At 46.5% G+C, this 143,483-nt stretch overlaps 3 protein-coding genes across 5 annotated transcripts in view; 1 reads left to right on the top strand and 2 right to left on the bottom strand.

Moving 5' to 3' along the window:
* The window catches only part of NCAPG2 (non-SMC condensin II complex subunit G2), a 61,841-nt gene extending 59,482 nt beyond the window's left edge, over nt 1-2,359 (bottom strand). The window contains exons 1-2 of the mRNA XM_060020089.1: nt 2,315-2,359; nt 1-73 (exon numbers count right to left, since the gene is read on the bottom strand). The exon at nt 1-73 is cut by the window's left edge and continues 47 nt beyond it. Of these exons, the coding sequence (XP_059876072.1) occupies nt 1-31 (31 nt within the window). The 5' untranslated portion in view covers nt 32-73; nt 2,315-2,359. The remainder of the gene's footprint in view (nt 74-2,314) is intronic.
* A 9,434-nt stretch (nt 2,360-11,793) lies between these two features.
* On the bottom strand, nt 11,794-89,003 carry ESYT2 (extended synaptotagmin 2). Of its 2 annotated transcripts, XM_060021208.1 has the most exons (23): nt 88,425-89,003; nt 59,018-59,059; nt 58,042-58,176; nt 55,627-55,703; nt 51,604-51,676; nt 51,267-51,356; nt 44,648-44,703; nt 40,599-40,719; nt 38,174-38,350; nt 37,243-37,325; nt 35,747-35,795; nt 34,578-34,667; nt 34,064-34,159; nt 28,848-28,910; nt 23,894-23,968; nt 22,637-22,723; nt 20,876-21,025; nt 19,262-19,650; nt 18,015-18,113; nt 16,487-16,618; nt 15,414-15,519; nt 15,001-15,050; nt 11,794-14,912 (listed from the first exon to the last, which is right to left on the bottom strand). In XM_060021208.1, the coding sequence occupies exons 1-23, from the start codon at nt 88,734-88,736 to the stop codon at nt 14,867-14,869; spliced, it is 2,598 nt and encodes an 865-aa protein (XP_059877191.1). In that variant the 5' UTR covers nt 88,737-89,003; the 3' UTR covers nt 11,794-14,866. The 2 variants fall into 2 exon arrangements, with proteins under 2 accessions (XP_059877191.1, XP_059877192.1); XM_060021209.1 differs by lacking the exon at nt 28,848-28,910 and having other exon boundaries at nt 88,425-89,002.
* A 9,865-nt stretch (nt 89,004-98,868) lies between these two features.
* On the top strand, nt 98,869-142,907 carry DYNC2I1 (dynein 2 intermediate chain 1). 2 transcript variants are annotated; one of them, XM_060021210.1, is made up of 25 exons: nt 98,869-98,982; nt 108,257-108,310; nt 109,111-109,516; nt 112,794-112,885; nt 114,984-115,274; nt 115,524-115,579; nt 116,889-116,943; nt 119,509-119,574; nt 122,156-122,233; nt 122,787-123,006; nt 124,161-124,263; nt 125,422-125,551; nt 127,069-127,180; nt 127,886-127,977; nt 129,238-129,367; nt 130,986-131,158; nt 131,895-132,057; nt 134,583-134,696; nt 134,794-134,855; nt 135,233-135,284; nt 136,334-136,394; nt 139,063-139,162; nt 139,303-139,434; nt 140,262-140,485; nt 142,244-142,907. In XM_060021210.1, the coding sequence occupies exons 1-25, from the start codon at nt 98,968-98,970 to the stop codon at nt 142,416-142,418; spliced, it is 3,156 nt and encodes a 1,051-aa protein (XP_059877193.1). In that variant the 5' UTR covers nt 98,869-98,967; the 3' UTR covers nt 142,419-142,907. The 2 variants fall into 2 exon arrangements, with proteins under 2 accessions (XP_059877193.1, XP_059877194.1); XM_060021211.1 differs by lacking the exon at nt 119,509-119,574.
* The last annotated feature ends 576 nt before the right edge of the window (nt 142,908-143,483 follow it).

Genomic DNA, 143,483 nt, shown 5'->3' on the forward strand with positions numbered 1-143,483 from the left:
CTGCTTGTACAAATGTCTCACGTTTTTCCATGGCAGATCAAACTGTTTTTCATGTGGCATTTATTCTGTAACCCTAGTAAAAACCACAATCATATTGAAACTTGCATTTGCAAATATACCTTTTCCTACAAGATATAATTCGGTACATTAGTTAGTATCCAAAACTGCAAGAAAATCCCTGTACCACCGATGATAGACAGCTTCTAACAATATTCTGACATAAACAAGTTATAATATCTAAAAAATAACTTCCCTACCAAGGGAGAAAGGGGAGGGAGGGATAAACTGGGAGACTGGGATTGATATATACACACTACTATGTATAAAACAGATAACTAATAAGGACCTACTATATAGCACAAGGAACTCTACTCAGTACTCTGTAATGACCTATATGGGAAAAGAATCTAAAAAAGAGTGGACATATGTATATGTATAATTGATTCACTTTGCTGTACAGCAGAAACTAACACAACATTGTAAATCAACTCTACTCCAATAAAAATTAATTTAAAATAAAAATAACTTCCATGTTTTCTTTCCTGAGAATAGTAACAACATAACATCATGTTTCCTTCGAATGTTAACGCAGTTCTCAACCAAGGAAAGAGAAACCCGACAGCTCTAGGAGGCTCACCTCCTCCCCCTTTTCAGCACCTTCGCAACATGCTCCTTCAGGTCTGAGTCAGCTCAGAACAGACCAAGGCCAGCTGCTAAATCCTGAAGACTCTCCTTCCTAAAGCACCATTCCTCCATCAAGAAAATCCCTGTCACAGTCACACTGTTACGCAGAGTGTGGCCCTGGGCTCACCTGGGAGCTTGTTAGGGTGTGCACCAGGTGCTCCCAACGACAGCACCCTCCTCCCCACCCCTGCGGGACGAGAGCTCAGGGACTGTGTGCAACCTCCCTCCCTGCCCGTGTTTCCCCTAACAAATCGTATTTTCCATTTACACCACCTAGTGCTAGCAGTGCCCGGTTTGAAAGACATCAGTCCAATGAAGTAATAGCAAAATGATTGGACCATACATGTAACAGGATGCTCACTTTAAAAATAAGTGAAAACCTCCTGCGGTCATAAGGAGAGCAATATGGAAAATTACTGGTACCAACGGCAATAATTATGGGGATAGAGTCATCTTAAATACAGAACTCCAAGATCTTAGCATTTAAATTAAACCAACAAGGATAGAAAATAACTTTTCCACATAAGTACCACTGAAGTGTGGTAACCTCACCCCTCAACTCAGATGCCTGAGCTATGAGCATAACTTGTGACTGGCTAAGCGGGCAGGAGGGCCACCAGCAACAAGCATGATGAGTGATAATGGCCAGTGCCATTTCAAGAGTTTAAATAAACAATATTCCAAAAAGGTGCGATCAACTGCATGGAATCATATACCTTAAACTGGGGACCCTCCTGGATTTTTTGTGATTCTGCTAACTTTTCTGGTTTGCTCTATTTCCAAGTGTAATTCTTCGCATGTTGGTCTTAACCACAGTAATCCACTGCCACTAGACTACCAGACTTATTGTCACACTCCCCACTGTCTCTCTGACTGTAGTTCTTCAAGGGTTACTAATTTCTTAACTTACGCGCAATCTCTCTCTCTCAAAGTGACGCACTACTATGTGCACAAGACCTCACCCTTCCAGCCAGAGCTACCTTCTAGGTGAGAGACCATCCCACCATGCAGCTACCGTCCCCATGGCACTGTGCTCTTCACACAGGAGGTCTGGCACTGAATTAAGACAAGCATTAAAAAGAGATCCCTGTCACACTGTCACCATGGAAAACCCTCGTCACCTGGATCAAACCATTCATCTCAGACGTAGGAGAGATACTTGAGGACGGGTTTCCCAGAGCACGGAGGCTCAGGGAACTGAGGTCAGTCCCAGGTCCAGGCTGGGGGTCCTGTCTGGGGTCAGTCGCGGGTCCAGGACTGGGGGTCCTGTCCGGTGTCAGCCCTCGGTCCAGGGCTCGGGGGGGTCCCGTCTCGGGTCAGTCCCAGGTCCAGGGCTCAGGGGGTCCCATACGGGGTCAGTTCCCAGCCCAGGCTGGGGGTCCTGTCCAGTGTCAGTCCCGGGTCCAAGCTGGATATCCTCTAAATTCAGTCCTGGAGGGAAGGCGCGGAGTGTGGCGCGCTCCCGGTCCCGGTGCCCACCTCCTCGGCCACCTCAGAGCTGCCAGCCGGGCCGCGGGCTCAGATCACGGCCCATGCGGGGGCTGTGGTGCTAGGGGCCCGACCTGCCCGACCCCGCTGTTTCCCGGGCCTCTGCCCCCAGCCCTTCGCGAGCCGGCACCGCGGCACTCACCTCGTCCCCGGGACCCGCAGTTTCCCGCGCTCGGACCAGATTCAAACCCGCGCGCCGGCGCCCTCGACGCGCTCCGCCAGCCCGCGCGTCATCACGCGCCGCTCTCGCGAGAACTGGAAGCGTCTGGGCGGGGCCTCCGGAGGGCGTGCGCCTCCGCCTCCCAGTGTGCGCCCGAGCCCCACCCCGCCCGTAGCCCCTCCCCCAAGGCCCACCACTCCCGGGCCCGTACCCGGGCCCCGCCTGTTCCACGCGAGCTCGGATCCTGACATTTTTTAGCCTGATATCAAAATCTGTCTTGCCTTAAATGACTGAAATGGATGCAATCTCTGACATAAAGATTGACTCAAAATAAAACTGTGACATCATCCTTTATATATATCAAGTGATGTCTGAATTCTCTAGCAACTGGACAACGAGTGTTCGTGAACGCATATGTCAATTCCACGTTTCCCACATAATTCTGTCCTAACGTAGCATCTACTTTTGCTACGCAGCTTCTATGGACCATGTCTCCAGCAAATATATATATATATATATATATAAAAATACATATACGTATATACAGATACATATTTAACATCTCGTGACCAAAATGCTCTAGATTCACACTTTTATTAATTAGGGATACAAATAGATCAAAGCCATATAAACTGATTATAAATTTGATATGTACTTATCAAATATAAAACTAAAATTTTGTTGAAACACACCTCTTAATGCTGTGGTTAAGACTATTTTTTCAATCAATTTATGTTTCTAAGAATAAATATTCTATTCTTATTTTTTAATAGATGTAAATACTGAGAAAACTTGTTCACACCAAAAAAAGCAGACAGAAATGAAAAAAAAATTAATAGCAATGTACCTTATTCCTTGAATGTATTTTAATAAAATGCCAAAAATCACATACTGATCTATCATCAATTTCTTTGAATTTAACTTGTATCAGCTAATAACTTGACTGGGCTTTCCTTCAATTTTTGTTCAAAAACTTGGAAACCACCTGAATTTCAAAAAGAATTTTTATCCAGTCACTTAAAATCATTTCTTGGTTTCCAAAAAACCTTTAGCCAGATACATTGAATTACTATTAATTATATCAGTTACTCTTTTATTTCAAGGCACTTTTGCCAATACAACTTCTTTTAAATAAAACCTTCTATTGCTTGCTTTATGTTTCTCTCACACCTTGAAGAGCTGCAGATGGCACTCACTCAGTTTATGGAAACAATGTGATCCATAAATCCAGACCTCACCGTTAAGCCAATCGGCCAAATCAGAATGAACTGTGTTGGAAAAGCCTCGGGAACTGTTTATAAACAACTGAGGAATACAGAATGCATCTCTAAGATGGGGGCCATGGGTCCACTCGGACACCAGGGTCAAGCAGCAAAGGCCCCAGGCTCACCCCAGGCCTGTCCTCCACCTGGAGTCAGGGCCTGGAGGAAGACTGTCCCCAGGGGTCCAGCGTGAGCCCATCACCCCGCGTCCTGAGGCTTTGGGCTTTGCTGTGAGGGCCTGGCTGTGATGCAGGTGCCCTGGGCCCCTGCCCTGTTCAAGCCGGCCGCCACGCAAAGCTGCAGCCCACCTCCCAGCCCCGGTCCCCATGAGACCCCGTGCTAGCCCTTCCCCACCCACCCCAACGTCAGAAATCCTTCCGCTGTGCCCTGGAACCCCCAGGCCCTCGCCAGCAAAACCCTGTCCCCTCCTGCCCAGCCGCTCTCTGTGAGGATGCAGCCCTGCAGCTGCCTTCCCTCAGGCTGCAACCTTCCGGAGGGGATTCTGGACTAACTGGCGGTCTGGGGAGGGGGAGGGTGGTCACCGCCGGCCCGGTACAGTGCTGTCCAATGGCAAAATGACGGGAGCCACAGCTGCAGCTGTGACCCCAGGGACCTCACTAGCAAAAATGAAAACAAACAGGTGAAATGAACTTGACCACGTGCCTCATTAAACCCATGAGATCAAAAATACTGTCGTTACAACAACATGAAAGCAGAGCCTTTGGGGGTGGTCCTGGTCTGTCAGGAAGCTTGCGGCAGTGAGGCAGGAGGGCCCCACCGGGCGCGTGGAGAGGCCGGCCGTGTCCCCGGGCGGTTAGCGCGCCCCTCCGCCTCCCCCCACCCCGTCGCCTTTCCTCGCAGCCCCGGCTCCCCGAATGCCACGCCCCAGCTCAGGCCCCCCTCTTCACTCTGGAGCCGGTCACCCCGTCCTAGGCGTCCACTCCCGCCTCGGAACCCACAGCTGCCTGCACGCGCGACGGGCTGCGGGCGCTCACGCCCTCCCGGGCGCCGAACCTGCTCCCTTTCCTCCCTTTTTCCATCCCCGTGTCCACTCTTCCGTGGTCCTGTCTCCTGGGTAGAAAGGGATAAAACAAGGAGGTTCTGAAGCCACAGCCCAAAGGGGGCGGGCTCAGGGCTAAAGAGGAGTCACGTGCAGAAATACGTCCTTCTTTCTGTGATTTTATACTGTACTGTCTCTGTCACTAAAAGTTTGAGGCTGGGAAACGTGGATGTATTTGAACAACAGTGAAAGAAAAAGCAGAAGCAACTGGAAGCCGGATGCCCACCCTTGCCCTACCCTAGGGACTGGGCCCCAGACTGAGAGACCCGAGTGAAACACCGGGGAGGGGGGGAAGGGTGAAGACGGCGCCCCTCTGTAGGCGCCATTTGCACGCCCCCTGCCGTGATGACCTTGGGAAGATGAGGGGAAAGGGGAGCTGTCCGCCTTCATCTTCCTCCCGGCTCTGGGCACGGGGCAGCTCTTCCCGGGGAGGCCACCGCAGAGCTGGGTGGGGTCTCCTGCGTGGGTCACTCAGAGGACAGCGAGATAGATGGCCCAAGCAAAGCATGCTCCGCCAAGCTGCCGTTTGGAATTTAGTGAGCTGCTTATGAGACCACGAACCTATACCTGTGCAGACCAATTAAGTCAGACGACTGGGGGACACAGCGAGCATTAGTGTTTTTAACGAGTATTAGGATCCCCAGGTGATCCTAATGTGCAGGTTAGAAGTCGATAGCAGAAAAGATGGAGAGAGAGAAAACCTGAGTGGCACGAGCATAGAACCGATAGTGCTGAGCACACAGTGAGCGAGCATGGCCTGGGTGGGGGAAAGCACCCTGCCAGCACCCTTCCCAGCCAGACGTCCAACACAGGACGTGATCACTGTGCCCTCAAAGTGCACCAGCACCGCCGAAACTGGACACAACCCAACGTCCACCAACAAATGGGCAAACAAGACGGGTCCATCCAGACAGCAGAATATTCGTCAGCCTTAGAGGGAACGAAGTTCTGACACAGGCTACAACGTGGATGAGCTTGAAGACACGATGCCCAGTGAGAGAAGCAGACACAGAAGGCTATACAGAGTGATTGCATTCGTACAACATGTCCGGAACAGGCAGATCCACAGACAGAAAGTAGGTTAGGGGTTGCCGGGGCTGACAGATACGGGGGTGACTGCTAGTGGGTGCAGGGTTCCTTCTGGGTGATGAAAATGAACTGAGATCAGACAGTGGTAATGGTTGCACACAACCTCATGAACATACTAACAACCAGTGAATTGTACACTTTAAAAGGGTAAATTTTATAGCATACGAATTGTATCTCAATAAAGCTGTTATAAACAAATTTCACCAGCGTGAGTACCAACACAGATATGCCAAGCTGGGGATTTGAATCCGAGTTAACTGGGGTGGGAAAGCAGGGCTGGTGTGGGAATATCTGCACAGCCCACACCCCTGGGCAGTGCTCACGGGCAGCAGGACGTTGAGGAAGCCTCCGGAAGGGAGCCGCACCCGGCAACAGTAGTTCTCACCCCTGAGTCACACCACAATCACCCTGGAGTCCTTGACACCCAGCCTGGGCCTCCCCAGACCAGCCCGCTCAGGCTCTCTGGAGGTGGGGACGGGTCCCGCGTGCACCCAGGGGACCAGGGGAGAGTGTTGAGAAGGCAGGAATACGAGCTGGCCCCAAGGCCACCGTGGATCTGCCTGTTCTGGACATTTCCTAGGAATCACATGCTGTGTGGCATTTTGTGTCTGCTTCTCTCACCGCACAGCAGATGCACGGGGTGGCCAGTTCCCGGGAGGTGGGAAAGGGGCCCCTGAGCACTGCTGTTCCTGCGGGGGCTCCTCCATGTGTCACTCACACTCAGCTAAATCTGCCAGCAATTTCTATGAAATACTCTACCCGGACCCCTTAGTCAGGAGCAGAGCCCTCTGCATAGCGTTTTGTCTGCATGAAAGTGAAGATTGCCTTTCACAGCCTTTTCCAGGAATACACATGTTAAGAGCACCTATAGTAAATGGCTCAGAGGTTAGTCTTGTCTTATCCAAATTAACATTAACTATCTATCTTGTTAAATCACTTTATACCATATACTCTGTTTATCTTATTTCTATTGGATATTTTCCTACAAGTCCATTTGTGAAAGAGTAAAGAAACTGTAATTATTGGCTGCTACTGAAAAATTAAATTCAAGGGATGGTCTAAATATTTTTGTGATATTGAGATAGTTTAGTAAAATAATAACTGAAGTAATGGACCATCAACCCATTTAATCTTGTGAGAATAATTCTACTGCAAGTATTTTGTTGTGTTTTGATTTGGCTATGCCTCTAGTTTAGAAGAAGCCTCCTTATTTGGCAAGTTTGTCATCCTGAGATGCCTGTAAGGCACGCTGGTGGGGCTTACCTGGCTCTGGCAATTAGCTACGAGATCCTGCGCAAATCATTTTCCTTGAGAGCCTGGCTCCTCGCCTGGAAAATGGGAGGCAGAGCTGTAACAACTAGCAGCTCCTTCTGGCTCTAAAATACACGCAGAAATGAATGAAATGGCTCCTTACGGGAACCTTTAAAAGCCGCAAGGCATCACAGTGGTGGCAGCGCCACCTGGTGGGACCAAGGCTTCTGAGGGAGAGGGGGCGTCAGTCACCAGCCCAAGACTGTCAGGTGACTCCTTTCTCGCAGGATGACACAGACATGAGTGCTGTGGGTTACGATGCGCAGTGAGTGCATGCTTCTGCTCACTTCCCCTGCTCCTAGCAGCTACGGGAGATAGGATGCAAACAGACAAAACCGAAAATGCATCTCTGTGCCAGTGAAGCATAAATGGTTCAAACACGAATGCAGAACAAGGTCCTGAGGCCACGAGGGTGCAGGCCACGGACAGGCAGGTGCAGCAAGTGAGGTTCCTCGGGCAAGTGGGCTGGGCATGCCCCACGGAGGACCGAGACCAGGTCTGGGCTGTCCGCTTGCACCCAAGGGCCAGGCAGACCCACCTGCCCAGGAAAAGCAGCAGAAAGGCTCAAAACCCAGCGCCTCTGGCACAGGAGCCACAGACCCAGACACAGCTCCCGACCAGCAGCCACATCAAGTCCCTCTCTCATTTGGTCGCAGGAACTATCTCAAAATCTCAACTCTCCCCATGGAGTGGGGTCTCAGAACATCCTTTAAGACTTGCTCTGGACCAGGGGCCAGGAGGGCAAAGACAGGGGCAAGGGGATGAGCTCAATCTCCCCCCAAAGAATCAATGTCGTGTAGACATCTTCTCTGACCTCAGTGCAATTAAATTCATAACCAACACCAAAAAGGGGGGGTGGGGCATCATGCTTTGAAACTTACTCCTTGAGTTCTATGTAACTCAAGGAATAAAGAGTAAATCTCAATAGAAATTAGAACATGCCTAGATCTAGATGAAAGTGTGTACTTACCAAAACTTGGGAGGTGAGGCTGGAGCAGGATGTAGAGTAAAATTTCTAGCCTTAAATGAACGTAATTGTTTTAAAAGAAAGATGGAGGGCTTCCCTGGTGGCGCAGTGGTTGGGAGTCCGCCTGTTGATCCAGGGGACGCGGGTTCGTACCCTGGTCCGGGAGGATCCCACGTGCCGCGGAGCGGCTGGGCCCGTGGGCCGTGGCCGCTGGGCCTGCGCATCCGGAGCCTGTGCTCCGCGGCGGGAGAGGCCATGGCAGTGAGAGGCCCGCGTACCGCAAAAAATAAATAAATAAATAAAAATAAAAAATATGAAAGATGGAAAATAAGTTTGATGTTCAACTCTGTAAACCAAAGAAGACAGAAAGGGAGGCAAGAGCAGAATTTAATACAAAAACAAAAATAATTGATATAATAAAATAATAAGCAAGGTCTTTACAAAACTAGTAAGATAAGTGGATTTCTAGCAAGTCTAATCAAGAAAAAAGTAGAAGGTACACATAAACAATGTCAGGAAATTAAAAGGAGATGCAGCTACAAATATAATAAAGATATTAAATTCATAAGAAATAGTTTTCCAATAAATTGGAAAGCATGAGGTAGATAATCTTCAAAACTGATTTGATAAGGAATTGAAAATAAACTAATACAAAATGTTAAAATGAATGGGTAATCAAAATCTTCTTAAAAGACATCAGGCTCAGAAATTTTTATAGGCAAATTTCACCAAATTTTTAAGAAACAGATGATCACTGTCTTATGCAAACTGTTTCAGAGACTAGAACAAAAGGAAGAAGTTTCCCTCACAGGCCCACATTCTGAACAACCACATGCACCCAAGCCGCGCCTTAGGCTCTACTTTCAGGGGGATCCAGGCTGAGACCCTGGGCTTGAGAAGATGGTCTTGGAGGAGCTAAACATACACGTGCATACTTACACATACACACGTGCACACAACGTGCATATGCACACACACTAGGCACATGTATGCACACTCAACGTGCATACGCAACACACATATGCGTGCCCACTCCTGCATGCATGTATGATGCACTTGCTCCAGGTCACATGGGGCGGGGCGGGTTGAGTGTGGGAGCCTCCATGCTCCCAGCGTGACCTGGGAACCTCGCTCTTAGCCCCTGGGCCACTCCAGGTAGAAACAAGGGGACATCTAACGAGACGTATGGATGCAGAGACATCCATCCCTTTAGTGGTTCTTACAGGGCAGGTGGGCCAACAACAGTGAAAAAAGAGAACCTGGGGATACCCACACCCTTCTTCATTCTGAAGGACTCTTGTTGGAGGTGGGGCTCTTCCACCACATTGCATCGTCACCCCCGTCCCGGCCTCTGTGGTTTCAGGTAAGCAGTCAGCAGTATCTCATCGAAGAATCCTTGTGGGAGACGGTCTAAGATTGACTTTCCACCCTTTGGCTGAAATGTGCCTGGCGTGGGCCTCTCTAAGTTTATCCCACCTGGAGTCCATTGTTTCCTTAATGTGTAATGTTTTCCATCAAATCCGAGCATGCTTGCCCATCATCTCCTAAATGTAATTTCTGGCCCTGCTTCCCCCTCCCCTCTGGGACTTCGCTGTGTGTAAGACGGTGCCCTGTTCATTCTTCTTCATTCTGTTCTTTTTGTCCTCAGATGAGATCATCTCAGTGGCTCATCTTCAAGTTTGCTGATTCTTCTGTCTGCTCAAATCTACTGTTGAACTTCAGTGAAATGTACATTACACTTACTGTATTTTAAACTCCAGAATTTTTATTTCCTTTTGATAATTTTTGTCTTTATTGCCATTCTCTATTTTGCTGAGAATCATTCTCATACTTTCCGTGAATTCTTTGGACACGGTTTTCTTTGAACATACTTACATAATAGCTGATTTAAGGTCTCCGTCTACTTACATCTGGGCTTCCTGGGGGCACTTTCCATGACTGCTTTTTCCCCGTGTGTGGCCCATACTATCCTGTTTCTGTGAACGTCTCATGTTCTGTTGTTGTTGAAAACCGAACATTTAAAATAATACCGTGGCAACACTGTAAGAGCCCTCTCCACAGCTTAGATATTTTTCGCTTAGTAACCTTCTTGGGTGAGTCCCCTAAAAGCTATATCCTTTGCTCTGTGCTGCCTCTGAAGTCTCTGCTCAGTTAGCCGACCTGGTCAGCTAGTGACTGGGCAGAGGTCTCTCTAGTACTTTGGACTCATCTCCCAGTATCTGCTGAGGGCTGGTGTGTGTTGGCGGGGGGGGGGGGGGGGGGGGGGGGCGGGGGGAGTCTGTTTTCACATCCCCTCATGCGGTTGACACCTCTGCCGCAGCCTTCACTTCCTGCTTGCACGGTGCCTCAACACCAGCTGGAGGTGACGGGTCCGGGCTCACTCGCACAGGCCTTTCCGGACACGTTCACAGCCCTGCACTTGCACATCTTTCTAGAGCCCCAGGAATGCCAGTTTTCCCAAGCCCCTTTTGGACATCAATTTCCCCCGTTTTCCTTTAAAATTTTTTGGTCAGCCTCCTGTTGTCCCAACCTGTGTCGCCATCCCAGGGAGCTGATGTGTTAAACACCTGCCACTGTTTGTTTTCCACGTGGCTCCCCGGGAGCCAGCTGAGCCAAACAGAGGCAGATCTCTGGGGACGGGGCTCTTGGGAAGCGATGAACCCGCCCTGCCCGCTCCCGACAGCTGCAGGTTTTCACTGCTATTGTGGTTCCAGGGCTGCTGTACTCTTTTCTCCATTATATTTTCTAGTCGCTATCAATGTTAGTGTATAAACCACAGAAATTTGTATGTTTTTATAACTGACCCTTTATTAAATACTTGTTCGATCCAAAAGTTTTCACATGATTTTCTTAGGTTTTTCACACAGGCAATCTCATATTTGAAAATGACCTTCTTTCCCAATACAAAATTTATAATCTTTTTCTTTCCCTATCGTATTGCCCAGGATTTCCAGATTAACACTAAATACAGACAGACCTCCTGGCTCATTTCCCACTTTTCTGCCTCAATTGTTTCTCAATTATTTCTCAGACTATGGCCTTTGTCTCAATAGGGTGTACTCTTTACTATGTTCACCAGCACCTTTCTCTTTAGCCCGAACTAAGAACTATCAATAGGTGCCCACCTTTCCTTAAATGGAAACTTGTTAGGACAAATTAATGTTATTTAAGGTCTGCCAGGTTTATTCATCCTTTATTCAACTGATATTCATTCACCAACTGTGTGCTAGGAACAGTGATAAACAATTGGAAAAGATTTAAGTAACACCCACATAACCTCTGCTTTGGACACTTACAGTCCAGGCGCGAAATGGTTTTAAATAAAGCTAAACTGGGATTATGCTACTGTGATGGTGCTGAGTGAGCTGATTAACAGGGAGGCTGGCGCTAGACTCTTGAGACTCGCCTCAGTCACCCCGACCATCGGCAGGGGATGCCAACAGCAGTGGCACCTCTAGTGGTTCCCCTCCACTTGTTCAAACCAGACCCTCTTTCATTCCTTCTCAGTGCTCTGGTTTTCAAGACTGTTTTTTCTACTCATGATTATCTTTCAGAAGAGCTGTTTTCAAAACTCAGAGTCTGAGGTAGGCAGAGAATAGCCAAATGAAGATGGAAACAAAAGGAGTAATATCAGTGCCCTGAGGTAGTTCTTCTGAAAATGAAAGAATTAACAACTAGCAAATATAAATACTATACTGTAACCACTTTTCAAATTATCTGCTTCCACACTAAAAATTTTACTCCAAAAGACAAAGAAAGAACAAATCACAAGTGAGCTAACAGAAACGTTTTATTGAATAAACACATGCACTGTCGTGTAAAATTAGCTGAGTGGAAAGGGCATTCTACAATAAACCTTCTGCTGTGTTCCATCCACAGCAGGCCATCCAGCTGGACTGGAGTTAAAGCAACAACCACAATATAAACACACACGCTGACTGCATCTGGCTTCAGTGCTTGACAAAGGAGGGCTGACCTCTGGATAAGGAAGAAACTGTGGTGAATTCAGCTGCAAGGCTCCTTCTGTTTTAACCTGAAGCAACTGCCTCACACTTCCTACTTTAAGGCACAGGATAAGCAACAAAGTAACAATTCAAATTAACCAACGCAAATTTCCCCTCCATTGGTTTGGCTCCAGGTAGAAAAGCTAAAGTTCCCTTTTCCCAGATGAATCAATTATTCAGAACCACCGGCCATGAAGGTTTTGAGAACGGAGTGTCCATCGCCAGGATCCTGGAGCCCGGCGGAGGTCTGGCCTGATACTGATTCTCAGCTGCCCAACTGGACACAAGAGGTTCCCAAAACACCCATCGGCCATCAAGACAGAATCCCACCTGGGAGGTGTTTCAGTGACCTCAGAGTCATCGCTTTCCTTTCAAAGAGAATGGAGCTGTTTGCTGGGTCTGTGTCCAGCCCCACGATCCACACAGAGGGTGGACATCATGCTGCTAATTGGCTTTGTTTGGGCTTTGTACCTTTCACGGCATTTATTTTGCCTAATTGCTTAACTGAAGTATTCCACCATGTAAAATACACATTGAACAGGTGAACCACGTGGCTACAAAACCCAAAAGCTGGGGATGTTGGTAGAAATCACTGGTATGCTACATTTCAGTGAGTGTTTCTCCTGTCTTAGAAATATGCCAGGAGCCAGGGGTCCCCAACCCCGGGGAGGAGGACCGGTTAGGAGCCTGGCCTCACAGCAGGAGGCGAGCGGCGGGCGAGCGAGCGAAGCTTCACCTGCCGCTCCCCGTCGCTCCCCATCGCTGGCGTTACCGCCCGAGCCATCTTCCCCCACCCCACCCCCAGTCCATGGAAAAACTGTCTTCCACGAAACCGGTCCCTGGTGCCGAAAAGGCTGGGGACCACTGCCAGAAGCCCTGCAACAAACTTTTTTTTTTTTTTTTTTGGCTGCACCGCGTGGTTTGTGGGATCTTAGTTCCCCAGCCAGGGATCGAACCCGGGCCCCTGGCAGTGAGAGCGTCGAGTCCTAACCACTGGACCACCAGGGAATTCCCACAACAAACCTAATTTTTAAAAAATCTCCAAAGATCTAGTATCACGGGCAGGCAATTAGATTTAGGAATTACCTGTCTTCCCCACGCTGCTGCAGTACCAGAGTTAGGTGTTTCCCGAGCACACACCCCTGAGTGTCACCACGTTCGTAAGGCCCTCCCGCGCTGACAGAGGAGATGGTCTCTGCTGGGGCTTCGGAGAAGCTTCATGACCCAGGAAGCTGCGAGAGCACCGGGTCTGCACGACTGCATGAGACGTACCGCAAGGCTACAGGCCCCATCACACGCACACCCAGGGTTCAAGGTGTGCGGTGGACACCACTGAAACCCGCCAGAGGGCAGGAGCAGCGGTGGCGTCCACACAGGCACTTGGGCAGGCCGGTCACGCCCAGGAGTCCATGGCGGGGGCCCTAGTGAGGTCTCTGACTCAATCTCACAGCTCTATTTTCCCCGGGATTACTACGTAGCTGTAGGGTGCCCTCTGGCTAAGGAAGTCATTTGCACCACACGTCTCAGAATCCTTAAAGCTCTTTCTGCACACATGCACCCTGTGCTCGGGGCATGCACAGCTGCCGCACGGCTATGGAGCCTCACCTTGTAAGAGGCTTGCGGCCTTTAAGTATCTAAAACATGCTTTTCATAATCTAAGAAGAAAAATATTCCCAAATAAAAGTTGTATAACAATATTCCAATACTGAGGTCAGTCATGGCATAAAGTGAGGAAACCCAGTAAGGGGTTCCTTACAACCAGCAGCCGCTGTGCCGGAACCCCGGGGCTGCGGTGGTGGCTGGCGCCGGCTCGGGGGCTCTGTCCTCTGTGTGCCTCACGCTGACGATCACGGGCCGGCGTCGGCTCCCGCCGCGACTTCCTAGCTACTCACCCCGACCTACCTCACAGCCTCTACGGGGACAACGTGAGTTTGTCTTTCTTTTCGGGCTGAAAAACACTGTAAATTTCACAACAGACTAACTGCTAACATTTAAAATCCGTCTGTATTACATTTCAGGAAGAGTATGATTATGTATCTGCACTGTTTCATGAATACGTTACAACAAGCAACTAGGAATAAACTTGAGACATTCCATTTTATGTAAGAAATTTCAGATTAGTGCACTATGATTTATGAACCATGACAGCTCTTAATATTTTATATAACTCAGTTATGTGACACTTTTCCTGATAAGCACTTCAACTGACTTCTCAATAATACATCTTTATATTTATGAAAGTGTAAATACTTTGAATACATTCTTTCATCATTCATAGTGGGCAGAAATATACTAATATTTACTAATCTTTCAGCTTTTCTTTTTAAAAAGAAACACCAAAAAATAGGTCACTGAGAGCTTTTTCCTGCAGAGACAAAAACGGTTATTTGTCATAAGAATTTAATAAGTTTTAGAAGAAAAAAAATATATATTTCCTTGATCCATTTTCTTCTGAATTCAAACCAGCATGTAGAGATTATAAAAAATAGTCTATTTACACAGCATAGTGCACCTCAGTGATATACAAAACAAAGCAATAAAAAAGCACAAGCATATATCGGCTTCCTAGGAGAGACAACTGACATACAGCTTTACGCACACAACGGCGGACCACTATCCTATGCACGCCGAAAAAACTGGTCAAATACTAGAGGAAATTAAACATACAAAACTTAATGCTAATAATGGCCAAATATGCCTAAAACGTCAATGTTTTATAAAACCACTAAGGGACAAGTAACCAAGTACATGAAATTATAAAAAGAGCATGGGTGCGTCTGTGTGGGCTGCGTGTCGGCACGGGGCTGGCGGATACAGCGGGGGCTCCTCGGCCAGCGCAGCCTACGTCACCACGTGGGGCCTCGTCCCATCCTCCGTGAGGTCGTACCTGAGACACAGGAAGACACACGGTCACAGGGGACGCGCTGCTGAATGGACGCACGGGGCTCTGCGTCTGTCTGTTGGGGGGCACTCACCACTGGGTCCAGCCTTTGGCGAGTTCTTCAGATGCCAGACCGACCAGGACCTGTGGTGAGAAAAGGCCTGCAACAGTGGGTTTCAGGCCTCTCACCATCGCTTCCGATCTTCTCTGGCAACACACTCTCCCTCATTTTCAGCCTCTCACTTTTCAACTTTTCTACCCTTATGATCCACCCATGACCTATACGGTCAATTATACCCAAGAGGCCCTTCCTGTATCCAACAGTCCTGACAGGAAGTTATCACAAAGTACCAGGGGAGATAATTCACATTGATACCAGCTCACAAACCACTCACAGCAGCTTAGCTGACGTGGTTTATCCACGTACATAAATCTAGTCTAAAAAGAGTACTCTGGGTTAAGTGTTTAATTTTTACAAAGCGTAGGATTTTTTTTTTTCGAACTTACTTTGCCGAGAAGCCCTTTGTCTTTGGACAGGAAGCCACCGCTGTTCTTCACGGCCACGTCCAAGGTTCTCCTCTGCACGTCCGGCAACGAGACACTGAAATCAAAGCTGAAGTGGAAAACAGAGGATCATCCTTAAATTTCTCCATAATTTTGCTGTTTTACCGTAACTAAAAAATGACATTGCTGCTTATGAGACCATTCCAAATGTGATGTTCATTTTTTATTATAAAACTGATCTCTCCTGCTAGATGTTTGGACCTGGCCCTTCAGGAAGACTCAAAGTTTTCTTTTTTCCATTATTCTCTAAACATAAGAGGAGACTGGAATCCTAAACATGCGAAAGGCTGACCCTGTGGCTCCCCCGTGTGGACACAATGCCTGACTCCCAGTGTAAAACGTGGGCCATGGTGTGCGACACACTGCGGGGCCCAGGGCAGTCCGCTCCCCCAAAGAGGGTGAGCTCCAAGCCTGCAAGTGAACAGAAGTGGGGTGTCCGAGAAGCAGCCTCACAGAGGAGGGGATCTGCAGGCACCTTCTGGAGCCTGAAACCGGATGCTGCAGAACAAAAGCCTCCAGAAGCGAAGGTGGCAAAGCAGAGGACAAGGTCGGAGGCCTTGTGGGGACACGGGGACATGTGGACATGGCCGGCCTTCCCAAGAGCGAGCAGCCTGAACCCCAGGTTTGCAGGAACTCTTAGAGGCTGCGGCTGAGCCAGACACCCACACCAGGACCGGGTGCCTGCCCATCGGTTTCTCATCTCCGCGTAAATAAAGTCACTGGTGAGAAGCCATGATTAAGTGACTAGTAACTGAGTTAATGGATATCAACACCATTCAACTTACTATTTCTCCACATGTGCACAGGCCAAGGCTGGTGGAGTGTGGCCTGAGGATTCACGATGTGATGCTCAAATGCCTATTTATTTATTTATGTTAACAAGTTTATGACCGCTCTTCGGGAGGCGTTTTTCACTCATGCTCTCACTGGTGTAAATGCCTCCATCATTCCAAGGCACCACCAGGCCTTCCTTGAGTGGTGAACACAACTGTCTACCCCACTGAGTGGATGCGTACCTCTGATCAAACACGGGGTTCAGCGTTTTCTTTGACACGTGTGTTTTTCTCCTTCCTGACCTCCTCTTGTCTGGTAACAAATACAGGCGGACGTAGGGATCAGAGCCGTCTTCAGAGAAGGCAATGAGATTTCTTATAACACAAACCAGAGAATGCTCGGTATTAGAATCTACCTAAGATTAGATACCTAATTAGATACCTAATCTATCTAAGGAGCACCGCACTGGAACTTACTACCTGGTTTTACTTGCATCCCGTGACTGCCTCCTTCCCACGCGCACTTCAGTCAGCGGCTCTGCAGAGGTGGCCTCTGCCCCGTTTCCTGCGCCCAGGGTTTGGGGGATGTTCTGACCCGCAGAGAATCACCTTTCCACACTGCTTCACTGTCCCCTCCCAGTGAGGGGACGCGGCCAGCCTCGCGGGAGACCCCTCCCCGGCTCCTGCTCAGGCCACGGACCCCACCCTCTGCCCTTCGTCCACCCGAACGCTTCACAGACACAGGCCCACCTCCTTCACGCAGCTTCATGCTGCTCTCGTCCTCGGACAACTGGGCCAAACACGCTAGTATTTAATTACAGCCGACCCTTGAACCACGTGGTTCTTATTTAAGGGCTCCAACCCTCCGCATATGTGGTTCCGCATCCTTGGAGTCAACCAACTGCAAATCGTGTAGGGTGGTGGCATTTACTACTGAAAAGCTCCTCGTGTAGGTGGAGCCATGCCGCTCAAACCCACGCTGTTCAAGGGTCAGCTGTCCCTGCAACCACTTCCAATTGTTCACTTGTTGATGGACCGAAAGCCCACGAGGGAGAGTCCTCTGAATCAGACTGCTGCTCCAGAATCTCACATAGTAATTATCTCGGCAGCAGGAACATAGAAGGTGCTCAATAAATAGGTAGTGAAGCGAACTCGACATTTATATAATCATGTTTCTAAATGTTACTAATTTTACTTTCCTGTTTCCACGTCTTTTTATAACGTCCAAATATTTCTACCACATATCTCCATCACAGCTACTAGTGAGACAATCAAGTCACATAAAGGAAAATAATCAGCGCCACACCATCATCAGTCATCAAACACAAACTGAAGCAACACCGTCACATCACGTTATGTTTACTGAACCAGTACAAACCGTCCTGCTTGTGGGGAAAAGAGCTCGTGGGCTCTTCCCGAACAACTACAGCTATTCCTGTCACTATCCCACAGACTTGCCTGAATTCTCTGAATTGTTATAAATCCACTCCTGGAAATTGAATCCCCAAAAGACACTTCACTAAAAGAAAACTATGCTTATTATCATGTTGTAAACGTTCAACCACAGGGAATGTTTTATGAACTGCAATATGGCAGCTTAAGGGAGTGTTGCAAAGCAACCAAAACGGTTAGTAACAGAAAATGTTATGAAACAAGGTTAAGAACCTGAAAACCAGGACTACGGTATCTAACTGCAGTATTGCCTACTTGCTCTCGTCTGTAAATGAAACAAACTGCTGTCCGTGACGCGAGAGCCGAGAGCCCGGCTCACCTGCAGGAGTGCACGACCACCACCAGCTTGTTCCTCTGCGAGCTGTGCCGGACGGTCAGCTGGATCTGCCCCAGCGGGGACTGTCCCAGGGTCGTCCCACTGAGGAAACAAAGCCGAGAGTGAGAGCACTCCTCAGACAGCACAGCGGCTGTGAGCACGTTCATTCACTCAGACAAGCGGGAAGCAAAGCACCCACGAACATGAACCTAGTCTGAACTTCTGGGTATGAACGGACCAGCTGGATTCATACTTCCTCCGAGGGTTCAATATAACCCAATTGCTGACAACCATGTAGCCCAAAGTGAGAACAAGACACAGGCTTCTCCTTACAAGCATCCACTCTTCAGAGTTTCTGAAGCTATGTCTACCCTAGAACTGCCCAAATCTGCACTCCTTTCTCAGAGCCCCTTGCTGTGCACCTCACGGGTCGTCTGATGAGGTCACACCCCCTCCCCTCCATCCCCATCTCAGGCTGAGGCACCAGCTCCAGGACAACCAATGACGGCTCTGACTCAGCTCTGAGATCTTCTCGGTTTCTCCTCAAATTTAGCTCCTGGGAAAAACTGGTTTCTTATTTAAAATTCTATTTCTTTCTAGAGCAAGGGAGAGACAGGGATTCCTTCCTTTCTCCTGAAATTGCAGCCACGAGCAGAGCTGCTCTGCGCATGGGTTAAGGCCGCCTGCCCCGGCTGAGCCCTGGGCCACAGGCTCCACACCTCGGCCTCTGCTCCGTGCTCAGCACACCGCAGGGCAGCAAAGAGGAGACCGCCCCAAAGGGCAACCCACTCCCCCTGCTGAGAGGAAAAGGCTCACGTTAGGGTAACTGCAGACTTTGTCCTTATCTAAGGAAACCACGGACACGCCCATGACTCAGGGGGCATAAGTGAGAAATCCACACAAACATCCACAGACAGACAAACCCGCTGGGCGGTGAAATGGGTGGCGGCCAAGCATGAAAGAGCAGGGCCTGTTCTCATGTGACAAACGTGTCCAGCTTCCGCCAAGCCTTTCCGCGTCAGGTCAGCTTTAGATTCTGCCTTCCTGGTCTGAGGATCCCCCCACTGTTCCTAAGCTTTAAATAAGCCAAATACTAGGCCCTGGAAAATGGCAGGTTTACTTTGAAAGCCAAAGGCTCGGTGAGCGAAAGGGCCACACTGCCTGAAAGCTGTTTGGCTTAGGACCGCGTTCCCTCCCCGCAGCCCGCGGGTCAAGAGCCAATTCAGCAAGAGCAAGGGGCGTCTAGTTACTTCTCAAGCTGCCGCAGCCTCTGTCGCAGCTCCTGTGTGGCGACGGGCAGCGAGATGTCTGAGGCGATGCTTGGGGTGGGCTCCTTGACGGAGACGTGGCTGGGGGAGCCGGTGCTGCCGGCCTGGAGGCTGGAGGAGCTTCTGCCCAGGTCCCGCGGACCCTGCGGGCTGGCCTCTGCGGGTTGGGCTCTCTCTTCCACACCTGGCTTATTATCGCAGCCCCCCATGACCGGCGTGGATGGGGCTGTGCTGCTGTCAGCAGTGCCTGGCGATGCAGACATCTGAGATCTGACAGATATTTTTCTCCCTTCCTTGGAAACAGAGGGTCGCTTTACTTGAGCTGAGTGCTGGTGGTCTGGAGACCTTTCTTGCTTTTCAAGGTGGAGTACCTTGAGGTGAAAATAGATACAAAATTAAAACGGGTGACACTGGTAACAGCCTCATACATGAACAGCTTTAGAGATGCTCATTTGCAAACGTTTCTTTGAAGCTTGGCACAAAACATGAAAAACAATCTAGCCTCTCTGTTCAGCTATCCTACCATATTACAGAAAGTGCAGAAAAAGGCACATGCGGGTAAGCATCACAGCACCGCGTGGTGCCAGCCACACTTCTGTGCATCTCTCTCCGGCCTCCTCCTGTCCACTCTTCTGCACAGTGGTGACAGCTTGACAGTGGCAGAGCCCGAGCCACAAACCCCATCCTACGCTGACCCTTATCCTACCGTCTCCACCAGCGACCGGGGCAGGGCGAGGCTGCCAGACCCCTAGGGTTGACATGGGAGCAACACCTCCCCGCTTTGCCTCCTTTCACATTAGCTCTGAGCGTGCACATGTACCTGAGCAGTCTAAACCCCGCATTGGGGGTCATCCCGACGGCCTGAAGCTTCTTCCCGCTTTTACCAAGTAAAGCTGCAGCCAACACCCCCAGTTCTGTGTTATTACCAGGAGTCAGATTTCCAGAGAAAGGGCTCTGTGGTTTACAGCTGAAGACACTGAAGTCCCTTCTGGAAAGGCTGTGACCAGGCACAAGGAGGCCGTTTCCATCACACCTTCCACAGACTAAGTTTGTTTTACTTTAAAAAAAAGTTGGTTCTGCATTTTAATTTGCATTTTAAAAATTAGAGAGTTTTAGCATTTTCCCGTATGTTTGCCAGTTTTATTTTCAGCATTTCCTTAGGTACTTACAAATGAATCATCGTCTATTTTGGACAATATTTTTCCTGTAATCTCTACCGTCTTGCAGAGTTTTTTTTAATTCTTTTTTCTGAATGACCTTTGAAAATTTAACATTAGCAGAAAACTTCATTGATCCAGATAGCAATACTTTCTGGACAAAAGGATTAAAAAAAAAAAACGCTGGTGGGATTCATGTGAAAGCCCAAGGAACAATTCCGGGCCTGCTCAAGCAACCTGGAAACTCTGCTGCTGTTGGTGTCGAAGTCCAAGCCCTGGTCATCTCTCCCCTGAGCTACACAGCCAGCAGCAATGTGAAAACTCACACTCCCCGTAAAGCACGTCCCTGTCATCCCTGCCCCGCGCCCAGCACCGTGAGCACCACGGGCACTGCCCACCCAGGACCCTTCCCCCAGCTGCGCTCTGGAGACGGCAGTACCCTGAGGGCGAGCTTCATCTTCAGTGAGCTGTTGGGGCCTGAGTTACTGAGCTGGAACCGCTGGTTCAGGGTCATGTCCTCGCAGGCGAGCAGCTGGCTGAGAGGGATCCTCAGGTTCCCCAGGCAACACTGGTGCTGCTCATCTTTCACCTGCCAAACACGACAGAGTGCTCAACGCTGGGGATGGAGACAGAACACGCAGGAAGGCCCCAAACCCCATCTTCGGCCACCTCCTTCTACATCCTGTCGCCATGCACAACGCAGTAGGAAACCCCGTCAGGGAGACTCAAAACATTGCCAATAGTGATGCTACAGTGTAGCCATGTCACAGGGCCGGTCATCTCCCAATCACATAGTCATAATGAGCACGAAAAAGAGAAAACCCCGTTCGAGGAATCCATTACAAGGACCCTGAGCTGAGAGGCAGCAGTCCACACAAATCTGAAGATGAGAAGGAAATGTCTTCAGTCCTGTGAAAACGGTGACAAAACACATGCCTAGTGGTGTGCCAAGTTCTAGTGGTGACACTTGTTCATGGAGAAGACCCATTTCTAAGTTTCTTTTAAGACTTCTACTCAAAATGTACAATATCTGCGCTAACTGCATGACAATTTCTGGCTCCTGAATAATAACCTTCAGCTTTGCCTCTGCAACAGGAACCACTCCTGTTAGGTTGCTGCGATACAGGTAGTTTAACCAAAAGGGGTAAGAACTTTGGTGGTTTCATAGGCTCTACAGCAATGATCAAGTAAGTTAACTACACGTAAAAACCGAACAGCCTGATTGCTTATTGTTTAAACTGTAATCGCAAAAGCATTTTTTAATGAAATAACTAAGTTTACAGAATGTTAAAAATTATTTTTTTAAATCCAAGGTCCAGTTACTATAGATTATTTTAAGAGGAGTGCAAAAAATTCTTTGTTTTAAAGGTTATCCCATCGTATTTTTTTAAACTGAAGTACAGTTTATAATATTATATTAGTTTCAGGTATATAAAAGTGATTCATTAACTTTATAGACTGTACTCCATTTAAAGTTATTACAAAATAATGGCTCTAGTTCTCTGTGCTGCACAATATACCTTTATTGTTTGTTCACTTACGATGCAAAAATTCTTAAAATTTTAGCAAATTAAATTGAACACATAAAAAGGACACTACATCACAAGTGGGGTTATGTCCAAATAAAGGTTTGTCTGCAAGGTTTTCTCATGCTAAATCTTGAAAACCAGTAAATGTTTGCAAGGTTTAAGATTTAAAAGTCAACACTGCATTTCACCGTATTTACAAACTTAAAAAGGAAAATCACGTGATCATCTCAATACTTGTAGAAAAGTCTCTGACAATATTCAACACCCATTCATTACAAAAACACTCAGCAAACCGGCAGGAGGAGTAGAAGGAAGTGAAACACAAAGGCTTTGCCCTTAGGATCTGGAAGGAGGCAAAGGTGTCCACTGACGCTGAGGCCGGGCTGGCAGCGGGGAAGGAACAGGAAGGGAAGTGTCATTACGAGCAGTACCCTGAGGTATCCACACGTCCAGCAGGGCTGACAGTGGTGCCAACATGTGAACACCAACACCCACTGCACCTCTGGACGCCAGTAACAGTCAGTCAAAAGTTGAAAATTAAAAACTGACAGCCCCCCGCCCGACACCTAGGGCACGAACACATCTGGTGGGCCCACAATGGCGGTTCTCCCTGTGTTGACTATGTGACGCAGAGATACAAACACAACCACGTAAATATGCAAATCACTTACCTCCACCTCGAGCTCCTGGCGCTTGGGATTGTGAACGAAGAAAGTGAAGTTTTCCTCCCACACAGGTTCATTAGTTTTGTACCGAATCTGAAAGAAATATCCAAAATCAGCTCTGGGATATTTGCTGTGGCAAAGCACTACCACACTGTGTTTATCGAGTATCGCACTTGGCAGCTACGGATGACACCCATCCTCTGGGCTGTCCTATCAAGAGTTAACTGTGGAAGGTCCGGAGCGTGTCAGCGGATGAGCTGCCAGCAGCTTCCAGCCTGGGTCCCAGGCCCCATGACAATGCGACATCTGCGTGTGTGGTCCTCACTCCACGACCTCCCCAGGCCAGCGGACTGCTGCACGTCAGAAAGTTTCTTAGATGAATGGTTAGCAGTTAATAAAAGGGAGGAATTCCTGAAATGTTTCCTGAAAGTAGCACATATTATAGCAACAGCAATGCCCTCTCTCAGTTTTTGAACAGAATCGTATTTGTTGAACAAGTCCCCTACATATGAACCTTCAAGCTGTGAACTTTCAAAGACGCGAATGTGTATCCGGTTCCAGAGAGGAACCAGAGCCTGTGTCGTGCACATCAGGCGGAGGGAAACTGCAGCCTGCCCTCTGGCTCCTGTTGCTGACGACCCCTCCTTTCCCTCCTCCAGTCGGTCACTCTTCTCGCCTGTTCCCTCGATGCCAGCCCCTGGATGCCAGCTGTTGGACTGTACTACTGTACTTTTCAAGGTACTGTACTGTAAGATTAAAAATGTTTTCTTTATTTTGTGTGTTTGTTTTTCATGTATTATTTGTGTGAAGAGTATTATAAACCTATTACAGTACACTACTATATAGCCGATTGTGTTAGTTGGGTACCTAGGCTAACTCTGTGGGACTTAACGAACAAATTGGACTTACGAACTCACTCTCAGAAAGAAACTCGTTCGTATGTAGGGGACTTCCTGTGCACTGCTGGTTGTCTTTTAAACAAAATATTAACAGGACATTCAAAGGAAACTTAGAATTTGTCCCATGTCATCTACCCATGAAATCAAGCAAAAGCATAATTAACATATTCGTGTCACTTTTTAATGTTACTTTTAAATGAATATATTTGATACGAAATTAAGTAGCTGGTTATCCAACAACTGATTTGAGAAAACAAAAGAAAGACTCATAAATCAATGGTCTTGATGCCTGCGCCACCCCCAACTGGTGACAGTGACAGCACGGTCACACGGAAGTGCCCCAGTCAGACTGCTGGTGCCTTACCTTGCTCTCCTGGGCCTTGTGACCAACTGACATTTGGACAAGAGGATTTGGGTTGCTGTTTATTTTCTTCCCTGACTATCCAAAAACAAAAAACAGATAAAAATCAATAAACACATCTTGAAATGGGGATCACTAAAAATGGGATTATTGGCTTATATTAACAGTCATTTCTATTTACTTCTGATACTTCAGTTACAGGGAGTATCTAGGCACAATTTAACTGGAAAACAATTAATTGCTAACACACCCCAAAGCCATACTTGTATCTACATAAAATAAATCAAGAAAACTTGTATTTGCAAACAATTTTAAAACGTTAAGGTCTTTTATTTTTTAAAGCAAGCAACTTTGGAAAAACGGAATCTTCCGAAAATCTTTAATGTTAATTCCAGCTCTCAAAACTTATTTTACTAGGGTAACAAAATGAATAAAGTGCAACAAATGGAAACAGAAAAGCACAGGAAGGACAAATGTGAGAGTGTGTGATTCAGAACAGTCTTCTGGTTGGAATCATAAAAATAATAAAGTGTCAGAGGCACATTTTCACGTTTTTAATTTAGTATCTTCTGTTCAAACATGTACCTATCAGATTATCGAACCTTGCTTACCAGCTGCTAAGTAATTTTGACTGGAAGAATAAACGTCCATCTAAATTGCATTTAAGCAGATACAAATGCAATGAGAAAAATTCAGGAATAAGAAAAAATGGTAGGAAGCATACTTTAGCACACACAGCCGATAGAAGAATACATAGTAAAATGCAACATATATGGGACATGAGGTTTATTTATAACTTAGCCCCACAAGAAGATGCTGTTAAATATTTGTGTTAGTGGAAATTAATTAGAAGGTCACAAAATGTTTTTAAGTTAAATAATTTTAGAGTCAGTCCTCAACACTGCAACGATGACAGAGGCGTCAAATTCATGACTATTGGAATAAAATATTACTAGCCCAAACCTACTGCGATAATCTAGTTTCTGGTTCATCTTTTTGATGTGAATGAATTCTGCAAAATGAAATAAACACTGTTAAAAAAAATCCAAGGCTACAGACTACGGTGGGAGAATACTAATTTCCCCCCTAAATCCATTTCTCCTTCTTCCCTTAACACGAGAGTCCTAGCGTCATAGCTGAGCACACAAATCCTCTGTGACACAGATTCTATTTCCGAATCTCCCTTGTAGTCAGGTGTGGCCCTGTAACAGTCTGGGGAGGTCTGGCCTTTGCTGTGCCCCCCTTCTGGCTGGAGGCATTGAGCACTGCGAAGCCACAGGCCAGAATTCTGCGACATTCAAGGGAAATAAACTTCTGTCTTTACTTAAGCTACTGCTACTCTTGAGTCTTTGATACAGAAGCTGAGTTTAACTAATACACTTACTTAACCTCTGAAAAAGTAGCCATTCATTCCTAGAGGTTTACTGTAGCTCATCAGTTTCAATATACCCTCCTCCCCGCCTTTTAAACTTTCTAACATCACTGAAAACAAAATGAAACTTACAATTGATGACTTTAAGCGCCTGTTTTTGGGCAGATTACAGTGGAGCGGTAGTTATCACTGCCTTCATCAATTTATTTTGCTTATATTTTCCTTCTGTGTGTGCATGTGACATGATAAAAATCTATGTTTATCCTAAGTCTAAAAATTCTTTCAGTAAGTATAAAATAAACACTATCACCTTACTTTCTTTCCTAGCAGTACATAAAATAATGGTGTACAGCCGTCCCTCAGCATCTGTGGGAGGTTGGTTCCAAGACCCCCCAGGATACCAAAATCCGAGGATGCTCAAATCCCATCTATAAAATGACCTGGTGTTATCCTCCATATAATTTAAGTCATCTCCAGATTACATATAATACCTAATAAAGTATAAATACTATGTAAATAGTTGCAAACACAATGTAATGCTGCTGTTTGGAACTTTATCTGTAGATTTTTTCAGGATATTTTCGATCCTCGGTTGGCTGAACCCGTGGATGCGAAACCTGCATCCTAAAATGGATGATGTTTTGGATTCTATGAAATAAGGTTAAATCAGTGACTAAGTTTTCTATCAGGACGCAATATTCAAAATGCATGAGCACAAGTAAGACACACAAGGTATAATGAAAATATAAGCGTTTAAGTCAGACTGTGTTGAATTTAAATCTTAGCTTTTTACCACTTGATTACTGAGATTTACGTATTTATTTGAACCTCAGTTTTCATATCTATAAAATGGGCATAATATCATTTCCAGAACTCAGCTGTTAGGCTTAAATAATAGAATAGCAATTAAAAATATATATTATGCTCGCTACACTGGGCACTTTTACATGCATGTATTTAGTTAATGTACTCAACACTCCCATACAGAAGAGAATATCACTACCACTCTGAGTAACAAACCAGGGAGGACTCAGCAGCCTGCTGCAGGTCCCACTGACGAGCAGTTGTGCTGGGATTCAAGCCCAGACAGTCTAGCCTAACTGGAGAGACTTCATTCTAACCATCACGCTCTGTGGGTCAATAATCTTCAGTTATTACAGAAATGGTGAGCGAAGGCTATGGATATGATTCCTCCTAGTGTTTTGGTGACGATCAGGTATTTCTTTTTTTTTAAAAACATCTTTATTGGAGAATAATTGTTTTACAATGGTGTGTTAGTTTATGCTTTATAACAAAATGAATCAGCTATATGTATACATATATCCCCATATCTCCTCCCTCTTGCGTCTCCCTCCCACCCATCTAGGTGGTCACAAAACACCGAGCTGATCTCCCTGTGCTATGCGGCTGCTTCCCACTAGCTATCTGTTTCACGTTTGGTAGTGTTTATATGTCCATGCCACTCTCTCACTTCGTCCCAGCTTACCCTTCCCCCTCCCCGTGTCCTCAGGTCCATTCTCTACGGCTGCGTCTTTATTCCTGTCCTGCCCCTAGGCTCTTCAGAACCTTTTTGTTTGTTTGCTTTTTAGATTCCATACATGTGTTAGCATACGGTATTTATTTTTCTCTTTCTGACTTACTTCACTCTGTATGACAGTCTCTAGGTCCATCCACCTCACTACAAACAACTCAATTACGTTTCTTTTTATGGCTGAGTAATATTCCATTGTATATATGTGCCACATCTTCTTTATCCATTCATCTGTCAATGGACACTTGGGTTGCTTCCATGTCCTGGCTATTGTAAATTGAGCTGCAATGAACATTCTGGTACATGACTCTTTTTGAATTATGGTTTTCTCAGGATATATGCCCAGTAGTGGGATTGCTGGGTCCTATGGTAGTTCTATTTTTAGTTTTTTAAGGAACCTCCATACTGTTCTCCACAGTGGCTGTAACAATTTACATTCCCACCAACAGTGCAAGAGGGTTCCCTTTTCTCCACACCCTCTCCAGCATTTATTGCTTGTAGATTTTTTGATGATGGCCATTCTGACTGGTGTGAGGTGATAATCTCATTGTAGTTTTGATTTGCATTTCTCTAATAATTAGTGATGTTGAGCATCCTTTCATGGGTTTGTTGGCAATCTGTATATCTTCTTTGGAGAAATGTCTGTTTAGGTCTTTTGCCCATTTTTGGATTGAGTTGTTTGTTTTTTTGATATTGAGCTGCTTGTAAATTTTGGAGATTAATCTTTTGTCAGTTGCTTCATTTGCAAATATTTTCTCCCATTCTGAGGGTTGTCTTTTCATCTTGTTTATGGTTTCCTTTGCTGTGCAAAAGCTTTGAAGTTTTATTAGGTCCCATTTGTTTATTTTTGTTTTTATTTCCATTTCTCTAGGAGGTGGGTCAAAAAGGATCTTGCTGTGATTTATGTCATAGAGTGCTCTGCCTATGTTTTCCTCTAAGCGTTTTTTAGTGTCTGGCCTTACATTTAGGTCTTTAACCCATTCTGAGTTTATTTTTGTGTATGGTGTTAGGGAGTGTTCTAATTTCATTCTTTTACATGCAGCTGTCCAGGTTCCCCAGCACCACTTATTGAAGAAGCTGTCTTTCTTTTCTCCACTGTATATTCTTCCCTCCTTTATCAAAAATAAGGTGACCATATATGCGTGGGTTTATCTCTGGGCTTTCTATCTGAACAGGTATTTCGACTACTCTGCTAACTGACTAGTACTCCAAAGGAGTAGGCCAACTCACCTCCTCAGTGTGGGGTGGGGTTAAGGGCTTACTAAATGCTGCATCAAAGCAGAATGCTAGTCTTCTTCACTTTTGAAATTTAACTTATTCTTCTGGATGAAACTGATTAAAAACCATTCCTGATTCCTTTGGATAGAATTTTCTTAAAGCAACTACATTTAACCCCTCACCCCCCAAAATATTTAAGTCTAAAATGCTCAAAGAAATTAGAAAAAAATAATAACACATTTGTAAGCCATAGAAAACCTTTAACAATTTAGCCAGAAAATACATGCTCACGTCGTTTTCAGGAGTGGAGCTTAGTTTTCAATATACCTCATTTAATGAGATTTAAAGCTTCTTAAAAGATCTGTCACCCAAACTAGCAGCACCAAAAGCCATGAGGTCACTGACTCAGAGACAGCCCTGACTCAGCATATTGGAAGAGGTGATTTTTTAATGGAAAGTCACAGTGCATCGGGCATACGTTTTAATCATAATCTAAAAACTGGTTAAGATTTTAAACAGAACTTTACTTCACCATTTTCACAAATTCAAACCCAATTAAAGTACAGATGATTTAAAACCACCTTAGATACTGCTGCCTAAGGCCAACAGGACAAAAGTCTAATTTACCATATTGGTATTTTGTAAAGTTTATTGTCAAAATCGACTTAAATTCTTCTAACTACGAATTCTTTGACAACAAAAATAGGCTCTCCGCAACTAAACAAGTAATTACTCTATTACTTTGGGAAGAATTTGTCAATAAACCGATAAAGGTTAGAGCATCATCTCTTTCAATATGTTTTAATTAACTTTCGAAGGGAAAACTATTAGTTTACCTTTAAAGCTTTCTGAATTGCAGCCTTCTTCAAGACATCAGGGTTAAATTCTAATGGGTTACTCTTTCAAGTCAGAAGAAAATGAATACACCAAGGGTTAATAAAACATGCAATGAGGAGTTTATGTTAAGGTTAATGACATGAAAATTTACGAAAACAACAACAAAAAATCTTTAAACAAAAACCACCAAGAATTAAACAAAGAAACAGTATAAACCATTTGTAAAAGTATTCTTATTGCCCAAGATTTTATCTTAGACTAAACCTTTATAAATATCAAAACATATTTCCTTACCTTCTATGATTACTGTTCCTTTACTCCCCCACCCCTCCTGTCTTTGGGATTTGAAAAATCCAAGAGTGAAACTTGAGGAAAGGGTTCTATTTACTATCCTTTGCTTGAACAAACCCCTAAAATATCAACCATTATTAACCTAAAGGTTTTACCTAAAGTACAAATGAATGGGCCACAGACACCCCAACTGCTCTCAAACCAAATCATATCCTATAACACCAAACCCTACTTTTCCTCCTTCTGAACTTTACCTTCTAGTGGAAAACCACAGCAGAGATGGGACCCGATCTATTTCGTCCCCCATTCTTTTCCAAGCACAAAATGCAGAGGCTGATTAGATCACCTCAAAAGTTCCTCCTCGCTTTAAAGTTCTATTATTACAGGTTTTATGTCCTACTTGTATTGATTTTTAAAAACTCATTACTTTCTTGCCCTCAAAAGGGCAAGACTGAGTTGTTTTGCAAGATCCTTTGAGGATTAACATTTAAGATGAAAAACTTGATCACTTCATCAAGTGATCACTTGATCACTTGAGTTGTAATTAACTTCAAATTGAATTCTATTCTTTGTGAAGCAGCCTGAAACACCAGCCCCAGCAGATGCCCCTAGAGGCGGGGGCCGGGCCGGGCTGGGAACTGCTGCCCTGAGCTGTGAGGACAGACCTTCTGCGGGCACCAAGGAAACTCTAACTTTGCAAGGATGTGACCTGTACTGTGCACATGTTATTCCAAGTGCATCAAGTGAAGTGAAACAAAGAAAGAAGCCATGGTGGGTGTCAGGGGTGCAAGAGGAGCCTGTGAGCGTGGGCGTGGGAAGCTGCACCGGCCTGGGGTGAGACAGATCAGGCTGCTCAGGTGCACTCGGTGAGGGCCCAGCGTGGGGCCTCCAGACATCACTGCACCGTCCACTCTGGGGCTGCTCACCGTAAGCAGGGGCAGTAACAGCAACCTGCACTTTTTTAAACTGAGAGCTAAAATCACTTTCACAGAAGCATCACACCCAAGGGTCTCCATGTTATACAGCCAACGTTTTTATGTATAAAGTGGACATTAGTGCAAACACCACTCCCCTCAGATAAACTCCATATACAGCACTATGAACTTACAAACTTAATGAAGTGGTAACAAATTCACTTTATACACGGATGGACCAGACAGGAGGGTGGAAAACGTGGGCTCTGGGTCACACAGCGGTGCTCAGATCCTGGCTCTGTGGCTTGCTAGTGGCAACCCTGGGTCTCTAATCTCAGTGCCTCATCTGAGAAAGGATCCTGCCAGCCTGAGACTCAATGAGTTGTGCACGCAGAGCCCTTGGAAAGCACTTGGGAAATGCATGTGGTCATGGAGGCCTCAGGGTCTGAAGCTGGCCTCCGGGGGTCAGAAATCACCCTCTCGTTCCTCTGGCCAGAAGGAGGAGGCCCGAGTGCTAAGGCCACAGGATAAAGAGGCCGTTCCCAGCTTGGGAGAAAGTCCTGCTGTGCTGAGGCTTCCAGACAGGACCACTGGTGGAAATGCACTGGTGAGGCTGAACATGAAGAGAGTTTTGAGCAGCAAAAGGTAAGAGAGCGACGGGCTGGCAGCAGCCCAAAACCTCTACTGGAAATAGCAACAGGCTCAGCCTTTAGGGACAACTGACAACTGATCTCACTTCACACTGACAATCAAAGGGGAGAAAAGTGATCAATCTATTCGAATTTATTTTGTAGGACATTTTGTTGATTCCTACAACTGAATCATCAAGCAGAACATGTGGTTTTGGTAATGTGGGAGGAAAGTTAGTTTGGATAACCCAGCCACATCTTAGCTAAATATTACAAAGCAATTTAAAAAATCCTGACACAAGTTCAGAAATATTTCCTTTAAAAGAAGCAGTTACAGAAAACAGTAACTCATGCAGCTGAGCAAGACTGTCATTTACAGCAGCTTACAACACAGATTTCCACTAGGAAACACCTGGAAGTGACAGAAAACAGCTGCTGATATGCATGACTGCCCTCATTCTGACCTCCCAGAAGGTGGGCAGGGGATGCGAGGAGACGCAACAGCAGCTCACCCACTCTTCAGGGGCTTGACTGTCCTCACCTATAAAATGGGTCAAAAATGCCTATACTTTCAGTTTTGCTCTCCCCCTTCTTTTTTATTTTTTAAATAAGAATAAACTGAGAATGCATGCAGAAATAGAAATAACAAATTAAAATGAAACAAATGAACTTTAAGAATCTCACTAGTTATTGAATTAAATCAATAATTAGTTTCTAGACTAATGACTAAGCCATCGGTGGCTTTCTCTGACCCCAAAGCAAGTGAAAATAACTGCTAAAAGGACCAAGAAGAGTGCCAGGAATCAAGGCACCAGAGCAAGGCCTCAGGGAAACATATGAGATGAAAATCAGCTTCCCAGATAAAGGTAGAAATGCTCAATTACCCACCCCAGGAAATTCTTTAAGTTCCTTAAAAGAAGTGAATCATAAACTCAACATGTTTTTGCACCCTAGGAGCTCTGGTTAAATGGGGAGGGAGAAGGCGTGTTTCAGAGCAGCAGTGAGTTTCTGTCTTCACTGACTGTCCCCAAGGCCACGGGGGACTTCCTGGAAAGCCAAGCTCTGACACTTCTGTGTTTGGTCAGGAGGAGAAAGTAGATTTAAGGAAGTTTTTTGAAAGCTTGCAAAGAAATATTTACATCTCACATTGAGATGAACCATAAGAAAATCCATTTTCATCATTATGGCTTCACTACTTTTTCCTCAGATGATTTTTTTTTGTTAATTTTTTAAGGGCCAGGAGCAGCGTCAGAGCCCAAGGCTCCCCCGTGGCTCATGGGGCTTGTCCACCTCGGTATCAGATGCAGAGTCACCAACGTTAGTTACAGCAGGGTTACGTTTCACAAAACAAGCACGAAAGAAACATGCCCAGTAACTGAAATCATGCAAGAAGCTGAAAAAGCATGCACGTCATTCCACCACTGAGCAGATGGCATTGAAGCTCCAGTCCACATTCTAGCAGTCTCCACCAAACAGAAGGAAGGAAGAACACTGAGAACTCACAAATAGTGCTCTACAGACTGAGGCAGTATTTTCACAAAACACTAGTCCCGACGCTCGCCTCTCTTTTAAGTAGCCACACCCAAAGTTTCCCTCGTAGATACTCTTGGGAAAATGGAAATGGGAGAAGAAAGCAAAGAATGGTGGATTGTGGTCAATGAAGGCACAAGAGCACTAATAACCAGGATGCAACAGGCAGAGTCAAAGAATCACGCAGAAACGCAGGGGACAGCACGCACTCCCGTGGAGACAGGCCCAACCGGGCAGTGGTTTTGTAAAGATCCTTTGCCTTTGACGGCCAGAGCATACCTTCATGCACAAAGTGCCCTTTTAACAGAAGGTTGTACAATCACTTTTCTTTCTGTCTTTTGCTTACATGACATTATTCAATTTTAATTTAATGTGACAAAACACACAGTTCTAAAGAGAGGCCAATTCCCCACCACTTTGCTCTATATCCTAAAATACATAACAAATTCACTTCCATCAGGCATTATGAAAGATTTTAAAACATTATTGTGGTTAAAAGCAAAAAGTTCTACCGTACAAGTAATTCTGCAGAAAGGTTAAACCTTCACTGAAAGAAAGAGTACAATTATATACATTTATACACACAATTGTTACATCTTCCCAATATGAAAGAAATACATGATCAGATTTTAATCGTTAAAAACTTTAAATAAAACATAGAGATGCCCAAAATACATTGACTCTGCTTGTGAACAAAGCCCAAGTAATGCACAATTTTAAACCCTTGAGAGGTGCTAAACAGAATCAGGGTGTGCATTTCACGAGGTAAAGGAACAGCATGGTGCGATCACAGTGAGGTGAGATGCCCAGACGTCCACCCGCACCAAGGACACACCCTGGGGGACTGTCTACAGGTGCACTTGGGTGACCTGGAACCAGTATCATTTCAGGAGGAAACACCTTTCATCTGGAGGTAGTTGTCTTTCTTTCAACAAAACTGGCCTCCAACAGTGAAATGGAACAAGGAAGGCCATCTATTGAACAAGTGAATGGGCACTCAAAACACATTATCAGGGTTTCCCTGGTGGCGCAGTGGTTGAGAGTCCGCCTGCCGATGCAGGGGACACGGGTTCCTGCTCCGGTCCGGGAAGATTCCCACATGTCGCGGAGCGGCTGGGCCCATGAGCCATGGCCGCTGGGCCCGTGCGTCCGGAGCCTGTGCTCCGCAACGGGAGAGGCCACAACAGTGAGAGGCCTGCGTACCGCAAAACAAAAACAAAAACAAAAACAAAACCACGCAAAAAAAAAACATTATCAAAACGATAAACACTGATCACGAGCACACTAGCCTCAGTGTGGAGGCGAGCATCACACCAGGGCTTGATCGACCCTTCTCCACGCTTCTAGTCGTTGTCTGTAAAAACTGTTCTCTACAGTTTTTCTGAGAGTGAAATGACTCTGACGCCCACGAGGAGAGGCACTGCTCTGGGCCAGAAGCCGTGTGTGCAGGGGATCACCCGACGCTGCCCCGTCACCCTGCTGTGCTACTTCCAGGATGATGCCAAAGGGATATAATTTTCATCTTTAGGCACTACATTTTAATAATTAGTGATTCTCTACAGAAAATCTTCTTCTCTAACTACTAGGTGTATTCTTTTCCTATGTACTGGAGATTTCTTCTTAAAACATGTAAGATAATTCTGACCATCCTGGATAAACCAATAAGATGTAAACATAAAATTACACTCATGGAGGAAATGCACACGTATCCCTCTCCACTGCTGCTCTCTTGGACTGGAGTGAAGTGAAAACACAGCAACAAGAATGGGGACATGGCGTGGGCGCGGCTGAACACAGCAGGATCCACTGCCAGGAAACGAGCACCCAGTGGGCTCTCGCGGAGGCACCTACCGGGAGGTTCCTGGCTGAGTCCAAGTACAAGACGAGCAGCGAGGAGGACAGCCCGTCATTGGCTTGATCTTTGTCAGCTCTGATGTCTGTCAGCACCTACAAGGAAAGGAAAAAGCTTCAGCAGGTGGGTTTCCAAGGTTCCTATTTCTTCCTGATTATGTCTATAATCCTCAAGAGAATAAGAAAAGTGGAGAAATAAGCATCTGATATATGCAATACAGAGAGAATGAACATAAGATTCTATTCAGATCAATCAAACGAAGCATTCGGGTCACCTGTGGCTCTTCAAATCCCTATACAATAATCAAGCACAAAATTTAAAGATCTCATAAAACAGGTGAGAATGGCCTGTAAACTTCCATTATCTCTAATTTATCCCTGGTACTACTGTAGTGATTTACAGCACAGGAGTCAAAATGATTGCTGTATTTTTTTTAAGTGAGCAGCAGCACAGTTTAAAGGTACTAATCTTAGCGATCAGGAGTGCAGGCTGTCATGGGACCCCATCCAGCACCTTCTCGAGGTTTGAAGCGTCTGGCATGAGCGTGAGCCACTCCAGTTTCAAGTGCAGCTTTCCTCTGAGGACCTCGTCCAGGGTGAACCACTGCAGAGAAAGCAAGACAGTTCAGCCAAAGTCCTCCTGGATCAGACACGCAAACTGAACAGTCTCCACAAACACAGAAGGCCTGAGTCCTGCCACCTTTAGCTCCAGGCCTGAGAACCAGCTGCTGGCCCCAGACACCAACAGCAGTGGCCACTTTGCGTGTCTTAACTCACTGACTCCCAATTCCACCCCCGATTCACATGCAAGGACTCAAATGTCCTCTTATACCACCCAACACTGTCAGGCTTTTACGTATGGACTTCCATAGAATTTATGGGCCAAGAGAGAATATAACATTGATCCCAAGTCTGAATTTCAATATCAGACACATTAACAGGTCTGTTTTTCCTCATCACTATATACTAATAATTAGTATACACTTGTTTCAGCTTAAAAGCCACAAAGCAATTAATCGAGGATGGTCCCCAAACACTCAGTATTAAGAAGAGACTGCCCCGAGGGCAGGGCTTTGTCTGCTCTGCCTGTCACTGCACACAGCACCTGGCACACAACATGATAAACTGCAGATACCTGTTGAGTGTGTGCTGGCGTGCATGGGAAGGGAAACATGTTACTTTGAAAGCAGATCTCAGCAGTGATTTGGTTAACTACGCTTTACTTATCCAAATCTTACCCATCTTTTAGAAGCCACCACAAACTTCCTTTTTTATCCTTTTTATTCTGATAGCAATATCTTGCTTGAAGTACGTCTGTTGCTGTCAATTCATACTGTATTTGTGGGTATCTTTCATGGGACAATTTCTCATCAACTGCACTGTGCCAGCTCTGCTGTGAACTCCAACTATCTTTAAAATGCCTGTTATTGGGGAGTTTCTCCCAGATTCTGCCCTGACTCCGAAGGAGAGCGTGCCTGCCTGAAACAAAGTCGGTGTGTGTTTGCATCCTCAGGAATTTCGAGTGTCTGGTAGGTGCTGACTTCTTTTCACTCTGCTGTTACTAGAAGGCCTAAGTCCTCAACGTCTGTGAGCGGATGTTAAGTTCTCAGACCATCAGGTGGCGGTGGCAGCAGGTGCTCTGTCAACACTCATGAAATAGAACAATACTCAAAGGAAACTTACTTCATCTAAAAGGCGCTCCTTTTCAACTTCAATAAGATCAATCATAAGACTATAGAAATAACAATACAACAACTTTAGAACACAGAAACACACTTCTTACAACTGAAATAACCTTAAGCATTAGTCTATGAAAAGGTACTCCAGAAATGCAACAAAATGCTAGTTTGTCAAGAAACAGACTTCTTCCAAAAGCTTCCCCAAGCTTCCACCCACGAGAGTGAAGCGAGGTAGGGAAGAGCGGGGAGGTAGGAACACTCGGTGAGGCACAGCTGCGGTCAGAGCTGGGAGGGCTGGTCTTCCCCACACGGAGCTGCTCACACGCACCCCAATTGTGCAGGCATATTCCGCCCTGGGCCTGGCGTGCCCTCCGAGCTGCTGCCCATCGCTCCGGCTCAGCCACCTGCACGCTCAGTTAGGCCTTGACTGCCTCCCCAGACTCGCTCCTCAGCTCTGACCAGAGTCTCTGTGGCCACAGAGGCCTCTGCCTCATGCTCGGCATGTCCCCGACAGCCAGTTCCATTTCCCCCAATAATCCTGCACTGCTGGAAGCATGCAGCCGGCCCCCCCGAGCCAGAGACGACCAGGACGGGACAGTGACACCCCCTTCTTCTGCAGCCACACCTCCTCTCTGCCCCCGAGCTCTGCCCCAGGTCCGACCTGACATCTCTCTCCTGATCTATCCCAACAGCCTCCTGAAGGCCGGCCAGTCCCCAGTCTCGGTCCCTGATAACCTAACAGTGGCTTTACTGGAATGCAGGTCTGATCTGTTCGCTGCCTTGCTTGAAATCTTTTGGTTGCTCCTCATTAAACTGTCTCATGAATGAATTCTGAGGTCACAGCCTAACACACAGGCCATTCTTGATGAAGCCAGACATGTCCAATGTCATCTATCCTTATATCTTTTTTGCCACAAGAAATTCAGTTAAATAATAAAGGTTAGGCTGAAGTGTGTTTTTTGGTATTTTTTTCAGCTGTACAGGTTGTTCAATTTAAGCAAACAGGTCAATATTTGCTTTTCCAGTATATAGGCACAATATAAATTACTATCTACTCCCCGCCCCCATAACCCAATAACAAATCAAAAGTTAAAAAACCTGTTTCTATAACCTAGCGCACACCTGCCTGCGTGGTGTAAAGGCTGGAGAGCTGGGCTGGACTGGGGGCCATGCGTGGCTGCTGAGCACTTAAAATGGGGCAGCACAACTAAGAAAATGAATTTTAAACTTTGCTTAACTTTAATCAATTTAATTTAAATAGCAACATGTGGCTGCTATGATGGACACAGATCTAGCAGCTTTCCTTTACTTACTTAAATGTGAATGTTTTAGGAACAAACCGTGTTTTAAGAAATCTAAGGTGAAGCAACGCTACATCTAAGAGCCATTTTAAAATACACATCACATGCACATAATCCTGTTTTTGAAGTTATATTACATGTTTAACAGTGATTATCAAAGAAAAAGAGTCTACGCTCTCCTCAGTCACGAAGGATTTACCTTCCGAGGAAGTCGTCCTTGTCTGGGTCTTCGTCAAAGAGCTCGATCTCTAATTCTTGTCCGGGATGTTCATAGACCAGAGCCTGAAAGGTAGCAGCTCACAGTTATCTCACATTCACTAGTATCGTGTCTACTGAGTACGTGACTGCAGTCAGCGGCAGCAGCTGCACAGCACTGAGGTCCCCGCTGCCGGACCCGACACACTTCTGGATGGCAGGGTCCCTGCTAGGGACCTGTATCTGCGCACATGGCCATGGGCCACTGTGCCTTGTCCCCAGTTACCGGGGGCCACAAGCTTGGATGTCTCTCCACTCCGGCAGCGGCCCCGGTCAGTGCTGGCTGCAGGGTGGCCGCAAGTGCCCCACTCACCACCACTCCGAGATTGAGAGATTTGGCAACAGACCAGGCTGGGAGGACGGGAAGCTGATGGGTATAAACTGCACCACCTCTCAGTTCTTTCCAAACCGCATACCTTGTGATGCAGCAATTCCACTCTGAGGAGCGTAATGTGGGGAAAACTTGGCCAAATGCAGAAAACCCACGACACTCATACAGCACTGGTTACAATGAACCCAAAAGCCCAGATCTCTCTGAGTAAAAACATGATGGTACCTACTCAAGTGAACAGCTATATTTATTGACATGTAGAGATGTCCAGATGTATTAAATGAAAATTTACAAAATGGTAAATAACCTCACTTTGGAATACGTTTATGTGTATTAAGGGCTAATTATTTACTGTGATAGCTTGATGCGATTAAGGTTTAAAATTTTGTGTGAGGTAGGGATACAAGGTACAATAGTTTTAAAAATGGAAAATGAAAGCAAAGAGAATTGAGATTACCCTGAACTAAATAAGCACACCACGACCCCGCAGCAGGAGTGGAACAGAAATGTGGAGGGGGGACGGCAGCAGCACCCACTCCCTCACCTCGTACACCTCGTTCCACTTTGGACTGAGGTTCTCCTTGATGACCTTGCTTTGGAAGATTTGGTTGCCAACTCGAATCACTCCATAGGGGTCTGACTTCCCCTTGATAAGTCCCTTAAGGTAAGTGTCTTTTCCCTGAAGATCCTGAGCTTCAATAAAGTGTATCCTCAGGACACCCTGGAAAGAAGGAAGACAGAGCAGACTGCTCACTGGCTCACCCAACAGACATGGAGCGAAGCCTGTGCACAGGGACCAGGCAGCTCCTCCTCCCTGAGCAAAAAAGGCAAACACGTGATGCCAGGAGCAGCACAACGGGGTCCCAGGGGTCTGACCGGAGCCAGAGACAGGATGGGCTAGCGTGAGCCACCACCTCTTGCAGACTTCTCCTGGGACGGGGGGTCCCAGAGCGGCACTGTACCCCAGGGACCCCAGGAGCCCAACTTGGGCAGGGCAGGACGGCAGGAGGTCAGATGGCACAGGGCCTCATGGGTCACCAAACAGTCCTGTGTTTCGGTAGTTGTAACATTAGTGGTAACTGCAGTGATAACCAGTGATAACTGGCACTACAGGATGCACGAGACTGTTCCTAAGTCCTTGATGTGCAATTACTTTCCAATTACTTCACTGAATTTTTACAACAATCCTGTGAAATACTGTCATTAAACCTATTTTATGGATAGGAAACTGAAAATCTGAGATACATATGACTCACAGACTTAACATAGTTATCTTTTTCAAAAATGTTGTTTAATTGATAGAATTAAAAATCTCCACTCATATTTCTTTCAAGGCAAACACAACCTGTAAAGTTACCTTTAGGAGGGTAGCATTCTACACCACAAAACACTTTTAAAAAAATTACCAGGTAGTATTTCTGAACCAACCAGCATAGAAAGATAGACATTTTTACAGATAAATACGCTTTTAAAACCATAACAAAACAAAATCCCTGGCTTATATTTTCACAGGTCTAAAGCTTAGATAATGTGGCAACAAACATATCTGAGCAGCAGGGAGGCTGGATCCGGGCAGGCTTAGATGGTCACCTGTACTCAGAGAATACAAAGCCTAATGGCCTAGGAGCATGGGGATTTCTATGTGGAAAGGCAGGCCTGCGTTTCCAGAGATGAGAATCCTAAGTTAAGGAAAAAAAGACATCCCTGTCTCATACATGGTGTCCCATCACATCTGCTGAATGCCAGCAATGTAACTAATTTGGGCACGAATGACTGGGGTGTTGTTACTCGAAAAAATACAGGAATGCTCATGCACGTTTGTTGGTTTGTGCACTGTTACTGAGATCGAATTTACCTAGAAAGGGTAACGGGCAGTGGGGAAAGGCTGGCCACTTCTACTTCAGGAAACAAACACTGAACTAGGACCAGACACCATGTGACAGGCTGCCCACTCCACTTCTGGAGCCCAAGGTTGGTCAGACCAGACGGGTGGGGTGAAGCCCAGTGGGGAGAAGCCCTTGCTAACTGGGGCCAACCCTCCAGCTCTGTGCCCAGCAGAGAATTCCACGTCCTTGGCCAGCAGGCTCTCACAGTCTCAGACAGAGGTTGTTTAGTTTACTCAAACGAAGGTGACTCCAACATGTGTGACCCGCCTCTGTGTGCAGGCATCACCCCAACTTACAGATGAAGAAACAGCAGCCCAGACACACCAAGGAATATGCTCCCAAAGTGAAGCTGCTGCCTAACCCCAGGGCTGTGACTCAGCCCCGGCCATGCCCTTCCATCCCACCCAGGGCAGCTGTAACACTAACGACGTGCCTGCCACATCCCTCACTGAATGACCTCAAAGATGCCCACTTTGTCATATCTGAGGGGAGGCTTGTACAACGTTCCCAGCTTAGGCTGAACTGTTACATCTTGATACATACAAATAGGAAGTGCTTTCTGAGGCAATAAATAAGTTGTCATAGCTGTTCTTTACAACTTGCAATGATATCTGCAGAATTAAATCCCTATGAGCAGCTCTGAGGTTCACAGCTGAGGTTTAAGAACTGTCCTCAAGTCTCTGAAAGTTTTCGGCCAGATGCCCCTTAGCCAATCTCCTAAGGAACAGGGCAGGACAGACCACCTTTACTGCATCAAGATCCACGTGGCGGGGCTTCCCTGGTGGCGCAGTGGTTGAGAGTCCGCCTACTGATGCAGGGGACACAGGTTCGTGCCCCGGTCTGGGAAGATCCCACATGCCGCGGAGCGGCTGGGCCCGTGAGCCATGGCCGCTGAGCCTGCGCGTCCGGAGCCTGTGCTCCGCAACGGGAGAGGCCACAACAGTGAGAGGCCCGCGTACCGCAAAAAAAAAAAAAGATCCACGTGGCAAGGCTGCTGTTAGGAGAAATACAAGAAGTCACAACACCCAAGTATGTGAAGAGTTCCTCCAGTCTGTCTGTAAGTGTTAATGAACGGATGCTTACCTTTGGTATAGGAAACCGCAACTGTGCTATTTGAACTTCGCTGACAAGAGGAACTGTGATTCGGTTGGGAAGCACCAGGTAGTTTGATATTATGTCCAAAATGATAGTATCTGACAAACCACTGTTAGACGGGAGGTAAAAAACAAACAAACCAACTATCAGACACTCCAATACTAGTTATCTCCTGTTCACAGTGAACTTAGCATAGACATGACACAATGTCCCACTGACAGCGCGGAGCTGATCCCTCTAACACAGTATTTGAAGCCAGCAGTTTAATACGTTAGATGCAGCACTGCCACAGTGACCATTATGTGGGGTTTATTCTGAGAACACAAGATACTATTCTGGCTATATTTCACAACGTTCTAAATAACATCTCATACATTTCCACATAACTTTATCACTGATTTAATATTGAATGAGTAAGATACATTTAAATAAATCTTTTTTTAACATAAACTATTTCAAACACCCATAAAAGTACAGAGAATACCAAAACAAGCATCCATTTATTTACTCAGTCCATGTTTATTACATTAAATTTATCTTTCCTGATATATATGCAGAGGTCCCAATGAAGTAAAGGAATTTACAGTTCATTCTTTCTTCACACTTTATTTGGGTACTGAATACTGTAATCAATTTGAAATACTATACACCACTGCACAGAGATCTCAGTAGCAACAATAAAACTGTGGAGGCTAAAGAAACAAATGTACTTTCAATATGCTTTTTGTCTATTCTTTGGTGTAAATGTGAGAATCAAGCAACGTATGTGTGACAGCACTTTTGAAGGCATACGTAAACCAAGTTTCATTGCTATAGAAGGACACCTTTAGCCAGAAGTGCAAAGTTTTAAAAGAACCTTACTTCTTGCCAGTACTTCTCAGATGTTAACAGTATGAACATGCAGATGTAAAGTAACTACACACGGAACATCCACTGGGACACAGTGAAAGTGCGGTCATTCACTGAGTGATAACTGAGCCTCACTGCAGGTTGGGGGTCCAAATGCAAGGCCAAGATGCGGAACCTCAGCACAGCACCTTTCAGTCCGACATGGGCAGAAGACAAACCACACAGACAGCTCCACTCTACTGCTGAAGAGGCCAGTAACTCAGGCGCTAACAGTCCAGGGGGACTCAGAGGGTCTAAGCCGGCAGACACTGGATCAGTGTTCACCAAGCAGAGGATGAGGTGGCCCTTCAAAGCATTAAGACCAAGCATAGTCTTACTTCAGGCATTTCCCTGCAGAAGTACCAATTTTGTTCATATTGAAAAATCTGTTGAAACAGAAGACCCCTCACTGATGACATAAATGTTTCAAGAATCCCTTAGCTGCTATGGTGGTCGGCCACCGCCTCACCTCTCTCTAACGCCTACGGTGCCAGCACAAGGCTCAGCTAGGCAGCCCCACCCGCGGCCTCCCAAGTGGGGCTGGGCATCCCCTGAGCCGCTCTGCTCGTCCTGACTACGCCGGAGCTCAGCACACAGAACAGCTTCCACTGTGTCCCACCCTTCTGGTCCTTTGGAACCGACCCTGCTCATCACCCTACTTCTGTTTCTGTCACAACCTTCATCCCTTCAACACTCAGTTTATGGCTCTTCGTTGAAAAATGGTAAGGATAGCTAAAATTTGTGGTAAAGTAAAGTGATTCAGGCATCACTGCTACTTTATAATACCTTGGATTCTGCTTTGTAGTCAATGGATAGAGCATGTAGATGTTCATTTTGTAAAGCTTGGCACAAGATTTCATTATGTTAGGTTCAAAGTTATTAAATATCTATTTTTATAAGACAAGGCTTGCCACAGCTGTGAGATGTTTGACAAAATCTTTGAGAAATAGTAGCCCAAGTTTTACGTTAAGTAGATATGTGTGTATTGTATCACATAAAATCTACATAATTATGTATCATATAATATATATAATTTAAAAGGGATATTTTACCATATTTCTTTTATACCATAGTCTCATTTTTGAAAGGTGTGTGTCTATTTCTGTATTTCTCATATATATGAGTATATATTGATACTTTTAATGACAAATGCAATCCTATACATAATGAATATAGAAGAATAGCTTTTATATACTGTATATATGAAAACCCATATACAAAACAACAGCTGGAAGTTATTACTACACAAAAAGAGCCTGCCTTCATATAAAATCATGCAATGAAATGGCGCTGTAGTTGTATGTGTGCGTCGTGCGAGTGCGCATGCATTTCTCCCTTCTAACTGAATGCTCTGGGACTGACCCCCGAGCTGTGCTGCAGGCTCATGCGGCAGAGCCCGCCCTCTGCCTCTCTACAGGGAGCCAGCACAACACGGCCTGCAGCGCAGATGCTCGACAAACCCCTCCCAGGACGCAGGGGGGAGGAAAGCAGACCACACTCTTCTACACTAAACGACAGCAGGGATTTGTCGTTTTTGCCAGCTAAGCAGCATCCTCTCCTCTGACTTCTGGAACCCTTCCTTGGGGGACCCCCCCCGCCCACCCCCCTTCACTGGAGCTTCTTCAAGCACTTCTGCCTCCTCTCAGCGTGGGCACGAGGCCCAACCTGATCCTCAGAACCAGGAGGGTCTGTCCAACGACAGGCAGACAAACAGAAGTCAACCCTAGAACTTTTGCTGGAACTCGTGGGAAAAGGTTTTTTTCCAACTGAGGTTGCTGAGCATGTGGAATAGAAGCTAGAAGCTGCTACTTCACAGCAAGAGTCTGCCTGGCAACAAAGCCACACACAGAAAAGCAGTCAGGAGCCGTCCTGTGGACGCCAGCACCTGGCTGTGCCTGGCTACCCCACAGGGCCACAGGCCTCTCGGCGACACCAGCCGAGGGCGCAGGCTCCACTCTGCTCACGGCCACGGCTGGCACTCACAGCAGGCACTCCGTACCCATTTGTCGGATGAGTGAATAGACTGTCTCTAAAAAACAGTATTTGTTTACTCAATTATTTACTCACTTAATGAAGACCAGGTAAGTTGGGTTTGTTGTTGCAAGCAAGAATCCTAATCAACACTTTAACAAAACTCTTTTAAAGTTTTCCTTTCGTTCCAAAAATCTTTTAAAGATAACAGTATTTTTCTATATCCAATAAACCACAGCACCTAAAAAAGACTTTTATTGTTATGACTATGCCTCAGTGTAGTCTTAATTTTTCCCTTATAATGAAACAAAATAAAATTCTTTCTAATGGCCATTTCAAAGGCATAAACAAATACACGGGAAGAGAAAAAAACAGATTGAAACCAAGGCTTTCGTATTTCAATTTTTAAGCTATTTTAGGGGGAAAACCCCCCCACAGATTAGCAGTGTCCACTAGAAACATATGTAACTTTAACCAACAAGCAACACACTTTAACCTTCAAATGCAACAGTGAAACCAGCAGAAGCAGGCTTGGCGGCTGCAGCCTCAGACCTTCCTGCTCAGAGGTGGCTAACAGGTCTGCCGCCACCACCTTCCACCTTGGAGGACAGATGGACTCTGTGACGCGACTGGGAAGCCTCACTTCTCTCACAGGCGGGACAAGCCCTGAAGGGCTTCACATGCTCGTGGTGGAAGGTTGCCTCGTGTTTCAGACACTAGGGTACACGGAACAATGAGGGCCTCCCAGCCACACGATGCAGCTCCCAGGTCCAGGGCTGACACCTACCCCTCCAGGGAGGCACGGGTCAAGGCACATAACGCAGAAAGGGAAGGCGCCGCACAGCTCGAAAAGATTCCAGAAAGGGCTACTTTTGAAACATCTAAGCTTGAAAACCTTTTAAAGTTCTCTTTAATTTTCTGGGATATCAAAACACCAAAACTGGAAAGACACCTCATGACTAATGAAAAGGCTCCACCTAGTCCTAACAGGGCTCTCATGCAGCTCTGACCCAGAGCCTCAGATGGGGCGACAACACCAGAGCCCAAGAGAGCCCGCCCAGAAAGCATGGACCATGCTCGGAAGACACAGCTCTCAAACATCTGTGTCGTCTTTGCGACACTGGAAACGCACATGACACCACCAGCAAGCTACCCACAGGACGTGACAGAGTACTTACTTCAATCCGGGGATATCGAGAAGATTAGTCAGTCCTGTCCAATTAATTTCTAAAAGCTGTTTTAAAGAAAGGGCAAAAATATTAAGTACGCAAATTATTTCCAATTTTCATATCAAATCATGCAGGCTTGTTTCTTTATAAATGAAATGGGTTAGGTACATAATACTGTCCTATACCTTGTTTTTCACTTTGTAAAACATCAAGGCCGTTGTCCCTTGTTGGTATAGATACCTTGCCTGTTCTTGTTTTGTTCTTTTGATGTCATAATTTACTCCAGTAAAATCATAATTATTTATATACCCATCCTCCTATTGACAAGCACTTAGAATATTTACAATTTCTCTTTTATTGTAAGTAATGAATCAGTGAACACGTGTTGTTACATACACATGGAGACTAGCATTCAAAAAGTGGAAATTCTGGTCAAAGATACATGTTCATTTTTTATGTTGATAGATGCTACATAATTGCCCTAATATTGTACAAACTTACATTCCCATCAAAACTGTGTAAAATGTCCTTTACACCCAATTAAAAATCGTATTTTACACCTATATTAAAAATCAGTCTATCCAGCAGTTGAAGAATGGTACTTTATCACTGTTTCAGTCTGCATATTCCTATATTAGTGGGACACATTCCATTCATTCATTCAACATCTGTATTTTATTGCTCATTTTTCTAGTGGTATTTATCTTAGAATAATTCCTATATAGTTGGCTGAGATTCTATTAAACGGATGTGGACAAGTAACAAGTACTGGCTGGAAACACTGCTTTTCCTGTCAAGATGGATACTGCACATGATGAAATTACTTGTGCTTTATATTGTAGAAGATGCTAAGTGAAACTGCATGACCTCTATTACCCATATAGCTGGAGTGACAAAGCTGGGGAGTAGGTGGTTATAAATATGAACTGGAAGGGTCAAGATTCTTTCGGACAGAGCAAAACTCAAAAGCAACAACTTTAATAAAGTCCTGAAACACTAACCTCCCTAGGACTCCCTATAGCACCCTGGCTATGATCTCTAAACGCATTTTCCACTAAAAGGAACAGGGGATTTTGAAGAAATGGCTGATTCCAGGTCTGGGACAAAAACTGTTAACGTGAGCCTGGGGCATCCTGCTGAATCAGGAGTAAAGAAGCACTCAAAGGCCCTCCCAAAGGGCGGTCACCTGGAAGGGAATATAACCAGATTACAAACTCTCAGGTGACAGAGGGCCTACTTGCAGGACCCTGGTCAAAATGATAAGATATACCTGAATGCTACCCAAATTCTGAGAAACAAAATGCCTGGGAGGCAGGGGCAGAATTCATGGAAGGACAGACTCAGGTGAGTTTGAAAAGAAGAGATCTGAATGCAAGAAAGAAGGCCCCAGGGGAAGGGCCTCCACGTTCAAGGCCCTGAAGGGGGAGCTGGCCTGTCCATGAACACAGGGAGGCCAGGGGACAGAAGAGCCAAGCTGAGGGGGTGGGAGTGTGAGTGACCGTGTGTGGGAGGACGAGAGTGAGTGTGTGAGCAGGTGGACAGGTGTGAGGGCGGGGGCACAGGGGGGAGCCACCGGGAGGGGCAGATCCAGGCAGCGCTTTGGGAAAGCTACTAAAATTAGTGCCTCCCCCACCAAGTCTGGATGACTGGGATCTCCTTTCGGGAAACTGAAGAATCAGTGAGACGTGCTTCCAAAGGACAGGAAATCAGCTCTTTGGGCTGCCGAGGAACAGTGAGTATAAGGTGGGCACGTTGCAACTGGAACCCCACCAGCGCAGCATGTGTTCACGGGAACCTCAGCCAGCTGCCCTCTGCCCTCCGTGCCATCTGCGGGTTGCAGAAGAGTCGGCAACAGCCACTGCTCATTTCAGCACTGACTACACGCCAGGTGTCCTACATGGGAAGTCTGTTAAAAACGGACTGGTGGAGACTTCCTTGGTGGTCCAGTGGTTAAGAATCCGTCTTCCAATGCAGGGGACGTGGGTTCAATCCCTGGCCAGGGAACTAAGATCCCACATGCAGCGGAGCAACTAAGCCTGCGCACCACAACTACTGAGCACGCGCGGCACGAGGAAGAGCCCGCCTGCCGCAACTAAGACCAGATGCAGCCAAAAAGAAAATAAATATTTAAAAACAAAACAAAACAGACTGGTGGCTCCGCCCTTCTCCAGAGTTTCTGAATTTTCTGATTTGGGCTGGTGGTAAAGGTCACGAATATTTTTCTTATGTCTTAAAGCTCCTAGGACTTCCAGCTTTCACTTGGGATGTAGAAAACTGGGAAGAGCATCACTCCTGGATGCATGGAGAGCTGAGGTGACAGGGCCATCCCAGGGCAGGAGAGCCAGAGTAAACCCTGTGAAATCCACAGAAAAAGGCGGGCCCGGGAGAGCACAGCTGCTGCAGGAAAGGCAGAAGCCCTGCCTTCGAGAGGTGAGGGCCCACAGCCACTCAGAGGACAGGAACAGAATTCACCCTCTATGCCTTGACCACAGAGATGCAGTATTGCTGGGAGAGGGTGCGACACTCTCTCCTGCACAAGACCCTCCAAAGACAGAGTCACAGGCAGGGGGCAGGGCCACTGAAAGAGCACCACAACAATGGTGGTGGGGTAAGATGCTCCAAAATGATGAAAGATATCAAACCCCAGATCCAAGAAATGCAGAGAACACCTGGCGGGATAAACAGCCGCAAACTCCCCAGTGGCTTAATGTGTGGCCTAAGATTGGACCTCTTCTGTCCAGTGGGCTCCATGGACCTGCCAGCCCAGCCCTGCCTCGCCCCTCATGGCCGCCTCCCATGCGGGGCTGCAGGAATCGGTTTCAGGACGCCTCATTCGAATGCTGCAACCTTCCTACTCCTGGTCTCGGGGTTAAGGGTCTGTATCTGATGCAGCTGGAATAGGGCAGGCAAGGACCAAGGGAAGACCGGGAGGCTCACTCCTGGGGGCACCGGCAGCCAGTGTTTCTGGCCTGTGGCCTGAAGGACCAGAGGAGGCTGGTCTCAGGGTGAGAGAAGAACGAAGCTGAGGCAGAACAGGCACAAGAGACAGTGGCCACGGCGTCCACATTCCATCCTGTTCCTGACTCCCAACTGCAGCCCCTGCATGGGTTTCATGAGACATCGATATATGCTCATTTTGTTTTTAAATAAAGCCTCCCCTTCTCCCCCTTCCTTTGCTTAAGGTACCTCAATTGCTGGAGTCCTAGCTAGTAGGATTCAATTTCTTTTCACAATCACTCTAAAAGGAAGATGTTATTTACATTTTATAGATGAAGAAACTCAATCTGTGGATCAAAGCCTCAGCAGGCATGTCCTTTGCTAGCTGGGAGGACCCCTTTAGGATAAACACATTCAGAGTGAGCCCCAGACCATCTCCTGGAGAAGTTCTAGAAAGGACCTCCTGACTCAGTCTACTCTAATCCATACTCCTGAGACAAACCTAAAAATGACCTAAGGATTGTGAAACACCCTTAAGAGTGTATGCCAGAGGCAATCCCAACAACTGTCAAGTTAGCATGAGTAGGTGGCCGCCACTTCCCTGGGACACGTCCAAGGGCAGAGAGTAGGTCGCGCCCTGGCTCGTACCAGAACCTTAACCCAAGCTTCTGTGCTTACCAGTGCTCGGCCTCTGCTGTCAGGATCCCACCAGAATGCTAACCCTACGTACAGGAAAATATTTAATTTCTGAAACATCTGAAGACTCACTACGTGCCAGGTGCTATACCAAGTGTTTTACAGTTAATCGTCACCTCTAATCTTTTGAGGGAGGTATAAGTGTACTCCCCATGTTACCGATGGGGAGACTGAGGCTTACAGAAATTAAATACAGTTGGGCCTCCGTATCTGAGGGCTCCAGCTCTGCCTCCTCAGATTCAACCAAACACGGATCAAAAGTATTCAGAAAGAAAAAATTCCAGAAGTTCCAAAAAGCAAAGCTTGAATCTGCTGCACTAGGGCAACTATTTACATTGGACTTTCAACTATTTACACAGAATTTACACCGTACTAGGTGTTATAAGTGATGTAGAGATGATTTAAAGGATACGAGAGGATGTGCGTAGGTTATGTACAAATGCTACGCCATTTAATAAGGAACTTGAGCACCCACGGATTTCGGTCCATGGGAGTCCGGGAACCAATCCCCTATGGATACTGGGAGAAGATGGTAGTTTGCTCAAAGCACGCAGTTCAAAGGAGAGAAAGAACCAGGAGCAGAAAGTGAGGCTGTGTGGCGCTCACATCTGTCACTTAACCTGAAATAAGGTGACAGTACATCCGCCCTGTCCCCACTGTGCTCAACGAGGTCAGCACTGCAGACACCTGTGGTTATTTTTTTAAAAACAAGTAGCACATTATCAGAACTAATCTAAACAAATAAACGAGCAAAAAAATGTGCGAAAGTTTCATATTCTTCTGAAGGTTGCCATGCTTCTAAATCATCTGAATAGTCAAACCCCCAAATCTTTCTGTTTTTCACTGGGGTGAGGAAGGACTTGGCAGCCAGCAGGGAATTCTGCTCTTACATTTTCCAGATGAAAGCGACTGAAAAAGTCCCTTTTCTCTGAAGCCTGTGCTTGGTGACTGTAATTCACCATATAAGGATACAAGTGATCCTCAACCTTTCACAGCCTCATCCTGCTTTTCTGAGTACTAAAATTTCATTTGGAAATTAATATTATAATGTTATTTTTATTTTATTTTTTACTTTTTGGCTGCACAGCTTGTGGGATCCTAGTTCCCTGACCAGAGACTGAACCTGGGTCCCCTGCAGTAGAAGCACAGAGTCTGAACCACTGGACCACCAGGGAAGTCCCTACAATGTTTTTTTTAAACTAAGTATACCTAAGAAAGATCCAATGAAGAATATTACAAAGTTTTGAGGAAGATTTAAAGATTTGGATTTTGTTACATTCTGAGCTGAATAAAGAACACTTTCTTTAAATTGTTAAAAATTCCCTGCAAACTAAAAATACTTACCAACTTGCTAAGGATTAGTTTTTTATATTCATTAATGAAGGAATTTTTTAAAACGTACTGTCTTTTCAATAACTTGTATGTGGGGGAAAAAAACCCATGAATTTTGAATCTTTTACGGATTTCTTCATTTCTCAAAATTTTAATAAATTAAAATTTAACACAGATGTTCCTTAATAGCTTTTGAATTTTACCATGCTTTGTGTTGTTAAGATACATTCAAAATAAGCCAATTATTTAAGCAATAAAAAGCAAATGAGAATAATAATTTTAGTGGTAACAAAAAGTGATGACACTTACTTCTTATGTTTTTATGCAGAAAAGCACCACTTGTTTGGTCTAGATAAACTTGTATTTTAAAAACCAGCAACAATAATTTGTATTAAGTTATTTGAATCAAATTATACAAATGAATATCCCCATTTTACACTACACATGATGTTAATGACACCTCCAGAAAGGACTCATTGCAGGTTACAAAAATGGCACACCGTGAAGAAGTATCAGAGAAACAGATCCATTCATTCACCAGACATTTACTGAACTGTATGGAGACAGATATGGCTGTGGCTTCCAAAGATTAAGAAGTGTACTGTGAGGCACAGGGACAAGGAGGGAACCTGGCTGCCCATGTCCTGGGAAGGGCAGCATTCTGGGAGAAGAGAGAGAGAGAAGGAGGGAGGTGGAAGGGACGATGGGGGAGGGGGTGGGGGTGGTACTACCACTGCACTGGACAGATGACCATCTGCGAGTGAGAGCCGGCCCCTGGCGGGTCAGTCTGCCGGGGCAAGGCCCCTAGCAGTGAAGTCCACTGAGGACAGAGCCAAGGCAGAAAGCCAAGGAGAGGCTGCAGAAGCCCAGATGAGGAGCCTTGTAGGAATGGAGCCGCCCAGGTGAGGATGGACAGTCTCAGTGAGGGGAGGGGCCTCAGCGAGGAGATAGGGTCTCAGTGAGGGAGAGTCTAGGTAGGTGACATGTTTGTTGTCTTACTTTTGTGGCTAATAATGAGTAATAAGTATTGACGACTTATAACAAAAATGGAATGTGAAATAATAATATCATGGTTTATCCAAGTGTTAAAATATAATTTAGTTAAAATTAATCTTTGTGACTCTTAAAAACACGGCATACTGTGTGCTTCATCCAACACACCCCGAGAGGCAGGCAATGGCAGGGTGGGGGACAGCTGCAGGGAGACTTAGGGTGAGTATGAGGATAGCAACTCTGCCAGACCAGGGCAGGCCCAGGTGCAGATCCCCAGACTTACTAGTTTTGTGACTTGGACAAATCAGACTCCCAGGTCCTGGTCAGCAAAAGTATTTAGTGTTAGTTATTTAACTACAGAGCTATGAGGATTGAATGAGTAAATATATATCATACTCAGTGATAGGCGCTGAATGTTAGTTACAACCTATACTTTCTAAGGTCTGCTTTCAAATTTTCTGCAGCAAACATTTTTATAATGAGAAAAAAAGTTGTCTATCGAGAGATGTGAAGCCCTCCGTTAAGGACAGAGAGATGAAAGCACGCAGGATTCATGCATCAGAGGGAATAAAGTGAGTTAAGCTCTTTTTCTCCACTCTGTCTATTCTTCGATATGTACACATTCTTGTCAGTGAATGGCAAGAAAAGAATGAAATAAACATTGACTTACTGGCTTCCTAAGGAAGAAGATAGACAAAGCTCCCACTAAGGGCATGTCTCCAATCAGTGGTTCCAGGATCACCCGCATTGTACCATGAATCTAAATTCAAATGGGAAACCGAAACGTTAACAGAAAACAATTCCACAGGCCATTACAGACGCAAGAAGGAGGATGCAGGATCCTCTCAGTGATTCCTGAGCATCTGACTTCAGGTTTCTCTCAAGGTATAACCTATAAACAAAAACTTAACTTCAAAGAAATTCTGAGTTAATAAAAACCTCATGATTTTCTTTCTGAATAGAGCACAGAGAATTTGAGAAGACTATGAAACTTAAAAAAACCTTACCTGTATACTTTGCACACCAGCTCTACAAAAATATCGCTTGATCTCCAAATCAATCTCACAATTTCCTACAAAACTAGCAAAGAAAAAGTTCTGTATTACATTCTCTTAATCACCACAGACCTGCAAGCTATATAATCTGAATACAATGATAGTAAAGCAGCCAGAACTAGACTGTAGGCAAAGCTGTAACCTGCAGCCTGGCCGTGCCAGAGTGTTCTAGCGCCTGCGTTGGAGCGGTCACTGACACCAGTCAGGACCGCCGCATGGGTGGCGAGGCAGGCAGCTGGCCAGAGGCCTTGGTATAAATGTCACTTCTCAAAGTGCAGCTTCTGGAGCAGTCTCTTGACGGAGCGTAGTTTTCATTTGTTTTATAAACAACTATGCTTGTTTAAAACATAAAAAATGGTGAGATTGTGTTTCACCACAAATAAACGCTGCGCCCAAGCTCCCCGTACTGAGGAAACAAGCAGTGCTCAGGGCCCTCTGATGTCAAAGGTTAAAGACATTACATCCATCTGAGGTATCAATTTTACTCAACGATTAAGTCTTTTCAATCATTAATGTGAAACAAACATGAATACAGCATGATGCTGAATGTAAGGCTGGCACCCATCTTTACTGTGAACATGGCACGTCCACTACATTTTGCGTGGGATCCGTATGATTTGACTCCCACCCTTGACTCTTGGACTCTTGACTCCTGCGTGGGAGCGTTGGGGGGGGGGGCAATTTGATAATCATGAGAGAGACTGTCTAAGCACATGAGCAAAATAGTGACAGAAGGCGTCTGGGATGAAAGTCTTCCAATATTCACAGTTCTGATGTAAAAGTCAGTACCTGTAGGTTCTTTTGGTGAAGAGGGGACGTACAGTCAAGCACACATTTTGGCAGAAATTTGCTGCTAGCCACGAGGGGCAGACATCTGAGTTAATAACAGCAGTGCTTTTCTAGCTATGAGAAGATGCAAGAAATTGGGCTCATAACATCGTCTCCTGAATATATCTATCTGAAGACCTGTTCTGCCAGTCTTCCCAGAGCACAGAGGGCCTCATTCCTGATCTCTGCCCTGAACTCTTTTCAGGGTGTGTGGAAGGTCAGCAACTGCAGTCGCTGGCGGCCTCACCCTTGCAGGGGCAGATGGTGAGCGACAGGTTTTCACCCACACACACCAAGACTTGATCATTGATTTCCTCATAGCTCTCAATTACTCCTTCCCCAACTCCATGGCCAGTAACCTAGTTACGGTCCTTATCTGGAACACAGGAAAAAGCAGAATGCAGACTTTTTAGAGACATAAATATCTGAGCTGCATAACTTGCGTATGCCGTCATGTCTGCTGAAACCACAAAAGCCAGGCTGCATCTTCAAAATGGCGTCCGGTAGCAGATTCACTCCGATGTTCATTTAATGAACGTGTATGAAGTGCTCCCTCAGCGCCGGAACAAGAGAACAAGGCTCCCACGCTCCTGAAGCTCACCCTCGGCCTAGTGGACAGCCCTCCCCGGGTGCGGCTGACCCGAAGACACACGCGGGGCTTCCTCTTCTACTGCACTGACAGCAGCAGCGTTTGCCGTAGTTCCAAATACGTTAAAGACGCAGAGTTTTCCGTATCACATCATCACGACATTCTATGCTCCCTTCTAGAATAAAGGTAATTGGTACTGACTGTTCATTTACTATATTAATATACTTCAGAAACTCAAAGATGATAAAATAAAACGATCCTTAGCCAAAACAACAAACCAAACCCTGCGGAGCCGTGTGTCAGTCAGCAGCTCAGCAGCGGCCTGCACACAGCTGGGCCGGGGCCTCAGGGAAAGCCGGAACCTTGGCAGTCACTAAGACACCAAAAAAGCAAAAGAAAAAAACGCCCACGAACAGTGAAGACAAGAGCCAGAGAAAACCTCTCTACCATGCAGGCAAGGCACCTGGCAGACCCCTAAGTAATTTTTTTCCCAATTATTCTTTATTGTGGTAAAATATACATAAAATTACCAGCTCAACCATTTTCAAGTGCACGGCTCAGTGGCATTAAGCACATTCAGATGACTGCGCAACCATCACCACCATCATCACTTCCAGAACTCTCTGCATCTTGCAAAACTGAAATTCTATACCCGTTAAACAGCAACTTCTGATCCCGCCTCCCCCAGCCCCCTGCAGCCTTCATCCTACTTTCTGTCTCTGTGAATCTGACTCCTCTGGGGGCCTCACATGAGTGGAATCAGACAGGATTTGTCTTTTCGTGACTATCCTATTTCATTTAGCATAATGTCCTCAAGGTTCATCCCTGTTGTAGCAGGACGGACACTACACACTGCAGGATTTCCTTCTTTATAAAGGCTGAATGATACTCCACTGTATGTACATAACACACCTTGCTTACCCATTCAACAGTCAATGAACACCTGTGTTGCTTCCACGTTTTAGCTGCTATGAACACAAGTGCACAAATACCTCTTTGAGACCTTGTTTTCAATTCTTTTGGGTATGTACCCAGAAATGGAAGTGCTGGGTCATACAGTAATTGTTTAATTTTTTGAGGAACAACTATTCTGTTTCCATAGCAACTGTACCTTTTACATTCCCGTCACCAGTGCACAGGGGTTCCAATTTCTGCACATCCTCGCTAATCTGTTTTCTGATAGGTGCCATCCTGATGGCTGTGAGGCGGTATCTCACTGTAGTCTGGATTTGCTTCTCCCTGATTAACAGTGATGTTGAGCACCCTTTCGTGTGCCTGTGTCCACTTGGGTATCTTCTTTGGAGAAACGTCTCCTCAAGTCCTTTGTTCATTTCTGAACCAGGTTGTTTGTTTTTTGTTGCTGTTGAGTTGCAGGAGTCCCTTATACATTCTGCATCTCAATCCCTTATCAGATATATGATTATATGGATTACACTGCTTCTACAGGTTGCTTTTAGTGTTGACTTTTAACAATGTTAAGTCTTCCAAACCACAAACATGGGATGTATCCCTATGTATTTATGTCTTCTTTAATTTCTTACAGCAATGTTCTGTAGTTTTCATTGTACAAGTCTTCCACCTCCTTGGTTAAGTTAATTTCTAAGTATTTTATTCTTTCTGTTTCTATTGTAAATGAAATTGTTTTCTTAATTTCGTTTTTGGATTGCTCGTTGTTAGGGTATAGAATGCAACTGATGTGTTTTTTTTTTGCATTGATTTTGTATCCTTCTACTTTGCTAAGTTCATTTACTAGTTCTAAAACCTTTTTTTTGTGGAATCTTTCAGGTTTTCTACATAGATCATATTACCTGTGTACAAAGATAATTTTACTTTCTCCTTTCCAACTTGTATGCCATTCACTTCGTTTTCTTCATACCTAATTGCTCTAAAAGAACTTCCAGTACCATGTTGAACAGCAGTGGTGAAAGCAGGCATCCCTGTCTTGTTCCTGATCTCAGAGGAAAAGGTTTGTCTTTCACCACTGAGCATGCCGCTTGCTGGGAATATATGCCTTTTATTATGCTGAAGTAGTTTCTGTCTGCTTCCTGTTTAAGTGTTTTTATCATGAAAGTGTGTTGAATTTCACCAAATGCTTTTTCTGCATCAACTGAGATAATCATGCAGGGGATTTTTTCCCCCCTTAATTCTGTTAATGTGGGGCATTACACTGATCACTTTTCTTTGTTGAGCCATCCTTGCATCCCAGGAATAAATCCCACTTGGTCACAGTGTATAATCCTTTTACTGTGTTGCTGAATTCAATTTGCTAGCACTTTCTTGAGGACTGTGGCATCAATGTTCACAAGGGATATGGGTCTGTCGTTTTCTTTTCTTGTAGTGCCTTTACTTTCTTTTATTTAACATGTTTTATGAATGATAGCAATTATCTAGGCTGCCAGGAACTAAAACCAGAAAGTAAATAAATTTAGGTCTTCAACAAGAAGTTAGTCCAATTCCATCAAACAGCAGGTAAGAAATGTGCTCATTAGAACCTCCACCTTATGGGTAGAGCTAAGTGACATCACACATCATTAACTATGACATAAATACAAACTTACCTAATCTGAAGGTCCAAAATAATTTGCCTTTTGTCCACATTTTCAGTATACACCTTAACACCATTGATCCTGAGGGGCTGAAACAAGAACTGGCTTACTTAAAACGTAGGAAGGGTGAAAGGAAAACCAAGCCCTGTGACACAGCAGAGCTGAGACAACGAGCTTCAGCATCAGGCCACAGGAGTGAAAACTCCTCTGCTTCACAATGTACTAGCTGTTTCACCTCCAGCAAGTTGTTAAACCTGTCCCTCAGCGCCCTCATCTGTAAAACATGGTCAGGAAGGCAGCTCCACATGGGCAATAGCGAGGCTACAGGACACAGGACCATGCAGGTCGAGGAGCACGGCCTGGCACAGCAAGTGCTCACAGGCCACAGACACAGCTCCGCTATGACCCTGCTTCGCTCCTTCCCAGGAGCCTTGGGCGCTTGTCTCTTCCAGATGACTTTGATCCTTTCCCTCTACTCCATCCTTACTAATTGTTTAAAATATAACTTCCCTTCATTTTTTCTTTATGTCATAATTTTCCATTTCTTAAGATTTTAATAAAAATGGGGCTTTTGAGTGAATCAAAAATACTAGCTATAGTTTCAACACCTAATACATGCTACAAGGTCACAATCAAATGACTCTGTAAAAAGAAAAGGAAAACCTACAATAGATGCTGTATTTCAACATCATTTCAAAACCTTTTTCCCATTGATTTGAAACCCCTCCTAAGAAAGTTTTCAACATGACATTTGAGCATTAAAAACTCAAGCTGAAGAACTACCGGACCTCTGGAGTCTTACTGCTCACTCTGACAGTGTGAGTGTCCTGAAACCTTATTCCTCAACCAGCTGCAGGAGAAACTCTAAGTCTACACTTCCTACCATCCCAGGTCCCGGGCTTTTCTGCTCGGGTTCTCCTGCCCCTCTCTTCTGTCCCTTCAATCAAACAGCCCGGGTCCTGTGTGCCCAAAAGAGGTCCATGCAGCCACGGTGACGCCAAGCTCCCCGACTGAACCCGCACTACTCTCTGCATTCCTGCCGTCTCCTTGATGATGATCTTACGTAGCATCAAACTGAAGCGCATGTGAAACAGGGACGTAATTCTTCCTGAGACAAACCCAGCTGGAGCGAGAATTCCAGATCTGCGCAAGCATGAGCTTACCTAACTCTGGGAGACACAAACGCCAGCCAGAGGGAGACAGTGACTGTAGGGCCGGAGGAGAAGGGGCAGGCAGGGGAAGGACGCGCCTCAGAGACCTTACACGGCTGTCGAGGCCTAAGCTAGTCACCATCCGCCCTTCACAGTCACGTGCATTCTAGCTTGTAGCTGTGTCTTCCCTCCTGTCGTGATCGTTTGAGGTGACTGAGGTAAAGTGAAAATTAAAGGTAGTGTCCCATGGTGGTCCTGTGCTGGCCTGGTGTGCTCAAACAAAAGGATGCCCACACCCCGACTCGCAGCGTGTTGTAGACCTCACAGCCAAGCGGGCAAACGGCCTGCACAACACAGCTTGGCAGGACACACACACCTGAGGCACCGCGGAAGAGACGGAGCATTCTCTGCCCATAGAAAATAGGCCTTGATGGGGAAGGGTGACTGACAGCCTGGGGAGTGTGGGATGGGAACGTGTCTGGGGGCAGTGACATGGATGGGGGTCAGATGGTCCTCAGCCACATTCACTAACACCCCGACAGGCTGAAGCACAGACATCGGGACACAGGGCGTGGTGAGAGTGGGTTGTCGGGCTCTGCCCTGGTGTGTGAGTTTAAAAGACTACTGAACTCCAAAACAATGTTACCTTGAAACTAATGCTATGTTATGTGTCAATTACACCTCAACAGAAAAAATATTACCTTCAACTGTTGCTAATTATTGTAAACACTGACTTAAAAACCTAAAAAAGGAAACTTGCCCTTAATGGTGGTCTTGAGGCTTCCTAGCAGTGTTGGAATTAGTGACTTTCTTTTGTATATAATGATTCCAACAACAAAGCCTACCTTTCCCTTCCCCTGTGTCACTACCGCCACACCGCAAGCCCAGCACTGGAGCCTGAGCTGCTGTTGTAAACGCTGTGGTGGAGCAGGTACCTCCAGCTTTTGTCAGTCTCATCATCCTTATACATCAAACTCCCTTTCCAGCAGGACAGATGGTAGAAAGCTGTACAAAGGTAATTCTAACAGAAGAACGTGGGGCAGAGACTCTCTGGGGCTGAGGGACCTCCGACGGACCTGGACTGGCCAAGAGACCACAGTGGACGAACGAGGCGAGGCCCCAACAGAGGAGGAGAGGGCCCCATGGGAGGCAGACCTGGGGAGGACCCGCACACACTGCCAGCCTTCTGCAAAACAGCTTTCTCTAGAGACAGTCTCAGGTAGTTTACCATTCTTTTCAGTTGTGCACAGGTGAGAACACTTAAGAAGAAACAAACCTGCTGCCCCACGTCAACCCTCGTGAAGCTGAAGGTGCTGAGGTGGGTGTGTGCTCCCCGCACAGCCGGCTCTATGGTTTCTCGAAATAACTTCTCTATAAATTGGCAAATGAAAGGCCACATGTGTTTTACAGTCTGAAAAGGAGAAAGAGCTCAGGTTAAACAAGATGGTATAGTACTTAAGTCATCATGGAAAATTATGCTCCTATAGTTTACCAGAATTTTTGAAAAGCAAAGGACGGGGGGCGTCCTTTTTGCTACGCACCTAAAATTTTTAAATGTATTACAACTGTAAACTATTGATTAACCAACCAATATGTTGCAGGAATTAGTTATTCTAGTTAAATATGCTGTTTAATCATATCATCACATTTAATCATTGCTAAAAAGTCAGAAAATCCTGTGGTTTCAACTCACTGCTAAAAAACTTTCTAAAACTGTATCGTTCTCAACATTAATGAGCTTTCTTTAAGGATGGACTAACTTCTAGTGATTACTTTTTGGGTAATCATTATTCACATTAGTTTTTACTATATAACTCTAAGGATATAGAAAACATAGAGATAAAAGAGATCTACTTCAAAGTATAATGATCTAAAAACATAACCTTTAAAAAAAAGATTATCTACCACTAGATTTCTTGGGAGTTATTTCCCTCTTCACAATAATGTTCCAAAATTTTCGCTTATGACTATCATAAAAGAGATCTGAGCAGTAGCTGATCAGAAAAGAAGACACAGGGCCAAACATCCAACTATGAGTATATCATTAACTTCCTCATGTCAAAGAAACAGTCTGCACTGTTTAGAAAAGGAAAGTAATGCCTGTTATGACCGAGTTCTTTTGAGAGCAGAAGCCAACCCGCTAAGTCCAAATGCGTTCACATATTGTCAGCGTCCAAATCCCCAAATATGGAAATATGGCACGTCACCCTCTAATTCCCACTGCTATCTGGTGTTCAGTATTCTTCTCTTACCTTATTTAGCCATTCTGCTCTTTCAGTGTCTGGAAAATGAACCTAAGAGAAAAACATACACACGATTTACAATCTCCTGACAACTCTAAGTAAAACGCCACACAGGCCATTTAGTATTCTTCCTGTATATCTACTGTTTGTAAAATGCTGTTTAAGCCCGTCGCTGGGAAGCCCTACACAGAACCACGCGGCCCTGGCTCTCCACGCTCTAAGGACACTCTGAAGCCCTTGCCTACCTTGCCACTGGGCCGAGGGGCTCCCGGAGCGCACAGTCTCAAGCTCCTCCTTCGCCACCAGCATGGCCCCTGCCTGCAGCACCTAGGCTCAGAGCCTCAGAAGCCCACCTTTCCCTCCCCTTCTGGCCCAAAGGAGCCAGCACAAATCTTCCATGTTCGGCTCCTCTCCACACCGTCTCCCAGATGAGGATTAGAATTCTAATGGTTCTCCATGATGGGGCCTGTACACTGGAGAAAATAAGCACAGAGGTAGGAAAAAACCTACGTGGTGTTAAAACAACCCCTGCAGAAAAAGGCTAAAGCTGTTTTGGGCAGGGAGTTCTCCTCTGAGAAATGCTCCGTACTCCCCCACCCCTCAAAGAAAGAAGAACACGCTGGCCACACTAATATCCTGAAAACTGCAGTTCCGGCACAGCTGCACGATGCATCTCAGGCAGGTTTGTACCGGTGACTGGGACATGGTCTGGAACTGCCACACCTACCTTCCTAAGTAACACAGATACTGTAGCCAGGAAAAGACAAGCCCCACCCCATCCTCTGGCTGAGAGGAGCTGGTCAGGGAATATTACTGTGGGGTGGGGTGTCCCCAAGAAGATGCCTCTTTGAGGACCAACTCTACTCTCAGGCTTGGGTTCTAAGCACAAACCATGGAGTGGGGCCGGAAGCAGCCGGTCCAGGTTGGAGAGGCCACCGTCATCATGTCTGTTGTGGTCACACCGCTTCACGGAGAGGCCACAGCAGGTTCCACCTGCCCCACGTCCACGTGCCTAAGCAGACCTACTCCTTTACGCTGCAGGATGTGAAGCTTTTAATTTGCTTGAACCCGAGGGTGGGCTAGCATGACAAATAAGTTTTTCTCAATTAAGTTAGTTTGAATCCATCCTGGGACAAAACCAAATGGATAGCAACCTTCCAGAATGAAGAAAAGGCTCAAGAGTTGAGAAAGATGATGCTCAAGAAGCAAAGGCTCAGGAAAGGACTGCTGGCGAAGCTTGCTCAGATCTGGAGGCCATGTCACTGCAGAGGTTTGACCGGAAGGGAACTGGACTGCACTTTCCCCCCAGAAGGCAGGAGGCATTTGGGGCTGGGGATGGGGAGAACTGGAGGGCTTACCAGACTAGCTGGGCTAGGCCACAAGAGGGTTAGATCGCGGCATGAGGTGGCTGAGGAGGGCAAGCTCTCTTCAAGGCCTTTCAGCTGAAAGATTCAGAGGAGCAGAAGGTGAGGGAAGACAGATGCCGAGGGACAGCCAACGGACAGATTGTAAATCTCCCCTGAGCTAGGTTTCTGGAAGATCAATGAGGGCAACATGACTAAGCCACAAACTATACTTGTGTAAAATAATACAAGTAACTACCATTTACTGAGTATGCGTTGCTATCTATGCAGCAGGTTCTGTGCTACGCTAGTCACGCACATAGTATCTGAGTTAATTCTTACAACAGATCTACAAATTTGCACTATTACTATCCCATATTTGCAGGGTAGCTACTAGTGCCAGAAGGGGGATGAAAACCAGATTGGTCTGCTCATGTTTTTGGCCACTTCACTACTAAGGGGTGTGCAAAGTGCGTGGAGCTCGCCGAGCCCTCAGGAGGACACACTCGATCAGAGTAGAGCCTGAAACTCCGATTCCATGCCTTAAATGTACGAGGTCCTGAGTGCCAGCCAGAAGTAGAAAATTTTGTGTTTAATAGTGATTCATCGAGTAACTCCAGAGGTTACACAAATCCTGAAACAGCCGATGGCAAAGTTCAGCAAACACAATAGCAGTTCACAATAAAACACTGTTACCAGACCCAGTGTTCCACCCAAGACTAAGAAGAAAGCGATTTAAGACTGGTTTCACTCAACATTCAAACTCCTTCCTAGGAAAGAGCTAGTATCCATCAACACAAATTAATAATTAAGTAGTAATGACAAAATTCCATGCGCATCCAACCACCCTGTGACCCAGCAATTCCATTTCTGAGAATCTCTTCTAGAAAGAAGATGCATGCACAGCACTGCCCGTGGCAGGAGCGGCCAGGACCACGGGGTGGAACAGATGCTGCACCCACACTTGAAGTGCTGCGCAGCTACAGAAGTGGGGAGGGGCTCCACAGCAGTGATTTCCAGAATTGTTTGAATACTTGCTGTGGAATAACTCCCAGGATTTTTTATTTTTTTTATTATTTTTTTTTTTTGCGGTATGCGGGCCTCTCACTGTTGTGGCCTCTCCCATTGCGGAGGCACAGGCTCAGCGGCCATGGCTCACGGACCCAGCCACTCCGCGGCATGTGGGATCTTCCCGGACCAGGGCATGAACCCGTGTCCCCTGCATCAGTAGGCGGACTCTCAACCACTGCGCCACCAGGGAGGGCCCCAGGATTTATTTTTAAGTGAAAGTACAAATGGAGAAAAGCAGGTACAACTGCTACCATTCATCTTGTGGGGGGCGGGTATATTAAAAAATTTTTAATAAAAAATGAACAAAAACTTAAAACACTGTTGCCCAGGGAAAAAGGGGACAGGGTAGAAGAAACAAGCGCATGAGAAGAGCCCTAGGTTGAATCAAGCCCCCCAACCCTGCCCAGTGCCCAGTGCAGCCCCACTGGAGGGGACCCCGCTCTGCTCCTGTTTGGGAACACGCCCAGCCATCCTCACAGCCACCACCACGACCATGCAGACAGGCCTCGAGTTACACAACCATGGGCAGGGGCAGACCCTCACCTCCTGCCTCCAAGTCCAACTCTTAAAATCCTTGGCACACTTAAGTGGTTCCTTTCTAATCTTCCCAGCATCAGAGAATTCCTGCTGATATCAAACAAGTGATTTAATTTACCAACTGGGCCCGTATTAGTCCCTCTCTCTTCCAGTCAGTATGTCGTACCAAATTCATGTGTGCAAATACCATCAAATGAACTTCTACTTTCAATTAAAGCATTACAAGAAACTACTACTATGTTTGGTAATAGAAAACATTGCCAGACTTTCCAATTAATGAAAATTTATTAGTAGAGGCCATATATTCTTAAAAATACTGTTATGTTTGTATGTGTGCATATAAACATATACTTTTATATAAGTTATACAAGTTTATAAATGTACAGAAAAAGTTTGCAAGAATACAAGGAGTGGTGGCTTCCCTGGTGGCGCAGTGGTTGAGAGTCCGCCTGCCGATGCAGGGGACACGGGTTCGTGCCCCGGTCCAGGAAGATCCCACATGCCGCGGAGCAGCTGGGCCCGTGAGCCATGGCCGCTGAGCCTGTGCGTCCGGAGCCTGTGCTCCGCAATGGGAGAGGCCACAACAGTGAGAGGCCCGTGTACCGCAAAAAAAAAAAAAAAAAAAAAAAGAATACAAGGAGGGGACTTTCCTGGTGGTGCAGTGGTTAAGAATCCTCCTGCTAATGCAGGGGACACAGGTTTGAGCCTTGGTCTGGGAAGATCCCACATGCCACGGAGCAACTAAGCCTGTGAGCCACAACTACTGAGCCTGCGCTCTAGAGCCCGCGAGCCACAACTACTGAGCCCACACGCCTAGAGCCCGTGCTCAGCAACGAGAAACCACCGCAACGAGAAGCCGGAGCACCACAACGAAGAGCCGACCCCGCTCGCTACAACTAGAGAAAGCCCACATGCAGCAACGAAGACCAAATGCAGCCAAAAATAAATTAATTAATTAATTTTTAAAAAATACAAGGAAGGGGCTTCCCTGGTGGCGCAGTGGTTGAGAGTCCGCCTGCCAACGCAGGGGACACGGGTTCGTGCCCCGGTCCGGGAAGGTCCCATATGCCGCGGAGCGGCTGGGCCCGTGAGCCATGGCCGCTGAGCCTGCGCGTCCAGAGCCTGTGCTCTGCAACGGGAGAGGCCACAGCAGTGAGAGGCCCGTGTATCGCAAAAAAAAAAAAAAAAAAAATACAAGGAGGGGAATGAGGCTTTTATAGTTTCCTCTATTTCTATATGTTTGAATTACTTGTAAGAAGCATAAACTACTTTTCTAGTTATTTTTGTAATTTACAATTAAAACTAAGAATTTTCTAACACAAAAGTACTACTTTATACAATAAATGACTCTGAAATTATGTGACAATAGACTTTTCATAAACTACATTTTAATTATATTAGCGAGAATGATACTTAGAAACAAGACGCTCTTATAAGTAATCTACTCCAAATCTGATTTGAAAAATTTTTTTTCTGAATCATCAAGTTTTAAAGGTAAAGTACAACTATGTTGAAACAAACACTTTAATGACCAAAAACAATAATGACTCCTGTAAAAAATATTCCAAAATGAAATATTCGCCTTCCCTAACAGTAGTTGATTTCTCTTAAGTTCACCGGTATTTCTCAAGTTAGGTCTGCCAGTACACCAGCAATTCCTATTCATCCTGTCACACCTCAGGCAAGACATACACCAGTCCCACGAGTCACCTACATGTAATAATAGAGCTTCTCTACTCACCATCATGCACCAGGACAGAAATACAATTCGCCTGGTGTGAATTCTGATTCTGTTACTGCATTTTCATCACTGTGCTTTAACCTACCACAAACGTATAGATTGTTCTTTTTGAAAAACAGGCTGAAGAAGCCATTTTTTGAGCAGTTAGTTGGGTCTGGCTCTGTGCCCAAAGCCAGGGACATGACACGGAATTGGCCGTGGTCCTGTCCTTGAGAGGCTCATGCTGGCGGGTGGACGGGCGTGGAGAGGTATGACCGCCAGCCTAGGAAGAAAGAACAGTGCGGGCTGGGAAGGGTCTGATGCTGCCTCCAAGGGTCCACGAGAGACTCAGGAAGACTACGTTAGATGGGTTTGAAAGGGTTAGCTGGGGGTTGCCATGCAAAGAGAATACACTAAGCAGAAATAATGGTGCATGCAAGTTACTCTGGTTGGATTAAGAGAAGAGAGGAATGGTAGATGCTGAAGCTGAAAAATCAGGTCAAAACCAGCCTGAAGTGCCTTCTGTGCCACACAAAGGAGTGTGGATTTTGTTCTACTGGCAATGGGTCAACGCTGGAGTTTTCAGGAGGAAAATTATGTAAGATTAATATTTGAGGAAACGTATTCTGGAACTACCAGAGGAGAAGGCAGAGAAACCATCTGCACAAGTAGGCTTCCAGTACAAGTGAACTGGCTCACATCACTATAGTTTATGTGAGATGAATTCTGAAAGTCAAGCCATCTCTTAGTGGAGAATCCCAGGACATTCAATAATTCTGAGGTTTTTAATTTGTAAGGGATGGTTTCAAAGTGCCAAAGAAAAAGAATATATCAAAATTGAAGACAGTAAATCTGTTACCAAATTTTAATTCTGTTCACTAAGTCAAAAATCTGCTTCTCACTAATACATATTCATAAACACTTGTTTATGTTCCACAAAACAGAATTTAAAGTAGCTAAAACATCACAGAGAAAGGTAGAGATGTACAGGGAAAATAGAAAATGTGTTCCTAAGGCATACAGGAATGATGAACACATGTCATTCGGTTTCAAATCTAATTTTTCAGCTGAAAAACAAAACCTAACAAATAAAACATCACCAAAAAAAAAAAAAAAACCCACTCAAATCTCCTCTACAAGTCTAATTATGAAACAAGTTTTCATATTTATTATTCATAGTATCTTTACAAACTAGAAATAACCATTGTATGAGTACTGAAATTTTGATTATTTTTAAGAGTTGACACTACCCAAGAAATCTTTTTTAATCTTTTCTTTAAAAAGAACAAAGACATATTTTGGATTCTAATATGATATTGATATTATCAAAGTTGTTTAGAAAAAAATAAACCAAATACAAAAGACAGAGCACTGGTTGTGTGCCAGAACCCTACCTACAGACAATGTCTTGTTTAATCCTCACAACAACCTTGTCCACAGTTAATGCCCCACCTAACAGATGAGGAAACAGGAAGGATAATTTGTTAAAATCACAGGGAAATAAGTGAACTAGAGGGAAAAGGCCCAGACCCACAGGGCTCTAAAGTCCTCCCTAAAGTATAAAAGATGGAACAAATTTATACATAGCTAAAATTTTCTACTTAAATCATATTTCACCCACTTCTGAACACGGGATAATGTTTAGAACTGAAGCTAAACAGAAGAACTGTCTTTCTTTAAACAGCATTCCCCTCGAAGACCCTGTTAATAGTCGGCACTTGTGCAAACATCCCTGCTCAGTCTAAGGCAACTATACAAAGTGCAGCTGCAGGGAGTCCTGCTGAAATCCTACCACCACTAGTGGTGGTGAAACACGCAGTGTAAATTAACCCATCCCTTTATTTTAGAAATCTAAAATAAGGTAGTCAATGTCTGGGAAATACAAGTGAAGGTAACATATCTATTTCACCTGAAGCATTACTGATTTAATGTCTTTAAGTAAAATACAAAAGATAATGGATAAAATGATCATTTTAGAAACCAAATGTCATTAAACTTCAAATAGCGAACTGGCCAATCAAGTTCACTTGTTCATATTCTTCCTTATTCCAAGAAGGATTTGAGCTTTGCTCATTTCTACATTCCTTTAAGCAGTGTCTCAAAAAACCAAAAACTAAAAAATCAACATCAAAAATCCCAGTGGCAGAATTCACTTCATCTGGGACAGATGTGTGCCCTGGAGCCCAGAAGAGGTCCCTGCTGGGCAGCCGGCCCTCCAGGCGCTACCTCACCGGTCACCCAGCACACCAGAGTGTCACCTGCTGTCGTCGATCCCCTAACACCAATCTTCCTGCACAATGCAAAGAGTTCTACCTAAGTCCACAAGCTGAAAAGATCTAAGCAGGAGTTTTGTTTTCCTGTCTAAAACTAACACTTACATCTCAAAAATAAGAATAGATGAGGCATGGCCGAGGAAGAATGGGCCAATTGAATCCCATCAACCCACACAACCATGAGAGATAAAAACTGTGTTTTAAGCCACTAAAAAAAACAAAAAAAAAAAAATAGATGAGGCAAGACTAGGACAATCGAACCACAGGTTCTATGAAACCATGAGAAGCCTGTACTTTATCATCTCACAACAGAAACTGTTTTCAGGAAGCCTTTAAGCAATCAACACATATCTCTACCTGGAAGTACACTGCAGTTTACTTAAACAGACCTGACTGCATTCAAAGAGTTCACAGGCTGGGGAGAGACTAACTAGAAATCTTCAAATGTTTAATGTTCCTTTGTCTGCATACGGATTAGTCTTAAAATCAATGCAAATGGGAAAGGACAGACTCACAGACAGTTAAAATTGCCCAGAAAAATTCAAAGCGAGTCCAAGGTTCCAACATATAGAAGGGCTCCCTGGAGAACCCAGGATTTGGGAGCTGTTGTCACTGATGGGGAAAGAGAGTCGTTCTCCCTCTCTCGACCTTGGGTCAACCGGCCATCTACAGCTCTCTATGCCAGTGCTTTCCAATCATGACAGACACAGAAAACCATGTGTATACAGTCTGCTGAGATAAACTAGGGGGACCTGGGAGCATCTGTATGGGTCTTAGAGGAAAGCCCCTTACAATTTCTTCATGCTATGTAATTATCATGGGAAAAAATCATTAGAAACACTAATAAATACTGACATTGGACAAGACTTCCAAATAAGAGGATTTAAACAAAGTTGCAATGTTAAGCCACCAGCATCTTGCAGCATCCATGCTACCCCTTTGTGGCCCCGCAGTGGGGAGCTCTGAGCACTCCTCAAGACTGGCTGGTGAGCATGTCAGGAGAAAACGACTCAAACGTAAACTGGCACCAACATAAATTTGTGCCCTCCAACCTTTTTACATTAAAATTTTTTTACCCATTAAACCATCTCCGTCTTTCCTCACAACCCCAATTCCAATCTGCCACCTCCCACCTTCTCCAGGGACTCAGTATGCATGGAAATTGGAAAAATAGGATCAAGAAGTCTTAATAGGATATGTTTTCTAAAATACTGGGATGCTTCCTCCTAATAGCTACTCTATAAAGAAGAAAGTATTCAAGGCTAAAAACGTGAGAGAGGAATGTCTCTCTCAGAACCTCTATCAAATGGTAACAGTACAGCCAAATTACTCCTTTGGATGGTAAAAAGAAATTGCACAAAATAACTGGATTTATCTATTTCTAGTGTACATAAAAAGTAGGCAATCAATTAATTCACACAGTAAATACAGCAATTTATATTTTTCAACATCCACAGCATTACAATTTTCCCAGTGGTTTGTTACCAGTTTTATGTAGACTTTGACTACTGTGTAACAGGGTGATTTGATACACCAAGAACACTGTAGTACAAAGACATTAAAATAAAATTGGAAAAGCCATTTGTTTAAGGCCTTTCCTACCAGGAAACACTTTCAAAATTCTCTCCAAGGTGCTTTGTCGTTCATGAGAAATTTCACTAGGGAGTCTGAAGAAGCACTACTGTTCCTGCCGTCTTTACCTGAACCCACAGGTAGGGAGTGACCGGACCTCTCCTACTTGCTCACTACAAATCACCAGAGTGAGGGTAAATTTGTTGCTTTCTTCTGTCATTTCTAAGAACTGGCTGCTGACAAGAGGAAAGATGGCTGAAACCACAGTGGAGAGCCACAGCTCGTGGACCCGAGGCTCTTCTGGCTCAAGGATGGCAGAGGTGGCAGGAGAGGGGAAATAATTATATACAACTGTTGACAAATGCTTGTTTAGAGCATGTTTATCACCCAATAATTCATTACTATTTCTTTGTTATATAAATGACCACTATTTTTGCAAATCGGTAAACAGTAAAATAAAAATTAAAAAGCTAGCCTTGGGGGCTTCCCTGGTGGCGCAGTGGTTAAGAATCCGCCTGCCAATGCAAGGGACATGGGTTCAAGCCCTGGTCCGGGAAGATCCCACATGCTGTGGAGCAACTAAGCCCGTGCGCCACAACTACTGAGCCTGTGCTCTAGAGCCCACGAGCCACAACTACTGAAGCCCATGCGCCTACAGCCCGTGCTCTGCAACAAGAGAAGACACCGCAATGAGAAGCCCGTGCACCACAACGAAGAGTTGCTCGCCGCTAGAGAAACTAGAGAAAGCCCGCGGGCAGCAACAAAGACCTAATGCAGCCTAAAATAAATTTAAAAAAAAAAAAAAAAAAAGCTAGCCTTGAGGAATCCCTGGCGGTCCAGTGGTTAGGATCCTGCACTTCCACTGCAGGGGGCACGGGTTCGATCCCTGGTCCGGGAACTAAGATCCTGCATGCCACGTGGAGCTAGGCTTATCCCAGCATACCTCCTATAACTAACAAAGCTGTCCAAATTATGTGAAAAACAATTCTTATTTCTAATTTGCTAAAAAGGAATGTTACTATGAGGCTTTCTATAATATATCTGCTATGTTAGATATACTATTCATCCATCCATTTATTTTTGAAGCTGGACTTAAATTTCAGTGCACGCATAGAATGAAAAGAAAATTTAAGCCAGGACTAAGAGTCAGTGGCAGGGTCAAAAGAGGGATACATCTAACTTCTACCCAGCAGAACAATTAGACATCCCTTCATCAAAATACTAATGCCAAGAGATTTATTTAATGCCTTACATATAGATGCATGTTTATGATAGTCTTCAAAGACTTGAAGTATATTTTAACAAAATTCTAAAGTCATTTAGACATTCTTTCTGTAACTGCTAAAAGAAAAAAAAAATCACACAAGGAAATTATTTGACAATCTTGATTTAAAGTTGAGGTTTTGGCATGAGATATATCAATCTCATAAACTAAAATGAGTCCAAGAATAGAAAACACGTCTTCTTATCTCCCTCACTAAACACATAAAAAAACTGGTTGTTTTTTATTTTAAATTCCAATCCAATGCTACTATTCAAATTTACAAGCTTAGGTCTTGACTGGGATGGACAAGAAGATAGAGATGTAACTGTAGCACTGAATTAACTGCACACATTCTGTGTACTATGTGGGATCCACCCAGCTTTGTTCTATTATAAAAAAAGGGGAGCAGAGGGAGGGGAGGGGAAAGTAGAAGGAAGGGAGGGAGGGAAGGAGGGAGGAAGTATGAGACTGTGAAGTTGGGATTAAATTTACAGATTACAGAACTGACAGGTTTACCAAACATCTACATGGAATCAGAAGTCACATCATGTTTGAAATTTTACTGTGAATTTTCCATTTTCAAGAAATAGGCTTAGTACCATGTAATATTTATTAAATTTTAAAATACTCTTCTAAGGAGAAAAAGCAACCCTATAAATGAACTTTAACATAGGGTGACTTTCTGCAGTATTTCAAACCTACAGAATTATCCTGGAGAAAAACTACCATTGTAATGAGTGTGGCAAAATCTTAGAGTTCTGAGAAATTATACTGGAGAGAATCTGTGTGGGAGTTTTTTTAGGGGGGGATGTTTATGGGGATGTTTATTTTGGTTTTTTTTTTTTTTTTTTGCGGTACGCGGGCCTCTCAATGTTGTGGCCTCTGCCATTGCCGAGCACAGGCTCTGGACGCGCAGGCTCAGCGGCCATGGCTCACGGGCCCAGCCGCTCCGCGGCATGTGGGATCTTCCTGGACCGGGGCACGAACTCGTGTCCCCTGCATCGGCAGGCGGACTCTCAACCACTACGCCACAAGGGAAGCCCTGGTTATGTTTTTTTAAAGCAATTCAGAAAAGCTATGAATAAATCTTTTGATTTACAGTAAAGAAAAAAGAAATACGCTTATACGATATTTCTAAAAGCTTACTTTTATTCTCTCACACAGACAGTAAATATCTCAAAAGTTATGAGAACGAAGTCAGAGAAATTTACCAACCTAAAATCTTGTTTTCTCCTTTTATTCCTTTATTTGTATGCAATGGAGAAACAATAGGTAATCAGGCACTTGAAAACATTAAGATGTTTTTCCTGAATATAATCATTTATCTTTACTGGATGTTTGAGACCAAGGTTCCAGTACATCCCCCATAGTGCTTGTTTGTCATTAACTGTGATCATGCAACACAGAAATACCTAAAACAACAACGAAAACAAAAAAGAAACCCTTCAGTTTTGGTGTTACAGTGATGATCCAGGGAGAAACACTATGGCTTTCGCTATCTTTCTTTGTTTTCCATACAAAAGAGTAAATAATAACAAGGTACCTCAGGAAAAAATTACAAAAATTTTTGTACATCTCTTGATCAAACCCCAAACTCTCTCCAATTCTTCCTAGAAGACCCACTAGTTTACTTACTATAAACGCATACCTCTATATAGAAACCAATAATTAGATCACAAGATCACCCTCAAAATTTTTTTCTTTTGAAATAATTACAGATATTGCAAAAGTGCACAGAAAGCCCCTGTGTGCACTTCACCCAGATTCCCCCAATGGTTACATTTTATACAGCTATAGTACAACATCACAGCAGGAGATGGATGGGGTATCATCGATCTATCAATCCATCACCATTGTATCTATCAATCACGTCACCTCTCTCATTTTCTATCACCTATCTAGCAATCTCTATCATCTATCACACAGGTAGTCAAAGCCACAAAGACCTCATACTGTCTGATTCCATGTGCATGGGATGTGCAGAACAGGGAAGCCTTGAGACAGAAAGTGGACCAGTGGTTGCCCAGGGCTGGCGTGAGGAATGTGGAGGGAATGGAGAGTGAGTGCTACTGCATACGCACAAACACATTCTATTATAAAATTTGATTTTGGTGATGGTTACACAATCCTGTGAATATACCCAAAACACTGAATTGTATACAGCTGACCGTTGAACAACTCGGGGGTTAGGGGAGCTGACCCTCTGCGCAGCCAAAAATCTACATATAATTTACAGTCAGCCCTCCGTATCCTCGGTCCCAACCAACCGCGGATCGTGTAGTATCTGCACTCGTGTGGATCAGATATTTCCCCAAATAATAAGAGACCAAATAAGTAACTCCAGTGGCCTCGAGGTAAACTAGTAGCTCGATTCAGAGCTGTTAGTCAATTAGTCAACAAACAAGGACACATTAGTGATGTATTTGGCCTTAAAGGGCCCCTGGGATGAAGGAAGAGCAGAGTCATGCCATTGTGGGCCCCAAATGATTTCTGAAATTAAAAACCTATATAAGCATCGGAACCAAAATATTTGGTGAGGCCATAAAATTCCGTGAATAAACTGCCCTATCGTATGATATAGTGTATTAAACGACCAGGGCTTATGTTTCCCTCCTACAACTCCTTCCCACCCAATCTCTTGCTTCAGTCTCCTCTACCCTATTCAACATTCACTGCCCACTTCAGAGCAGTTTCTCACCTCATCTACGCTACTCCGCCTGCCCCCACCCCTCACTTAAGGTCCAGCTCCTGGCTCATTTTTTGTTTTATTGTTAAGAGCTTGCAGGGACCCGACAGATCAATCACTGCACTTCCTCACCACTTTGCGGGTGAAGAGTCTGAGTCCCACGAGGTAGGCACTGGCCATGGAGCACGGGTGGCCACACTGAGACTGGCCTCGGACTCCAGATCTAACACCTGCACCAGGCCAACTCCTGGGGTCCCTGAGGCAGTGCTGGGCCAAACTGTCCCGTGGGGCGGCCAGATTTCCTGCCCCTCCTTACACAGGAAGGGGGCTCTTGTGAAAAGTTTTAAAATCCATTTTTCAAAACCTTTTTCCTCCTCTATTTATAACACTCCCAGTGTTCTCAGGCTGAAGCTATAAAGTATAAAATGAATGAAACAAATAATACTCACCACTCATAAAAAGATAAGTTCACTACACGGTCATGTTGAACAGGTATTTCCAGAGTTTACCTGACTTGTCAGGTGACATTTCAGAGGTAAAATAAGTGAAGCCTTAACTGGAATTTTTCTATAGCTGTTTACTTCAAGCTCCACTGCTTAAAATTTACAAATCACCTCACACATTGTGTTTAACAGTAATAGTATTTTCCTGAAAGCAACAATAATAGCAACAAACCCCCAAAACCATGAAACCCAGCTAAACTTAAAATATTTATCCAGGGAAACATTCTGAAATAAATTATACAAGGAACACTCAACACCTGCCCTCTTTCTCCTAAACCTATCTCCCCATTCCCTGTCCAAAGTGTACACTCAACAACAGGAAGTATCTGTTCTCCTAACTTTCACAGGGAAATACACTAGGAGTTCAAATCTATTTTTCCCTAAAAATAGCACTGGCTTCCAGCTATGATGATCAGAGCACCTTGCAGCAACCCATTCCGCTGAGAACACTGGGAAAAGCCAGATGAGACCCACTCACCAGCCCACGAGAGGACACTGGGCAACTCAAGGCGTGAAAGATGAAAACGCAGGGCAGAAGCCCCCACAGGGCAATGGTGTGACATTCTGTGGCTGTTTTTCCCCCATGGCTGTGGTACCAGACGTTGAGAAATCCAGAGAAATGTGGCTAAGAAGCCAGCTAAGCTTACAGAAACCTCACCAGAGCAGGGAGACAGGAACTGGAGTTTGGGTCAGCTGAGTGACCAGACTTGAGAGCCCAGATCCTGGGAGGCGGAGGTGAAGCCGGCTGAGTTTCCCTTCAGGCATTTGCCAAATTCTTGAGCTATTAGGGCAAGAAGCTAGCCTATTAAAAAGCAAAATAGAGCTTTTACTGCACTGAGTAAGCACGGCCTGGACTCTGAGGTGGACTGAGGGGGCACTTGGTCAACACGGCAGGTCTTCAGTTACAGCCTCTGTTGGATGGAACCCTAGCATGGATGGGTCCAGAACACAGAGAGCTTTTCCCTTCAACCCATCCTCAGGCCAGCTCAAACCCTACTAGGTTAAGGTGATCTGTTCCCCTTCTGCCTTTAGAGATTGGGGTGCACCCTCTCTGGAGGAGGGGAACAAACATCATTCAGAGCAGTGGTACAGCCAGCTACTCTGGCTATACGTGTTCACAACCAATTCTTTGAGACTGCCAACTTCCAGGGTGTAAATATTCCCGCCATGGCCAATTTCGAGCTACCAAAAAAATCTCACTAAATGTGGAGCTGAGAGGAAATGCACATAAGTCATCAGGGAATGCAAGTCAAACCCACCATGAGACACCACTTCACACCCACTATGATGACTCAGAATCAAAAAACAGAAAATAACAAGTGTTGGCAAGCATCAGCAGGAATTGGAACCTTCTTACATCGCTGGTGAGAATACAAAATATTCCCACTATTATGGAAAACAGTTTGGCAGCTCTGCAAAAAGTTAAACTCATCAATTCCACTTCTAGGTATATACCCTACAAAACTAAACACAGGTATTCAAACAAAAATTTGTATATGAATGTTCACAACACTACTCATAATAGCACAGAAACAACTCATAAATACAGAAACAACCCAAAAAGTTCTTCCAAGGATGAATGGATAAGCAAATTGGGGTATATCTGTACAATGGAACATTATTCAGCCATAAAAAAGAAACAAAGCATGCTACAGGGTAAAATCTTAAAAATGTTATGCTAAGTGAAATAAGCCAGACACAAAAGGTCACATATTGTAATGGTTCCATTTACATGAAATATCCGGAATACATAAAATCATAGAGACAGAAAGCAAATTTGTGGTTGCATGTGGGTGCGGGTGAAGTGGGAGTGACTGCTCAAGGATACAGGGTTTCTTTTGGGGAGATGAAAATTTGGGGGACCAGACAGAGGTGATGGTTGCACAACACTGTGAAGGTACTAAATGACACTGAATAGTTAATTGCATGTTATTTGAATTTTATTGCAATAAAAATAAATGAACTCTCAAGCCAGGAAAAAACAAGGAATCTTAAATGCATGTTGCTAAGAGAGCCAATGTGAAAATGCTACACAGTATGATTGCAACTCTGACATTCTGAAAAAGGCCAAACTACAGACAGTAAAAAGATCAGTGGCCACCCAGAGGTTTGGGGATGGGGAGGAGGGAAGACTCGGGGGATTGCGGGGGGCGCAGGGGCAGTGAAACTATTCTACAAACAAGGAGAGACTCCTAATGTAAACCGGGAACTTAATAATGTATCAACACTGGTTCAATAATTACAACAAATATACCACACTAATGCAAGACGCTAATACAAGAAATTAGATGCAGGTGGGATATGGGAACTCTATCTGCTTGATTTTTCTGTAAATGAACACAACTTGAGAAAAATTGTTACTGTCCAACTTGCATTAAAAGAAATATTAAAGCGAGTTTTTCAAGCAGGAGGAAAATGATCCCAGACAAAAACTTGGAAACGGAAAAAGGACTTGTCCCAATTATAGAGACTGAAAACACTGACAGCCTACCCCGCTGCCTAACACTTGAGATACTTGAGACGGCTAGGCTAACGCTGTATAACCAAGTGAGCTGGGCCGAGGGGCAGTGGAGAGGGCGTGGCCAGCAGGGACAAGACCCCAGCCCGGCACTGCCTCCAGTTCTGTGTGACTGCGGTGACCGCTGAACCCCTGGGCCCTAGCCTCCTCCTTTGAAAAGTAGAAATTATCAAAATAACTAGATTAGACAATGTCTAATTCCCAGTTTCTTCCTCACCACCAAGAGACTTCCCAGTTCAAACTATGCCCTGGAATCAAAGACAAGTGTTAGGGTGGTCTGTCCCCTCACCTGTAAAATGAGGGTAACAGGTGTCTACGCAGAGTGCTTGGAAGAGAACCTGCACACAGTGAGCACTGAATGAATGAACCCTTTCCCTCATTTTCTTTCTTTCTTTTCCTTTTCTTTGGCCACACTGCAGCTTGCAGGATCTTAGTTCTCCAACCAGGGACTGAACTTGGGCCACAGCAGTGAAGCGCTGAGTCCTAACCACAGGACCACCAGGGAATTCTCTCCCCTCATTTTCCATCCCCTGATTTCCTCCAGAGTGCAAAGGTCTGTCCTGGGCCCTCTGGTCTTGTTATGCTGTCTACACATGCTTTCTCCATTTCTCTACTTCAAGCGTGATCTCAGCCACCCGTCACCTAGGAACTGAAAGTGTCCGGGTATGTCCCCCAGATCTCACCTACCAGCCGCTGGCTGCTGTTTGATAACTCCTCTTGGAACTCCCTTAGGGTTCTTAAACTTAACGTTTAAAAAACAAAATTAACAATTTCCCATCCTTATCTCTAGGCCTCCAAACTACTGTTCCTACAGAATCATTCTTGGCAAATATCATCATGTCCTCACCCAGGAGCCAAGCAAGTGACCTGGAGCCACCTTTCACTCCCGCATCCCGCTCCTTTCCTCCCTCCCTCCCAGTGTGATCCCATCAGATCCTCGCCACCACTCAGTCCCCTCAGTCCAGCTGGACATCACTGCCAGATTTACCTTGCTACACATGCCTTTTTAAAATCGGGACACACCACTCTTTTAAATGTTTTGGTGTTTTCCGGGCGTCATCCAGATCAAGCCCAAACTCCTGCACTCACAGGGCGTAAGGCCCCTCCCCGGGAGCCTCTCCTCATCTCCCAATGCAAACGCTTTGGCCCAAGTGGGCCGCCCTTCGAAGATCCAATAGCTCAGCTCCTCTCTCTCCCCCATTTGCCGCTCCAAGACCACAGGTAACTCTCAGGCACCAGGGCTATGGCAGAAAAAGGGAACAGCCACAGTGCTGAATCCAAGAAATGACCAATTATAAGACACACCACCACTTTTGTGCCACTAAGAAGGAAAGAGTACACTAACTGAATCACACGTGGTCATGAGATGAATCTGAGACCAGATATGTTAAGTGGAGGGAAAGTGCCTCTCAGAACTGATGAAACAAAGCTGAGCCATCATCACTGTGTTCAGCCACCTTGGCTCCTGAGTACTCCAAGATGTAGGGCAGTGCTGGTGGCCCTTCAAGAGATATCCATGTCCTACTCCCTAGAACTTGAGTGTTGCCTTATGAGACAAAAAAAAAAAGGACTTTGCAGATGTGATCAATTAAGGATCTTGAGTTGGGGAAATTATCCTGCATCACCTGGGTGGGCCCTAATGCAATCATCATATCCTTTCAAGAGGGCGCAAAGGCAGAAATGACACAGAAAGAAAACAGAAAGCGCCGTGATGATCGAAGCAGCTGCTGGCTTTCAAGGTGCAGAAGGGCCATGAGCCCGGGAACGCAGCTCCAGAAGCTAGGAAAGGCCTCCAGAGGAGCACGGCCCTGCGGATCCCTTGGTTTCAGCCCAAAGGACCTGATTCCAGACTTTGGGCCTCCAGAATTGTAAATGATAAATTTGTGTTTTTTAAGCCACCAAGTTTGCCTAGTTTTCTTACAGTGGCCCCAGTGCAGGCAGCAAGCAAAGACGAGCTGTTATCTTTCCCTTCTTGCACCATCCACCATGAGATACAATCTACAGATAATTCCTGTTAAAACCGTCCTTCATACATACAGCAGTGTTCGCTCCATTTCACCCAATATAAAACCACAATCTGATTCAAGCTATTAAGTAAAATCAACACTTTCTAATAGCTCTGGATAAATTTCAAGACCTTTCTTTATGTATGTGAAAAAATTGAGACTGTATTCTCATTTTTGTTTCAGATTATATTTGGGTTTTTGGTTTTAAAAACCCAGTAGTCAGATATTAACTTACTATTAACAGATCTTACGCATTTGCTTGCTAGGCATTTAAATGTTTATAGCACAAATGAAATAAATTGATGATCTCAGTAGGCAGCTCACCTCAAGTATGTGTAATAATGGCAACACAGGCATTATACGACAATTTATAATTGGGTATAGACACTCCTAATAAAACAAGCAATTAGTAGCTCACTGTTCCAACAACTCACTAGGTTTACTGTGCAAACTCCATGCAAATACTGTTAGATGCTATGGCAGATATAAAAAGTCCCTGTCTTCAAACTCCTGATCCTACACACAATTACAGGACTAAGCACACTTAACTAAATGATTTAACAAATATGTAAGCAAAGTTTTGTAAGAAAACAGAAGGTACAAGTATCACTCAGAGAAATAATTTTAGCAATTTCATGCTGGTATCTCAGAATGAGTGGCAGACCCGAAAACCAGTATACAACACGTACTCCAGTGTAATATTTATGGCATGAAGCAAGTTGGACGATGTTCTCTTCCCACATTACTGGATTTATCTTCTGCAGATCCACCATCCTCTGGGAAACCTAAAACATATCTCAACCCCTCGGATGCAAACGGAAGGAAAACAACTCCACATCTAACATAGGTTAAATTAAACTATTACAACTGACCCAGAAATAGGATATACATTTTCAAATCCCCACTTTAGTCACTAACCAACACTTATTCACAAGATGAAGGAAATGACTACAAGAATTTAAAAATTTTACAACATGATACTGTCATAATGGAACTAACTACGGTTATCTACTGCATCGGGGCAGCTGCTGCAACCAGAGCAAGGAGAGATTAACCACAACCTCAGGACAGAATTTGTTTTAAGGAAGAAGCAGCAAGGATGAGGGGTAATTACTTTAGGGATATACAGAGAAAAAGAGAAAGAAATTACAAGGAATACTTTAGAGTGTGACTAATAACAAAGCATTACTGCAGATAAATTCTTAGCAACAACACCAGGTAAACAAACCACAGTAAAAGAGAAGCTCTGATCTCATCTGCCCCTCTGGCTGAAGTGGGGAGGAAGTGGCAAGGTGAGTCAGAGAAGCGCCATAGGCAGCAGGAAGCTGGCCCGTTAACACCAGTGCAGCTGAAAGGAAGCATCAGTACTGGGATCACTAACCCAGGGTACCACTAGCCACCTCTGCCACATCCCTGGGCCTTTCTTCATTCCAGCCTCACAACCACAACACAGGGCCGGGCTCATTTCAATGCCCACCTAACGATGAGGAAACTAAGGTTCTAAAAGGTGTGACCAACTTGCCCAAGTGCACAGAGTTGGGAGTGGGTGGGTCTCAGACAGGAACCTACATCTATCAGATCCAGAGCCTGCTTCTCGAGTGTGTGCCCAAGCAGCCACGCTGGCACGTGTGACATGGGTACCCACGAGGGCGGCCCACATCACTCAGTGCCCAAGGGCTGCCAAGTGACACTGACAACACCAATCACGCGGCTGCTGTTTTCAGATGAGATCAAGGACAGTGCAGTGAGCCTTCTCAGCAGTCTCCAGATAGCAGTCCCAACATTGTGCTACACAAAGCCGTGACTCCAACTTAACCAACTCTCACATCCCAACACAGCAGAGGAAGAAAAGCCATTGGAAGAGCGACTCTGCGCGGGAGAACTCTCTTCTTCCAAAGGTTATGTACGTAAGAGGGGATCTGGATAAATCTACCGTGCTTATTTTAACATCACACCATTCAAAAACAAACACTGCCCCCTAAAGCTAGACTTCTGTTTATAAAATTATCATGCTACTCTTATGAATTCAAAAATAGTTCATATATCCTGAACAATCTGACAAATAGTTCAAGCAAATAATCTTTTATAACTTGAAAAGAGTAGAAAATTAAATATCTTAAACTCTAGTTTTACCTTTTCTCAACATATAGTAGCTAACAATCTGATTTTTGGAATCTGTCCACCAGACATAATTTAAATAAAAGATACTACTGCAAAAAAAAGAGTCATATTTCTGAAGAATAATGATGTAACGTCCACAACATAATCCTTAGTGTAAGCAAATACAATATCCACGTACCTCCAGACATACTAAAGATTCAGAAAATCACCGAAACGTTAATAACGGCTATCACTGGTTAGTAGAATTCCAGGTAGCTTTTTTCCTTTTTACTCTCCAAAGCTTGAAATGTTCTACAATGAGCAAGTGTTCTTTTCATACTAGAAAAATCATGTTTTTAAAACCTGTCTAGTCATAACATAAGAAATAAAGGCAAACACGACGGCATGTTCATTAAAAGCAGAAAGATAAGTTCACTAAGTGACTGAACAAACAAAATAACTTCAGCTCAATTTCAATGACATTTTTACAAATAATAAAAAAGAAAGCATAATAAAAACTTCCATACTAGTATTTCCACATCTGCCATTTGTGTGGTTATCACCCATTCTCAAGTGTAGTCACCAGGTACAACAATGGCATTTTTTAAAAAAGGGAATCACTGCTGCTGACACACGGGGTGCACTTAAGATGTGCTATTACTCTGCATTGACACTTTGCTCTGGGCATCCTGCTGTAGTTCATTAAAAAGACACCAGATAGGGCTTCCCTGGTGGCACAGTGGTTAAGAATCTGCCTGCCAGCCATATATGAGAAACCCACAGCCAACATCATCCTCAATGGTGAAAAACTGAAAGCATTTCCACTAAGATCAGGAACAAGACAAGGTTGCCCACTCTCACCACTCTTATTCAACATAGTTTTGGAAGTTTTAGCCACAGCAATCAAAGAAGAAAAGGAAATAAAAGGAATCCAAATCGGAAAAGAGGAGGTAAAGCTGTCACGGTTTGCAGATGACATGATACTATACATAGAGAATCCTAAAGATGCTACCAGAAAACTACTAGAGCTAATCAATGAATTTGGTAAAGTAGCAGGATACAAAATGAATGTACAGAAATCTCTGGCATTCCTATACACTAATGATGAAAAATCTGAAAGTGAAATCAAGAAAACACTCCCATTTACCATTGCAACAAAAAGAATAAAATATCTAGGAATAAACCTACCTAAGGAGACAAAAGACCTGCATGCAGAAAATTATAAGACACTGAGGAAAGAAATTAAAGATGATACAAATAGATGAAGAGATATACCATGTTCTTGGATTGGAAGAATCAACATTGTGAAAAAGACTACTACCCAAAGCAATCTACAGATTCAATGCAATCCCTATCAAACTACCACTGGCATTTTTCACAGAACTAGAACAAAAAATTTCACAATTTGTATGGAAACACAAAAGACCCCAAAGAGCCAAAGCAATCTTGAGAACGAAAAACGGAGCTGGAGGAATCAGGCTCCCTGACTTCAGACTATACTACAAAACTACAGTAATCAAGACAGTATGGAACTGGCACAAAAACAGAAAGATAGATCAATGGAACAGGATAGAAAGCCCAGAGATAAACCCACACACTTATGGTCACCTTATCTTTGATAAAGGAGGCAGGAATGTACAGTGGAGAAAGGACAGCCTCTTCAATAAGTGGTGCTGGGAAAACTGGACAGGTACATGTAAAAGTATGAGATTAGATCACTCCCTAACACCATACACAAAAATAAGCTCAAAATGGATTAAAGACCTAAATGTAAGGCCAGAAACTATCAAACTCTTAGAGGAAAACATAGGCAGGACACTCTATGACATAAATCACAGCAAGATCCTTTTTGACCCACCTCCTAGAGAAATGGAAATAAAAACAAAAATAAACAAATGGGACCTAATGAAACTTCAAAGCTTTTGCACAGCAAAGGAAACCATAAACAAGACCAAAAGACAACCCTCAGAATGGGAGAAAATATTTGCAAATGAAGCGACTGACATAGGATTAATCTCCAAAATTTATAAGCAACTCATGCAGCTTAATAACAAAAAAAAACAACCCAATCCAAAAATGGGCAGAAGACCTAAATAGACATTTCTCCAAAGAAGATATACAGACTGCCAACAAACACATGAAAGAATGCTCAACATCACTAATCATTAGAGAAATGCAAATCAAAACTACAATGAGATATCATCTCACACCAGTCAGAATGGCCATCATCAAAAAATCTACAAACAATAAATGCTGGAGAGGGTGTGGAGAAAAGGGAACCCTCTTGCACCGTTGGTGGGAATGTAAATTGATACAGCCACTATGGAGAACAGTATGGAGGTTCCTTAAAAAACTACAAATAGAACTACCATAGGACCCAGCAATCCCACTACTGGGCATATACCCTGAGAAAACCATAATTCAAAAGGAGTCATGTACCAAAATGTTCACTGCAGCTCTATTTACAATAGCCCAGAGATGGAAACAACCTAAGTGTCCATCACCAGATGAATGGATAAAGAAGATGTGGCACATATATACAATGGAATACTACTCAGCCATGAAAAGAAACGAAATTGAGCTATTTGTAATGAGGTGGATAGGCCTAGAGTCTGTCATACAGAGTGAAGTAAGTCAGAAAGAGAGAGACAAATACCACATGCTAACACATATATATGGAATTTAAGAAAAAAAATATCATGAAAAACCTAGGGGTAAGACAGGAATAAAGACACAGACCTACTAGAGAATGGACTTGAGGATATGGGGAGGGGGAAGGGTAAGCTGTGACAAAGCGAGAGAGAGGCATGGACATATATACACTACCAAACGTAAGGTAGATAGCTAGTGGGAACAGCCGCATAGCACAGGGAGATCAGCTTGGTGCTTTGTGACCGCCTGGAGCAGTGGGATAGGGAGAGTGGGAGGGAGGGAGATGCAAGAGGGAAGAGATATGGGAACATATGTATATATATAACTGATTCATTTTGTTGTAAAGCAGAACATAACACACCATTGTTAAGCAATTATACTCCAATAAAGATGTTAAAAAGATTAAAAAAGAAAAAAACCCAAACCCTTAGCTTTTTTAAGATTCAGGGTTTTCTATTCGCAGATTAAATGTCTTAAAAAAATATGACTAGGCTTATGAGAAAAAAAATAAAACTGAAAATCTTGGAAAAAAAAATCTGCCTGCCAATGCAAGGGACACGGGTGCGAGCCCTGGCCTGGGAAGATCCCACATGCCGCGGAGCTACTAATCCCGTGCGCCACAACTACTGAGCCTGAGCTCTAGAGCCCACAAGGCACAACTACTGAGCCCACGTGCCACAACTACTGAAGCCCGGGCGCCTAGAGCCCGTGCCCCGCAACAAGAGAAGACACCACAATGAGAAGCCCGCGCACAGCAACAAAGTCCCAACGCAGCCAAAAATAAATTAATTAATTAATTTAAAAAAAAAAAAGACACCAGATATTGAACTACAGGTCTCAGAGGCGTCCACTATGAGTAATCATAAGACTGCCTTTCACAAAATAGGAAAGACAGGATAGCATAAAACTGAACTTATACGCACAGCTAGATCTACAAACCCTAGAAAAAAGTTTTAATCCTCATCAGTAAAATCTTTTACAATACACTGATTTAAAGAGTTGAGCTATTACTTCAATAAATGTACAAAATGCTCTAAAAGGCATAGTCTTTTTAAAAAATGAACATACCATTTCACCAAGTGAAAGACCTAATTAAGGTCTGCCTTTCTTTTTCCACATGTAGTTAAGAGTCCAGAAAACTTTTAAACACTAAACCATATTTTTCTGAACAAATGATTTTTAGTATGGTTTATCAGTACAAATAGATGAATACACACTAACAATTCCATTCAAAGTTCTTATAGTTTTTACCAACTACTATGATGGGTGGTTTGGAATTATGAATAATGTTTTTATATATTTTTGGATTTAACAAAAATGAATATGTATTATTTTTATTTAAAAAAAAGAAAAAAACTACCAGTGCGTACTATGACTAAAACTAGGATTATCCCTAGATTTGTGTAATCACCAGCTAGTAAATTTTTGAGTTTGAGGCCTTGTCTAACTCATCACCTAGTACAGTACCTGGAACACAGGAAAGATCCAATAAATACTGGCTGAGTGAATAGATGAATCAATGAAAGCTCATTTTTGATCCCTGCACTTAAGCTGGGCTTGTTCCTTAAAATGTGATCTACTCTAGGAAAAATTCACCAAAATAGATGGTTTTCTTTAAAAAACTTACAGGACTTTTTTTTAACACTTAAGGGGAAAAAAAATTAAGAAAGAAAAAACACTGAGAGGGCAAAAGACCATGAGAAAACTTGTGAATAAAACATGTTAAATGGAAAAATGGTTCCATGCAACACAACTACTGACACTGTTTATGTAAGAACTATGCCCACCCAGTTTCAAAAGAGCAGGGGATGACGCAGTGTTTATGGCACAGTAAGACCCTTCAGAGTAAAATAAAAGTCTATCTGGGGGAGGTGGACAGGCGTCTCCAGCGACCTCGGGGTGCAGAGCAGGGCAATCCAGCAGTAATCGGCACTGCACAGGAGCTTCCACCTTCTGACTTCACAAATGGGTTCTGAGTACATCACGATGTCCCCCTCCTCCCATGTCCAAACATGCCACGTCTCCCTGAGAAATGCGAGTGTTGCCCTGAGAGGTGGCCAGGCCCCCGTCTGAGCAGCTCTACTCCTCACCCCTGGGCCCAGCTGACAGTTCCTCACCTTCCTTACAGCTCCCTCCCGACGGCAGGGCCCAGGTACCCATGTTGCTGTCCTACTGGGCTCTGATGCTTTCATCCCCTGAGATGCCTGATTTCCCAATCCTGCACTTTTTTATCTTGCTGTTCCCACTTATTCTTCAATGTCCTTTAGTGTGTCTATATGCACGCCCCCACCACTGACCACCTTCTGACCCACCAGGGCACTCTTCGGCCATCACACCCCACCTCGTATCTACCGGGAAGTACACACATGAAGGCAAGGTGATCTCTAACGCTTCTGTAGATAGTGGGTCCTCAGATCTTTAAATGGGGAAGGAAAATTCATCTGAGGCAGCATTGTCATGGACACCAAAAAAGGTAATGATTTAACAAAACATAACAAAATGCAAGAGACTACAAATAGTACATTCTAAAATGTATGGGGAATTCCCTGGCAGTCCAGTGGTTAGGCCTCCAAGCTTCCACTGCAGGGAACACAGGTTCGATCCCTGGTCAGGGAACCAAGATCCTGAATGCCGAGCGGTGCAGCCAATTAAATAAATAAGTAAATAAAAATTTAAATTTTTTTTAAAACTGGGCCTTTAAAAAAAATAAATAAAGAGCTTCCCTGGTGGCGCAGTGGTTGAGAGTCCGCCTGCCGATGCAGGGGACACGGGTTCGTGCCCCGGTCCGGGAAGATCCCACATGCCGCGGAGCGGCTGGGCCCGTGAGCCATGGCTGCTGAGCCTGCGCGTCCGGAGCCTGTGCTCCGCAACGGGAGAGGCCACAACAGTGAGAGGCCCACGTACCGCAAAAATAAATAAATAAATAAATAAAATAATGCTATGATAGGATACATTTGTAGAAAACAAACCAATTTATAGGTTAAACTTCCCAAACGCACATCGTAATTACATATCAGTACTTGAATTAAAGTAAGAGTTTAGAATAACTCACACAAAAAACACACATTTAGGCTATGTATATCTCTGAAGCACAATTTCTGTTTGTTTAGCTAATGTAGTATCAATGCGTAAAGTAACATTAGGTTTAACGTAAAAACACTTACTTAGTTAACTGTTTTCATTCACAAGCCCTCCACTTTCATTAAATATTCTTTAAAATGTAAATGTCTCCAAATTTATATTGGAACAATAATTTTTAAAAACTGTATCAGTTTTAGCTGGAATTCCATAAGCAAGGAGGTTTGTATGGCTTACTTTGTACTATAACTGTTCACCTGTTTCACTTCTTTATTTTTAAGAGAAATTCAATGCTTATAATTTTTTTTAACAGCACTGAGATATAATTCAAATACCATACAATTCACTCATTTAAAGTGTACAATTCAATGGTTTTTAATCTATTCACAATGTCTGTGATATCATTCAAGGTTAAATGTTGCAACCAATGTAGAAATCATGAAAACCCACAGAGAAAATAGGAAAGAGGTCCACCAGGCCTAAGGAGAACAATAACTCATGAGTCAGCTGTTCATCATCGGTTCTTCACAGGATCAAGGTCTATATTTTATAAACATATTTAATATAATTTAACACAACATGTATTAACTTAATATAATTTAACATAAATATACTACATATATTTTCAATTCCTGTATCTACTTAAATTATATATAGTTCAGTCCTAGCTCCCATCTTGAATGTAAAGTGAGGCTAATATTCATCTGATGCAGAAAAACCAGAGCACACAACCTGATGGATGCAAATACCCTAAATTTAAATCCAGTTTTTAGCTTAAACTAAAAAACAAATAGTTACTGCTTTGTGTCCAGCAACGATGGGGCCTTCTGCTCTAACTTCATGAAGCATTTAGACAGCATAAGAGATGTTGAGGGTGACTGTCCTTTTTCTCTTTGAAAAACAGCAGTAGTGTGCACATAAACAAGAAACCCAAAGATTCTCCATATCCCCTTCACAGCTCTGAGGAGGTTCTAACATCTTCTCAAAGCACATAACTGCTCTAGGATCTAGATGCTAAAGTTGCAACCACAGTTTAAAATAGCTAAACTGTGGATCCCGATTTAGCTACAAGTCTGTTACAAGTGTTCACAAAAATTTTTTAAACTATAAGTCAATGATTAACACTGAGAATAAAAGTACTTGCCCTTCCTTTACATGAGACCAAAGTGTATTCTTTTCTTTTGTCCATTTGGTTCTTAGCCTATACATATTAAATTTTGGCTAGAGTTAAATTCTCCTGAACTTACCAGAAGAACCATGGGAAGAAACTCTCCCTAAAGAAAAGCTGGTGCATAATAACAAAAACAGAACACAGAAGTTCACTATGCTTTAAATCTCAATCATCAAAGTATTAGAGGAATAAAAGACCAGGTGTCATTTATGACAGGTTTGGGTCTCTACTTATTTGCAGCCATGGAATCAGCATTTATTGGCAGTAGTGAAAGCAGGAAAAGGACAAACTTCACACCAAGTTCTAATTTTTCAAATAAACAAAACTAGCAGTGGACAATCACCCCTACTCACGTCTATAAAAGTTCTTCAACAATATTCTTCAACCACAGTCTAATTTTACAAGGGCCCAATTAACAAGGGGAGACCACCGATACAACGAAAAGGCCAGTCCCCAATCTACCAACTCCAACCTGCAGGCCTTTTCCCTGTTAATGGGGGGAAAAAAAAAAGTAAAGAATGAATAGTAATGTGGTACACATTAAAGCTGTAGGATCAAGGTCTTACAGAATTATCACGTTGAGAGCCATTTTTCATATGCTAATAGCCTTAATTTGAAACAGTATATGTATTTTTTCTCCAAGTATTCATATTTGTTAATCATCTCATTTTACAGCCAGTATAAATTTTTACTTTACTAAATAAGCAGAAGAAAAATTGTCAGTGAACATATTCAAAAGGGAGGTTAGGAAGCGAGCCCCACATTAGTTTTGCTCTGCTTCTACCCTGCTGTGAATCACAGCTGTCAATGACACACTATGAAATCCATACAAACATATGTTGTTCAAAGCAAAACATCAGCCCAAAGTTCTGAACCCCAAGAACCGAAGTATGTACCGTAAAAATCAAAGAACTACTGATACAGAAAACTTAGCTCTTCTTATGCACGGACTCTCTGGCTACAGCAGAACAGCAGGTCCACATCTAGACAGTGTAATTCACTGGTTTTGTCGTGAAAACAACACATGGGTATTACAATTTAAAAAAGTATTACAAAATCTGCCTCAAACCCCAGATTCCTAGTGCTTTTCTTGGATATGATCACCGTCAAGTTTCATGTGAATCCTCACAGTAGTTTTCTAAGCAATACAGGCATGTTTAAGTATACATCTGTGTGTGACGTGAGCACAAACACAAATTTGGAATGAACAAGTAAAAATTTTTGGAAAAAACATAAATTCTTTACTGTACAACATGAACACCACAGTTCATGAGTTTAAGTCACACCGAGGAGAAACCCAAGGAAGGAAGCTTTGGCTAATCACCCTTTTCTTCTGCTAAAAATAGTAATAATTTGCCCTGTCCTTCAATATGGTAACAACGATACTTGTTAATTCATTATGTGAAAATAGGCTGCATTTCACAGCTTTTACAAGCAAATTTGATGTTAGCCAACTGCTCCATAACCGAGCATCTATGAATGTCAGCACCCCCAGTTTCTGTGAATCTCTGCCCTGATTATGTCTCCTGTTTTGGTAATGCCCCTACTCTGTTTTTAGTTACTTTCTGGAATCACTTAATTCGGTGTGACACAAGATACCAGACACCACTTGAAAGTCCTTCTGCGTTTCCAAAGTGCACCTCTGCTCTTGGCTTTTCGCACCTCTGTTACTGAGTTCCCGTTTTCTACACCACCCTCCTCTTTCCTGCTTCTGGCAAAAAGCTACACCACGCTGGTTACTGTGATTGCTCCAAGTAGCCCTGTGCCACACGTCCACCGCGTACTGACGGAATTTTAAATTTCCGAAGTCCCTGACTGTGAGGTTCTTACTGCAATTGCAACTTGTCACCACAAGGCAGTAGCCATTGAGTTCCTCCTGGCCGTGGGCACTCCTGCTTTGCAACCTATTTGCCTTGTGTCATGCACTCCATGCCTTGCTTCACAAGCGTCTTCTGATTGGAAACAGGGATCGTACTGCAAGCCCTTTTCTCCTCTGAGAGAAAACGACCCTTTTGAAACTCACTGGCTGGCCATCTTCCCGGAAGTTTACATCAAGCCTAACAGCAGCATCATTTATCTTAAACAAGCACTGTTTCCTACCGTCCGAAACTCTGGCACCTACTCACGGTTAAGAAAGAACGAGGGAACCAACTCCGTTAGTTTCCACGCTGCCTAACTAAAATATGCAGAGAACCGCTTGGGGCACAAACGATCAATACCACGCCTGCCCCACCCACCCCCAAATTCACCTGGGATTCGAGTTCACCCTACATAAAAGTTACTCAGCTTATAACGTTACTTCCAAAGAACCGGAACACACCTCCAATCATCGTACCAGCAAATCTTCTGGGGGACCCCCATTGCTCCTCAACTGTGCCAGAAACCACCAAGAACGGCTGAGACTTCGCAGGCAGGGAGGAAACCGCCCTTCTCCCCACACCGCTGGCCGCCGTTTCCGCAGGGGGCAGGGAGTGGCGTCCAGGCCCGCGCAGGGCACCCGGCGGCCGCGAGCTCACATTCCGCAGGCGGGAGTCACGGCACCGCACAGCGAGGCGTGACGACGTGGCCAAGGCAAGACAGCGCAGACAGCGCCTCACCTGTGCGGCCCTGCTCGCGACCCGCGCGGCGGAGGGAAGGCGCCAACCCAAAGGGGTTCGCGGGCCGAGAGCGGTCGGGAGGCTGGGCCCGGCGACAGCGGCGAGGCCCCGCAAGGTACACAGGCCCAGGCCCGACGCCGGCGCCCACCCAGGCGTACGTGCCGCCCCTGGTCAGGACGCCCCAACGTGGGCGGGTGGGCTGGGGCGTGAGCGCACCCCAGACCCGGGAGGACTTGGGGCGGGCGGGGACGCCTGACCCTGCGGGGCCGTGGAGGACAGGAAGGTAAGGGCCGGGGGCGTGTCGCGGTCCGCGGCGCCCACTCACCCAGGCCGGCAGGTCGCAGGCGCGCACCCCCAGGCGCACGGCGCGCTCCTCGTCCTCCAGCAGCGCCAGCGCGCGGCACAGACGGGTGGCCTTAAGGCCGCGGCTCCTGCGGCACCACACGAGCAGCCCGAGCGCCAGCAGCACCCAGCTGAAGCTCAGGCCCAGGTAGCCCAGCGCGTACACCGGCAGCAGCAGCGCGAAGCTGCGCGCCAGCTGCACCAGCAGCCCCGCCACGTCCACGCTCAGCGCCGCGCCGGGGGGTTCGGCCCCGGCGGCGCCGGCCTCGGGGCCCGGGGCCCGGGCGCCGCTCATCGCCCCGCCGCGCAGCGCTCCGGTTGGCTCCGGGCCGACGCGCCTCAGCCCGCCCGCCAGCGCCCCTCTGAGGGGACAGCGCAGCCGCCCTGCCCGCCCGCCCGCGCTTCAGCCCGCGGCGCCGTGCGACGTCAGCACGCCGGGCGGTGCGGCGGCGGCGAGGGGTCGGGGGCTTCTACTGCGGCGGTCGGGCGTGGCCCCGGGCCTGGGCGCGGCCTAACGTTGGGTGGACGTGGCCAGCGTGGGACGTCATCCCACAGGACCCGGGAGCCCCGCGAAGGCTGGTGCGCGGGACTGGTGTGTGGCGTCATCGCGCGGGCGGGCGGGGCGCCACTGCCACAGGGTGGGCGAGGCCGGCGTGGGTGTCACCCCACAGGCCTGGCTGAGAGCCCCTGAGGCGGGTGGGGCGGGGCCTTGTGGCGTCATCGCGCGGGCGGGCGGAGCGCGGATGAGGCGAGGAGGGCGGGTCCTGCGTGGGCGTCCACACGCGGGGCGGGGCGCCCATAAGGTGAATGTGGGCGGGGCGTGCGTGGACGTCAAGGAGCGGAACTCACTGGCCGCAGGGTGTGAGTCTGGAAGGGGTGGGTTCTGTGGCTGGTGAGGGTTGGCTCCTGGGGCTGGACCCGCGGGCGGTGAGGGTTCAGCTCGCCCCGTCACCTGGGTCGCGGTTCGTGCAGGGCTGCTGTGGAAGGAGAAGTACACGCTCCTGAGTTTGCGCTACACTTGCCAAGTTTTAAGGTGTCACTGTTAAAGGCACTTCCAAGCTGTTAGAAAATCCGAGTGGTTCTGTGGGTCCCCGCCTGTGGTGAGAGCCCCCAGCGTGCAGACGTTTTACTGATGGAACTCTCTCAGCGGTCCCGGAGGCGTGAGGAGCGTGCGGGATAGGCCCCTGTGTGCGCGTGGGACAGGAACTGTCCTCGCCCGGCGGGACAGCGGGGACCCAGCGCCCGCTCACTAAGCAGGATGCTGTCCGTGCCCGAGAGCTTCTGCCGCGGGCGCTGACATCCTGCCCGCGATTTCTGAATCGCTTCTAGAAGCACAGACAGCTTTTGATCGCTTTGCTTTCCACAAAACTCCATCAGGGTAATTATATTTATTTTGTAGTCTCCTTAAAGCCAAACAGTTGCAGAGGACAGCCTAGGAAAGTTTTTTAAGCATATTAAGTGAGTTCCAAGGATATTTTAATTCAGTTTGTAACAATAGGGCTAGTTTTTTCCCCTCTCTTGCTCTTCAAATCTTTATGTTACTGGGAGCCTTGCGTGATCATCTTTAGGAGGGGCAGGGACTACTGGAGAGAAATGTAGCAGCTTACATGTTTTTAAGTTCTTGGTGGATGTGTTCGTGTCACATGGGCCCTTCCCTGCCATATTGTAGGGATTCTGGAATAACGATAACTGTGCAGTAGTTGCAGGGGCAAAGACTGCCATTTTCAGGACAAAACAGTGATATCCCACAGACCATCTTGCCGTGCAGACAGGAGAGTGAAAGGCTGAAAGATGAAGAGGATCACCAGCTGAAGAGAACTGCAGTCACAGCCCTGTTAGACGCAGTGAGTGAAGACTTGCTGCTCCCATGAACTTTGGGGGCAGTGGGAAGGCAAGCATCTGCGTGCATTGGTAACTTTGCCAGAGTCTCATTAATCATTCAACTAGGCTTGAAGTCTATGAGGGCAAGAACTGTATTATGTGTATCATCATATCTTCACGTTAGCACCGTGCCTGGCACAGCAGGTACTGAATGAATAAAGGATACCTCCCCTCACCTCATCTGTGAGTCTGTATGTAATTATGTATGCATATATGTGTGTGTGGCTATGGAGATATATATATATATAAACATATAATCTCATAAACATTGCCCCAGGGGCTAGAACACTCAGCTTTGGGCAAGGGCACTAAACCACAAGCAAGGAAAGGAATGGTTTTCCTTCCCCCAAATTACATGATGTGAGTTGCAAATATGTAAAATGGTGAGTCTTACCCCTTTTCCTACGCAACAGCTTAAAGCTCTAATGCCACCTTTCACTCAAGACCAAGTTACAACCTCAAAACAAGTAGCTGCCTTGTTAACACAGGAAGGAGCATGACCCTTTCTGTCTTGCAGTCTTTCCTCTAAAAAGCTGTAGCATCACATCCTATAGATAAAGAGTTGCGTGAACATGAGCCACACAAGGAATCCTGCATGTCTGTGATAAAGCGTTTGACCTGGGCGGTCTAGGGATGTAAAATACACTGAAGAGACAGGCCCATGCTGTGCACCAATCAGCCTCCAGCCTCTGCTGCCTTTGTGACCCCACTGAACTTCTGGCCACTTCCCAGCAAGGCAGAACCCATCTCATTCTTTGCTGAGTCTAATGGCAGGCCCGGCCTAGTTCTTAGGTTTTTGCTAACATTTTACTCTCTACCTCAATCTCCTGTGACCTCTTCATGTTACCTCTTTCCTTACCTTCTCTGTAGACAATTCTCCAGTGAAAGGCACTGCTTTCTCAGAGGAAAGAGGAGCATCACTGTGAGTGTTCCAGTGCAGAACTGTGAAGGTTCAGCCTCTGCGCGCCTCCTTTCTAGTTTCAGAGAAAAGTGCTGCCTTCAGTTTAAGTTCAATCCGTTCTGCTTTGTTTTAGATCCCCTCCTGCCTAGCACTGGGCCTTATCAACCCTTCGTCCACCTCTTCCCCTCTCCCTGTCCTAGCTCCTTCCCCAGCACCTCTACGTGGGCTTCAGTGCAGAGGGGAGGGGCACAGTCTGCCTCCCTTCCTTTCATGCTACTGTCGACTGAAAAAAATGCACAAAGTGAGAGTTGTGAGTTAAGTTTTATTTGGGGCAAAATGAGGACCATAGCCCAGGAGACAGCCTCTCAGATTGTTCTGAGGAACTGCTCCAAACAGCGGGCCAGGGTGGGGACGGAGGGTTGTTCAGCATATGTGTGATTTTGGTGAAGGAGGTACAGGCAATCGAGCACACATTTTGGCAGAAGGTGGCTGCTCGTCACGAGGAGCAGATGTCTCTGTAAATGATTTTAGTGCTTTTCTAGCTATGAGAACATGCAAGAAATTGGGCTCATAACATGGTCTCCCGAAAATATCTAACTATCTGAAGACCTGTTCTGCCAGTTTTTGCAGAGCACAAAGGGCCTCATTCCTGATCTCTGCCCTGAACTCCTTTCAGGGGGTGTGGAAGGCCAGCGACTGCAGTGGCTGGTGACCTCATCTTTGTAGAGGCGGATGGCGAGCGACAATTTTTAGTTGGCACTACCAACGAGTCTCATTTTTCCCAGACTCATCAAGACTCCTGTTCCTTTTTCTCAAATGCTTCTTTGGTGACACAATCACACATTCTTTACCTGAGCCACCTGAGTGTGTCTCTTTGCTGTGCAACTAGAGGAATCAGGAAAAGCTTGGTCCTTGCTTGCTTGCCCAGATTACTACAACATTTTCTTAATTGATTGGTATCTCTTTAATCTTGCCCTCTTTAAAAGCTCCCTAGAGACCTGTGCTCCCCAGCACGGAGGAGACAGTGTTAGGCCTAGTACTGGTGACCAGTCAGCCTGGTTATACTGGCAAATAGACACATACACTGGATAGTGCAAGGATAATGCGTTATCCAGGATAATGCAATTCAGGCTTCTTGCTGTTGGAGATCTCATAAGCATGCAAAGGGGGAGGCGGAAAGAGCCCTGAGGTGTTGGATTGGAGTTGGAGGGAGTATGAACTCGTGTGTTTTGATGTAAGTGTACAGGTAGACGTACATGTAGTTTCCAGATCTCACTTCTAAATACCATTCTGCAGCAAAAGGAGCCAGGGATCTTCTGAGAAACAGTTGACTTCAGGGCTGGAGCAGATGAGCCTGAAATATTTTGTTGTGCCAGAAAGTAAGAAAAATTTCAAAGAATCACATGATGCCAAAGGACATAGGAGGCGACGGGAGGGGTGCCCACTGATTAAATCTGGGGTAATTTGAGCAGCAAAATCAAGGATGATGTTGGCAGATTACAACCCAGTGAGTAAAACAGGAACCCACGAGTCCATACCGATGTAGGTGAACGAGCAAGTGAGGAATGCATGCGAAATAAATCATTGGAGTGACGGAAGCAGAAAATCGGCATTTAGCGGTCACCGTAGGGCTGGAGTGAGTTATCAGTGGAGGCTAAGGATGGTAGGTGGAGGTTTTAATACCTGCTACTAGGTACTCGTCAATCCCAAAGGGAAAAGCCGGCAGGTGTGACCCAGCTACATATTGCCAGCAAGCTAGGGACACGTTGGGATTTTGCGTCCTGACTCCACGAGCTGAGAGGAGTAGAGCAGCAAGTCTGGGCGTCTCTGCCAGAAAGCTTGATCCAGGTGTGGCCTGGGGGCTCACTGGACAGGTGAAGTGTTAGAGGCCCCTGTTTTCTTTTTTTTTAATTTTTTTAATTTTTTATATTTTGGGGGGCCCCCTGTTTTCTTACTGAGGAACTGTAATTACCCCAGATTGCAGGAAACTGAAGAGGCACAACTACATGCAATGTATGTTCCTGAGTGGGATCTGGGCCACAAAGGAAAAGAAATATTTGGGGGACAGCCTGTGCATTAGCAGAGTTGTATCAATCTTTACTTCTGGACTGGGAGGGTTGTGGAGCAGGGGCTGTCCTTGCTTTGGGGAAACAGGCCCTGGAGTATTTCAGGGTGATGAGTAATCATATCTGAAGCTTTTTGTCAGATGACTCAGAGAAAGACCAGTGATGATGGGTAAGTGTGTGTGTAGATAGATGATAAGTGTGAGTCAGGGACAGGCGAGTGGAAGCACATGCTGTATGATCTGGGTGATGGAGACTTTTGTACTCAAATATTTTCTCTAAATTTGAAATTGTTTGGAAAATTATTTTTTAAAGTTCCTATTTCTATCAAATGGCCAATATAAAATCCAGATTTGATTGAATCTCTTCCCTGCTTATGAACTGTTTGTTTTGCTTCTGCTGTGAAATTAAAGATCCTCTGCAGGGACTTCCCTGGTGGTCCAGTGGCTAAGACTCCACGCTCCCAAAAGAAGGGAGCCCAGGTTCGATCCCTGGTTAGGGAACTTGAACCCACATGCCACAACTAAAGAGTTTGCATGCTGCAACTAAAGATCCTGCACGCTGCAACGAAGATCCCACGTGCCGCAACTAAGACCGAACTCAGCCAACTAAATTAAATATAATAATAATTTAAAAAAAGATCCGTTGCAGAACAAGCAGAGCTCTGACCCTGCATCTCACCTCACATGCCCCCCCCAACCAGGGTCTGTGCCCTGCCTGCACTGTCTCACTGCTTCTCACTCTCCCCAAACCACTCTGTCTACTCTCTCTGTGCCTTTGCACCTGCACTGCTGTTCTCTGTGTCTGAACTATCCTTCTCCTCTGTCCTTACGCAAAACTCCTATGCATCTTTCAAAACCTGGTTTGTATGTCTCCACCTGTGGAAAGCCTTCTGTGGCAGTGAGTTAATCCTGTCTAGGCTTGTCTCCATGATGAAACTTATCTACTGAGTACAGCTCAGGCTTCAGGAGCCCCGAAGCAGCTCTGTGCCTGTGAGGGGAGCCCTGATGTTTGTGGAGGAATCTGAATTAGGCGGTACCTATTAGAGTCCCCAACTGGAGCCGAGTACTGAGTCACAAGCCCTGTTTCAGTGTTTACCAATAATGAAGATGATACTTGCGCGGCCTGGCTGGGCCTTTCTGCTCAGGCCTAGAAAGGCAAGTCAAGCGTTGGCTGAGCTGTGGTCTTCTTGGAGACTCTCACCTGAGATCCTCTCCCAAGTTCATTGCAGCTGTAGGACTCAGGTCCTGATTTCTGGGGGCTGACAGTCAGGGGTCCCCCTCGGCTCCCTCCACATGACCCCTCCTGATGTGGCCGTTTGCTTCTTCTCCCAGGACAGCAGGAGTGTCTCTCTGAAGCGTCACCTCTTTTGGTGTTAGGCCCACTAAGGACAATCTCCTTTCTGACTTAGCTGATTAGTAAGCTAGTCTCCGGCGTGAACTCATCACAGTCTCAAGGAGAGTGGACCACGGACTCGAGGGGCATTTAGGGTTCTGCCACTACAGTCTCTGTGGGTTAAGAGCAGAAAGGGGTGTTGATGGGCTCTCTGAAATTCCAAGATGTGCTCCGGTTATGGTTTCATATGGTGGTGGATAATTTGTGAATTTACAAAGGAAGCCTATAATTTTGGTATCCCACCCATTTTCATCTCTAAATGCTTGTAGGTTAGGCGATAACCTATAAGAACAACAATAATAAAAGTGTTAATAACAACTTTTACTGATGGTTCAGTTTGCGCCAGACACAAAATGCTAACTATTCTACAGAATTACTCCTTCAATCCTCACAATCCCTACAGAGTAGGTACCCTGTAATTCCCACTTTTATTGCAGGCTGTAAAACACGCTGCTAGTGACTTCTCACCAGCCCTTAGTTAACGTGGCAGGTAGGTTTCATATCCACACACTACAGTGACACTATTGTGATGCGACTTTTGTAATAAAGTTACTTATTACTGTGAAAAAAAAAAAGCGCTTTTGTTTCTATCACAACCTGCAATTGTACTGGTTTATAGTCTAGTGAAGGAGTTGGACATACATTTTTTTTTTTTTTCCGGTACGCGGGCCTCTCACTGTTGTGGCCTCTCCCGTTGCGGAGCACAGGCTCCGGACGCGCAGTCTCAGCTGCCATGGCTCACGGGCCCAGCCGCTCCGCGGCATGTGGGATCTTCCCGGACCGGGGCACGAACCCGTGTCCCCTGCACCGGCAGGCAGACTCTCAACCACTGCGCCACCAGGGAAGCCCAGACATACATTTTTAAATTACACGGAAGAGGATATGGGAGACTGTGACAAGTGAATCAGACACAGGTGAAGCAGAGGAGGCTCTGGCGTGAGCAGGGGGTAAAGCTGCAGGGATCCGGGCAGAGAAGCAGCCTGCACAAAGGCCACGAGGCTGAACAGAGCCCAAAGGCCACCAAGCCGCCACCTAGTCTCTGCCTTCCAGGGCCCTTGACAAACTGGCCCAGTCCCCCATTCCAGCCTTGTCTCCTGCCATCCCGCTCCACTCACACACCCTGTGTTCTGACCTGCACTGCCCAGTGTGGAAGCCACTGGCCACGTGGGGCTGTGAGCCCAGGAAACGGGGCCAGTCTGAACTGAGGTGTGCTGTCAGTACAAAATACACAACGGATTTCGAGGCCAGTATTAAAAAAGTATAAAACAACTCAATATTGTAAATATATTTTATATGACAAAATGATAACATTTTGTATATATTTGGTTAAATATTTTATTAAATTTGATTTCATCTGTGTTTTTCACTTTTTTAATTATTATTTTAAATTAATTAATTTTTATTTTTGGCTGCGTTGGGTCTTCGTTGCTGCGTGTGGGCTTTCTCTAGTGTCGAGCGGGGGCTACTCTTCGTTGTGGCGCGTGGGCTTCTCATTGCGGTGGCTTTTGTTGTGGAGCACAGGCTCTAGGCACGCGGGTTCAGTAGTTGTGGCTCGCGAGCTCTAGAGCGCAGGCTCAGTAGTTGTGGTGCACGGGCTTAGTTGCTCCGCGGCACGTGGGATCTTCCCAGGCCAGGGCTCGAACCCATGTCGCCTGCATTGGCAGGCGGACTCTTAACTACTGTGCCCCCAGGGAAGCCCCTTTCACTTCTTAAGATGTGGCTACTAGATAATTTATGATAACCCCTGTGGCCCGTATTATATTTCTACTGGACAGCACTGTTACAGATACAATTATTACATTTCCTAAACTCTCCAAACCTCTCCCTCCCTCTGCACTTGCACCTATATTTCTTTTCCCCTAAGATGTTCTCTGCATGTCTCTGCCTGGGTTTTTTGTGCTTCAAGTTCCACCTGAAATGAGGCCCTTCCCATCCTCATTCCTTTCCTCCAGGCACATTTTGCCACTTCCTCATGCACTGCATTTTATGAGTAGCTCTTACACTTTCACATTATTTAATAATTGTTTGCATATTTCTCGCTCCTGGCGATTATGAGCAACTAGAGGTCCAGGCAGTGTTTTATTTATGTCTCCAGCACTCTAACAGTCCCCATGTCATCAAATGAACTTGTGAGTCATCTATTGAAGAAAAATGATAGAAGAAACACCACAAGATAAAATGTGATTGGCAAATAAGTTACTTAGAAAATAATTGTTTTAAGAAGTCCAAGGAGAGAAAGATCGTTTTAACTTCCTCTATTGACATTTTTTCGGCAAATATTGTGGGGATGGTGAGAGAGAGGAGATAGCCCTGTGAATATGGTGCATTTGGGGAACCCTAAATCATTCTGTTTGGTGACAAAAGAGTGCAACCGAGTGAGACCCAGGTGGAGACAGAAGCAGGGGGTGAGGTGAGTCACCTGTTGGATTGCTGCCTGCAACAGAGGATGGATTGGTGGGGCTGGAGTGGAAAAAAATGAGGAAGAGACTCAAGACACATCTTGACAGGAGTTTTGACTGCACTCGGGAGGGGAAGAAGGGTTCTGAGGGTTCCAGGGCCAAGCCCAGCTCATTCATGCAATGTGCGTGTCCGTGACTTAATCTAATACTGTGGCTGATGACTTTGTCATTACAGTCAACAGTCTGAAGCTTTCCCAATATGAGCTGTTTTCTCAGCTGACAGAGAATGGACTTTGGCGTCAGACCATCCACCACCCTAGCTTTCTGAATTTAGGCAACTGAATTAATCTTTCTGGCCCTCAGTCTCCTCATCTGAAAAACAGTAACATGCCTATCTCACAGGGACGCTATGAGAATTAAATGAATTACCAAGGGGAAGGTTTCAGTTTGGTGCCTCCTTTGGAGCAGTTCCTAAATAAATCATAGCTATCACTGAAATTACCTTTCCTACCATCTTTTCCTGTTTGGTTCTTCCTAAGCCCTGCTGAGTGAAAATGAAAAAGGTAGTAGTGGAAACTCCAAAACCGGAGCACAATTAAATATAAAAGGACGATTAGATCTGTTATTAACTTCTCTAAGGCAAGGAGCTGAGTAAATGGCTTTTATGTAGATTGATCCATAAACCGTAATAGTATGTGACTCAAAAACACAACGTCTGAAAAATAGTGTGTCTACAGAAAAACCATGACATCAAAAGCACAGACCCCTAGTAACACGCTCACCGATGTGCTCCTTAGCACACGATTTGAGAGCCTTCTCTCTCTCTCTCTCTCTCTCTCGTGTGAAAACGGTAAGTGGAATCTTTTCTAAGTAACATTTGCAGGCTAAACAGACGCGAAACAGTTTGCAGAATCAGGGCTAAATGTCAGTTATAACGTGCAACACGGGCGTGGGACCCACACCTCTCCAGCCTTGCAGGTTTAAGGCTGGCTTTTATTTTAAGCTTTAAAGAAAATAGTTGTGGTAAAATAAATGTGAGATGCAGACCATGTGTCAGTATTTCAGTCCTCTCGTCTCTTGATTTGTATAAAAGCTGCGTCTTTCAACAATTACTTTTTCAGATACTTTGTGATTCCTACCAATCCTGCAAAATATGTCCTACGAAACGACAACCACAGGCAAAGTAACTCGAGGATCGAGAGCCTCCGCGGAAGGAAAGCTCCCTCCGCTCCCGCTTCGAAAGGCGGGTTTGCTTGTTTCCCTGCTGCAGCTCCGGTCCTGCCGGCAGCCCGCAGGCTCAGCCCGGCTTCTTCCCCGCCCCGAGCACCGCCGGGCCTCACAGCAGGCTGCAGACCCCGCGCCCCCGGAAACACACATCCCACCCGACGAAACACACATCCCACCCGACGAGAGTCCCCTCCTTCTGCACCTCCCCCCGCTTCCTTTGGGCCTCCCGGGAGTCACAGGACTGCGGTCGCTCAGCGCTCTGCGGCCCCGCCTGTCGGTTGCTAGAAGGCGGGGAAGCGCAGGCGCGCTGGGGGCAGCCGCGTGGCATGCCGGGCCGGCGGTCGCTCGGCGCTCTGCTGCCCCGCCTGTCTGTTGCTAGAAGGCGGGGAGGCGCAGGCGCGGCGCGGGGCATGCCGGTCCGGCGGTTGCTCTGCGCTCCGCTGCCCCTCCTACCAGTTGCCAGGAGGCGGGGAGGCGCAGGCGCGCTGGAGGAGGCCGCGGGGCACGCTGGGCCGACGGGCGCTTGGCGCTCGGCTGTCCAGCCTGCCGGTTGCTAGGAGGCGGGACGCCGGCCCGGCCAAGGGTGCGGGTGCCGGGGCGTCTCCTCCCGGGGCCTGGCCCTGCTGAGGGCAGCGTGGCCGCCCGGTCCTGCGCGCGGCGATGGAGCCCGGGAAGGTGAGTGTGAACGCCGCGCGGGGAGACCCGTCCCCGCCGGGACCGTCCACCTGCTCGCGGGCGGAGGTCGCACCAGGGCCGGGACTGGAATTCTGGCTGCGCGTGCGACCGTGGGAAAGTTACCGACGTGTCTATTTCCCAGCGAATAAATAGGGACAGTACTAGTAGGATTGGATGAGGTTCTACAAATAAAAGTGCTTAGAATGGTGTTATTAACTCACTAACTGTGAACTGTAGTCGTTCCGCTTGTCTGTGGATTCCCGCTAAAAGACGAGGAATTTAGTTTGCATGCATTTCTTCGTACCTTCCCTCCTATTCCATTTTTTTTCTATCATCCACTTTTATAATGTTAATAATATGGATTAGGAAGTTAGTGCCTTGGCTGCCCTCCATTTATTTTTAAGCTCACAAACTTCCTGACCGCTGTCATCTTCTACACCGGCCCCTTACATTTTCTTTCCTTTTTTTGAATTTTATTTTATTTATTTTTTTATACAGCAGGTTCTTAGTAGTCATTCATTTTATTTTTTTTTCACACACACACACACACACACACACTGTATTTTATTTTTACAAGAGACAAATAAACTGACACCAAGCATTGTAACTGGATGACCACAACAAAAGCAACAATGATTGCAATTACCAAACACGAAACACACTCACACTGTGTCCTAATATTGATATTCAGTCCAGGAATCCTCCACTGTAACAGCTCCTTTACTTATTTTTTTTGTGTGTGGTACGCGGGCCTCTCACCGCTGTGGCCTCTCCCGTTGCGGAGCACAGGCTCTGGACGCGCAGGCTCAGCGGCCATGGCTCACGGGCCCAGCCGCTCCGCGGCCTGTGGGATCTTCCCGGACCGGGGCACGAACCCGTTTGCCCTGCATCTGCAGGCAGACTCTCAACCACTGCGCCACCAGGGAAGCCCGCAGCTCCTTTACTTTGCAGTGAAAATTGATTTGTATATTTTTTGCCTCTGAGTCCTTGTGGGATTTTTTTTTTGTATTCAAACAGAAAGTAACAAAAATTATAATCATCCTCATCAGTTCGCTCAGTCCCATGTAATTAATTTTTTTTATCTTGATCTTTTGTTAGGACTTTTATGAATTCATCAGTTTTCCATTAGAGTTCTGAAAATGCTTATTCATTCAGTTCCGCAGTGTAGTCAGTTACCAGTAGTCATCCATTTTATACACATCAGTGTATACATGTCAATACCAATCTCCCATTCATCCCACCACCACCCCCCGGCCGCTCTCCCCCCTTGGTGTCTGTATGTTTGTTCTCTACTTCTGTGTCTCAATTTCTGCCCTGTAAACCAGTTCATCTGTACCATTTTTCTAGGTTACATATATATGCGTTAATATACGATATTTATTTTTCTCTTTCTGACTTACTTTACTCTGTATGGCAGTCTCTAGATCCATCCACGTCTCTACACCTGACTCAATTTCGTTCCTTTTTATGGCTGGGTAATATTCCATTGTATATATATACCACATTTTCTTTATCTATTTATCTGTTGATGGACACAGGTTGCTTCCAGGTCCTGGCTATTGTAAACAGTGCTGCAATGAACACTAGGGGGCATGTGTCTTTTTGAATTATGGTTTTCTCAGTGTATATGCCCAGTAGTGGGATTGCTGGGTCAATATGGTAATACTGTTTTTAGTTTTTTAAGGAACCTCCACACTGTTCTCCATAGTGGCTGTATAAATTTACATTCCCACCAGCAGTACAAGAGGGTTCCCTTTTCTCCACACTCTCTGCAGCATTTGTTGTTTGTAGATTTTCTGATGATGCCCATTCTAACTGGTGTGAGGTGATACCTCACTGTAGGTTTGATTTGCATTTCTCTAATAATTAGTCATGTGGAGCAGCTTTTCATGTGCTTCTTGGCCATCTGTATGTCTTCTTTGGAGAAATGTCTGTTTAGGTCTTCTGCCCATTTTTGGATTGGGTTGTTTGTTCTTTTAATATTGAGCTGCATGAGCTGTTTATATATTTTGGAGATTAATCCTTTGTCCCTTGCTTCATTTGCAAGTGTTTTCTCCCATTCTGAGGGTTGTCTTTTCGTCTTGTTTATGGTTTCCTTTGCTGTGCAAAAGCTTTTAAGTTTCATTAGGTCCCATTTGTTTAGTTTTGTTTTTATTTCCATTACTGTAGGAGGTGGATCAAAAAAGATCTTGCTCTAGTTTATGTCAAAGAGTGTTCTTCCTATGTTTTCCTCTAAGAGTTTTATAGTGCCCGGTCTTACATTTAGGTATCTAATACATTTTGAGTTTATTTTTATGTATGGTGTTAGGGAGTGTTCTAATTTCATTCTTTTACATGTAGCTGTCCAGTTTTCCCAGCACCACTTATTGAAGAGACTGCCTTTTCTCCATTGTATATCCTTGCCTTCTTTGTCATAGATTAGTTGACCATAGGTGCCTGGGTTTATCTCTGGGCTTTCTATCTTGTTCCATTGATCTGTATTTCTGTTTTTGTGCCAGTACCATATTGACTTGATTACTGTAGCTTTGTAGTATAGTCTGAAGTCAGGGAGTCTGATTCCTCCAGCTCCTTTTTTTTCCCTCAAGATTGCATTGGCTATTCAGGGTCTTTTTTGTCTCAATACAGATTTTAAGATTTTTTGTTCTAGTTGTGTAAAAAAGGCTGTTGGTAATTTGATAGGGATTGCATTGAATCTGTAGATTGCTTTGGGTAGTATAGTGATTTTCACAATATTGATTCTTCCAATCCAAGAACATGGTGTATCTCTCCATCTGTTTGTATCATCTTTAATTTCTTTCCTCAGTGTCTTATAGTTTTCTGCATACAGGTCTTTTGTCTTAGGTAGGTTTATTCCTAGATATTTTATTCTTTTTGTTGCAGTGGTAAATGGGAGTGTTTCCTTAATTTCTCTTTCAGATTTTTCATTATTAGTATATAGGAATGCAAGAGATTTCTGTGCATTAATTTTGTATCCTGCAAATTTACCAAATTCATTGAATAGTTCTAGTAGTTTTCTGGTGTCATCTTCAGGATTCTCTGTGTATGGTGTCATGTCATCTGCAAACAGTGACAGTTTTACTTCTTCTTTTCCAATTTGTATTCCTTTTATTTCTTTTTCTTCTCTGATTGCCATGGCTAGGACTTCCAAAGCTATGTTGAATAATAGTGGTGAGAGCTGACATCCTTGTCTTGTTCCTGATCTTAGAGGAAATGCTTTCAGTTTTTCACCATTGAGAATGATATTTGCTGTGGGTTTGTCATATATGGCCTTTATTATGTTGAGGTAGGTTCCCTCTATGCCCACTTTCTGGAGAGTTTTTATCATAAATGGGTGTTGAATTTTGTCAAAAGCTTTTTCTGCATCTATTGAGATGATCATATGGTTTTTATTCTTCAACTTGTTAATATGGTGTATCACATTGATTGATTTGCATATATTGTAGAATCCTTGCATCCCTGGTATGAATCCCACTTAATCATGGTGTATGATCCTTTTAACGTGCTGTTGGATTCTGTTTGCTAGTATTTTGTTGAGGATTTTTGCATCTATATTCATCAGTGATATTGGTCTGTAATTTTCTTTTTTTTTTTTTTTTTTTTTGCGGTACGTGGGCCTCCCACTGCCATGGCCTCTCCCATTGCGGAGCACAGGCTCCGGACGCGCAGGCTCAGCGACCACAGCTCACGGGCCCAGCCGCTCCACGGCATGTGGGATCCTCCCGGACCGGGGCACGAACCGGCGTCCCCTGCATTGGCAGGCGGACTCTCAACCACTGTGCCACCAGGGAAGCCCATGTAATTTTCTTTTTTTGTAGTATCTTTGTCTGGTTTTGGTATCAGGGTGATGGTGGCCTCATAGAATGAGTTTGGGAGTGTTCCTTCCTCTGCAATTTTTTGGAAGAGTCTGAGAAGGATGGGTGTTAGCTGTTCTCTAAATGTTTGATAGAATTCATCTGTGAAGCCATCTGGTCCTGGACTTTTGTTTGTTGGAAGATTTTTAATCACAGTTTCAATTTCATTACTTGTGATTGGTCTGTTCATATTTTCTGTTTCTTTTTGGTTCAGTCTTGGAAGGTTATACCTTTCTAAGAATTTGTCCATTTCTTCCAGGTTGTCCATTTTATTTGCATAGAGTTGCTTGTAGTAGTCTCTTAGGATGCTTTGTATTTCTGAGGTGTCTATTGTAACTTCTCCTTTTTCATTTCTAATTTTATTGATTTGAGTCCTCTCCTTCTTTTTCTTGATGAGTCGGCCTAATGGTTTATCAATTTTCCTTATCTTCTCAAGGAACCAGCTTTTAGTTTTATTGATTCTTGCTATTGCTTTCTTTGTTTCTATTTCATTTATTTCTGGTCTGATCTTTATGATTTCTTTCCTTCTGCTAATTTTGGGTTTTGTTTGTTCTTCTTTCTCTAGTTCCTTTAGGTGTAAGGTTAGGTTGTTTATTTGAGTTTTTTCTTATTTCTTGAGGTAGGATTGTATAGCTATAAACTTCCCGCTTAGAACTGCTTTTGCCGCATCCCATAGGTTTTGGATCATCGTGTTTTCATTGTCATTTGTCCTTAGGTATTTTTTGATTTCCTCTTCGATTTCTTCAGTGATCTCTTGGTTATTTAGTAACATATTGTTTAGTCTCCATGTGTCTGTGTTTTTTACGTTTTTTTCCCTGTAATTCATTTCTTATCTCATAGTGTTGTGGTCAGAAAAGATGCTTGATATGATTTCAATTTTCTTAAATTTACTGAGGCTTGGTTTGTGACCCAAGATGTGATCTATCCTGGAGAATGTTCCGTGTGCACTTGAGAAGAAGGTGTAATCTGCCGTTTTTGGATGGAATGTCTTATAAATATCAATTAAATCTATCTAGTCTATCGTGTCATTTAAAGCTTGTGTTTCTTATTAATTTTCTGTTTGGATGATCTGTCCATTGGTGTAAGTGAGGTGTTAAAGTCCCCCATTATTATTGTGTTACTGTCAATTTCCTCTTTTATAGCTGTTAGCAGTTGCCTTATGTATTGAGGTGCTCCTATGTTGGGTGCATATATGTTTATAATTGTTATATCTTCTTCTTGGATTGATCCCTTGATCATTATGTAGTGTCCTTCCTTGTCTCTTGTAACATTCTTTATTTTAAAGTCTATTTTTTCTGATATGAGTATAGCTACTCCAGCTTTCTTTTGATTTCCATTTGCATGGAATATCTTTTTCCATCCCCTCGCTTTCAGTCTGTATGTGTCCCTAGGTCTGAGGTGGGTCTCTTGTAGACACCACATATATGAGTCTTGTTTTTGTATCCATTCAGCAAGCCTGTGTCTTTTGGTTGGAGCATTTAATCCATTCATGTTTAAGGTAATTATCGATATGTATGTTCCTGTGACTATTTTCTTAATGTTTTGGGTTTGTTTTCGTAGGTCCTTTTCTTCTCGTGTGTTTCCCACTTAGAGAAGTTCCTTTAGCATTTGTTGTAGAGCTGGTTTGGTGGTGGTGAATTGTCTTAGCTTTTGCTTGTCTGTAAAGCTTTTGATTTCTCCATCGAATCTGAATGAAATCCTAGCTGGGTAGAGTAATCTTGGTTGTAGGTTCTTCCCTTTCATGCTTTAAGTATATCATGCCACTCCCTTCTGGCTCGTAGAGTTTCTGCTGAGAAATCAGCCGTTAATCTTATGGGAGTTCCCTTGTATGTTATTTGTCATTTTACCCTTGCTGCTTTCAATTTGTTTTCTTTGTCTTTAATTTTTGCCAGTTTGATTTTTATGTGTCTTGGCATGTTTCTCCTTTAGTTTATCCTGTATGAGACTCTCTGTGCTTCCTCGACTTGGGTGGCTATTTCCTTTCCCATGTTAGGGAAGTTTTCAACTATAATCTCTTCAAATATTTTCTCGGGTCCTTTCTCTCTCTTTTCTCCTTCTGGGACCCCTATAATGCTAATGTTGTTGCATTTAATGTTGTCCCAGAGGTCTCTTAGGCTGTCTTCATTTCTTTTCATTCTTTTTTCTTTATTCTGTTCCACAGCAGTGAATTCCACCATTCTGTCTTGCAGGTCACTTATCCATTCTTCTGCCTCAGTTATTGTGCTATTGATTCCTTATAGTGTATTTTCTTTTTCAGTTACTGTATTGTTCATCTCTGTTTGTTTGTTCTTTAATTCTTCTAGATCTTTGTTAAACATTTCTTGCATCTTCTCTATCTTTGCCTCCATTCTTTTTCGGTCCTGGATCATCTTCACTATCATTATTCTGAATTCTTTTTCTGGAAGGTTGCCTATCTCCACTTCATTTAGTTGTTTTTCTGGGTTTTTTATCTTGTTCCTTCATCTGGTACATAGCCCTCTGCCTTTTCATCTTTTGTATATTTCTGTGAATGGGGTTTTTGTTCCACAGGCTGCAGGATTGTAGTTCTTGCTTCTGCTGCCTGCCCTCTGGTGGATCAGGCTATCTAAGAGGCTTGTGCAAGTTTCCTGACGGGAGGGGACTGGTGGTGGTAGAGCTGACTGTTGCTCTGGTGGGCAGAGCTCAGTAAAACTTTAATGGGCTTGTCTGCTGATGGGTGGGGCTGTCCCCTCCCTTTTGGTGTTTGGCCTAAGGCGACCCAACACTGGAGCCTACCCGGGCTCTTTGGTGGGGCTAATGGCGGACTCTGGGAGGGCTCACGCCAGGGAGTACTTCCCAGAATTTCTGCTGCCAGTGTCCCATGGTGAGCCACAGCCACCCCCTGTCTGTGCAGGAGACCCTCCAACACTAGCAGGTAGGTCTGGTTCAGTCTCCTATGGGGTCCCTGCTCCTTCCCCTGGGTCCCGATGCGCACACTACTTTGTGTGTACCCTCCAAGGGTGGAGTCTCTGTTTCCCCCAGTCCTGTCGAAGTCCTGCAGTCAAATCCCGCTAGCCTTCAAAGTCTGATTCTCTAGGAATTCCTCCTCCCGTTGCCGGACCCCCAGGTTTGGAAGCCTGACGTGTGGTTCAGAACCTTCAATCCAGTGGGTGGACTTCTGTGGTATAAGTGTTCTCCAGTTTGTGAGTCACCCACCCAGCAGTTATGGGATTTGATTTTATTGTGATTTCGCCCCTCCTACTGTCTCTTTGTGGCCTCTCCTTTGTATTTGGATGTGGGGTATCTTTTTTGGTGAGTTCCAGTTTCTTCCTGTCAATGATTGTTCAGCAGTTTGTTGTGATTCCGGTGTTCTCGCAAGCAGGAGTGAGAGCACGTCCTTCTACTCTGCCATCTTGAACCAATCTCTCTACATTTTCATAAGTTATTCCATAACTTAAGTTTTCTGTGATTTGTTTATAGGATGTTTTAAACGTTGTGTTAACCAAAATTTTAGAAATGGAGACTTGATTGAGATAAAAACGTGTTTATTTGGCGTTTGTTATGACTGCAGCCCGGGAGACACAGATTCAAGCTCTTGAACTGCAAAGTGAGGGCGGCTTATAAAGGCAAAACGGTTAGCTCCATGAGCTGTTTGTCAAGAATGATCGTTGGCGCTTGGAAGAAGTGAGGGCTTGGCTGGGGTCCTCGCAGCTGGCAGGCGCTGTTCTGATGACTGGTAGTGTTCTTGGATCTGGCGCAGCTCAGGACAAGTTCAGGTTCTCAGTGGCGCAGGTACGTGTCTGAGACCAGATCCTCAATGGCCACCGCTTTTGTTTGCCTGAACTGGGATCACTGCATTATAATGTCAGTCTGTCATCAGTTATCATGCGGTGATTGTATAGGCAGTGTCCGCTGTAGAGCTATGTAGTGTGGTTGCATCAGGAAGGGCATCGAGCAGTGTGAACACGCACATATCTGTATGTAGAGGTAAGTAGGAGGGTATGTCTGTATTTAGGTTACCCTTAGACAAGGAGGTTGGAGGGTCTGCTGTTCAGGCAGCTCTCCTGGGGTTTTCTTTTGTTTTCAGGGTGGGGTTTCTTCCTCTCGCAGGAGGAAATGCTGCCTGCCTTCTTGGAGCGTCAGTTTTAATTTACTTGCCTGCCTGCCTCACAGGGCAGGACCCTGGCTGAGTGGAGGGCACGGGGCAGGGGGGCTCCTGGTCTGAAGTGCTGTGGTCTCACATACACGGGCTGTGCGTGGAGTTTCTGGGGATACATGTGACAAATGGGGCTGTGTTGGGCACGAGGAGCTCTGTGTCATTTTACAGCTTTAAAAATTTACAAGAGAAGAAAGAAAGGAAAGAAAGAAAAGCTTCAGGATGAAGTAAAGCCCGAAGCTGGGTTTTGTTGGTGAAAACGGAAGAGGCGGCGGGAAGCCCTGGGGTCTTTGGTGATCTGTTGCCTTCAGGTGTTTTTACTCTGTTGGCCTCAGTAATGCAATCACAGCCGTTAAGAGCCCGTTTCCCACACACTCGTCACAGAGGCTACCCGCTCCACAAGCAGCGCATATGCTCTCCGTCGGTTTGGCCCATTTGTTTGGAAAAGGTCGAGTATTAAACCTCTCTAAAGAGCCGTTAACTTGAGAGAGAAAACATTTTAAAGTTCAGCAGCTGCAGGTTATAGCTATGCTAACTGCCGCTGACCATCTTCACCATGTCTTACCGTGGACCCCTTTTGCTAAATCGACCGATTTATCAGAAAAGAATACGTGTTCCAGTGACAGCAGGGCACGATGTACTTTCTGGTTGTGCTTTGGTAGATTCTTGGCCTGGTTGTTTTTTATTTATTTCTCCTTAGAGTGTTTATGAGCTGTTGTGAATTTTTTTCTGCTTCCCTCATTTTCACAACAACAGGAAAATTTTTGGTGGCTGATCCGTGAATATGTTTTCATTTTCACTTGTACTCCATTTGCTTTAAATTTTAAACACACCAAATCGCCCTGTATAAGGCAGAGTGTCTCAAAGGGAAATGAGGTAGACAGGGTAGATTTACCTTGTTCTCTATGGGAAAACATCCTTGGTGGCTTTTGTTACTTATCACCCCGTGCACGTGGCTGGAGCCCCTGGTTGTGGGCTTGTGTGCTCTTAGCACCTGAAGAGGCACCTGCCCGGCACAGATCCCACCGAGGAGTCCGCCCTGAGTCCGCCGAGGGGAGGTGGGGCTGGGTGCCTGTGGTGGGCCCGAGCCTCGGAGCAGCATGAATATGAAGTAGCCTGTGATCATTTGTGGGTAATTTTAAAAAATCGGTGTTCGTATTGCCTTTTATTCTTGTAGATAGACAGTAATTTCTGGCATACCGAGGATTGCCATTGACTAAAATGGTCTGATGAAAAATCAGCTCACTGGAGCATAAAAAATTAGATATTTTACACTTTAAAAATTCTAACTCTATACTTTTCTTTTTAGAGAAGAACCAAAGATGATACTTGGAAAGAAGATGAGCTCAGAAAACACCTTTGGGTAATACATTTTAAAGATTTGGGAGAACAGACTTGAGTTGGGGTCTGTTTGGACCCTGGATGGTAATCGTGCACAGTGTTACCGGGTTCTCAGCTCTGCACAACTTTGCTTCCACGTGGCTCATTTCAGAGGTGGTTTGACTCAGAGATAAAGCCATGTGGTTAATTGCTCTGGAACCCTCTTGGATCGGGTTTTCCGTCCCAGTTCGGCCCAGCATTCCACCAGTCGGGTTTCTGTCAGCGTTCAGAGCTCGGGCCTTGTGAGTGTGTGAGTGCGTGTGCGCGTGTGTGGTCTGTGTGCATGTGTGTGCGGGGCTGAGGGGTTGCGATCAAGACCTCCTGAGAGGGGGCTTCCCCGGTGGTCCGTCAGTGTTTCAGACTCCATGCTTCCAGTGCGGGGGGCTCGGGTTCGATCCTGGTCATGGAACTAAGATCCCGCATGCTGCGCAGCATGGCCAAACAAAAGACCTCCTGAGAGTTTCCGACAAGGGTCCTTGTTCCTTGAGGGGGGCCCCCGGCGGATAGTGTCCTGGAGACTTTCCCGCACAGCCTCAGCGCCCCTTTCTTTTCTTTCTGACTCACGTAGCGCTTTAGGTTTGATCTGCCAGCACACGGGGACGTCCCTGTAAGTGGGCGCCTCGCCAAGCACGGGCTGCCAAGCTGAGCCCGCTTCTGCGGGTTCCAGAGTCTGCGTCCCGGCCCGTCGTGCCGGGATGGGGAGCAGTTGACGCCAGCGCTTCTTAGGGCCCTTCAGTGAGTATGAGCCTGGGTTCAGAGCCCCGTTGTCCTTCTCTCGCGCAGGCCGCTCGATCAGCCAGTCCCACGGAAGAGACGAGGCCCAGAGCCAGGAAGCCGCGGAGGGAGTCAGAGGCGGACCGGGCGGACCGCAAAGAGCGCAGACCCAGCGCCGCAGACCGTGACGCCGAGTACAGAGAGAGCGCGGCCGAGAGGGACGGCCAGGCTGCCGGGGGGCGCCCGCGCGGGGACAGGGACAGGGACAAGCCGCGGGACAGCAGGAAGGACAGGGGCCGGCCACAGGAGAAGCACCAGGAGCGGGACGCGGAGAAGCCCCACGGCCGAGCGAAGGAGCGCAAGAGGGGCCGGGCGCGGCCGGCGGAGCTGCGGCAGGTGGCCGCGCACCGCAGCCGGCTGGGCGGCGACCGCGACCGCGACAGGGACCGAGACAGGCCCGAGCACAGGCGGGCAGGTCTGTGACTCGGGGGCACTTTCCTCCTTGGAGGTGGCCCCTCCCCGCTTGTTTTCTCTCCTGGTTTTTATGAAGGTCTCGGCTTTGACTGTGAAGTGGGAGGCCCCGGTGGTGCTCGCGTGTGCTCTTTGCACTCTTTTCTTTCGGGTTTTTTTTTTTTTAGAAGATGTTGGGGGTAGGAGTTAATTAATTAATTAATTAATTTTTTTTTTTTTTTGCTGTGTTGGGTCTTCGTTTCTGTGTGAGGGCTTTCTCTAGTTGTGGCAAGCGGGGGCCACTCTTCATCGCAGTGCGCGGGCCTCACTATCTTGGCCTCTCTTGTTGTGGAGCACAGGCTCCAGACGCGCAGGCTCAGTAGTTGTGGCTCACGGGCCTAGTCGCTCCGTGGCATGTGGGATCCTCCCAGACCAGGGCTCGAACCCGTGTCCCCTGCATTGGCAGGCAGACTCTCAACCACAGCGCCACCAGGGAAGCTTTCTTTCGGGTTTTTTTAAAACTCATTTCAGTGAACAAAAGGAGTAACAGTTTTCTCATGATTTGCTGGAGTTTTACCATTGAAATATATTTTAGGTTTATTACCTCAATAGATCGTAATCCACGTTGTAAATAAACAAAAATAATGCTCTTTGATAAAAAAGAATTCCTCAAAAGTGTCAGCTTTAAGCCGTATTTAAATATTATTTGTCCAAATTCCTAGGCATTCTAAGGTAGAGGTACATAACTTTTTCCTCCCCAAAATGGAAATAAGTATCTTCATTATTTTTTATTATGCAAATAGTGTCTGCTTCCTATAAAAAAATTCAAACTAGCCAACATAAACAAAAAAGGAACATATGAGAAGAGCATGTGGTGACTCTTAGAATCCTCAGGCTGTGAACACGATGGGACTAGGACCTCGGTTTGTGGCTCCTGTTGGAGTGTGTCCCTCCTGTGCAGGGGCTCAGGCCCCGAGGACCTGAGTGTGCATCTCTGCCAGGCCGAATGCTGGGGTTAAGAGGGTTATCTCTAATTAAGTTTAACACTGACTACCTGACTATCCATTGCCTCTCTGTAGGATTATTATTTTGATGTTCTTGGTATTTTTAAATTTAATTAAATTTTTTATTTTTAAAATAAATTTATTTATTTATTTAGTTATGGCTGTGTTGGGTCTTCGTTGCTGTGCACAGGCTTTCTCTAGTTGCGGCGAGCGGTGGCTACTCTTCGTTCCTCTGCATGGGCTTCTCATTGTAGTGGCTTCTCTTGTTGCGGAGCACGGGCTCTAGGCACGTGGGCTTCAGTAGTTGTGGCACATGGGCTTCAATAGTTGTGGCACACAGACTCAGTAGTTGTGGCACATGGACTCAGTAGTGGCTCGTGGGCTCTAGGCATGCGGGCTCAGTAGCTGTGGTGCGCAGGCTCAGTAGCTGTGGCACGCGGGCTCAGTAGTTGTGGCTCGTGGGCTCAGTAGTTGTGGCATGCAGGCTCTAGGTGTGCAGGCTTCAGTAGCTGTGGCACGCGGGCTCAGTAGCTGTGGCACGTGGGCTCAGTTGTGGCACGTGGGCTTCAGTAGTTGTGGCATGCGGGCTCAGTAGTTGTGGCACGTGGGCTCAGTAGTTGTGGCTTGTGGGCTCTAGGCGTGCGGGCTTCAGTAGCTGTGGCACGTGGGCTCGGTAGTTGTGGTGCACGGGCTCAGTAGTTGTGGCTCACGGGCTCTAGAGTATAGGCTCAGTAGTTGTGGCACACAGGCTTAGTTGCTCCACGGTATGTGGGATCTTCCTGGACCAGGGCTGGAACCTGTGTCCCCTGCACTGGCAGGTGGACTCCTAACCATTGTGCCCCCAGGGAAGCCCGGTACTTTTTAGTAATACAGTCTGTTTTGGTTTCAGATCAGTCCTTTGGTCTGCTGCCTGATCTGGATTTTCAGTGCAGTGTTGAGTGGACTGCTCTGGAGAGACTCATTGCACAACTCATTGCACAACTCATTGCACAACCGACGGTCCTCCCTCCTCCCCTGGTTGTTTTCGTGCCTCTTCCCTCGTCTCCTCTGTGTCTCCCCTGGATCCCCGGGGCCCTCCCTTCCTTCCTTAGGTCAGAAATCCTGACGATCATCCTGACCCCCCACTCTTTCTCTCCCGTCTCTCCGAACCCAGCCCTTCACTCCTGTGTCCCCCCAGGAGACCCCCACCGGTTGTTTTGATCTTGTGTACCCCAGGCTCCTAGAAAGTGGTCAGGTTTGGTGAATACTTTTGTTTTTTTGTTTTTTTAATAAATTTATTTATTTACTTATGGCTGCACTGGGTCTTCGTTGCTGCGCGCAGGCTTTCTTTAGTTGCGTCAAGCGGGGGCTACTCTTCGTTGCGGTGCGTGGGCTTCTCATTGCGGTGGCTTCTCTTGTTGCAGAGCACAGGCTCTAGGTGTGCGGGCTTCAGTAGTTGTGGCACTTGGGCTCAGTAATTGTGGCTCGCAGGCTCTAGAGCGCAGGCTCAGTAGTTGTGGCACACGGGCTTAGGTGCTCCGTGGCATATGGAATCTTCCTGGACCGGGGCTTGAACCCGTGTCCCCTGCATTGGCAGGCATATTCTTAACCACTGCGCCACCAGGGAAGCCCCTGGTGAATACTTCTGGAGTGAATGAACTTTGTTTCGATGATCTCTGTATGTTGAATTTTGTCCTCACCTTTAAAAATGTGGATTCTTTTAGTTTTAAGCCTAATAACTTGGTGCAAATTCAAAAATGAAAGTCTAGTTTTTCACTATTGAACGGGGCTGCAGGCGTCACCAGTGACTGAGGTGGCTCTATTGGGCTCCCCCATGGCAGGGAGAGATCATGGGGTGGGGTGGGTGCACCCACCTGCATCACAGGGCCTCCTGCATCCATGTACCCCAGGCAGCAGGGCTGTGGGAGACCCGGGGCGGGGGGCAATCCCCCAGTCATCCGAAGCCGCCTTTTCCCTGCAGATGAATGAAGCAGTCTGCCCAGCCGGACTGGACTTTGCTTCCCTGAGCATCTCAGTCCAGGGCAGGAGCCCCAAAGGCCTGTGTTTGGGCCGGGGCTCCTCTCGGGTTCCCAGGCGTTCCTCTGACATGCTTTCCAGGTTTCCTTCTTCTTTATTCCATTTTAAGTTTAGATTCTAGAACTTTCCATTCTTGAGATTGGAGAATGTGTTTTAATTAAAGAATATGTTTTCATATGTGTTACTGTGTGATATCTACGGTAAAGACTGCAGCAGGATGTTAGAAGATATTTTTGCTGTGCTAAAGTTTGAGAATGTTAAAAGTCCGTTTTATTTTTGTAGTAAGTAAAGCAAGAATTGCAGAGGGGGAACGGAGAGATGAAGACTCTGAGAGAGGAGATGAGGAGAGAGAAAGAAGATACCGAGAAAGAAAGGTACGCAGGGCGAGGCCTGGGAGGGGCTCCAGCTGCAAAGCTCAGGGCGCTCAGGCACAGGCGTTAGAGGGCTTCTGGAAAATACTGTAAAACGGAATCTAAGACCTAAGACAGTTCTCAGGCACTAAGTTCTCACAGGCAAGTGTGTTTCTCCAATTCCAAGAGTAAACCTTGGTTATCTTGGAAAATTTACAAAATGCAAATAATAATAAGAGAAAAAATAAAAAACAGAGATAATTACTGATAATGTTTAGCTATATGCCCTATAGGTTTATGTACATATGTTCATATAAGTGTATGTGTTTGGATATGTACATAGAAACTTTATTTTCTTAAGTTGGATTTTTACTGTTTTATAACTGTTTTGATACATTTCGAGCATTTTTTCTAAGCTGTCATATCTGTCTATAGTATTTTAATACCTGCATAATACAGTATTCAATGATGTTTTCTGGACACATCTGCTTTTTTTTGGATACTTACGTTGCTTCTAAATGTCTTTGGTAAAGACATCCATGGTATAAACTTTTTGCATTTATTCATAATTATTTCCTTATGATTAATTTCTGGAAGTGAACTTGCTAGATCAAAGTAAGTGTTACCCCATTTGTTTTACATTAGACTGTAATTGTTCATACATCAGAGTGTGATTCCCCATGTCCTAAGCAGCAACTGGGCATTATCATAATTTTTAACATTTGCTAATTTGATTCAGAAGCAGAGGGTATTTTTAAAAAATACTTATTTTTATTTATTTATTTGGTTGTGCTGGGTCTTAGTTGCGGCAGGTAGGCTCCTTAGCTGTGGCTCGCTGGCTCCTTAGTTGTGGCATGTAACTCTTAGTTGCGGCATGCATGTGAGATCTATTTCCCCGACCAGGGATCGAACCTGGGCCCCCTGCAGTGGGAGCACAGAGTCTTATCCACTGGACCACCAGGGAAGTCCCCAAAGGGCATTTTATAAAAGGGTTTATTGTCCTATTATTAGTTACTACCTGTGTATGTCTGCATACTTGTCTAGTGGGGTGTATTGTTAACTTTAAGAGTACTTTAAAGATGAACTCTCTGCTAGTTATATATGTCAGTGTTCTGTTTGTTCTACTGTGCAATCGTTGTTTTTATAAGTAAGTTTAAAGTTATGAAGTAGTCAGGTCTGTCTTTCCTTATTTCTGTTGTTGTTGTGATGCTTGGAGAGCCCTCTTCCCCACGCTGGTGTCATGTAAGGAGTTGCCTGTGTTTTGTTCTGGGTCCTCATAATTTTTTAATGGTAAATCTTTAACTCCCTTCGAATTCAGTCTGTGATGGGTGTGCAGGAATCTAGCTTCACACCTGAGGAGCTTCTCCACGTTTCTCTTTGGGAAGGTTATCCTGGTGGCCATGAGCAGAGCGGGTGGGGGCTGGAGGGGATGGAACCACGGGGAACAGAGGCGGAGGAGGCCCTGAGTGAACGGAGAAGGACGGTTCAGTTTGGGTCCTGCTGAGACATGGTGGTGATGCTCCCCGAACCGGGCGCTCATGACCCACTGTGTAAGCTCGCAGATCGCTGCCTTGTGGCCTCGGCACCCGTGGTCCCTGGACATCCCTGGAGGCTTGGGGGATGCAGGGATGGCTGAACCATCTCCCTGCGGGTGGGGGCAGACATGTGAGCTGTGTGCCATGAAGAGAGGCGCAGTGTGCGCCCACGAAAGCGGATGTCCTTCCAGACAAGTCACATGGCTCTGTCAGGAGGGCCTTGCGTGTTGGTAGCGCTCAGGACGCGGGGGAGTCAAGGAGAGGGCGGCAGGAAGGGAAGGGTGTCCGCCATGCAGAGGAATTGGGACGATGCTCCTCCTTAGGGTGAGGCTGCTGGCTGCGCTGTCTGTTGTCGTGTGTGTGTGTGTGTGTGTGTGTGTGTGTGTGTGTGTGTGTGTGTCGGGGGGGGGGTGTCTGCGCGGTTTCCTTTCCCATCACCAGGTGAGTATGGGAAGGTGCCCGCGGCAGGACAGGGGAGTGAGAGCCAGGGGAGCTCTGTGTCTTCCCCTGTGTTTGCTGTAATGTGTATGTAAGACAGCAGGCGTCTGTTTTATACGCTCATGTGTTTTTCAATGTCACGTCCAAAGTTGCAGTACGGTGACAGCAAAGACAATCCTCTCAAGTATTGGCTTTATAAGGAAGAAGGTGAAAGACGACACAGGAAGCAGAAAGAGCCAGACAGAGAAAAGAAACATCGAGAAAAAAGCAGCACAAGGGAGAAAAGAGAGAAGTATTCAAAAGAAAAAAGCAATTCATTCTCTGACAAGGAAGGGGAAGAAAGGCATAAAGAAAAACGCCATAAAGAAGGCTTCCATGTGGACGAGGAGAAGCGCCGAAGCAGCGTGGGCAAGAAGGAGCACAGGAGGAGGGAGGCCGAGGTACCATTTCCTGACGCGTCAGCCCCCTCAGAGAAAGGCGCATCCCCTTTTGGTGTACCTTATTCATCTCCCTTATGTCAAGCCCCTTATTTACTAAAGAGAGGTTGTAAAAACCGTTATTTTAAGAGATGCCTGTAACATCGATGCTGTTGTTAAATTTTGAGCTCATGACTTCTTTTACAGAGCTCACTAATTATGGTTAATTCATTATGATATACTAATTAATGGTTATGGAATTTTTTTTGATAGAATGGTGAACGCAGAAATCGAGGTGCAAGTTCGAAGAGAGATGGGACTGGAAGCGAGTAAGGAATATTCGTCCTTTGGTTGTTTATTCTGTTTACAACACAGTTCTCACACAATGCTTCAAAATGAATTTTTCTTGTTGGGCCTGATTAGGGCCAGTAAGTGAGAATAAATTATAGATGCACCTCATTTACTCTCAATGCAAGCCCTCCAAATTGTATTTTTGGTGTACTCGTGGAGCTTGGAAGCTTGTTATATCAATGAATCATTAGTCCTGTTCTGCCTTTTACATACTTGCTCATGCAGCATTAGACTGTCCACCCTCACGTGGGGGACCGATTCGCTTGGGAGTCTCTGCTTTGCGAGGGGAGAGCGTCTGCAGGTGGGCTGTTGGGCACCTTTTACCGGCCTGTGGTTCACCTCCCCTAAACACTAAGCGCAGACACGCCCGCAGACCACCGCTGCCCAGTGTTTGCAAGTCAGACAAAGGCCAGGGCATTGGCCAGGCCGCTGCACATCTGCATCTTCCCTGGGATGTTGGGTGGCCCTTTGGAGCCTCATCTTTTCTGGTGAAGCTTGGATGATACCTATTTTGTGCAGTTCATGAAGATTACAGATTAGAGTTTGTGTGTAAACCCTCATTTTGTATATGAGCTCTGCGTTATAATTTGTTCTTTGTGACAACTATATTTGGTAATTCTTTTTCGCAGATTAGGAAGACTCAGGTTAAATGCCTTGCCCAAATTCTTACAAGTTTGAACAAAGTTAGTACTTAAACCTGGGGGTGCAGATTCCTGGATTTTATATTGCAGATCTGCTGGAATGCACAGTGAAGCTTTTGCTTGGTTCTGTATGTTTTTAAACATATGCTATATTGAATTGGTATGAATGTAAGTTCCAAAAATTGAAAATCAACTTGCAATTTTGAAAGCCTTTATTTTAGGTCCCAGGTAAACATATAAAATATGATTAAAGAATAGAACATATTTCAAGGTAAATCTTTCTTTTGGAAATACAAATATTATATTAAACACAAAATAACATTTGGGAGATTCTCTAATAAAATTACAGGAATATTCTAGAACTCCTATAAGGATATAGAGTCATACACAAACACAAGTTTGTTAAAACATAGTTTCTTCTCTCTCTTCTGAAGATATTTCCTATCTTGTACTACTGCTGAAATAGTAAAAATAGTTTAAAAAAGGCTTTAGTATTCATAGTTCTAACATAGCGTGCTTTGCAATATACCAAACTACTGCCATTCTTAATCATATCAATTGCTGAGCCTTCACTGGGATGTCAATGTTTTAATTTTCAAGTCTTTGTTTAAAATTAATTTTGATTTTGATCATATTTGCTTCCTAGGCATGCAGAGAATTTAGAGAGGAATAATGGGAAAGATAAAGACTCCAGAAGGAAGGTAAGACACTTCACACTGATTCTGTTATGCAGTGGGCGTGGTCCTGCGACTCAGACCCTGAGGCGGGCCTTGTTTGCGGATGGCTTATTTGATTGGCTATTCCAGGAGGCACATAAGAGATACATTTTAGATTAAAAGACTCAAATGGATTAAAAGTAAAAAGGTGGACAAGGTAAACCATCAAACAGCAGCTGTAACAGAGCTTGAGTGGCTGGACTAGAGGTGGAGGAACGTATGGTAGTAATAAAATAATTAGCTTGCAGGAAAATGTGACATTTGTAAATGAACATGCACCTCACAAAAGAGACACAAAATACGAGAAGTAAAAACTGACCCAATTAAAGGGAGAAATAGAAAATTCAACAGTGATTGAGACTTTAGCCCCCACTTTCACTAATAGAATGACAGCATTTCATGCTAACAGATTAGACAATTTAGATGAAAGGGAAATTCCTGGAAGATATAAATTGGTGAAATTGCCTCAAGAAGAAACAGAAAGTCTGAGTAGATCTGTGGTTAGTAGCAAAATTGTGTTAGTATAGAAAATCTCTGCACAAAGCGACCCAGGCTCAGATGACCTCACTGGCGAATTCTGGCAAACATTGGTTATTATCACTGACACCCTCATGGCCCTGCTCCTTATGTAGTTGTTTCATGTTCTGGACTAGGTGTGCGAGCACGTGTTTGTGTGCGCGTGTGTGTATACTCGAGAAGCACGTGTCGGTGATACGGTGTCACTGAGGACACCACAGCTCCCAGTCTTCATCTTGTATACCATTTTCATAATTATCATCAGAAGAGTCTTCATAATGATTCTTTGGTATCTCTAGAATTGTATACTGTGGTGTTAAAATTATTATCAAACCGCTTCCTCGGTTTTTGTCTTCTTATAGGTAATGCGGCAAGCAGATTTTGGCTTCTGTTACCTGTGAAGAGTAATCGTTTTCTCTCTCTGATAGTTGTCTGAAACCCTGGCCTGTGAGATACCTGTCCTTAGTATCTCGTGCCGTGTCTTTACAGACCTTTATTCCACGTACATACACAAAAGCACAGTAATCTTTCATAAACCAGGTCATGCGGCATGTATTGTTTGCTGTGAGGATGTTTTATTCACTCAGTTTGGGGCAGTGGTTGGATTCCTTACTGTCTAGCTGTAGCCACGCCTTAGAAAAAACGTTAGCCTTACAAGTAGTTCTTCCCACATAGCCTTTTTTTCTATGTTATCTCTCACACCCTATTTTGATACACATGTTTGGGGGATTGAGTGCCTTTCTTGTTTTATATACACATACACCCCATGCAGCATGTACTGTTTTCCCAATTTGTTGTGGAAACCCCTCCAGTTCTGATGATACAGATCTCCCTCCTACTTTTCGAGGGTAAATTTCTTTCTTTCTTTCTTTCTTTTTTTTTGCTTTTTAGAGAAGGGCTTTTATTTATTTTATTTTATTATTTATTTTTGGCTGCATTGGGTCTTCGTTGCTGCACGTGGGCTTTCTCTAGCTGTGGCGAGCGGGGGCTACTCTTTGTTGCGGTGCGCAGGCTTCTCATTGCGGTGGCTTCTCTTGTTGCGGAGCACGGGCTCTAGGCCCGCAGGCTTCGGTAGTTGTGGTACATGGGCTCAGTAGTTGTGGCTCACGGGCTTTAGAGAACAGGCTCAGTAGTTGTGGCACACGGGCTTAGCTGCTCCGCAGCATGTGGGATCTTCCCGGACCAGGGCTCGAACCCTTGTCCCCTGCATTGGCAGGCGGATTCTTAACCACTGTGCCACCAGGGAAGCCCTAAATTTCTTGAACTGGAATTATTGGATGAAAATATATAGTTTTTAATGTTTTCCTTCTGTCTCCCAATGTTTTTGGTGAGTGTTAGCGTTGTTCACTAGGATGATGTCGTGGCTTACAATGTGAGCCACGTTTGTAATCTTAAATTTTTGGTAGGCACCTTAAAAAAGAAACATAAAATTAATTTGAATAACATATATAATCCAACATTTCTGAAATGTTATTCTTTCAACATGTAACCGATATAAAGAATTATGAATGAGACATTTTACATTCTTTCCCCTGAGGGAGCCCAGCGGTGATTTTGAAGATGTTTGGCAGCTCGTTCTGGCTTGTGATTGGGTCATATATTTTATAGCATCAACATGCTTCAGCATTTGTGGAGAGCCCACAATATGCCAGAATAATTTTATGGACACGTGGAAAACTGCTCATTTTCTTCATGGTGATACGCTGTGCACTCCCCACTCTTTTGCACCAAATGGTTTTGAGCAGTGACATCTGAGAGCTGTGCCTTCCTGGGGCCAGTGACCACAGCAGGATGGCCAGCTTCTCCCGTTTTACCTGCCGCCTCACTGGCACAAGGAAGAAGGTTCACAGTTCTCCCCATTTCTTGGAAGAGAAAACCAAGGCCCCGAGAGGCTGAGTTCCTGTGTGAAGTCGCACCACCAGTGCCCCTCTGAGCCAGGACCTGCGTCCCCATGAGAGGGGGGGTGGGCCCTGTGGCTGCCCTGGGACCCTCCCTCTGTCCCTCCGCGCTGACCAGCTGTGCTGTGTCCCCCAGCATGGCCGCGAAGAGGGCCCCTCGGAGTGGAAGCTGGCCTGGAGGCAAGGGAGTGAAGAGGCCTTGGTAAGGAGAGGACGTGTCTCTGCTTCTGTCCCAGCGCACGCTGTCACTCGTGTCCCGGCTCTCGCGGTGTGTTTCCTGGGGGTGATACCCTCCTCCTTTTAGGCAGCAGGACGTTAGGACGGAGGGGGAGGTGCGTGCTTGCCCCGCGCTGCCCTCGGGTGTGCGGCTTTCTGAGGAGCGTGGGCTGGATGCGTCCTCAGCCTTCTCGTTGTTGCTCTGCGTTGAAAGCAGGTCTGGGGAGAATGGAAGAAACTGAACAGAGGCATCACAGAGACAGTTCTGGCCATCGTCAGTGAGACATATTCCACGTAGCAGATAATTTTCAAAAACAAAAGCCAAAGCAGAGGCAAAGGAAACGGCCCTCCTCCTGTAAGAGGCCATTGGTGACGCCAAGGCACTCTCTCCAGAACTGGGGAGTGAAGCAGAAGGCTGTGTGCTTGGGGCCCCCGTGGGAGGTGGAGGAACACTTCCTTGGCACCGTCCTCCTGTCTGCCCCTGACGGGCGCCCTGGGCACCGTGAGGCCCTGGGTGCTTGCCGAGTGATGCGTTGTCGGCACGCAGCGAGCTTGCGATGCTGTGAGTTTTGCTTAAAACTCCTGCATGACGTTTGTCTTAGTTTCTCTTCTCAATCAGCAGGGTCCTGTTTATTGGTACCGTACACGTGGCATGTCACGCACCATAACGTACGGTGACTTTGTATGACGATGTGCTCAAAGCACCTGCTCGTGGGGCAGCTTTTTGGTCCTCTGGGCCTGCGGGGCACGTCCTTATCCCCGGGCTCAGAACCGAATGTCCACTTTGAGGCTCAGCTGGCTTCTCTGTGGCTCCGATCACTGACTTCCTGGCATTGGTCACCACACAGCAGGGCACTAGGTTCTGGAGAGAAGATGAAGCCCTTCCCGCCCCCTTCCTGAGCTCCAAGCTTGTCGGCCCCTCCTGGACGGTCCACACTCCGCAGGCTCACCCTCTGCCCTCCATCCCCAACATCTATCCTGTGTGAAACCCGAAAGCCTGCGAGTCGTCTCCTTGCCCCTGGGCAGATCAGCAGTGCCCACCTCTGCAGCAGGCCTGCGGGTGGGTCTCACCTCCCCACGTCTGTCCTGCCTGCAGGCGCCAGGAATGTTTTGTTTCTTCCTCCAGGATGGAGACGGAAGCCCCTTCGGTGATTGAATTTGTGGTGCTTGGGGCGTCCACCACGGGTGCTGGGGAGCTGTGTGGGTATGAAGCAGGTGTGGTGTGATCAGATTTCCTGCTCAGAAGGTTGTCTCTGAACTCCGAGGGCACGAGAGGGGACACGGCAGGGACGGTAGGGGCTAGGCTGGGGGGTGGCAGGGTTGGGGCGGAGGGCCGGCCGGTGGGCGGGGAGAGCGGGGTCCCGCCGGGCTCCTGGTGTGTAGGCTTGTGCGCGGTGGAGGTACCATGTCACCAGTAAATCGGGTGAGGGGGAGCGGAGGTGGACAAGAGAAGGAACAGCCTTGGGGGAAAGTGTGAGTTGCCTGAACCTGTATTTCGTTCCTGCCACCTCCTGCCCTGGAGACCTGGAACGTCCTTCTGCTCCGTCTTCCCAGCACCCTCTTCCTCATCCCTCAGACCCAGACCGGGTCGGCCTGAGGGTGACACGTGCAGCTCCCCAAACCTGCAGAGCACGACTGAGCACACGTCCACTGCAGGACTTCCTCAGACTTCAGGGGAGAAACGGAGGCTGGCGGTGGCCAGTGATGGCCGGGCCAGGGGCAGAGCAGCCCGTCTGCCTGCTCGTGGGGCAGGGCTGTGGGCTGGTCCTGGTCACTGGAGCTGTGGTGGCCACGCGGGGCCTGGCTGGCGTGTGCTTGAGCACATGTGTCAGTGTGTCTGTTCTTACCTGCAGATGCTGGGCTGTGATCATGGGTGAGAGGCACAGTGGGGAAGGCAGTGCTGCATGCCAGTCTGTGGGTTATTTGTATAATACCTTCTCTCTTTTTTGTTTTTTAAAATTTTGTTCCATTGTTTTTTTTTTGGCTGCGTTGTGTCTTCGTTGCTGCGCGTGGGCTTTCTCTAGTTGTGGCGAGCGGAGGCTACTCTTCGTTGTGGTGTGTGGGCTTCTCATTGCGGTGGCTTCTCTTTTTGTGGAGCACGGGCTCTAGGTGCACGGGCTGCAGTAGTTGTGGCACACGGGCTTCAGTAGTTGTGGCCCACGGGCTCTAGAGCACAGGCTCAGTAGCTGTGGCGCATGGGCTTAGTCGCTCCGCGGCATGTGGGGTCTTCCCGGACCAGGGTTCGAACCCGTGTCCCTTGCACTGGCAGGCGGATTCTTAACCACTGCGCCACCAGGGAAGTACCACACCTTTTTTCTTTAGCCACCAGAATTATAGAGGTTCCCCAAAAAGAATATGATTGTTCACTGTTTTCTCTTTCTGGCTGTACTTATAAGTTAGGGTATTTCTTTAAGAGTTGTAATTAGGTTATGTTCATTTTATAGATATTTGAATTTTAAAATTAGCAACATCAAGTGAATCTGAGAAAACATGTATTTTCCCAACCGATTTGCAAGAGTCAACTTATGATTGAATATTTTAATTATATGCTTGATTTCTACCTCTAGGAAATTGAAAAGGAAGACATTGGCTTAGAAAATGCTGGAGCTGATGAATATGCAGCCAGTTTTGAAGATGATTTTGAAGTAGGTATAAAAATTTTAAATTTTCTCAGCTTAAAGATAATTTGTTCTAAAATCAGTAACTTAATAGTTTTTTTTTTTCTTTCTGTTGCTCTCAATACTCCTTAGCTGTTTGATTTAGGTCTGGCACCTATAAAAAGTTTGCTATATGTCTACCATTGCTGACCAATATGATGTAATTAAGTGGTTTTTCTATTTAAGCTATTGTTGGTGCACTGCAATCAAATGTGTACGTATATGTGCACGTGTGTATGCATATATATGTGTACGTCTACATGGAGTATACATGTAGCACACGTTTACGTGCACATACACTCCCATTCTCAGCACAAAGGCGTTTGCACGTTATTGTTCATTCAGAGCTCTCAGTGTACGTGGTTCTGTAGAGTTTATACAGGTGCAGAAAAACAAACGCAGCAGTTCATACAGATTTGTGATGCAATGATGTGGAAATCTGTGAGCTGTAGAAGTCGCCCTGAGCCACACTGAGGACCACGTCTGTTTCAGGCTGTAAGCTGTGCGTTTTGTCCTGTGTGCGTGTCTGCTACGTTTGCAGGGCTACGAGGATGACTTTGAGGTCTGTGACGGGGACGATGACGATGTTGCACATGAGCCTGAATCAGAAGAGACAGCGGAAGAGCTTCCTCTGGCCAGAAGGAGGGAGATACAGGAAATTCAGAAAGCCATCCATGCAGAAAATGAACGGGTCGGCGAGCTGTCCTCGAAGCTGTTTGAGAAGCAAGGCCGGACGGAGCGTGGCAGGGTGCCGGGGCCGGGTACGTGAGTGCATGCTGGTCCCGTGTCGCTCCCAGCCCTTCCGCCCCCGTGACGGCGCCCGGCAGGTGCTCAGCGCGGGGGGCCTGGGCGCAGCCCTGCTCCTTCCCTGCGCTGTGTCGTCCGTCAGCTGCACAGGCTGCTGTTTTTCTGGAGGCCCGGGCGTGTCAGAGGGGCAGCGTGGCGGCACAGGGTCTGTTCCGCAGGGAGCTGTCCTCGCCCGGAGATTTTCTTTAGGAGATTGGAAATGTATTTCGCTCAGAAGTTCTTGGCATCTGGGTATGATAGGGCTACTTGTAAGGGTAGGAGAGTTCTTTTCATGAACGCTCCTGACGGTCCTGAGTGCCAGGTGTTCTGAGGGATGAGAAACAGGAGGCGCTCCGTCAGCAACCTGCTCGCGGCCTCCAGGCCGGTGCCCTGGCTCGGATCCGGCTGTGCCTGGCCGGTCTGATCAAGCTGTGAGACGGCAGGGGAGGGCACGCTCTTTGCAGGAGTTCAAACACGTATCCAAGAGGAGTGAGAAGACAGAGTGCGATACACCTGGAGTAAATGTGTAGGCAGACGGGCCCGGTCTGCACGGGGAGCGCAGACGTCCTTGGAGGGTAGAGGCAGCGGGGGCTGTGTGCGTGGGAGGGCGAGGCCCGAGCTGTCCGTCCTGGCGGGAGCTTTCGGCAGTTGATGGTGGGCCACCAGGCCAACGACCTCCGCACCCTGTGACCTGACGAACCCCTGCCCGCGTCTGCCTGTTTTCTCTCTGCCACAGTGAGTGGCTGATGCAGCATTAAGCTGCATCTGTCTCTGTTCTTCAGTTGTTTTGTGCGTTCACGTCTCAGCTCCCTTACCAGAGGACACACTTGGGGAGGGGGAGGGGGAGAGTGGGGCGGGAGTGGAGGACTGCCTTGTATGTGTATTCTTAAATAGTTCTAAACGTAGTGTGGTTGGCACATGCGTAGGAAGTTTTGCTTTGTTGCTGAAAGTTTTAGATGACGGTAGCTGGAGTGGTTCTTAAATGCTCGTAGAAGATGTTTAACACTAGTTATGTGTAAAGACCTTACTGAACGTAATTGGTTTGCATGCTTCTGGCTGGTTTACTCTTGATTTCTTTTGCTTGAAGAAATGTTTCAGTGTCACGAAAACGCTTTTTGTGTGTGTGCAGCTGCAGACGTTTCCCCCTCCGAAACCCCTGCTTGTGGGATTTTCCTGGACTTTGCGACAGCCTCACGCCGCCAGAAGAGTCGGACTCAGGCCCTTAAGCAAAAGTAGGTGTGTTGGGAACTTTGCAGAAGGAATTAGGGAGTTTTAATACACTTTTCTTCAACGTACCCTTAAAAATTAGCTCTTGTTTTGTTTTCACTGCTGGCGTTCAGGCACGTGATTTCATTTGTGCTCCGTTTCCCTGTGTCCAGATGTTGTGTCCTGGTGCGGGTGTGCAGTACTGTAGACAAGCTCGGCCCTAGCATTGGTGTTAGTTCCGGGGGGCCCTGGGAGCCCCCACGTCACGGCTGCGGCAGCGTCACAGTCAGGGGCCTGCGAGGCTGGTGGCCGGAACCCCGAGCAGAGAGTCGGCCTGGCCCAGCCTGCGCCTGTGGTGCTGCCCCCTCCTGCCCTGTGGTTGGCGTCACTCAGGGCCAGCGCTCTGTTTCTCGCGTGAGGAAGCTGGGGACTCGTGGGTGAAGAGCCCCACGCTGGCCCGGGCGCTGTGCCTCCTGTGTTGATGTCCTCCGTGGGTGCCGCAGGCCAGTTGTGTAGACGATGAAGCGCAGGCCCCGGGTTAGCCTCTGGTGGAGGTGGATGTGAGCTTTGAACAGCCAGGGCCGCCAGGCGTCAGAGTCACACGACTGTGAACTCAGAAATTTGCAGAATTCCTAGATTCATGAAAGTGGAGAACAGAATCTCAGCCTGTGGTCCGCTGTACTAAACCCAGTACAGTCTGGGAGCAGATGTAAGAGTCCACCCGGATCTGGGATGGATGCAATAGGTTTAGAGAGAGTGGGATCGGCCAGGGAGACACAGTGGCGGAGCGGGCTCTCCCGCCCCCGGGTCTCGCGGCCGCCAACCTCTGCAGCAGCACGGCTCTTCCAGTGTCTTATCAGATGAAGGCGGGGGTGAGGGTGCACAGGGGCTCGCCTGGCTGGACGCGTCCCTCGGGAGTGGCCAGGGCTCAGTCCCTCAGAGCGGGGTGGGTGGCGGGCAGGTGGGATGGGGGCCTGAGGGCGCCGATGGCACAGGCGGGGGTCTCAGCCCCGGGGCCTCGCTGTACACGCGTGAGTTCCCACCTTAGTGACTGTCAGTATCTCAGGCTCCCACCAGACAGACCTTCACGAGCCCCTTGGCCAGAGCCACCAGCTCCTCCTGAGGCTCCCTCTGCCGGCCCATTCTTCCCTCTGCACGTGGTTGTCACGTCATCTCGTTTCCAGGACACGCAGCACAAAGCTGCTCCGGCTTATCGACCTGGACTTCTCCTTCACCTTCTCCCTCCTGGACCTCCCACCGGTGAACGAGTACGACATGTACATCAGAAACTTCGGGAAAAGAAACACCAAGCAGGTGAGTACAAGGTTAGCTACCAAGTGCGAGTACAGTGCGTGGCAGGAGTTTGTGTGGCGCTGTGTCCTGTTCCGGACGTTAGACCTGGGAGTGGTTGTGAGGGACGCAGACGTCATGCGCTCGTCACCTGGAGGTTGTGCCAGCGTCCTCGGCGCCCTGGAGGCTCCTGGGCACGGATGTGGATCGCTCCCAAGCCCTGAGGACAGCCCCAAGTAGGGGGGTTACTGAAGGTCACTGGGAAGTCACCTCGGATCACTTGCTTGGGTTCCTGTGGGGCTGTAGCGTCCTGCACTGCCCCCGAGGCCTGCACGTATGTTCCTGCATGTAGGGACTCCAAGATCAGCGACCGAGTGCCTCCCAAATCCCAAGACACTGGGCTCACCTCAGTATCCCTCCTGCCTGGTCCATTCTCCTCACCCTCCTCTCAAGGTCTTCCTGTGCCAGGCCCCCCGTCACCTGCCTGTGGATCCCCCTTACCTTCCCAGGCCCCCCGTCACCTGCCTGTGGATCCCCCTTACCTTCCCAGGCCCCCCGTCACCTGCCTGTGGATCCCCCTTACCTTCCCAGGCTCCCCGTCACCTGCCTGTGGATCCCCCTTACCTTCCCAGGCTCCCTGTCACCTGCCTGTGGATCCCCCTTACCTTCCCAGGCCCCCCGTCACCTGCCTGTGGATCCTTCTTGCCAGGTCCCTTTGTCATCTACCTGTTTTTCTCCATCACCTGGCTTAGGCCACGCAGCCTCTCCTGCCATCTACCTGCCTGTTGCTCTCTGTCCTTGTCCTGCCCTCTAGGTAACTAGGTGACCCCTTCCCGATGACTTACGCTGTGTCCTCTGGCTCCAGGGTTGCTACAGTACGACCCACACAGCCCTGTCTTTCCCTGTAGTACTTCCAGTTGTTGACTGTGTGACAGTCCACCTCCCAAGGTGGTGAAGTCTTGGAGTCAGGGATCTCCTGGGACATTTTTCTTCTGTCCCCACAGTGCACCTATCAACATGCTCTTGGATATATCAGTCAGTAATCTTTCACTGGGGAGAAGATCACAGGAGGAAATTTAAGAAGCTGACTGATTAACCCTGGCTTTGCAGCTGACTCACTCTGACCTTGAGCAGACTATCTAACTTTTTTTGCTTGTTTTCCTCATCTTAAAGCTATTAGTATCAAAACTGTCTTTGCTGAAGCATGTACATTTTTGAAATAAATAAATTTGTGTCTGCTTTTGCAAAGCTGCTGTGTTCTAAGAGAATAGGGTGTTGGTGGACTAGGTCATCATCTTTTCAAGCCAGAGCTGAATTGTTTGTTGTGACTTTTTGAAAACGCTTTTGAAATTTAGGCCCCTATTTATCAAATGTTTAAGACACAACCAGTCTTTGCATGATTGTTATTCATGCCATATGCTTACTTTTGACAGACTAGAAGACTGTCGTCATTAACTTAAAAATTGTTAGTTGTTTTCAGCAATGAGAAATGGCTCTGAGGTTGAGAGCCAAGGCGAATTCAGCCCAGCTTTGTTTTTCAGGCCTACGTTCAGTATAACGAAGATAACGTGGACAGGAATGTCCAGACTGAAGAAGTTGAGACTCAGGAAGTGTGGACCCAGCACCCAGGGGAAGGCGCGGCCGTGTCTGGGGGTAACCAGCCTCTGCTCTCGACCCTGGGAGTTGTGTTCACTCCCTTTCTTGTTCTTTCCTCCGTCTCGAGTGTGGCTATCACCACGTGGCTGTGGAAACACCAGAGCTCTTCCAGACACCACCCTTAGCACCTGCGCGGAGCTGGAGGCCTGGGCTGGGCCCTGATCAGGGTTCACAACACTTGTTCCTAAACGGAAAGGAAAGAGCCCACGCGCCAAACCAGCACTTTGCAGATGGGCTTCTAGAACACTCTCTGCTCTTAATTTGGGGTAGTCTGTTCTCATTCTTAGAGAAGTTTCATCTTTAAATACATTTTCCAGGTATGTCATATCAAGACAGATGGAAGCCCCTGGAATATGCAGAGTTCTGCTCACCTTGGGCTCTCCTCGGTTATTTATGTGCTAAATATTGCTTTACTGGTGGTGGATTGTTCCTTCTGAGGAATTACCTCTGTTACTCCCTTTCCTCAGGGAAGCCTCATCCTAAGAAAATAACACACCTAAACGTAACACATACATGATAAACTGATGCTTTAGGTAGGATTCTGTTTACAGACTTCTGAGAAATCAGGAGGCGATCTAGAGGATGAGATGGAACCCCCTGGCTTCCCCTCCAGGGCTCCTGGTTCGCTCGTACGCCCTTTGACATGTGCAACCGTGACTGTGAGAGTCGCGCTGGCTGGTTTCATGTGCGCTGTTTTTTCAGGGAGTGAGCGGAGCGGCCCCCCTGATGCCGCCGCCGTCGTCCCGAAGGTCAACACGCCCCGCCTGTGCAGCTTCCTCCGGGCCGCTTGCCAGGTGCGCTGTGCCCTGGGCAGGGACCCCAGCAGCTTCTGTGGCTGCAGGCACTGTCTGTATGTTTGGATTCTGTACTGTAACGTTGGTTGCTTGCATTTTAAAATGAATATAGGCTAAAAAACAGACATACAAAGTCAGCAAGGTGAGCACACATCTAGGGTATTTGCAACTAGTAAACTCATGACTTTAAAAACTGGTTATGGAAATCTTCAAAGTCCATACAAAGGTCGAGGGGCGGCAGGTGGCCGCTGCGTGCTTCAGAGGTCCCAGCTTGCAGCCCTTCACCTCTTGAGCCCCGCCACCCACCCCTCAATTATGTCAAAGCAAACCACGGTCACCATCCTGGTCCTGCGTGGGTGTTTCTGTTTGAGCCCCTGGAGGAAGAGGATCAGGGTCCGTAATGTTTCTCAGTACATCAAGTGCAAGGTCGGCGTTTGCGTTTCTTCAGTTGTCTCGTATTGTTTCCACATCAGCTCAGAATTCAAGTGTAAAGCACCGATAAGTATAATACACATGAACCTGACATGTAGATTCAGAATGAGCCTGTCCTCAGCCCTGTGCTGGACGCCTGGGGCTGGTCTCCGAGCTGCGTTGCGGAGCGTCTGTGCTTTACGAGATACGACCGTGCTTTCACACGCTTGCACGTGACGTCAGCTGCTCTCAGTGAGAGTTCACACGCTCGGGTGCCGGTGACGTGGAGGAAAGGTGGGCTGGAGCAGGAAGCAGGGGCGGCCGGGGTCGGAGACCTTGGTCTCGCTGCTGGGCCTCCCGCCCTGTCCCGTCTGTTCTCAGTGGGCACCTCTCCCGAGTCCACCTCACCTTTTTCTTCCCCATCGTCGTCCTGAGCGTGACCCACGACCCATGAGGGCAGTGACGGCGATTTGCTGTCACACTGGGTCCTTACCGCAGCCCGGTGAGCAGGACGTGGTGCTGTAGGTGGCATTTCCATGCCCCTATTTCTTCTAGAAAAGCTGGAGGGTCCCTTTCCCCACTCCCGTTATTTTAGCAAAAGGTTTACTATGAAAAATAACATCCAATGTTAAATAATGGCTCTGGAGTTTATGTTAATGGAACTTTACCTGGTAGTTTCTATTATTGTGTGGAAAGGACAAAATAATTTCATTCTGTCCGTTTATACGATATCTTGGACTTAGGCAGTTATTTTAAGAAACAGGTAAGATTAGGTAGTGCTTTGTTTTATCTTGTAAGATGAGTCCATTTGAGAGTGTTGAAGAAGGACTGCTCATGTGTCTTTGGAAGGTGATTGCGGTTCTGCTTGAAGAGGACCGGGTGGCGTCGGAGCCGACCTGGACACCCCGGGCGCAGGACTGCCTCCTGCGCTTCAGCGATAGCTCCGCGCAGCTGAATACCAGCTTGCCGTTCCTTCAAAGTAAGCGGTCCTCAAAGTCAACATTGACGTTGAGGCAGTGACCCTTACTGTTACACCCTGTGTTAGCAGGGGGATTATTGAACAGGGAGCGGAGGTCCAGCTTCTGCAGACTCGAGCGCGTGTGTTACAGGAATGACGGGCACTCACGGGTAGAGGAACGGTGGGAGCGGCATGAGGGAGCGTCCAGGTGGGAGTCGTGTGGTTAACTTAGCCCAGCGTTGACTTAGATTTAAGTTGATCCATGGTTACAGAGCATAAAATCCACCAAAGTGAAGCCCGTGTCGTCACACATGGAGTGTAACCGCATGTGGTCATAAACGAAACAAACTGCGTGTGCGTGACCAAGTGTAAATTGCTTAAGTGGGTCGCCTCCTTGCTTTTAAAACAAGTGTCTGGTGAGGGCTTGGGTGGCAACCATGGTCCTGGTCTGCGTGGAGAAGGGCAAGGAGTGCAGGGGCCCCGCAGTCAGCTGTGCCGGGTGCTTCTGGGCCTGCGTGACCCGGTGCATTGGTGCCGCTTGTTCTAGAAGTTCCTCTATCCTGCCTGCTGTAGAGATCTAGATTCGTATCCCTGCCTCTGCACTGACGATTAACACAAATGGCATTGTTAATTTAAAAAACTCATGTTGTTTGAGGGTATTTTTGTTTTTAAAAGGTAAGAGTTATCCTATTAGAAAAACAATAAATCATTGCATCTATAGCATTCAAAATACAGCTGTCCACACCACCACCTCCCCCTGCAGCCCAAGAAACAGGAATTAAAGCAGTCCTTTCCTCCAGGAGCTGATGAGCGATGGCAGCTTCACAGATCCGGGGCTGGGGGCCGGGTGTGCTTGTTCCAGAGCCCTTAGTTAGAGACAGAGGATGCACGGGTGTTGTCCGGAACTTGCCCCTTAGTTCCGAGTGTGGGCAGAGTGGAGGTTTTTCTTGTGTTTTGTTTTAGTAAAGTGAGTTTTGAGGTAACGGGAGAGGAGGTTGGGACGGCAGGTGTCCTTGACCTGGGCCTGGTTCACGTTACCTGGAGCTGAGCTCCGAGGGAGTGACCCGGGACCCTCACAGAGTCCGCTCGATGCCACCATCGCCAAGAAACGCGCGGCGCTGGTGGCCCCCTCATTCTTCTCTGGGTGCCACAGATACTCAAGAGTGTCTGCAGTGTCCCAGGCCACAGTGGACAGACAGACAGAAATCCTGCCTCTGTAAGTGGACCGAACAAGGGGAACAGACAGTGTGTCTGAGGGACAGATATCAGGAGGAAGATGGGTGTCAGGCAGGGTCCCGTTGCTGGGGGAGAAGGCACTGTTGGGGCAGCTGTGACGCCCCACCCAGGTCACCTGCGCTCCTGCGGGCCCGTGGGAGTAGCTGATGGACAGCGGAGTCCCAGGCCGCTTTGTGCCGGGTGTGGAGGAGGGTGGCTTCTAGCAAACGAGGCCAACTTGGACGTTTTCAAGTCGAGCTTGGCCATTTGTAAAAACCCCGATTTCAGGTGCGGGCATCTTTGAAAGACCATGTTTATTTCTTCATTAAGCTGAAATGTATCTGAATAATCTGAAGTGTGTTAGTTTAACGTGGATTCTGGCAGATCACTAAATGCAGAAACGTTTTTCTTGTCTTATCCTCAGACCGGAGAGTATCCTACCTGCATGCCTCTCAGGTTCAGAGGCGGATGGTGGTGTCCGTGCACGGGCGACCTGGGAAAGCCTTCACGCCCCTGCTGGATGGCAGATACGTGCTCTGCGTGTGGGACATCTGGCAGCCGTCGGGGCCCCAGAAGGTCCTGATATGCGAGTCGAAGGTACAGCCCGGGAGAGCCGTGGTGTTACTAGCAGAGGGCAGGCACCAGGAGGGCTTCCAAGGCCACTGCTTTCTGTCCCTGCCGCCCCAGCTGTGTGCAGGGTGACGAGGTGCAGAAACTCCTAGTTGGCAGGACCAGCTGGACGGAGGGGCCAGGTTACCGCAGCCTCTCAGTCCCTGGCGTTCAGCACTGTCGTGCCTGTGACTTAATGGACACATGGGCTCTGGCGCCGCTGGGATCCCAGAAGTGTGCTTCCCGGCTTGCTCCAGTTGGTCCGGATCTCGTAGAGCTTTCTTAATGTGCCTGAGGTTTTCCAGGTCCTTGGCCTCGTGTGTTTCCTGCCCCTGGTTAGTGGGGCTGTGGTGTGACGACCACGCGGGTACAGTGGAAGAGTTGCCCTTTTACGCGTGTGTTTCTAGTCATGTGGTCCTTGACCTCAGAGTCGTCGATTTCCTCCAGAGCTGTGGAGAAGGATAACCTTTATGGGTATCAGTTTTGGGGGCTTGAAAACAACAACTTACTGTGATGCAGGATGAAAATGAAATGGCAGAAGAGGGATCAGCCCTTCTGGGCCACCTGATGGGGCTGGACGGAGGCACCGTGGTCACGCCCCGCAGCCGCCATCCCTCCCGTCACCCGGGGAGACGACAGGCAGACGCGCTCGGCTTCCAGGTGGAAGGTCCACGGGCACCGGTGCCTCCACGTGTCAGCTCCGGCTTTCTGTGCATCCTTCTAGGTCACGTGCTGCTGCTTTAGCCCCTTTAAAGCCTTCTTGCTGTTTGCTGGGACCGTGCACGGCTCAGTGGTCGTGTGGGATCTGAGGGAAGATGCCAGGATCCATCGTTACGTGAAGCTGAGCGGGTGCTTCTGGACGTTCAGGACCGCAACCTTTTCCACCGGTCAGTGACACTGCCCGCCAGCCCAGGGTCTTCCGGAGCAGCCGTGAGATCCCTTTGCATCGTTCATGCAGGTCATCCAGAGGACGGCTCTGACCTAAGAGCAAAAGAGACCTGTGATAAACAGGAGAAACAGCCTCCTTCCGGCAGCTACTCGGGCAGCGGCAGTGGTGATGGGAGCGCTCTGTCCTGTTAGCTCTGGGGACTTCAGGTCCTCAGTGAGATGACGCCCGGTTTTAAATCAGTCTGAAGTGCGTTGGTGTGTGCGCTCCTGTGGCTCAGACAGCCCCACTGGAGGCTGAAGGAGAGAAGTAGTGGCCTCTCAGGGGTCAAAAGGAACCAGAACCACTGGAGCTGCCAGGACCCCTAGTCAGACTCCTGTGAATACTTCATGCCAATGCGGCTGCTGCCACAGCCAATCACAACCACAACCACAACCACAAACAAGGACAAGCACGACCACCACCCCACCCTGCCCACCCCTGCGTAGGCACTTGTGTTCCGGGGTTTTCTCTCAGTGCTTTGTGGACGTGACCTGTTCAGCACCCGTCTCTGCCCACCTGCCAGTGCTCGGGGGTGGGAGGCTCGTCCACGAGCACAGTGACCTCGGGGCAGGGCCTGCACTCAGACCTGACCGTCTCTCAGCGTCCTTCTCCCTGTTCCTGCCCAGGGACACCCCCACCCCCCCGCCCAACACACAGCTGGCTCTGCGTCTCCCCGTCTTCATGGTTCCCAGGCTCAGCTTTTTCTCTGTAGTTTTACCTTCTCAGAAGGCAAATGATGGGACCCTGCAGCGCCCAGACCTTCAAGCCTGGCCTCCGTCCCTTCGGGAGATGTGCCTGCAGTCACGGCTGTGCGGGGCTCAGAACGTCACCCCTCCTTCTCTGGGCAGGGTCCTCTGCTGGGCACCACGTGGGTTTTTGCGCCGGCTGGTGGGCGGGCTCCTGGTTAATTCCCGTGGCTGGCGGTCAGGACTGGAGCCTGCACCCCAGGCGCCACGGGCTGAACGTCCTCACCCGTGGGGCCGGCAGACTTCCTGCCCTTCTGGTGGGTGCGAGTGTGTCTCGAGGTTTTGTTTTGTGTTTCCCTGAGGACGTGGGATGCGGAGCGTCTCCAGGTGCTTATTTGCCGTCTGTCTTCAGTGGGGTGTGTTTAGGTCTTTCACGCATTAATTGATTTGTTGCTTCTTACTGTTGCGTTGTTCCGAGGCCTTGTATGCTCTGGACGCAGTCCTGTGTCAGGCGTGTTGGGTGTGCCTCCTCTTCGCCAAGGGGCCTGATCGCCCCTGCCTGGAGCGCCACACATATACTGCGTATCTCTATGCGTTCTCTGAGTACATCTGTGTTTTATACATAGAAGGGCAAGGTTTCTTTTGTCTCCCAACAACCAATTTCTGCCGCTTTGGGGGTGAAATCGCCACTATTGAGAATGTATGAGTTTATAGGTACCTTATGGGTTTGATGCTGTTAGGAAAGATATCTTCTAAGAATGTGTGTTTTCTAACTGCTGCTGATATTACTAATTAAACTTTGAATTCACCACCGTGTTCAAAACACTAAAACTCTTAAGTTTTTAAACTTAATTACTCCATTAACATGCTGCCTTCGTTTTCTTTTGCCATCTAAACATTGTCATTAAAACCTGCGAAGTTTCAGTAACCTCAGGTCCAGAGGACACCCCTTCCTCAGCTGGCCTCCCTCAAGTTCATTGAATCTGAAACCCTGTCACTTATTCTTCATTCCTGAGACCGTTTTGTCTTTTTCTTCAGTTTCTTTCCTGAGTTCAGCCCCAACTCTCATTTTCTTTCTTGATGTTTTTTAATCCATTTTTGTTCTGGGTTTCTGATTCCAGGTGTTTTTGTTTGTTTACGTGCTGTAAATACATTTCCAAATGTATTTTTGAAGAGGTGTGATGTAGTTTGGAGTGTTGGATTCTGGTCTTCTGTTTCATGCTTGTTTTTTGGAGGGGGAATTTTCTTGGGTTGAAATGCTTTCATTTGCATTTTCTCTCGAGTTCCTTCGGTAGCTTTGTGTGGAGTTTGTCTGTTCTTTTCTACTCCTGGACATTTTGTAGGTGGATATGCCAGGTCAGAGGAGCTCTGTTCCATTGGACCGTGAGGTGTCGTTTCTTTAAAGGTGCTGCTCTTGGTGGGGGTGGTGAGCCTGCAGCTCCCGAGTCTCCCTACTCCCCGTTCCCTGTGCTGCTCTGGCTGTGAGACCCCCGTTCCCCCGCAGCCGGGGAGGCCCCAGCTTCTGCTCTGTCTCTGCGACTCCCTCTTGCCGTGGAGAGCCCCCAACCCGCTCTGTCCATCCTTGTACCTGCCGTCGTGCAGACACAGGGCCCGCCTCTCACAGTGTGACGAGGTCTGCGGCCTCTGCTCCTCGGTGATGCTGAGAGCCATGGCACGTGTCCTTTCACTGTGGTCCGCGTGGCCTTGTGCTTTGGGAAGATGTGCCTGTCCCTGCACAATGTTAACTGTATTCCACGACTCACTACGTGCATGTGGTGCCTGTGCTTTTCATCCCCAGATGGTGTCCTGACGTCTGTAAACCACCGCAGTCCCCTCCAGGCAATAGAACCCATCGCAGGGTCTGTCTGCAAAAGACAGAGCTGTGTGCTTTCACCGTTTTCTACTCAAGAAGGTATGTGACCCTTCACTTCCATAAAATCCTGAGCTCAAGTTGTGAGATGTGGTTTCCTGGTTATGAGCCGGTCCTTCCCTGGTTCTGTCTTCACTAGAGCCAGCAGGCCTGTCCTTCCATGTCGCTTCCTTGGACGAGAGTGGGGTTCTCAACGTGTGGGTGAGTCGGACGTGCGAGCGCTCACCCCAGGGTTTGCGTGGTGGTCGGTGCTCTGTGGTCGGGGTGGCAGGGGGAGATGTGTGCGGAGCAGAGGCGACCATGCAGTCAGCTACGGCAGGGAAACCAGGACGAGACGGGCTTGCTGGGAATGCCTGTGGGAGTGAAAGGGGAGCAGTGTCAGGGCCGGAGGATGCACAGGGCATTGACCGGTCACAGAGTGTAGAGGAACAGGTCGAAGAAGGGAATTTATAACTTTTAAACGCTAGTCTTTTTTCTGGAGCAATTAAATTTTTAGTGCCTTAATCAGAGCTCGCTTTGCTTAGACTGTTTCACGATTATTACACGTGCTGATACTCATCTTCAGTGTTCTATTTCAGGTGGTGGTTGAATTAGCAAAAGCAGATACTGCAGGTGCAGTAAGTGACTTAGGTAACTATTAAATAAAAACAGTTTAATCAACGGTTGCTAAAATCAATAAAGATTAAAGATACCGATAACCGCTTTGAAGAATCAGTGATTAGCTGCATGGAAAATGAAGATTAAGTTGTGTATTTTATAACCTGTCGGCTGTTGACCAGGCCCCTGATGCCCTTGTCACGGGAGGCCCGTGTGTGTCATCTGCTCTGTGCTCCCTGAGGGCGTCCCCGAGACTCGGTGTCTAAGGCCTGGGTGTGTGTGACCCCCAAGACCTCTGAGACTGGAGCCACCGGGGGTGGGGGGGCTCTGCGGCCGGCAGTTTGCTGTCCCGATGCCCTGGGCTGGGGCACCGAGGGGCCGCCCGCCTGCACTTCCTCAGCAGCTCCAGCCGCTTATTTAATGACCGGCCCCTTCACCTTGTTTGGGCCGGGGGCACCCCCGTAGAGCCAGCCAGAAAATAGGAGCAGAGTCACTCTGACTTCTTGAAATGAGGAGGGGCCGGTGCTGTGGACCCCCCTCTCCTGGAGAAAGGATGCGGTGGAAACCGTCCTGAGGGGCCTCTCTTCTCAGCCTCGTCTTCGTGCAGCATCCGCTCTGCTCCCTGTGAGCAGGGGCTGCCGTGGGTGTGGGACACCGGGCGGGGCGGACGGGGCTAGAGGGGCCGGAGGGGGCCTCCCCACCTGCATGGCGAGCTGAAAGCAGCGCGGGAAGAGCGTTTCTGTGGGGAATTGGCAGTTTGTTAAATATTGATTTTTTTTCTTTTCTTGCTTAAGTGTACTTCCCTTTTTAAATCAAATCTAAAAATGTAAAGGCTTTTTGGTATTGATTCCACCAACGCTCTTCCCCTAAGGCCCTGAAATGCAAATTCTTAATTCATATCCTAAGGCAATTGCAGGAACCTCCCCTGCGTGAGGGACAGAACACTCTTCATCAATCTGCATTTTTATATTATTTCCTAACACAGATATTTAAGCAATGAAAAATAATCCCAGGCAAATGTAATTGGATTTTGGTTAACTTGTCTTACGAGGTGCATTTATTTCTGGTTTCTCTGTTTGTAGGTTTACTACCTGGAGGGAGGATAAAGTTGGTGCACAGTGCCGCGATCCAGCTGAGCGACAGGTAGGTCTGTGCTGCATCCCTGCTCACAAAGCCGTTTCCCACAGGGGGAAATAGTGTTAGGTGGTAAGGCATGGCCAGGCTGGCACTGAAGAACCCTAACTTCCCCCACTGTATTTTTGCTAAATAGTTTATTTGCTACTTAGTTTATTATTAATGAATCAAAGTAATAAATGCAATTGCCAGGTATAGAGCTAACATTTTTCTTTGATTAAAATATTTTCTATCTTATGAATTGGTACGATTTGACTCTTTTTCATCCAGTTTTAATACAACCCTGAAGTTAAATAGACAAGTTTCAGGAACTGGAAGCATTGGTATGAAAGTTTTATTCAGAAATTCGGTTTCTGTTTTTACTCAAATAACTTAATATGATGTAAAAATCTTAGATGTATGAATATTGTCTGTGGTATTTATATATTTCATGTTAATTTATTTCCCGAAGATGTCTTTTCTCATCTTTTCACCGCAGTCAGGGCCTAGCTATCAGCCTGTGATTTACCCTGGAAAACGCTTTGATATTAGCCTGACTTTTCCTCATCAGACAGAACACCTCTGGGTTGTATCAGTGCATTCATACATGCTTCATGATTGTAAATCACCTGCCGTTGATTTCAGTGTAATTATGACAAGGAGTGAGTTACCTGAAAAAACCCATCTAATACACTGCAGACCCCACCACGGGTGGCCCCCGACGGCCCACTGAATTTCTGTGAGACCATTCTCCTCTCCATTATGGCCGCATCACTTCCTACCATGCATTGCATTCATCTTTTAACTATAAGTTTCTCCTGTGCGTAACCATGCGCTCTTTAAAGGAAAGTGTCACCCGTCGCTGATGTTGGGTCTTCCCCGCTAAACGTGTGGCACTGCCCCCCCAGGTCCGGGTGTAACAAACATCTGTCCAGACCGTGTCCGCACACTTGCCGAGTGGCGTGTGTTCTACCGGCCGCCTCGTGGTGCCTCTTCCCTCAGGGAGGGCCCTTAAGTGCAGACAAGTGTCCAGTAGCCACTGCAGCCTTGGGGTCGGTGTCCGGCAGGGGTGGCGGCGAGGGGGCTGGGCTGAGAGGCAGGCCCCCCGGCAGCTGCCTGGCCCGGGGGCTCAGCAGGAGCTGCTCTCCAGAGCCCCCCTGCCAGGCCTGAGCCTCCCTCCCTTGGCCCCGAACATGGGCATTCCGGGGAGGAGGGGGACCTTGGGTGAAGTGCCCCTGGCCCCTGGGGCAGCAAGGCCTCCCCTGAGAGTGGCCTGGTGGCACGTCTCCTCATCCCCGTGGCTCAGCACACGCGTGAGGTGCTGGGGGGAGCCATGCTGAGTGGGGGCTCGGAGGAGGGACGGCCATGGGACGGGGGCTGAGATGAGAGTCAGGGAGCCTGCCCCGGGCAGAGGGAGCCCAGAGGCATGAAGACGCCGACGGTTCAGACCTGCCAGTAGGTTTGCTGTCTGGAGAAGGGTAGAGTCGGTGGCCTGACCCTCAGGAGGGTCCGCTGCGCCGAGGGTTCAGACAGTTCTCTCGAGGGTGACGGGGACTCTTCTCGGAACTCTACATAAGGAGGGGTGTGTCTTGTTTGCAGTTTAGAACCATGAACTTGGCAGCAGTGTAAGCTTGGAACAGAGGAGGGGACTCGGGGAGAGCTTCAGGAGCTGCTGTGGGGGTGGTTGGAGATCCGAGATGAGAGCCTGAACCAGGCGGCACTCGTGGGGACGGAGGGCTGGGCTCAGTCAAGGGTGGGATTGAGCACACCTGGTGGCCGGCTGGCTCCAGGAACCGGGGAGAGCCTGCCTCTCGCCCAGGTGTCCAGCTCAGCTGAGGGGCACCGTGCAGCTGAGGACCAGGGGGGAGGAGGGGGCCTGGGGGTGGGAAGGGCGGGACGGGCGGGACCTGGTCGGCCCAGCGTGGAGGTGACCAGGGCAGCGGGCCCCGAGGCGGGGATCTCGGCTGGAGGTAAGAAGAGAGGGGAGAGACTGAGGGGCCAGATCCCCGACCCGGGACTGGGGCAGCGTGGCAGGAGCAGCCCTGGGCCCTGGTTGTTACAGTACAAACGCTGTGCAAGGTAGAAAGCCAACAGCACACTAAATGCAGTCTTTTAAAAAGGGGGAAAGTGCCGGAATAAGGGTGCAGCTTCAAGTCAGCCTGCAGGCTTTGGGCGGTGGTGGGGCTGGGAGCTGGCTCCCGTGGGGCCCAGGGATGTGTCAGGCCTGCTGGGCAGCGAGCTGACCGCTGCCTGGGACCCTGGGACGCACTGCCTCTCCAGCGGGAGAATCCCAGAAGCCGAGTCGGGGTGCGGTCAGGGGTCCGCAGCTGAGGAGCGAGCGCGGGGCAGACTAGTGCCTGGGGGCTGTCAGCACCGGGACAGCTGCCTGTGGGGGGCATGTCCATGGCCAGGCTCATGGGGAGGGTCACGACGCTGCCACGTGAGGGACACCCACCAGGGTATGTCTCTCATTGTGCGATCAGAAAGACATTTCTAGAAATGGAACTGGTGTCTCTGAAATTTAAGTCTGCGAATGAAAGAGTGGCTTAGACAGTAGAAGAAAGAGCAAGAGGACGGGCTGAAGGAACTGTGCAGAGCATACGGTAACCGAAGGGAAAAGGAACTAGAAGCGCGTCCAGTGGCAGATGGCACTGACAGTTTCAAGACTGCCCCTCTGTTCCTCTTTGCTGTTTTCCAGCCTTTCCCATAAAGGTCATGAGTTTTGGGGCTCCACACAGACACTGAGCGTTAAATTTCTGCCTTCAGACTCTAATCGCTTTGTTGTTGGCACAGACACGGTGAGTAACGGTCTAGATTTCATTCCCTAAGTATTTTTGTTGGAAATAAACTTACTGTTTGCTTTAATCAGAATGTTGATTAAATTGTTTCAAGAATACGAGCTTTACCCCGCCTGGTTCCCCCCTTACTCTCCCTTCAGGGCCTCATCAGCCATGGCACCAGACAAGACATGAGAGTGTCTCCCAGGTTGTTCAGGCCCCAGCAGCAGGGCATGAGGCCAGTGAAGGTGAACGTGATTGACTTTTCACCGTTTGGAGAACCGATTTTCCTGGTAAGAACGCCTGTTTTTTAAGCACCGATTCTTTCGCAGCGTCTGCTGGGATCCACAGCGCTCGGGTCTGGTCCCCTGAAGTCCCAAGACCTGGGCAGTCAGAAGTGCTTGCGTACAGGACACGACATCGAGATCTCCTCTGGTCTCCATCTACTCACCACCCACCCGGCGTCGCACGCACACCCTAGTCCCTGGCTGGCCCAGGGTCCCCTCCACCCTCCCGGCAGTGGGCACCTGGCCTTGTTATGCATAAATCGGTTCATTTACTTTAGGAGCTTTCGTGATTGCTGTATCTTGCCTCTGCTTTTTTTGAAAGATTAAATATGTGAAGAATTAAATATATTGAGTAAAAAGGAATTGTTTCCTTTTCCTAGGCTAAAAATTTAGTCTTTAACTAGGCCAGCTGAGTTTTGTTTTATGGAAATTTCAATCCAAAAGGAATGTAAAGCCATATTATATGTGCAAACGTACGTGATTTTTTGAAAAAAGATGTCCGTCTTGCCAATCTTAATGTCCTATGCTTCAATCAGCAATATTCAGCTTTGATAAAAATAAACACCTATTTGTATGTTCACTGAACTCGCCGATTATTAGCCCTTTTGGGGAGGGGCAGGGGGTACAAAGTGTATCAGAATCTCCAAATGCTCACCTTCGTGATTTGTGAGGACAAGATTTAATGTTACGATTTTATGTTTGGAAAACAAAATATAAACCAAATATTTTTGCTGTACAACAAAAAAAGCTGATGTCCTGAAAATTTTCCTTGGCTACTGAGCTTGAGTAAAAAAGAGAAAAGAACTGTGATAAGGTTTCCCCGCCTCCCCCAGGCCGGCTGTTCTGACGGGAGCATCAGGCTGCACCAGCTGACGGCCGAGCACGCGCTCCTGCAGTGGGACGAGAGCACCCACGGCCGCGCCGTCATTGGCCTGCAGTGGTCCTCGACGAGACCGGCTGTGTTCCTGGTCCAGGACGACACATCTTGTGTGTATATTTGGGACCTCCTAGAGAGCGATTTGGGTCCTGTCGCCAAACAGCCCGTCTATCCAGACAGGTAAGTCTGATGAAACTCAGGATGAGCCCTCCTAGGTGTTTTTTTGCAGAAGCATCACTGATGGTCTTTCTTACTTGATTTATGTATAAGGCCACCACACTTTAAAGTATGGTTATTTATATTTAAATTTAAATATTAGTTTTATATTTATATATTTGAGTAAGATCTTAAAAAACCACTTTAAAGTGTGTTTGTTTCATATTTAGTCCAAAATAGTCTAAGGATCAAAGAATTATATTATCTATCGTTTATTTATTTATTTATATTGAGGTATAATTGATGTAAAACATATTGGTTTCAGGTGCACAACATAATGATGTGAAGTTTGTATATATTGTCTTATGATACGTCTGTCACCTTACATAGTTCCAGAAGTTTTATCTTGTGATGAGAACTTTTAATATTTACTCTCATCAACTTTCAAATATGCAATACAGTGTTATTAACCATAGTTGCCATGTGTACACTGCGTCCCATGGCTTGTTCATTTTGTAACTGGAAGCTTGTACCCCTTTGCCCGTTTGGGCCATGCCCCACCCCCTTCCTTTGGCAACCACCAGGCTGTTCTCCGTGAGCCTGTTTTGTGTGTGTATGTGTGCAGGGTGGAGGCGGGGTTTCACACAGAAGTGAGATCACACGGTGTTTGTCCTTCTCTGTCTAACTTATTTCACTTAGCATAATGCCCTCAAGGTCCATCCATGTTGTCACAAATGGATTTCCTTTTTTATGGCTGAAAAATATTCCACATGTATATGGAGATATATATATATATATATATATATATATATATATATATATATACACACATATACACACACATATATATTTATATATATACACAAAACATATTCTTTATCCATTCATCCCTTGATGGACACTTAGGTTGTTTCTATGTCTTGGCTCTTCTGAATAATGCTGCACTGGACATGGGAGTGCAGATATCTCTTTGAGATAGTGGCTTCATTTTCTTTGGATAAATACCCAGGAGTGGAATTGCTGGATTGTCTTGGCTCTTGTGAATAATGCTGCACTGGACATGGGAGTGCAGATATCTCTTCGAGATAGTGGCTTCATTTTCTTTGGATAAATACCCAGGAGTGGAATTGCTGGATTGTATGTTGGCTCTATTTTTAATTCTTGAGAAACCTCCACACTGTTCTCCACTGTGTCTGCACCAATTTACATTCCCACCAGCAGTGCAGGAGGGCTCCCTTTTCTCCACACCCTCTCCAGCATTTGTTATTTCTTATCTTTTTGATGATGACCATTCTGACAGGTGTGAGGTGATAGCTCATTGTGGTTTTGATTTGCATTTCCCTGGTGATTAATGATGTTGAGCATCTTTTCGCTCGTCTGTTGGCCATCTGTGTGTCTTCTTTGGAAAAATTTCTATTTAGATCTTCTGCCCATTTTGTAATTGGATTGCTTGGTTTTTTGGCTGTTGAGTTGTATGAGATCTTTATGTTTTGGTTATTAACCCCCTAACAGATGTATGATTGGCAAATACTTTCTTCCATTCTGTGGGTTGCCCTTTCATTTTGTTTCTGGTTTCTTTTGCTGTGCAGAAGCTGCTTCGTAGTCCCACCTGTTTGCTTCTGTTGCCTTTGCTTTTGGAGCCAGATCCAAAGTCATCCCCAGGCTGATGCCAAGGAGCTCCTCCCCCCTGTGTTTCCAGCGTTTCTCCTCTTCCTGCTCCCCCCTGGGAAGGTGGGTAATCCGGAGACTCGGGATCACGCGGCGTGTGCTTCTCGATTTCAGGCTGGTGGCCATGACTGTCGTGGGTGAAGCAGAGAAGACCCGCAGTGGCTTCCTGGCCCTGGTGCTGGCCAGAGCCTCAGGCGACGTGGACGTCCAGTACTTGCGGCGGGAGTGGGTGGCCCCGCTGGGCGACGAGCTGCAGAGGCTGCGGCTGCTGCTGCGGGAAGCCCTGTAGGTCGTGGGACGCCGCGAGGAAGCCGTGTGGTGACCCCGATGTTACAGCTGATGGGTGTACATTCGTGTAGATAGAAGGCATGTGTCTGTCCAGAGTTCATTTTTCAAGAATGTCACTTCAATATGCCATAAATAAATTACTATTTTTGAATGGAAACACCAGACATTTTAGTGTATACTGAACTTCAAAGGCAACAGAGAGCCAGGTAGGATGCTCTTTTCCAAGAATATTTCTACTGATTTTCAGAGCAGCTTTAAAATATTGTAACATTTATTACTAGATTTTTAAACAATCCAAATAAAAATGTATTTAATGAACAGTTTTCTTAGTCATACGTAAAATGACATATTCACAGGTTTAAATTAAAGGACTGACTCTGCTGAAATGACCTCCCACCTGTGTTTCTTTAATACTTTGTTGGACTTCTGCTGGTAATGTTGGGATGTCTGTTCAGACACATTTGTACTATGCTTTATTATTAAAAATCAGTTTTGTCTAAAGATGATGCAAATATATAAATTCTCTTAATTGTACAGTTATAGGGATTTAAGGGCAGGAGAATTCTGGGGTGACGGCCTTTGCCTACACCCAGTGTCACTGACACAGTGACAGGTGAGCATTCAGTGCCGGGGGCAGGTTTGTTCTCTCTGGGCCACATGTGGCTGCTGCTTTGCCAGCGATGGGACGGTTTCACCCCAGAACTGGGACCAGGCAGAGAACAGTCAGGCTCCTAGGGCCTGGGGCACCCTCAGCAGGCCAGCACCCAGCGCTGTTCACCGACTTTCTCATGAATCCCTAAACTTCCCATCGTCCTCTTAGGCTGCTGCGCCCTGCCTACACCTCAGAACTGCGGCGCTGCCCAGATCCCGCCAAGGACCAGGACCCGGGCGACGCGACCTGCGGGCACGGAGGCGTCGGGCCTTCACGGCCCACCGTGGGGTCCATGCGGGCCCCCTGCGCTCGCCTCCTGCGCCACTGGAGCTCGACGCACGGCACGCCTCGTACCCAGCGCCGCGGGGTGAAGAGGGGTCGGGCGGTGTCGGGGGTCCGGGCGCTCACCTAGAC

Source organism: Delphinus delphis, chromosome 9 (assembly GCF_949987515.2).
Source record: "Delphinus delphis chromosome 9, mDelDel1.2, whole genome shotgun sequence".
Classification (NCBI taxonomy): domain Eukaryota; kingdom Metazoa; phylum Chordata; class Mammalia; order Artiodactyla; family Delphinidae; genus Delphinus; species Delphinus delphis.

Bases quoted from the DNA above. Each gene is read 5' to 3' on its own strand.
- DYNC2I1 (XM_060021210.1), top strand. The intron at 129,368-130,985 runs GTAAGCGGTCCT...TCTTATCCTCAG, and splicing joins CAGCTTGCCGTTCCTTCAAA to ACCGGAGAGTATCCTACCTG. The intron at 132,058-134,582 runs GTCAGTGACACT...TTTCATCCCCAG, and splicing joins GACCGCAACCTTTTCCACCG to ATGGTGTCCTGACGTCTGTA.
- ESYT2 (XM_060021208.1), bottom strand. From the start codon at position 88,736: ATGAGCGGCGCCCGGGCCCCGGGCCCCGAGGCCGGCGCCGCCGGGGCC. The intron at 59,060-88,424 runs GTGAGTGGGCGC...TTTTTCTCTTAG, and splicing joins CCTGCGACCTGCCGGCCTGG to GTTCATTTTCCAGACACTGA. The intron at 15,051-15,413 runs GTAAGTTCGAAA...TTCTCACCACAG, and splicing joins ACAAAGGGCTTCTCGGCAAA to GTCCTGGTCGGTCTGGCATC.